The following is a 139,464-nucleotide window of genomic DNA, read 5'->3' on the forward strand; positions in this document are numbered from 1 at the left end:
TAGTGCGGTCACTCGGGAGGCGCGGCCATATGGACCATGTGATCAGCAGCTTTTAGTGCGGTCACTCGGGAGGCGCGGCCATATGGACCATGTGATCAGCAGCTTTACGTGCAGCGACTGAGGGGGCGTGGTTATGTGATCAGCAGCTTTCCGTGCGGTGACTCGGGGGGGACCAGTCATGAACTCGTGCATTTCCGGCCGCTTTGACGCAGCAGAATATATCGAGCATACGCCATTTTAGAGCAGTCAGAGTCCAGCAGAGGAGAGCACGGTAGGGTCCAGGTTGGGATAGGGATAGGGGTAAGAGGAATAGAATAGAAATGTTACGATAGACGAAAGAAGGGTTTCTTCTAACGTTTTGAGAACTCAGTGATTCTGGTTGATGTTTTGTTATCCATTAAGGTAAGAAAATGACTATAAAATCGTGATTTTAAAAATTACATCGACCAAATTATAGCGCACACGGAAGCGCGGTCTTTTTTTAAAAAAAAAACGAACTTAGTCGCAGTTGAATACTTCAGAGAAATTTAATTCCAGTTTTACCCTGCTGAAAACAGTTTTTAGGATAAATACCGCGAGTGAGAGCGGGGAAGGAAACGGTTGGTTTCGGTTGTTGGTCGTTGGGTGTGCCGCACATGCGCCCTACAGTGGTGGTGTGAAGGTTGAGACTAGTTTGGGCTTCTGATAAAATGGGATAAAACACCAGCTCCTGTTTAACATTGATTTGTTCCACTGTTTTGAGTAATTTGGCACAGTTTGGGTCCTCCTGTTAGTTCACAGGCAGGGGAAGTTAAAGTTTGTTGGATCCAGGAAGTAGACTCCAGTTAGACGGGTTCTTTGACCTTCCTTTCTTAACCTTTTTTCTAATGTTGGGAATGGTATGTGCACAGCGAGAGTTGGTTAAATCGAACAACCGGCTGTCTTTGTTCCTCACAATAACAGCAAGTCTTTAAATTAGTGTGTTAAGTGTCACAGACTCTCAAAATATGGCTAAAATGAATCGACTTGGAATTTGGGGCGAGGGCACAGCTGTTAACTTTGATTCATGATGTGGAGATGCCGGTGATGGACTGGGGTTGACTTTGATTCAGGCTGTGGAAAAGTGGTAAAATAAGGACTCACCGTTGGCATGGTATCTAAGCAATGCTACAACCAACAATTTCACAGTTGGTTTGTTAAGTCGTCCTTTGTTCTGCCTGAGTACGAGGGGCAGTCGATGCAACGTGGCCAAAGCTTTGTTGCTTTTATCCTTAGTGAGCACTAGAGGGGGTGAGTAGTAGAGTTTGAAACCTCTGTGTTTTCCCCTCCTCGCAGACCCACGACTTTTGTTTTTTGCTCACTATCACATTGTCCCCAAGTGCATAGGGCGACATGCATGGGTTTGTACTTTGACCCACTTGGGTAGCATCTTTGCCCCTATTCAGTTTTCTCCCCATCCGCTTGTGGTATGGCACCACTGGCACTTTGGCCAAGGAGCCAATATTTATGTGCACCTCGACGATGAATGTTAGCAGACTGTTAAACCCCCCCCCCCCCCCATCCAAACGTGTAGCTCAGCAGGGTCGTCGTTAGTGATTCTCGGCATTTTCCCCCTCCCTGACCGACAGATATTGAGGCCAGTTTGGTTAACGAAGTACAGACTGGGGATAGCAGTTGAGACGTTCTTGGTCTGTATGCCTCAGGTGCTCCCTGGATAAACTTGCTACCCCGCGTCGGGGAAAGAAGCCGCTATGTGTATATCTGCTGGTGTATAGTGTGAAATGGCCTGTTACATGAGGGCATTTATTTATTCCCTTTTGAAGTACCGTCCCCACTTATCCCGGACAGCCGCCCATATTGTGTAAATGGCCGTAACCATTTGCCATTGCTATAGGCATCTATAAGAAAAGGGCCACTTAAATCGCATTGTGTGCCGGCTATTTCGGGCCGTTCAAGCAGCTGTTCCCATAATCTTTGTTTACAATCCCGGCCACACATTCTAGGCTCTGTTATACAGGTTTTAAGTTTAAAGTTTTAACTGCCTGTACTAATTGCTTGTCCGGCGTTGCCCACTAGCTCCTGGATCTCGGCCCCAAACCTTTCGTACGGGATTGAGGACCCCGATCCTGCTCAGAAGTAGTGTTTTGCAAATTAGCTTAACCTGCTAAAATGCCTAACCTGATGGTTGCAGTTATAGGCATCAAAAGACTGAGGGGCAAATGAGTGATGAATTTAAATCAAGCCGTTAAACGTTGGATAGTTCTAAACGGGTTCAGAAACATTTGAAGTCAGCACGGAACTGGAAAAAGAACGACAGGTGGTGTTTTTTATCACCGTAGTGTGGGGAGATGAGAGACATCAAATTTCTGTTTTTATAAAATAAGTGTTATCGGGGAAACTTGCGGGCTTTTCCGTATAGCCGACAAATCACGTTGACACCAACGCGCCTGCTATAAGCGATTGGAACTATAGATCCTTCAGCTAATCTAAATTTTGTTTTACTAGTCTCTCGTTTCTTATTGATCACAATTTTGTGGTAAGAATAGGTGATGTACATTGTAACTTTCGCCCGGTTTGTAATTTTGTTTCCAATTTAAATAACTAGCTAAACAAACATTTAATTTTTAAGTGTTCAGCTGAAGTATTCCTTTTGAAAATGTTTTTTGGAACTCTGAATTAAATAGGTTATAACTGTCTCATGGTAGCTTCACGTATGAATAATTAATTACTGGTGGGGGAGTGGAAGAAGTTTTTATTTTAATTGTCAGTATGAACAGCTTTATCTTTAGATTTAACTTGGTTGCAGGTGAGTGTTAGGCCAAAGAATTTTATAATCAAAAAAAATTCTCCTTTTCTGTGCTGTGGTTGCCTTGGTTTAGAGGATTATCTGAAGACGTGCTTCTCTCTTCCCACTCCCCCGCAGCCATTGATTTGGGTGGGCGGGGGAGTGGGTGAAGGTAAAGGCGAGAGGCGTTTGTGTTTGCTGGAAAACGCCTTACCTCCTGTTGGCAGCCCCTTGTAATAGCCCAGTTAGAAGGATAATTACTTTATGGCAATTACAAGCATGAACTTGAATCATACAACTCTGCCAAGAATACCCACAGTTTTTGAAGAAAATTGGTATTTTTTTATAAACCAATTTATTTTACAAACTTTGTTTAATTTGGCCAGCCTGTGTGTGTCAGTTCTCCTCACTCTTCCTGAAGGAAGTATTTAACATGTTTCTACTCACTTGCAAAAATTGTCTATAGTGTAAAATTTATCTGGTCAAGGTGGGGGGTGCTGGGTTTAACAAAAAGTGGAATGGTTGTGATAGTATTTATCCAGAGGGGTGGGGACATTTTTTTTACAGCAAGTTATGATCTGGGAGGGAGTTGGTAGCAGATTCATTAATAACTTTCAAAAGGGAATTGCATATATACTTGAAAAGGAGAAATTTGAAGGACTATAGGGAAAGAGCAGGGGAATGGGACTAATTGAATAGCTCTTTCAGAGAGCCGACACAATCAGCCAAATGGCTGCCTTCTGTACTGTATAATTCTCTTGATTTATAATTGAGAAACTGAAACTACTATAAATTAAATTATAACAGGCAATCTTGAATATTGTTGACATGAACAATAATAGCATCAATTGGATGAGTGCAGTTAGCTATAATTGGGGGGAATGCATGTTGAAGCATAAATCAAAGGCTGAGTCTTTATTCAAGTTGCTTATTCATATTAACCTGTTGTATGATGGGATATTCATTTGACTGGCAAACTTATTTGAATTAATCCAATCTAAAGTTTGCAGAATTTAAAGTTTTTTTCCAAGCCAGACTGAAATGCTATATTTTTATGCATTAACAGCTGTTGGGACTATTTTCTCATTAAATTCAAATGAACTAATTACAATGGTTCAATTTATTAGCATCTTCATCTCTTAAATTACTACTTTGTATCTCCTTTTTAAGACCCTCCTTAAAACCTACATCTTTCACCAAGCTTTGGTCACCCTTTCTAATTATATAGGATATAATATGTAGAATTTTACAGCAAGCAAACAGGCCATTCAGCCCAACTGGTCTGTGCTGTGTTATTGCTCCACACGGGCCTCCTAATCGATGCTTTGACTTGGTGTCTGGTTTTATTTGCACCTCTGAAGTGTCTTGACCTTTTCCTACGTTAAAGGTGTAATATAAATGCAAATTGTTGTAGTTAGTTAACTATTTGGTGTGTTCCTACACATGGGGCATATTCTAAATTTGTGATTCTTCCCTCTTCTCTCCCCCCCACCCCCCCAAAATAGTGTTACCCTGGAATTTGCTGTCCTGTTCAGTTTTTTGTGGGTCTGTGTATTACAGGGTGGTGTAAATAACATTTCTGCTGAGAAATTTATCCTTGCCTGCTGAGTTTAAACTACAGTTGCAAAGAGCATTTGAGAACTTCAAAAATGAGCATCATTATGAAACAACATGTTGGTTTATCTGGAAGAAAGTGGTAAGTTTTTATTTTCTTCAATTTCAACTAAAAGAGCATGAATATTAAGATTAGGAAAGTCGTTTGGCCCAATGGGCCAGCCTAAATGTAATATGGTATAATCTACAATTAGTGGATGATTTGAGCCCAATTACAGGTGAAACCATCATTTTTCACAAGTACACATCCAGCAAGGGCGGTGGACAGGGGCCGGGGCCTGGCCCTGCTAACATTTCTCCTTTTACTTGTCTGTTTATTCCACTTCCCGTCCAAGCCCTGGAGACATAGGAGCAGTTTTGAGCTTTCTTTTCTGCACTTGAAATCAACTACCTGAGAATAGACCAAAGGTCAAACATGGGACACTCTGCTCTTCTACTCTATCCCCAAATCTTCTGCCTTGTCTTGTGTCCTGGAACAATTACTTGTTATGTTACAGTTTCACATGCCCACTACTAAACACCTAAGTGCCCATCCTTCATGTGTGAGCTCACACAAAGAATGTTAACAGACTGTTTGACTTTGGGAGGCAACACTGCAGAACATGATCCTCTTTTCCCATCTGTCCAATGTCTCATTTTGGAAAGTAATCAGGATCCCTGGGGACACTTAAGGTCAACTATAATCTTCCCTGTGCACTCCGTGAGAAAAATGTTTTGCCAGATTTGGTACTCTTGCCATTTCAGTTCCACACAGCAAGCCATAAATAAACTACTTCACTGAATACAGCAGGAATCCACAGGAAGAAGTGACTTTAGACATGGATACCCTTTGCAAATTCATTACAATGGAAAACCTCTGTCTGGCAAGATTTATCCAAGTACCTGTCTTGAAGAGTAGGAGACAGAAAATATTGGCCCTGAAATTGCTTTAAAAAGAACAGTGAGCTCAATGGCACTCACCGTTAGTGGCGGAATCGAGGAGCAAGTTCCGCGTTCGCACATACAAAGGCAAATGCAAAAATCCGGAACTTGTTCCTCCTGGTTCACCGGCGATATGACAGCTTCGCATTAAAGGGATATCACTGGCTGCGATCAATAAAATCAACATACCAGCGCCAACTTGCTCTTCTGCTGGAAAGAAATTAATATAGCCACAAAACAGGTATGCTTAAAAATATCTGGTCTAAACTAAGTTTGAATAGCATGATAAGTCTTAATAACTGCCAAACAACTAAAAATTAACTTAAAATGTGGAGTCTCATTACTCATTAGTTCTTGGTCATAAAAAAAATTTCTTTAAATTTTTCCTTCTGTCTTTTATTTAATTTGATTATTTCTTACCCTCTTTGCTATCTATAAGATTTTAAAAATGAATGTGTTGTACCTTTCACTTACTGGATTTTATGTTGCAGCATGCAGAAACCGTTCACGGCTTTTCAAGGATGCTGCAATCTGGTTAAGGGGAGATCAATCCTTTTGCTTCTCCTGTGAGTCCGAGCATTGCTGGAGCTAACGCGGGGCTCTTCTCCACTTTCTATTAGAGGAAGTGTACACAGTAAAGACTGTGGTAAGTTAGTGGGTTAGTATAAATCTATGGAGTGGTGAGCACTGTTTATTTTGCTGCTCAGAGCAATTTCTGCCCCAATATGTTAGAAAAAAATATATAGGAAGGATAAAACCCACCAGGAACCAAAACTTCCTGAATTTAGTACACAGTATTATTTCATCAAACGCAATGGAAATAAAAATTGTGCAAAGGAAATTCCAATTTTGTGTTTTTTTTATTTGAATAAACATGAACATGCAGAATGAACATGAGTGTATTTTCTATTTTCACTTAGTTTGCATAGTGAGGCTCACAATTATAGATGTGATATTTTCAGAGAAACTGATTAGATGAATGTAAGTAAATCTTATAGATAAATACATACTCGAAAGATTGCACTTTTAAAGCTGTGCACTTAGTGACTTAACAACATTTAGTTGCAATATTTTTAATTGCAGTAGCAACTATTTTTCTGGTAATTTGTGGCACTAATATTTTCTGGTCAATTAAGATACAACAGAATTTGTACATAAAGATTGGACTTGAACGTACTGAATAGGGGGGGGGAAATCTATATTTAGGCTGAAGGATGACAGGTATACAAAGATTGGCTGGATCTGTTATTTCTATGTTCCAGATAGCATAAAATAAAATGTTCTATTAATGGTAAAAGTGCTGTTGGACTGTGGAATTTTGCTCTCATTCAATGGATAAATACTCACCCTTGCTCTTTCTGTGAACTGTCAAGGCACACAAAAAAATCATTAATCAGGGTTCAATTGATTGAATTACAGGATCCAGCCTATTTGTTTATGTTGACTGAATAAGTAATAGTCTATTACATGGAATTTTTTGGAATATTTACTCGTGCTTTGGATGTTCTGTCCCACGATTCAGTCTTTCTGTGAAAACTGCAAACCGTTGGCTTTGACTGTGTATTTGCGAAGTGAGAGTATCGTTTGTTATACTCAGTGACTATTGAAAAGCAATATAGAAGTAAATGTTATCCCTGGAAGTGACTAGTTTGACCACGATGACCAGAATTAAGAATGCTGATCTCTACAGGATACCAGCTACTGCCTGAGATACTGCACAGCTGCTCGTAAAAAACAAAACTGCTCTTTTTATTAAAAAAAAACGGTAACTTCTTCCAAGGCTGTGAGCATCTTCCTTGAGACAGCTGTTGATTACAAATGGGACTCATTTTTTGTGTTTAATGCATCTAAAGATAAGAACTGTCTCTTTTTGGAGAAATCAGAAGAATGAAACTTAGAAATAATTCAAAGGTATTAAACAGCATGCCATTACAAGGAACTGAAGCTATCTTGGAGCATTCTGTATTTTGCACTTGTCTTGCTGTCTTAACCTAAAGAACAACTGAGCTGACCTCTAATGGACTGACTTCCCTGCTTCTCCATCTGTTTCAACTTGTGTTTCACTTGAAGATGACATGAAAAAAGTTCTGTAGTGTTTGACCTATTCATGTTAAGTCCAGCAGGTGATGGTAGTAGAGTGAACTGTACCATCTGTAGATGTCCTCCTGAAGATGAGTGTTGAAGATGAAAAGCCAGAACAAAGTAAATACATCATTTGAGCTGGTGGTAAGGCTGCTAAAACTACATTGGTATCATCTTGTTAAATTTGAGTTTTGAAAAGTTCGTGTTCCCTGGACCCCTGTTCTTGAACTGTGGCCCTGTCTCCAAAGTCAACTCCCATATCTGGTTTCCACGCTGCCAGATCACTGATTCAGTCCTAGCCAAAGTTACGAGAAACATCTTGAGACTGGTACATTATTTCCCCCCTTAACCTCTGTCCTCAGTTGGTTCTACTCTTGCCTATCCAAGTATAGCCAGAGCATCTCTAGCAATAGCTCCTGTTCACATCCTACAGTGTCACCTTGAGTCCCGAAGGGCCCTCCTTGTCCGTCCCTCTCTCCCCCCCCCCCCCCCCCTTCTACACACTTGGCACCAGCATTCACATACATGCAGTCAACTTCCAAATGTACACTGATGACTCCCAACTCTACCTCTCCACTACTTCTCTTCACCTTTGCATTGCCTCTGCAGTCAGACTGGTTGTCCAAAATATAGTCTTAAATATGCTGCAATTTCTTCTAGCTGAACAGTGGGAAGACCAGAGCCATCATCAGCCCTTGTCACCAACTCCGTTTTCATGCCCGGCAACTGTCTCAGGCTTAGCCAGACTGTTTGCAGCTTTGTATCCTGTTCAACGGCAAGCTGAGTTTCTGATTTCATATCTTCTCCATCACAAAATTTGAATTCTTCTGACTCCATAATATCCTACTTCAGCCAATATACCACTGTATCCCTCATCCAGATTTGGTGCTTCCAATGCTCACCAGGCTAGCTTCACATTGTCCTGTAAACTTCAGCTCATCCAAAGTTATACCTATAACCTGTTATGCACCAAGTCATGCTCTTATCGCCCTTGTTCTCATTGACCTATATTAGCTCCTGGTCCTCACTGCCTGAAATGTGTAAATCTCACTGTTTAAATCCTCTCGTGTTCTCACCCCTCTTTATATCTGTAACCTCCTTCAACCCTACAATGCGTCCTCACCCCCATCCCCTTGAACTTGCTGTTCCTCTAACTCGTCATGTGTTTCCCCCTCTTTTTGCCCCACCATCAGCAGTTGTGCCTTCAAGCACCTAGGCTCTATGCTTTGGAATCTCTACCTCTTCACCTCCCTCCCATCCTTTAAACTTGCCTCTCTCCAAACTTTTGATCATCCTTCCTAATCTCTCCTGTGGCTTTTTTATGGTTGTTTCTGTGAAGCTTTGGCACACTTTTTCAACATTAAAGATGCTATATAAATGCAAGCTGTATTTATAATGGAGATTTTTCAGTCTGAAATACTCCCATTTATTTGTATGATCTATTTTTCTCTGCTTATCAGTTCTGCTAAATATGTATTGAGAGCTTATGTATTTGCACCACTGTACAATTGTTAACACTTTTTTACAGGTTAGAGCATGTAGATGGTCTTGGGATCGCTTTAGGTTTCAGTTGGAAGTTATCTTTCCAAATTTTGTATTTGTCACTGACAATTTTGTTAAAGTTTGGATTGTATCCATTTTCTTTGCTAAAACTGTAGTTGTGAAATTGATGGTAATCAGGCAAACTGTTAATTTAGTTAGGAGTGCAGCTTTTCAAACAAAAGGTTTGTGTTGGTGAGGGTTTGTTCAGCCATCTGCTAGCTGGTGTAAATATTAATGAAGTGCCCTTTCAACAAACTGCCTTGTAAATACATTTCTGTGCAACCTTATACTTTAGTTACTTGTTTGTTCCTGTGATATGTGCAAGCAGTTGTAGAAAATGTAGTATACGTTTATTGTATTAGGTGTCATTTCTGTATTAATGGTAATCTAAGGAATACAAATTTGCCACCATCAGGGCTACAAAAAATATTGGCTGTTCTTGATTCTATTCATGTTTGGTGTTGAGCATATACATCTGTCTAATCTGTAGTGTACCTGTTTCATTGTGTTGTAGTTTACAACTTCCTACTGCCTAAAAGGCCAGAGCCATCCTGCAACTAAGTTGCTATGTTCTGTAAACTGCTCCCAGGGTTTATTGATTTGAGGAGGCAAGCTTCTGTAAAGCAAGACTAAAAGCACCATCCTTTTCATTCCTCTCCTCGACATCCCATATCAAAGATGAAACATAATGTTGTAAAGCACCGTTGAAACCCCAGCTAATTTCAGCACAATTACAGCAAATTTTATTGCCTCACAACCATGAATTGAAACCTGGTATCTCCTGGAAGCAAATAACTTTCCAGTGTGGGTGGAGATTAATTGATTATTGCACATGAAAGAGAAACAGGTGCAGTTCTGCTGTACCAATTTTCAATGTGGGTAGTCTGAGACAGTAAATTCACTACTTTGTGTCATGACTTAGTCCAAGTATGCAAAATTCCATGTGATTAACATCATGCTAGCCCAACATATTCTAATTCTCTAAGAATAAAAAGACATTATTTTACATGAGCTCAACTAAAGGGTGAGTATAGAGTTTTACTGTGGCTCCTTTTTAATTTACTTCACAGCAATGTTTTTATGCTACACTTCCCATTAAGCATGAATAGAAGTGGGATCAGTGAATATTTTGAACGTGGATATTGTCCTTTCTCCTGTTTCGCAGAAGTACACCAATCTCTTGTACTTACTCTGTAATACTAATCATCTGTACACAATGAATAAAAACTTTACCCCACTTTGTTTCTGGATGTCATCAAAGGCCCCTGTACTTGTTTAAATTGTGACAATAGAGTTTTGGATGATGTCAGCATGCTATTCTCTCAAAACTAGGACTGGAATGAGTCATACCCAGTTTGGTTTGTGTTTTTGAGTGTTCTTTTTCTTGTAAATTAAAGCAAGTCCAAAAGTAAATTCTTGGTGTTTTGTAGTGGTAACTTCTAATATACACCAGAATCCAAAGGAACAAATCAAAATACACAGTAGTTGAAAGATGTAATCATATTTAATCTTACCTCCCAAAATGAGTGTCATGCAGTATAGTTATCTTTGACTAATTGACTTTCCTTCTGTTCATCCTCACTAGCTATTTAGAATCTACTCATGTTTTTCTTTGCAAAATAATTTTGTGATCCTGCTGCATTAATTCACTACTTTACATATACTGATAGAATACAGTTAAGGAAACTAGAGTTTGAGACTCCTGCAGCAGTTTCACTACTTGTTTTTGTGTAGTGCATTGTGCATCTAAATTTATTTTTGACTGTGTTCTTTTAGTGGGGAGAGCAGCTGCACAAAACAAATTCAAGGTGTTGAAGCTCACAATGATTTCTGCAGTCTGAAACCAGGTAAAGACTTTATTGATTGTATAGTAAAGCCAGGTTGATTTCAGTTGTGTACTTTCAATGAGATGTTGATATAATTAAGTGCCTCCTTTGCAGTGTACAAAATAAATTTTGATACCTTTTTACTATTGTCCTTCAAAAGCTGTCACTTTGGCATGCTAATAGCACTCTCGTTCTGAGGTAGATTGTAAATTCTCTCGTCCAATAACCTAGAAAACCCAGTGTATAGTTTGTCAATCCTTACTACTTTATCAGGGCAATGAGGGATGGGCAATAAATCCCAGCATTGCCAGAGACACCCATGTCCCAAGAATGAATAATATATATTTTAATATGAGATACGGTATATGATTTTTCCCTGGGCAGCACTTGGGAATTATTGACAGTCAGGTACTTCACCCAAATGACCATTCTTCATGGATGAACTTGCACAGTGAATGTAGCATGGTTGGTACTGCTATTGCCTACTGGGCCACCTTGGGTGCATATTCTAATTCTACACGCCTCACCCCCTCCTTCCCCCCCGCCCCGGCTTCATTGCCTCCATTCCTGAAGGTGGTCTAGAAATTGTGCTGGGATTTAGTTCTACAAGTGCCAGCAACATTCATAAGATATTGGAGTCGGCCATATGGCCCCTCAAGCCTTCTCTGCCATTTAATAAGATCATGGCTGATCGTCTCCCTCAACTCCCACTTTCCTGCCCTGTTGATGCCATTAGTGTCATAACATTCTAGTATCTTGCAAAATGGCTGCTTTATAGTTAGTGCGGTAGCCTGTATTCCCCACTTGGTGTCATCTGGAGCCTGACGTCCATCTATGTTCCTTAAAGGGGTCACTGGATCAGTCAGAAGCAGACAACCTGGTTGATTTTCCTTCTCTGTCCCCCAACACCACTGATAAAATTATAGCACCCAATTGCTGCCCTAGCTGAAATTGGCTAGCTCAGCATACACAGCAATCAAATTGAAACCTTTCTAAACTACATGTCTCAGTACTGTACTGTGGTGCATTCATCCACTGAGAAGGTATTTGATTTCACACCATGTTCAGTAACTCTGTTTAATCTAGGTGGAAAATATCTACAACTGGTAACCAAGAATGTGAATAAACACAGAGGAGAGATTACATCACTTCCTAAGAGGATGTCACTTAAAATTGGAGACCTGTGTGATACAGTTTATTGGGGAAGGTTTGACCTGCTTGAATGTTGGCAAGATCTCTACCTGCCAGAGAGAATGGATATGGTGGTCCTGGGTACGATTGATGGTCTTCCATGCCTAGCTCCAGGACTTCAGCTCGTCATTCTTGCTGGAAAGGATGGTTCGGTATTTGCTTATGAAGAGGAAATTTTGCACAAAATTGCCAGTAGTTTACAACAGCTCTTTAAGGAGGGAGCGACACTTCCTGGAATTGAGATCTATGAGTATTGTAAAGGCTTCAAGCCAAAGGTAAATAGTTGTTGTGACACTGGGGTTCAGTTTTCTTGTGTGCTGACATACACCATGTATTGTGACGAGAAGATGATTATATGCCAAAAAAGTACAAAAGCTATGAAAAGTTAGTTTTTGTTAGGAAGGAACTTGTGAACTGTTAAATAATTTGGCCATTTCTATTTTGTTTTATACTTGAATGACAATATTGCATTGCGATTTGTGATTAGCACTAGCATCATTTTATTTTTATGCATCGGGTGAGCGCGGAGCAGCTGCAAGTACTTAAACCAGCGCGCGGCAGAGCAGTAGCCGATCATTGAGCGCGCAGCAGCCTCAAGTATTTAAACGAGCACGGCAGAGTAGTAGCAGAGCATCTGTAGTGCAGAAAACAATCTGAGAATTTGCAAAAGTTGCATCAGTGTGTGAACGCTAAAGTAAGTCAATTTAGTATACTCTTTATAATTGTAGTTAGTTATTTCTTAATCAATAATACCATCTTACGGGTAAATAAAATAATCAAGTAATAAGTATCCAAGAGGATAAAATAAACGAAAGGGCTCTGAAATTGTATTAAATAAGAATCTGGTATACATAGGATTTAGAGAGAGAGACACACAACCCGCCGGGCGCGCGTGGCTGGAGTCACTGCAGGACATACATGAGGTTGAGAATTTCCTGGACCATGCGTTCCAGGAAGTGGTCACCCCACATGCGCAGAACTCAGGACAGGGTAGGAAGAAGTAGGCAGTGCAGGACTTCTAAGTGTGTTGCTCACTAATACTATTTCAGTTTCCACTATTGAATACCGGTGAGGGTGACACCTCGGAGTGCAGCCCAGAGCATGGCATTTTAGAGAAGAAACCAGGTGCACATAGGACTGGGAGAGACAAATAGCACAAGTAAAGATTAGTTCAGAAATAGGGATCAGACGGGGCAAATGCAAGGGCAGTCTTGATGAGTTTGGAGTGTATGTAAATACAGGTGGTGTGGTAAATACAATTGGTGAGCTGCAGCTACAAGTGGCCACGTGGGACTATGATATAATAGCAATAAGATACCTGGCTCAAAGGGGATAATTTATATTCCTGGCTACAAGGTATTCAGGAAAGATGAGGAAGGAAAGAGGAGGGCATGGCAGTATTGATCCAAAACTATTCTAGCACTGGAAAGGGATGCTGTAGCTGAGGGGGTCAAAGACAAAATCTATTTGGTTAGAATTAAGGAGCAATAGAGGGTCTATTACACTACTGAGTATACTATAGTGGGGAGGAGATAGATGGACAAATTACAGAAAGATGCAAGAATGAGAGTAGTGATAATGGACTTCAATTATCCCAATATAGACTGAGATAGTAACAGTATAAAGGGCAAAGAGGAGGAGGAATTTCTGAAATGTGTACAAGGAACTTTCTTGATCAGTGTGTTTCCAGCCCAATGAAGAAGGAAGCACTGCTAGGGAATGAAGTGGAACATGTTACAGTGGGAGACAATTCGGGTAACATAAAGTTTAGAATAGTTATGGAAAAGGACAAGGAACAACCAAAATTGAAAATACTTAACTGGAGAAGGGCTAATTTTGATGAGTTAAAAAGGGATCTTGCCCAGGTTGATTGGAATCAAAAGTTGGGGTAGGTAGAACAGTAATTGAACAATGGGAGGCCTTCAAGGTGGAAATGTTTCAGGTACAGATTGACACATTCCTACAAGGAGAAAAGGAAGGGCATCGAAAGCTAGAGCTCCTTGGATGACTAAAGATAGAGAATAAAATGAAACAGTAAAAGGCTTATGACAAATGTAAAGTTCATAATAGAAAACCAAGCTGAATATAGAAAGTAGAGGATTTTTTTTTTAAATGGTGGTGGGGGGGGAAATAAGAGGAGCAAAGTGAGATTAGATTAGTGGCTAACAAAAGGGATCTAAGTCTTTTATAAACATAAATAGTAGAAGGGTGGGGCTGATTAGGGACAAAAAAATAATATGGAGAGGGTCTGGCTGAGGTACTAAATGAATACTTTGCATCGGACTTCACTGGCAGCATCCTCTTCTCTAATGTAGCAGTAAAGGAGGAAGTAGTAGTGTTATTGGATAGGATAAAAATAGATAGAGGAGGTACTTAAAAGATTGGCACGACTCAAAGTGGAAAAGTCACCTGGTCCAGATGGGTTGCATCCTAGATTATTGAGGGAAGTAAGGGTAGAAATTCTATAGGCTCTGGCCACAATCTCCCAATCCTCCTTAGATATGGGAGTGGTGCCAGAGGACTGGAGGATTGCACATGTTACACTCCTTGTTCAAAAAAGGGGAGAGGGATAAACCCGACAATTACAGGCCAGTCAGCCTAACGGTGAGGAAACTTCGAGACAATAATCTGGGACAAAATTAATTGGCACTTGGAAAAGTATGGAGTGATAAATGAAAGTCAGCATGGATTTGTTAAAGAAAAATTGTTTGACTAACTTGAGTTCTTTGAAGTAAGAGAGGGTTTATGAGGGTAGTATGGTTGATGTGCATATGGACTTTCAAGAGGCATTTGATAAAAGTACCACATAATAGACTTGTTTGCAAAATTGAGCCCATGGGATTAAAGGGACAGTGGCAGTGAGGATACAACATTGGCGAAGGGAGAGAAAGCAGAGAGTAGTGGTTGGTTGTTTTTCAGACTGGAGGGAAGTATACAGTGGTCAATATTAGGACCACTGCTCTTTATATAAAGTTTGCAGATGACGCTTAACTCGGAAATGTGGTAAAACAATGTGGAGCATAGTACATACAGGACATACAGGTGAAATGGGCAGACACATGGCAGATGAAATTTAATGCAGAGAAGTGTGAAGTGATGCATTTTGGTAGGAAAAATGAAGAGGCAATATAAACTAATTGGTACAATTTTAAAGGGGGTGTATGTACACAAATCTTTGAAGGTGACAGGACAAGTTGAGAAGGCTGTTAAAGAAACCTATGGGATCCTGGGCTTTATTTGACAAAAGAACCAGAAGTGACATTAAACCTTTTATAACACAGCGAGTTATGATCTTGAATGCACTGCCTGAAAGGGTGGTGGAAGTAGATTTAATCTTTCAAAAGAGAATCAGATAAATACTTGAAGGGAAAAAAATTTACAGGATTATGGTGAAAGAGCGGGGTAGTGGGACCAACTGGATAGCTCTTTGAAAGAGTCAGCATGGGCTGAATGGCCATTTTCTGTGCTGGATCATTCTATGAAACTAACTACTATTTAACAGCTGTGCTTTGCAATGTAACTTCAACTCACCATTGCCAGGATGTAAGGAATGGAGTTTATTGCAAGTCCATGTTTATAGTGCAACTCCATAATCAGGCAAAACTAGCATTCTAGCAGTGATTCTCAATTGGAATCCATTTTTGGAATTAATGGTTCCTGTATGCTTGGTACAGTGTTGGGTTTCTGCTTTGTCGCCATGCTGTTCAGCAAAAAGGCAGTGATCCAAAAAACACTCCATGCTATTGCTGAATTTCATTAGCTGTTGACATTTAGGCAATTAATTCATTCAATATTGATGTGATATCTTACTCTACAGCACATTCTAGGATTAAAGTAACTTTATAATTGAGATATATTCTTGTCCATTATCTCACTATTTGAACTGCATGATGCGATAACCATAGAAATATAACTAAAAGCCGTTCTAATTATTTTCCAGACCAATGAAGAATATCTGGCAGCTCTGAAGGAAGCAGGATTGGAAAAGATTTCACAAGACACAAAGAATTTTATCAGCAGAAATGCAGCTGAAATACAGGAGATAATTGATGATTTGAGTTTTTTGTAATTAATCATGATTGCCAACAAATTCATGGTTTGCTGATCCCATCGAGTCAGGTTTTTAGCCTGTGCAGAGATGCAAAACAAACACCCTTCATGTAATAATAAAACAGTCAGATGACCAGACTGGCTGCAGTTCAATATAATCTTAAACCTGGGTTTTAAACATTTTTACTTCTATTTGCTCTCCCTTTCACCCCTATTTTCTTCCCCATTCCTTTTTTAGCTTTTACTGCTAAGTAGAATATTTTTCCTTTTTCAAAGTTTAAATTCTTGATTTTTCTTGAGCCACTGGATTTTCCATGATTTAATCTGAAGGTTGGTTTCCCATTGTCTAATTGATAGGCTAGAGTCCTTTTGCCCCTTGAGGTTTAGTGACCTGATCACATCTTAGTTTTTTCTGAGCCAGGCTGGAGCTGTCACTTTGCGTTACTTGTTTGGCAGCATGATTAGTATCAATAACTTTATAGCACCTTTTAACGTAGTAAGATCTCCCAAGGCACTTCCCAGGGGTGTTATCAAGCAAAAATTTGACACTATTCCACATCGAGATATTATTACAGGTGACCAAAAACTTGGTGAAAGAGGTTTTTAAGGGGCGTCTTAAAGGTTCAGAGAGGGAATTCCACAGCTTGGGACTTAAGCAGCTGACTGCACAGCTGCCAATGGCAGAGCAATTAAAATCAGGGATGCACAAGAGGCCAGAATTGGAGGAGTGCTGACCTACACTGGCGTCTGGTCTGGCAGTGCCCCATATTTTATTTTCTCTCTTCCTGTGATACGTGAAGTTTAAAAACGTGACTGGAATTTGTATAAATATATAGGGTGCATACTTGCCACTCTTTGAATTGAATGGTGTGTGTACACCACCCTGGCAGTACTGCAACATAAAGCAGGGTTGTGAATTACCATCTTATAATTCCTGTCTTGGTGACTAATTTAGCTCTGTGAAAATTGCAACCATAAGATGAGACTGAGGGAATGCATTTCTACTTGCATAACTGCGACACATTGCTCATCTTTGTCATTTCACATTTAGATCACTATTCCTCAGTGGGAGACACCTAATAGCAGAGCATGTTTAACATATATTCCTTGATGAACCCAAATTGAGACATAGTGACCAGTTGCAGTGCTGCTTTTAGTGTTTCCTTTAACACATACCCTACTACTACAACTTTCCCAGGCCTCTGCCAATACTCATGAATGAGCTATTACGTGTTTTTTTTCTTCCCCAGCAGGATAAGGGAAATTGTGACCCAAGCATGTGGACATATGAACATACAAAATTATAGGCAGGAAAAGACTAGCTGGTCCACCTTGTCTGCCCTGCAGCCATGTAAGCGCTCGATTCTGTGGCGTCAGTTTGGGAATTTTTCATTTATAATGCATTTATATAATTTTTTATATAATGAATTTGCACTTTAGTTTGATGTATGATTTTTATATATTGAGGTTCTGCAGTAAAGACATTGCGGCAGATTTTTCTGTAATGTTTGAATGTAAATATTTGGTTGGAGTATCTATTAAAATCAAGCATGGAGATTGCCCACCTATTTACATTAATATGCAAAATGGAGTGAGCTGTGTAATAGGCATGTGATCCTCCCAACCTGATTTTGTTCCTGTAAAAAATAAATAAAACTTTTTACCTAATATGCTGTTGTGTATCTGTTCAGTGCTGGTAAAACTCATACATTTCTTTTGTTCTTAAAGATTTTCAACAGATCACTACTGTAACTTTGTAAATGAATTGCTGAACAACTGAATCAGTACATTTTTTGGCTGCTGAATCCATTTTTCTTAAAGACTTTGAAAATCATGATGCACCAAATTTATTATGGGGTGGTCTAGCTACTTGGAGTCCTGTTACCAAAATCAAAATTTGTCTCTCCCAAACATTATAATCAAATAAAAGAATGATTCTAAATTAGAAATGGTTTTAAAACACATCTTCAGCTGAGATCTGCACATTTGACCACTAACTTACAGTTCCTTATACTGAATAAATCCAAACCATTTCTCTCCACTCATCGAAAATAGTGTTGTTTGAATAATTTTAACCAAATCCTTGTGAAGTAAATACTTTATGGGCATTAACACATTTTACAGCCTTTACATCCCAAAATGTAAAATTGACTTTTATAAACCGCATCTCACTTTGGCCTGGATTCTTCAATGATTTACTGTCCACTTTAGGCTGGGAAACACACTTGCTGTTAAAGGCTACCACCTCATCTGCCACAAAAAAATGCCAGTACCCTTTAAGGCCATTTGCAAGTCTGTTTCCTCCTGTGTGTGTCGTCCCCCCCCCCCCCCCCCCCCCTCCTTCCCAATTTAAATGGGGTCACTCAGTGGCAGTAAGAGCTTGCTGCCAGGCAGGTGTCCCTGATGGGGACATTTTATATGCTGTTACTGAAGGTTGGCTTATTTTTGACTGCGTAGTGATTTTTCGTACTTTTGGGGTTAAGTCAAAACTTTTGCTGCTGTTCTTACTCTGCTCAAAGTGCCACATTGAACTCTAAACATGTATTTCAATGGGAATTACATTTATGGTACTATCGCACACTCAAAGTCCTCTCCCTTCCAAGATTTCTACCAAGTACTTCATGACACACAAGTCTACAGTTCCTGTCATTCAGTTCCCAAAAGTTGAAAGCATATGCAGAAATGAAGACACAAATCTTGTGATCAAGCAGTGTTTAGAAAAATAACATTTATCAGGAAGTGCCAGAGAAATCCATTCTCCCTATCTATAACTATAGTCCCTACCATTTATAGCAGATGTGTTCATGTGAACATAAATTGCCTGCTATATTCTGGCCAGTATAAGACAGCGTTTTGACTATTCCACTTGTACTCTACTGCTGCTTTCAGTGCAGGAGGTGCTATTTACAGGTACTTATGATTGTTATAAAAACAGAACATGCTGAAAACATGCAGGTTGGGCAGCATCTGTGGAGACAAACAGTTAATGTTTCATGTCAATGACCTTTCATCAGAATTGGAAGAAGATAGAGATTTCAGTTTATAAGCAAGTACAGAATCAGGTAAAAGGGGGAGAGAGAACAATCGGGAAGGCCTGTGATACGGTTGAGGGCAGGAGAGATCAAATGACAACGATGTGATGGTGTACGGCAAAAGGGTGGTAACAAGTAAAGAAACAAAAGATGGGCCTCGAGGTGTAAATGGGAGTACCAGCACCTGATGTCTGAGAAACTAGGAGCAGTATTTACAATCTAAAGTTGTTGATTTCAATGTTCAGCGTGTCCATTGACACTGCTGCGTCAGTCGGGTTTGGAGGTTGGTGGGACTTAGGGCAAACAGTCTATTTCACAACAAAGTCTACTTACTCCGCAAATAGAATCTATTTAAACGATGCACTACAGCAAACTGTCTAGAGAGTCTTTAAAAAGAGTCGATGAACTGGACGAAACGGAACTCATGACTGAAATTACAGCAACTTCTCCTGATAGAGTAGTGATTTCTCAGGCATGAAGACTGGAAAATTATCCCATCATCTCCGTTCTGGTTGGAAATAGTGGTGTCAGTATATGCAGCCTTCAGTGTTTAGGCCAGAAGGTGATAAAGTGCCTAATCGAAAGATGAAGTGCTGTTCCTCGAGCTTGCGTTGAGCTTCATTGGAACAGTGGAAGGCCAAGGGCGGAGAGGTCAGAGTGGGAATGCGATGGAGAATTAAAGTAGCAAGCAACTGGAAGCTCAAGGTCATGCTTGCGGATTGGACAGAGGAGTTCAGCAAAGCAATTGCCCAATCTGCATTTGATCTCCCTATCATGAGCAGCGAATACAGAATACTTCATTGGCTGTAAAGCACTTTGGGACGTCCTGAAGTCGTGAAAGGCGCTCTATAAATGCAAGTCATTCTTTTCTTTAAATTGGAATAAATGCAAGTAAATAGCTCGTTTCACCTGGAAAGAGTATTTGCGGCCCTGGGCGGTGGGAAGGGAGGAAGTGAAAGGGCCGGTGTTGCATCTCCTGCACTCGCACAGGAAAATGCCAGGAGAAGGGGAGTGGGTGTTGCAAAGAGAATAGTCCCTTCTGAATGCTGAAAGGAGAGAAGCTGTGTTTGATGGTGGCATCATGCTGGAGTTGGTGGAAATGGCGGAGGATGATCCACTGTATATGGAGGCTGGTGGGGTGGAAGCTGAGGACAAAAGGGTCCCTATCATGGTTCTGGGAGGGAGGGGAAAGAATGAGGGCATAAGTTCAGGATATGGGACGGACACGGTTGAGGGCCCTGTCAACCACAGTGGAGGGGAATCCTTGGTTGAGGAAAAAGGAAGACATTGGAAGCATTGGAATGGAAGGCGACATCGTCGGAACAGATGCAATGGAGACGGAGAAACTGGGAGAATAGATTCCTTACAGGAAGCAGGGTAGGAGGAAGTGTAATCAAGGTAGCTGTGGGAGTCATTGGGTTTATAGTAGATGTTGGTAGACAGCCTGTCCCCAGAAATGGAGATAGAGAAGTCAATAAGGGAAGGGAAGACTCGGAGATGGACCATGTGAAGGCAAGGGAGTGGTGGAAATTACTTCTGATTGTTAGTTTCAGTGCATGAGACACTTTAAAGAGGAGCTATTTACAGGTAATTATGATTGTTGTTGGAAGCCCTGTGAGTATTCCGTTCAAAGTATCTATTGAAGCATTGATACATCACCCATCTCCACCCCTGCCTCAGCTCATCTGCCGGTGAAACCCTCATCCATGCTTTTGTTATCTCCAGACTTGACTATTCCAATGCTCTCCTGGCCAGCCTCCCACCTCGCACCCTCCGTAAACGTGAGCTAATCCAAAAACTCTACTGCCCGTATCCTAAGTCACACCAAGTCCCATTTCACCCATCACCCTTGTGCCCACTGACCTGCGTTGACTCCCGGTCTGGAAACGCCTCAATTTTAAAATTCCCATCCTTGTTTTCCTCACCCCTCCCAATCTTTGTAACCTCCTCCAGCTCTACAACCCTCCAAAATCTCTGCGCTCCTCCAATTCTTGCCTCTTAAGCAGCCCCGATTTTCATCACTCCACCATTGGCGACCGTGCTTTCAGCTGCCTAGGGCCTAAGTTCTGGAATTCCCTCCCTAAGCCTCTCCGTCTCTAAATCTCTAGCCTCCTTTAAGACACTTCTTAAAATCTACCTCTTTGACCAAGCTTTTGATCACCTGTCCTAATATCTCCTTATGTGGCTCAGTGTCAAATTTTGTTTGATAACTCACCTGTGAAGCGCCTTTGGATATTTTACTACATTAAAGGCACTATATAAATGCAACTTTTTGTTGTTGGTAGCTGCCGATCTGGAAGCCACCAATGTCCTTAGACGCTCTTCCTGGCGTCTTAGTGTTGCAACAATTTCCTGGATTGCCACATTGTCGAGCGTGTTCTGTAAGTCATGATAAACTTCCTGCAGTATGTTGCAGTTATTCATCATCCCAACCATATATGTGGAAACCATCTGCACTGCTTGCGCATAAGATCGATGCTCCTGAATCAATCATCCTATGAAGACTGGGACTCTAAAATCTGGGTCCCTAGCTTCTCAGCCAAGGGCAATCATTTCTCCCGCCTCCATGAAGGAATACCCTCCCTCTCTTCCACTCCCAGGTCCTCCTTCTTATTAGAGCTCAGTGACTGACCCGGTGACAATCCTTCAAACTGCCTTAATTCCTTGTGACTGGTTGGCTCTGTGCAGTGCTTGCACAGGTAAGATGCCAGGACAGAATTGGTGACAATGTGGCAGCAGTTGTTGATCTGGAAGTGCCTGGGTGGTCATTGGAGCAGCTGGCCTCATCCTCTAAGGCACTCTCTATGATGTGAAAGGCAAAAGAGCTGTGCACAAAGTGACAGTTGCTCTTGAAGAAATAGTACTTGAAATCTCTGTGCTCCTCCAATTCTGGTCTCTTGTGTATCCCCAATTTTCTTCACTCCACCATTAGCGGCTGTGCCTTCAGCTGCCTAGGCCCTAAGCTCTGGAATACCCTCCCTAAACCCCTCCACCTCTTTCTCCTCCTTTAAGACACTCCTTAAAACCTAGCTCTTTGACCAAGCTTTTGGTCACCTGTCCTAATACCTGCTTATGTGGCTCGGTGTCAAATTTTGTTTGATCACGCTCCTGTAAAGTGCCTTGGGTTGTTTTAACTACATTAAAGGCACTATATAAATGCAAGTTATTGTTGTTATTGTTAGGACAGCGCAATATTTTAAGAAAGCACAAGAAACTAAAGCTATATATGCTGAGCCTTGCCCTGCCTTTATCAACCTTCTCTTGCCAGCATGCCTCCAACTCTCCTACAGGGTCTCCTGTCCATCTGTTTACTATATCTAATGCTTCCTATTCCTGCGGATTCAGTATTTTCTGTGATGGTGGTCCTCCCCCGGAAACCCGATGAGCTGAAAGAGTGGTTTTGAGTAAAGAAGACGCGTGAGTGTTTGGAGAGGTTGCCCTTAGCAGTGAACTGAGTGAGCAATCGCTGATCAATTTGATGTGCCCCCTCTGGGTGGGTGAAAGTTTCCCACCTTCTACTGGTTGTTTAGGGTCCTGTGTGAAATGCCTAATGGTTGTGGGGCACAACACCAAACCTACCTATAACTCAACACAAAACAATTCTATAATTGTCATTCCCACCCAGGGCAACCATAAGGATGGCTGGTGTACAAAATGGAAACATTCTCACTGATAAGGGGGGGGTATTGTTGAAGCGTGTGGAGAGTTACACTATATCTGGCCCCCTGTATTCTGTATCTGTCTACTGTTATTAATGGCCTTGTTTGACGCTGGCTTTCAATATCCAAATTTTGAAATATGTTCTATTCACTTGAACGAGTGCAATAATTCACTAAAGGTAAATCATAACGTAAATGTGCCAATCCATCATAACGCATTGGCTCAGATTTCAAAATCGAATTATTCTGCACAATGAACCAATTCAACGTGCCGTGTTTTTCATAAAGTGACTAAACCCCTTTACCCTGCCCTTTAGAAGATTTGATAGGCGTCCTAACAGAGGCGGGGCTTTCTATTAGTTTCGCTTTCCTCGTTCTTACGCTCAATTTTGTGTTTGAATAACTTGCAATAGAATCAGGAAGAAGGCTTGATTTCCATTTTCTGACTCTCAGTTCTTCAGGAAAGCTTCCACCGCACAGGTTAGTGGTGATACTGATTATTTACTTCAACTCAACAATGGAACATTGTAACTTTGGACAGAAAACTGTTAAACCTTTTGTCACACACTGAGGGGAAATGATTTGCAATTTCAGTGTCTTTTTAAAATAGTTTTTTTACTCATTCTGTATTTCTGTAAATATGTTTCGCTACATGTATAGCAACAAAGTATATGTAAAACAATATAGCGACCAACGGGTAAGTCCTTTTCTGTTTGATTATTTCCGCACTAACCCCGCTTCGAAGAGAACTTTTGCTTGTTGGAATTACAAGGTCAATTTTATGAAATAGCAGCGAAGCTGGTTCACGCGAACAGATTTTGGATGAATATGTTACAGTATCTGTTTTCAGACGTAGTTTCAGATTGAACTCATTGCTTATCGTTATGCATTTGGCAAATAAATGTGCCGTCAAATGGTTTTTAAAAATTGACAGCTGATTTTACAGCAATGCTTATTTTGAATATTGGTGAAACGATAGAGTATGATCAGTTACAAGAGGCTCATCAACTTGTTTCTCTCTTTTAAGGGGACTATCCGTTCAATGCAGAATGGCGGAGGTAAGCTTTCTCTCCGGTGCCCTTATAAGGAATAATTGTTTTTGCTCTATAAATTAATAAAACAGCTAAAACCGAGTCCTCTGGCTTTTAATTTAGTTGCAGCGTGGACATTCGGTAATGCAATTTCCAACTAAAGATGCTCTTTCCGTCGGTGGCCTAAGTAATGCTCATTTAAAAACAAAAATGATGTATGGGGCCTGAAATTGCTCGTGAAATAAGATGAGCTCAACAGTGCTCTTAGTTGTTAGTGGCAGAGTGGAGGAGCAAGTTCGGGCCTTCGCACAAGCGAAGTGAAAGGCGGAAATCTGGAACTTGCTCCTACTGCCATAGGACAGCTTCGCATTAAAGGGACATGGCTGGCTGCAATCAGGAAAATCATTAAAAAAGTGCCAACTTGCTTATCTGCCCAGATGGAAAATAATGGGGTAAAAATCGCTCGGAGCAGCGATCGCCGTCCACCTCCTGATGGGCTGCCCCCTCGCACAGAGGGTGTGGAGAGAGATGAGTTGGTATCTGTCCCAGTTCATCCCCAACAGCTCGGTAACACAGGACGCTGTGCTTTACGGGCTGTTCCCTGGGATGCACACCGTGACAGATATCACCTGCGGCTGGAAGACCATCAACTCGGTGAAGGAGGCCCTTTGGTCTGCCCGAAACCTGCTGGTCTTCCAGTTGAAGGAGCTGTCCACGGCCGAGTGTTGCCACCTGGCACACTCCATGGTGCAGAAGTACGTGCTGCGGGACGCACTGAAGCAAGGCGCGACCTACGCAAAGGCTCTAGTGGGGGAAAGGTCACCGGTTAGAGCCCTCCCGCCACTGTATACCGAGGGGCTGGAATCAGGGAAAAACCCCCTCGGGCAGAATGATAAATGAACGGAACGAAATGTACTGTATCTGTAACCGGTAACGACTGTAATGCAATGAGGCACCCTCGGGCGCCATGAAACTGTGTTTACAATGTATGGTGCATAACTATTGATTGTACCAGGACCGTTGTTTTGTACTATTTGTACCGTTGCAAATTTTATGACCTTTATTGTATTGTTTGAAGCGTGATTTGAATTGCATTACAAATTTTATGAATAAAGTTTATTTTGAAATTAAAAAAAGGAAATTGCTCGGAGCGATGAGCCAACATTCCATAGATTTATACTAACCCACAAACTTACTGCGGTCATTTCTTCGGCCACTTTCACGAATAGGAAGCAGAGAAGAGCCCAGCGTCAGTTGAAGTGAAGATAGGACCCTGGGAGAATCGAGAAGATCACACTCTCCCCTCGACCAATCAGATTGCAGCATTTTTGACATGCTGCATTCACTGTCTCTGCAGGCTTGAAGTGTTAAAGCAGGAAGTGAAAGGTGCAACATTAAAATCATTGTAAAAACAGTTATAGACAGTGAAAAAAGAGGGCAAGAAATAATTGAATTAAATCAAAGAGACAGAAGGGAAAAGTAAAAAAAAATTAATTTTTTAATTTAAATTTTTTTTATGACCAAAAGCTATTAAAATAAGGAGTAATGAGACTCCCATATTTTTAAAAGTTAATTTGAGGTTGTTTGGCTGTCATTAAGACTTACCGCGCTGTTAAAACTTAGTTTAGACCTGTATTTTTAAGCGATATTAGTTACGTTCCAGCAGGGCAGATAAGCATTTTTTCAATGATTTCTTTGATTCCAGCTGGCGATGCCCCTTTAATTTGAAGCTGTCATATCACCGGCGAACCAGTAGGAACACGTTCTGGATTTCCGCGTTTCACTGCGTATGTGCGAACGTTGGAACTTGCTCCTCAATTTCACCACCAACAACGGTGAGCGCTGTTGAGCTCTCCGCTATTTCACAAGCAATTTCTGCCCCAATATCGCCACATAACAGATACGCTTAAAAAACCAGGTCTGAACTAAGTTTTAACAGTGCGGTAAGTCTTAATGACTGCCAAACAATCTCAAATTAACTTTTAAAAATATGGGAGTCTCATTACTCCTTATTTTAATAGTTTTTGTTAAAAAAAAACTTTTTTAAAAATTAAAAAATTGATTTTTTTTTAAAACTTTTCTGTTTCCTTTATTTAATTCAATTATTTCTTACCCTCTTTTTTTTCGCGGTATATAACTTTCTACAACGATTTTAATGTTGTACCTTTCACTTTCTGGTTTAACGTTTCAAGCCTGCAGAGACAGTGAACGCAGCGTGTCAAAAATGCTGCGATCTGATGGGTCGAGGGGAAGAGTGTGATCCTCTCGCTTCTCCCGGGGTCCTGGCTTCGCTTGTACTGACGCTGGGCTCTTCTCCGCTTTCTATTCGAAGAAGTGCCCGCGGTAAGTTAGTGGGTTTGTATAAATCTATGGAGCGGCGAGCACTGTTGGTTTGCTGCTCCGAGCAATTTCTACCCCAATCTTTACACACAGACTTTTTTTTTTGCCCAACTTCCTCCACACCTCTCCTGAAGGTGATGACTTGTTTCTGGGGAATGGCGCCATGGTCACTAGGCACCCTCTGGTGCGTGGCCTGAGTAACAGCAGGATATTCAGTCACCACACCTCACACAATGTGCACACGTACACTTTCAACAGGGGTCACTGGACAGCGATCGGGAGCATGGTTTTCTCCCTCCCCATCTCAGGGTTGCTGAGGCTGGTTGTAAAGCTGAGATTTTTATGGTCTTCTTGGCACAACCGTTTACTGGACAAACTTGCTGCCCATTAAGGGAGCACAGATTTTGTTCCAGAAAATCTGTCCAGTTTTGGGCTGGATATCAGCACAGCCTGGGTGGGGAAAGTGAGGGGTTTAGGGTGGAGCCCATTCCCAGCAGGTTTCCACCTTTTCTGGCTACTTAGAAAAATTCCAATGGAGGGGAACTTCTTCCATCCACTCAGCCCCCCTTCTCCCCCCCCCCCCCATTCTAATGTTACACTTGGAGGTGAGACTGGCGGGATGCCAGGTTCCTTGAAGATACCACTAGTTTCTCCCTGCGTAGGTCAACAGTGATTACACTGTCAGTGGGTCCAACAGTGCCAAATTCAAATGGCAATCAATCTCCGAGAGATTGATTTACATTAGGAGAGTGACACATCATCGATGGACCAGCTAGAAGTGAAAGACAAAAGGCTTTAAAAAGTAGTAAGTCGTTTGGACTGACCTTTTTGACTGACATTTGATATATTTCTCCCATGGATTATGTTACATTTCTAATACAGATAAATGATTACCAACCAGAAGACATTGACTGCTTTTTCTTTCAATACAAGACTTGCCATGAAAAAGTGAGTTTTATTCACCTCTTTGTTGATGTAAATGACCAGAATACTTATTTTGTTTATTGAAGCTCTCACTGAGCATGAGTAAGTATTCATTTTTTAATTTATTCTCAGGATATGGGCAATGTTTACAAGGCCACATGTGTTGCCCATCTCTAGTTGCCCTGAAAAGGCAGTTCTCTTTGAACTGCTGCAGTACTTTTAGTGAGGGTGTTCGCACAATGGTTATTACTGAACTTTGTAGCAATTGTTCACAACTGGGTGGCTTGCTAGGCCACTTCAGAAGACATGGAGTCAACCACATTGGGCCAGAATTTCCTGGAGCGGGGCATCTCACCTTGTGAGTCGGATTTTTCTCCTCACCCTTCAGATCCCACTATTTTTGCGCTGGAAATTCCTGTAGGTGCGAATTGATAACCGGACAAGTGGGACCTTGGTGAACAACGGGACCAACAGTCTATCTCCTTAACCAATGAAATTTAAGGATAAAGAAACAGAGGAACAACAGAGAAGGACAGAGGGTGAATTAGAGTCAAATTAGATACAGAAAGAGAAATAAAGAGAGGGAAAGAAAGATTGGATTAAGAGAGAGAAAGAGACAGAAGGGAAAAGTAAAAAAAAAATTTAAAAATGTAAAATTTTAAAAAGCTCTAGGAACAATTACTACTTGTAGGAATGCGGCTCCACACTTTCAGTTGTTCCCTTTCTGGGCCTCTTAGGTTGAGCGACATGTCAGGAACATAAATCTCGTCATTAAATGGGTACTTATGCTGTGAAATAGCAGCCCTGACTTTCTGTGGCGAGTTTCGTTCGTACTAACGGCGTAAATCCAAGAATTTCTTGAAACTTAAGGGGAGGTTGACGGCGAGCCACAGTTTGTGCGAGGCTAATGGCGTAGTGGCACAAATCGTCCAGCAATTTGTGGCGATTCACAATTCGTATCTCTTCCTTGCCACAAATTGTTGGATTTTTTTACACATTAATAGTGGCAAGCGCCATGATCTCACTGTTATTTTCTCAGGAAATTCTGGGCCATAGTGTGGGACTGGAGTCTCAATGTATCCCAGATTAAGTTGGGATGACAGTCTCCCTTTGCTGTAGGATATTAACACTCCAGTTGGGTTTTTACAACAATCTGGAAGCTTTTATAATCATTTGTCTGGTGCTAGCACAAAAATTACCAAATTTATTGAATTCGAATTTCATAACTTGCCATGGTGGGATTTGAACTCACAACCACTGGGCTGCTAGTGCATTCCAGTAGCCATTAGGCTACAATACCCATGATTAATGGGCTTGAAGCGTATTTCACTGAAATATATAAAATACTAACTAGTATAGCTACAGTGCAGCCAAATCATTACTTCAAAGTACACCAAGAAAATAGAATCAGAGGAAAAAATGGAAATGAGTGAAAAGTAAATTTAGAACAAATAGCAGGAAAAATGTTTTACTCAAAGCCTGATAAATATTTGGAATAATCTACCAAGCAAGGTAATAGAGTCAAACCCATTGGGTTCATTCAAAATACAAAGGGAATTAATGTACTAGGGGGCGGAGGTTAAATGGGTTTTTCTCATCCCTGGATTTTCTTATATTCTTCTAGTATGTGCTTGATAGCTCAGTGATTGGAATTACTTAACCACGTACTTTCCTGAATTTAAATCACCTATGTGTTCAGTAAATTAAGAGTTGTTTATTGCTGTGTACATTTCTCCAGTTCTGTGTTATAATATTCAACGTTAGATATATACACTCATGTAAAAGGTGAAAAAGTGCCTGCCCATTTTGAAAGCTGAAAAATACATTTGTTATTGAATTTTTAAAAATTAAATCTGTGTTATACTGCTTCCTGTTAAACAGAGTAAATGTAAAGTAGATTTTCAGGCTGTGATATCTTTAATGTTTCAACGTTTAATCTTAAACATCATAAGTTTGATTTGACAGGAGCAATGTAGGTTTCTACACAGAGAGAGCTGTAAGTTATCAGAAGATGTCTGCCCAGAGTGGCATCGTCAAAAGAAGTGTACAAACAGTTCCTGCTCCCAAAAACATTTAAATCGAGAGGTACTGCATGATTTGTTTGTTATTGTTTTTTTTATATTGACAGTTTGAACCTGTGTTCTTTTTAAAGATATTTTGCTCCCTACCCAAAGCCGATCTTCCCATGCCACACACTATCTGCAGCCAATAAGATGGCAAGCAACCAGTTCCCAGGCCTCCGTCAATGTTGCTCTAAAATCAGACACAAGAACATGAATGACAACAGCCCGTGACTAACTTTCCCTTCAAATTTCCCATTGGCTAACACACCCCCAACAGCAACATGGCTGAAATCAGGAATTCAGCACTGTAGGGATTCCAGCCATTAATCTACATTCCACCATTCTATGCACAGTATATTAGTTTTCCAATACACTCACCCATCACACCACTGATAGTATCTCTCATTTTTCATGATCTCCTAATTTTTCTTTACAAAACTGCTTGACAATACTCTCCTGTATTATGATGTGGAGATGCCGGTGATGGACTGGGGTTGACAATTGTAAACAATTTTACAACACCAAGTTATAGTCCAGCAATTTTATTTTAAATTCACAAGCTTTCGGAGGCTACCTCCTTCCTCAGGTGAACGATGTGGAAATGAAATCCTCGAGGATTTCATTTCCACATCGTTCACCTGAGGAAGGAGGTAGCCTCCGAAAGCTTGTGAATTTAAAATAAAATTGCTGGACTATAACTTGCTCCTGTATTATGGCAGCATTAATGTGCATAAACCATGGCCGGCAGTGTGAGACCTATAGGGATAAAGTATTATATTTTGTAGAATAATATACGATTAATTGTGTAGCATCAACTTTAATTTTATGAAAAAGCAACATAAAACTCAAGAGTGCAGAGCCTATTAGTTTTGCAAGCTGTTTATGAGTGAGCCAGCGGTTGGCATATGTTGTGTGACCTTATTTTAATATGTGAAGCACTCTCCTACATGAAAGTGGGATCATGACAGTTCAGTACAAATGTTAAGAATTCCAAAAACCTCTGTCTTTGTACGATTGCTAGGAGGAAGATATGATAAATATACAGTTTGTGTCAGTAAATACCGGTACCAGCACACAGCGGCATAAAAATTAGATAAATCATGAAGTTAGTCATTTAATTGCATTTGTTTTTAGGAGAAGGCGATTGTGTAATCGGAAATTATTGTATGTTCACAGACCCTGAAGAAGTACTTCTTATGTGATAAAGAGCTTCCGAATAATTACTGTAAGCAGCAAAACTGCTGCATGTACCATGAGAAAGTCAGCTATTTAAACGGAAATTACCGTTCTGCAAATGAAGGTACCGCTGAATATGTATATATCTATGTACTGTACTTTAACTTAATGGACTGGCAGCATTTACCACTGTAGTTAGCAGAAATTAAACACTTTCTGCCATTCTCCATAAACTCCAGCTCATTCAAAGCTCTGCTGCTTGTATCCTGTCCTTCAGCAAGTCCTTCTCACCATCACTTGTGTCCTTACTGACCTACACTGACTCAAATTTAACATTCTAATCCTTGTGTTTAAATCCCTCCAAGGCCTCGCTCCTCCCTATCTCTCTAGCCCTACAACCGCCACTCTCCCGAATTCTCTGTTCCTGTGACACTGGCCTCTTGTGCAGCCCTTTCCTCCCTCCGACCCACTATTGGTGACTGTGCTTTCAGCCACCCAGGACCCACTGTCTGAAATTCCTTCCCTAAATCCCTCTCCTCCTTCAAGACTCTGCTTAAAACTCATGTCTTTGACCAAGCATTTGGTTATGCCTCCTAATCTATCCTTCTAAACTTGGCATCCATTTTCCTCATATTTCTGTGAAGCGCCTTGGGACATTTTTCCATGTTAAAAGCTCAATATAAGTGCAAGTTGTTGTCATTGTACAATTTGCTGCCCAAGTTCTATTCTTTTGCACAAAACAGTTTGGAGGCAGCAAAAATTCTGGGGGTAGAATTTCTGCTTTGGGCGCAATTGGCGTTTGGGCACAAATTGCGCCCGAAAATTGTGCTGGCTGGCGCTTAACGGAGCATAATCGTTTATCTTTTTTCTTCGCAATAAAAAATATTCATTGATAGTGTTTAAGATGTATTTAAGAGTGGTAACCTGGTGCAGTTTTATTAATACAGCTGAAAATAGGTTTATCACAAACAATAAGTATTTTTAATAAGTGTCTAGTCCTCCACCTGTGAGTAACCTGATTTTAAATCACTGAAAATGACTTTAAAAACTATATTGAACCATTTACTACTTTCATTGATGTACACTAGTCAGTTTCTCAGTAAATTAAATATTTTTTCATATTTAAAAATGATTAAAACATTCCTACTAGTGCCTTTGCTCCTAGGAAAACAAGCTTAATTTGGAGACCCTCCTCAAACGGGTGCAATCAGCAGAAACTTGTTATTTCGATCGGGGGGGGGAGGCGTGGCCAGTTTTGTGGGCACTGCCAGCTTCAGCACAATGTGTTTTGAGCCAGCGCAAAAGATTACGGAAACTCGAATTACGCTGGAAGTAATTTACGCCCAGTGTAAATAGAAATTCCACCATGATTTGCGGCGATTGTGCTGAAAAATCCAGTGCAATCGAGCGGCAACTCTACCCCTGATTTCTAAGTATATCTGAGTGGTAGCAAATATTTTGCTAATGAGTCACTTGCCCCACTCCTGCACAAAGTCAGAGGATGTCCCACACCCTGCTTAATCTAATGCAAATAAGTGCAAAATAGTAAGAGTGGCCATGTAGTATAAATGCATTTGCCTCTCAACCGGAAGGTCACACATTAACATCACACTGTCTGTCACTTCAATCTGCCCACCTTAGCTTTATGAATTTCATTGGTTCTCAGCTGGCACGTTACACCATTTGGCAGATTCCATCAGAGATTCCTCGTTGGGGTAGGAAACGCTGACATTGTCTGCCCTGCGCACTTTCTTTAGCACCTCCTACCCACGCTGCTCATAGAGCGACAAAGACTGTGGTCATGGATAGGTCCATGGCCTACTCTATCCGAACTCACAGAGTTTGATAATTGAATATCAGTGGTTGCAGGCTAGAATCTGGGTTTACCTCTGAAGGTAAGGTGGGAGAGTATTATTTGGACATGTGCTGCTCTTGGAGGTCATTTTTATGAACTTTCAATCTAACTTAATGCACAATAAAGGATTCTTTTCTCCTTATTTTGCCCTGGATGGAAAAATCACAAGACGGATATCATAGGATATGATTCCTGTGTTGAAATTTCGTTCTTAGCTGTATGAAATGTCGGTGCATCTACCAGGTTCTGTATTTAATAAAATTACTACTGGGACACCAATGAATAACATTCATTCAGTTAGACGTTATTAGATCAGGATTTAATTTTAATGTGTTTTATTGGTTGGTAGATATTACTCACAATAAACTCAGAATACTCATTGAACACTGAGCACTAATATCGTGCACTGTAAAATTTTAACACAATCTTTTTTATCTTCCTAGTTCCAATGTTAGCTGAAAAGAGAAGGTGAGATGGTTCACAATTTATATCTGTTTTACTGTTTGAGTCCAGATTTTCAAATGTTCAATGTAAAGTAAAGAAACCAACTTACAGTGATATATCTCAGAGAATTATGCTGTGATATAATACTGTGAGGAATGTTTTAAATGGCAATGTAAAATTATTATTTGGAATTGTCAAGCTTGCCAAACCTGATGTGATAATGCAAATTATTCCAAAACACATCATCATGTCATAATTGTATCATCGTGAAGAAAATAGGCTGTCTCGACCTCGTTAGTGATAAAGGCAGCCCTCTTTTAAAACAGGAAGTCTTCATGTCCATTTTAACTGGTTCCAGCTTCGACAGTCTTTTACGTTCTGTTGTCTTCTCACATTGTTCATTGAAGACTGCTCATCTCCTGATGTTAATTCGGAGACGGCAGCAAATATTGTTTTCTCATAAGTTTCAGCTCCTTGGGCAATCACACATAATATTTTAATCCAAGAGTCTGTACACAGTATGGAGACTTGGCAAGCAAGGAGTCCAGATGAGGTCATAAGCCACAAGAACAAACCTTAAATAGCTTATTACTTCACCTGAACCCTCAAAATGAGATTACAGCCTTGAAATCTCACCCAGTTATCTGTTTTATTTAAATACTATATACTGCAGAAGTGGTAGGGGTAGTTTTATTCTATTTTGGGTCTGTTTTGTCATGGTAGACACCTACAATCATTGTGCTCCATATTCTTTACGCAGTCTGATGCCCACACTGAAGGATTAACTATTGTGAGGCAAACAAGTGAGAATCTACAGTTGATTACTATGAAGTAATGCATTCAGTATAGTAATTAATAAAATTGTGTTGTAAATGCAACTTTTTCCTGTTAAATGATATAGATTTCTGTATTTTCTCTTTCATTAGTGATGAACGTGATAACGTCATGAACAAAAACTTCATACAGACGCAGATCACTCTGAAAAGTGCAAGCCAGTTTTTTAAAATAGCTGTGAAATTCATTCGGACTGCTGTTCAAGACAACAAGCTGTCTGGGGACAAAGGGAAACAATACATTAAAGAGGTTTTGATTTTGTTTTATAGTCACAATAGTAAAGTTTTGAAGGATAAAGCTCCTGTGTTAATTATCACTGAGTGACTGACATGATACTAATCAGCACTGAAAAAAGCATTTCAGAAGTTATTTTGAAAGTTACTTTCTGTACTTTTTCCAAATTACCACTTTACTTATCAAAAACTTGCTTCAATTTAAACCAGAGAAAATGGATCCTAAAAAGATATATTTGTTGATTTCAGTGTGATTTGTTGGGCAGAATACCAATTTAAAACCAATATAAATTAAGTGTTAAGAATGTATTTTTAATTTCTTATAAATGCTCAGAAAATTTAACTTAGTACTTCTATGAAACTTCTGTTTCTATGAAATTTGGAGACGTTATGCATCTTTAACGAGCAAACTTTTATGAAAGTTGAACAATGTAGTTCCTTAATACAGTCTCTCTCAACATTTTATCCACCCACTGTGGAACTAAAATACAGTTCTGTGCTCAAACTACATCTTAACTTATAACAGAACACAGAGAGTTGCTTGTACTGACTGAAATGTGTCATTCTTAATTTTGCAGATACTGCACACGATTCTTTTTCTCTGTCATATTAACCAGCCTTCTTTTGAGCCACAAGACATATTGGCAGAAACAATGGAATATTGGTCTTCCAAGCTCCCGGATGTCTTTGAACAGTACAAAACACATCTTCCAACTCGACCCCCTTACACAATTCTACTTGAAATAGTGAGTACAAGTGACATCAATCAGTGCATCTAATGTGTCACAGCACAATTGCAGATTCTGATCATTTTACTGGTCCCATTATTGCATAGCTTTATGCCAAATTTAAATAAATGTTTGGAAAATTCTTAACACAGTTTGATTTGATAGGATGGCATAGTAAGTGGGTGAAGTATTTTCTTGACACTTAGTGACCAGTCCTTGGTTCAGACCAGCAGATCTGCACCAGGATGTTTCCCCTCTCTGGGGGGGTCCAGAACAAGGGGTCACAGTCTCAGGATACGAGGTAGGACTTTAGGACTGCGATGAGGAGAAATTTCTTCACTCAGAGGGTGGTGAACCTGTGGAATTCTCTACCACAGAAGGCTGTGGAAGCCAAGTCACTGAATATATTTAAGAAGGAGCTAGGTGGATTTTTAGACACAAAAGTGCATCAAATGGTATGGGGAGAGAGCGGGAATATGGTATTGAGATAGAGGATCAGCCATGATCATATTGAATGACGGAGCAGGCTCAAAGGGCTGAATGGTCTACTCCTGCTCCTATTTTCTATGTTTCTATATCTCAGAAAGTAATTTGGGAGAGAGAAAAAAATGGAAATGCCTATTTTAGTGAGAAAGAAAAAGTTAATTCCACTGAAAGACACCAGGAATGAACAATGATGTACTGAATAGAGAACCTAAAATGAGACGTATAGGGGCAGAAATTATTCTGGGCCCATTTTCGTGAGCAGCGCACGCCCAAGCAACGAAGCCCGAGGTCGTCATGAAATTGGTCCTCAAGCCTCATTTACATACTTGGGCCGAGTTGCCGGTGCCTGATGTGCCTCCACAATCAGCTTGCCCCACGAGAGAAATCAATTTCAGGCCGTCATCAGCGGCCCACAGGTAAGTTCTGGGAGATGGGGTCGGATCAGGCAACAGGGGTTGGGGAGGTGGGGGGGAGTGGTGATCATCAGGACTGTGGAGCCAGGCGGGGTGGAGGTCCATTCCTACTACTCCTGACTCCACAGAAAGGTTTTTTAAAAAAAAATTAGCAGCGTCCTTCAACAGGCCCTTCATTAACATATTTAAGGGACCTAACCTGTTGTGGGTGTTCGCTCAGGATACCTAAAAAATATTCCTCACGAATTTAGCAGTGGAACCAACATGTGCACAGATTGGGCACAGCCTGTCCCACTGCTAAATTGATATGCTTCGTGTGAAAAATGGGTGCAACGCATACCAATTTCTAACCCATCAACTTTCATGTGGAGTAGGGCTAGTGAGCTTTTCCTTTTTGTTTAAAGCTGATGTGAAACATAATGTAAATAAAACTTTTACTATGTAAAACTACTATAACTTGGAAAATGTATGACATCGAACAATTCCTATTAAAAAAAACTGAACACCAGAAATCTGAAATAAAAACAGAAAATCCTGGATAAATAAAGCAGATCCAAAACATCTGCAAACCCATTTGTCCTCACCATCTATCACCCCATCCTTAACCTCCCTTTCCATGCTAAGATCCTCAAACACATCATCATCTCACAGCTCCGTACCATCTCTCTCAAAATGTCCTGGTTGAATCCCTCCAGTCTGGCTTCTGCCCTTCTCACAGCACTGAGGTGGCTTTGGCTAAGGTCATGAATGATTTCCTCTATGACTGTAACCATGATATGTTATCTCACCTGTTCTCTTTGACCTCTCCTCCATTGTCCAGGTCCATGGCACTGCCCTTGCATGGTTCCGTTCCTCCATATCCAAACTCAGCCAGCATATCTCCAGCAATAGATTTCCTTCCTGCCCCCTCTGCACCGTCACCTCCCTTTCTCATCCACATGCTGCCCAGAAATGACATTATCCGTAGACACGGAGTCAGCTTCAACGTATATGCTGATGACATTCCAGCAGTACCTCTCCACCATCTCTTTCAATCTCATAACCATCTCCATGCTGTCAGACTTCACATCAAATTATAAATGAGTAACAACTTCCTCCAATTGAATATTGGGAAGACCAAAGTCATCGCTTTTGGCCCTGGCCATAAGTTCTGCTCCCTTGTCATTGACTCCATCCACAGCTGAGCTTTAAACCTTACATCACCAAGACTGCTTATTTCCAACTCTACAACATTGCCTGCCCCTGCCCCTCTGCTACTAAAAGTCTTATCCACATGTTTGTCATCTCTAGACTATTATTTCAATGCTTCCCATCCTTTACTCTTCATAAAGTCCAACTTGTCCAAAACTCAGTTGCCCATCACCTTTCCTACATTATGTTCCAGTCACCCATCATTCCCAACCTCATTAACCTATGTTGACTCCCTTTTCCCTCAACACATTAAAGTTAAAATTCTTGTCTTGAATTAGCCTCTTACAGCCTTATACTGCCTCCCACAACATTTGGTCCCCTGACTCCGACCTTTTACGCTTTGAGTCTCCATTCATCCCACCATAGGTGGCAAAGCTATCAACTGCCTCACCTCTACTATCTGGAACACCCTCCCTAAACCTTTATGCCTCTCTATTTCTTTCTCCGTCTTTAAAAATGTTCTCAAAACCCAGCATTTTGAGTAACCGTTCAGTCGCCGCTCCTAATCTCCCCCTCCTTGGCTCAGCACCATTCCTCTATTTCCACTTGTGAAATGCTTTGGGATTTTTTTTAATGGCTATTTAAATGCATGTTACTGTTTTGTTAATGAATCAGCTATATATTTCCAGAATTTTCTGTTATAAGCAGATAGTTTGGTATTTAGTAATGTTACGATAATGAAACTGAGATTTAAAAAATAAGGACAACTAGTTTCTACTGTAATACTACTTACAACCTAGTTAAAAATTTACCACGACTTATTGATGTGACTGAGTGACACAGTAAATTAACCCACTGGCCTTTTAATTCCAGCCCAGATACAATGAATGTTTGTACAAAATAAATTTGGAAACTTTCAACCCACTTCTTACTGTATGTGAGTACACAATACAAAATGGCACTAAAGGGAAATCTTAGTGAGAGAGGCCTCAAGGACAACCTCTGTGGAAAATGGAAATTCCACACTAATGTGAAGAGAGGTGGAGTGCTCTTCTAAGCCAGGGCTAAGGCACATTATTGGTGCAGAGTAGAGGAAACTTACTTTGCAACTGGCATTACAATACCTACCTAGGAGTGCTTGAATCTGACACTGGGTACCTGAAATGAGAGACCCCAGTGCTAACATCCCACGCTTTTATGGGCACAAAAATTATCAAAGAAAAAGATTATTTTATGAGCCACTAAACAAAGTTTACGATGAGCTACAGAGATATTAGCCTAGAAATTAGTTTGTAATATTAGCATACGAATGCCACCTGCTGCATTAGTGGATGTGCTAATCTATTTCAAATAAATGTGTTAAGACCTCAGTTGATATAGTGGACGAAGGAATGTGATATAAACATGCTAAGTGCTCATCCACTAATATTGGGAAGTCATTTCTTGACTGTTTCAAGCTAAGAATTTTATCTTTTTTCAGATGGTTCACTGCGAAAGATCAGAAAACACTGTAAGAATTTTAGACAGCCTGTCAACGCTAAATAAAAAAATGACTTTGGAACAAAACACTGAAGAAAGCAGGAGGTGTGGAAATGGCCTTTGTTTTGTATCAACAGTTATCAGCTGCTGCTTCTTCCAGGACCACGAAACAAAAACCGACAATTATTTTGGTGCCTCAGTTTCATGTTTTGGAAAACATCAGAAAGAAATCATGATAGACATATTGTGCTGCCAAACATGGAATGCAGACATCAGCTTGGCAGTGTGTATGGCTTTAGAATGTCATGGACAGGCTATTAGGTTTCGCCCTAAGGTGCATTCTTTTGCTTACCCAATAAAGGATAATTCTAACACACAGAGAGGAGTGCGCACAATCAATGGTAAACATCAACAGTATTCTCCCATACCACCCTGTGGCAGATGTCTAGTCCTATTCCCAGACATAAAAGATGATCTACAACAAAAAAACAATAACCCTCAATTTTGGCAATACGGGAACTGTGCTGAGGTAGAATCTTTAAGCAGGCTTCTAAATGCCCACAGGGACATTTCCGAGAGATTACCTGCTCCTCCAGGGAATCAGTTCACCTGGAAATCTCTTATCCTTAAAAGAAAACAAAGACTTGTACATAACCTAAAATTATTCAAGTTTAATTTGGGAAGGGATCTTAAATTTTACAGACCTTCTGAGCCACAGAATACAGCTTAATGTACAAGTGATTGGTGATTGTTAATCTTTAAAGTACCAGCAGGTTTGAAGATTTTCAGGCTCCCTTAGCCAGCCATTATTTAAAGTTTGCAGCTCATGACAAACAATACTACATTAATAAAGCTATTCAGATGTCCGGAGTACCCATGTTACTGTAGTATTGAGCCTTTGCAACCAAAATAAACAATTAAAATACAATTTTAAAATTTAGAGTAAAATTGACATATTTTATACGTCAAACTGAGAATAATTTCTGAGTTAGCACCACTTTCAGCCCACTGCACGGGAAAAAAACAATTCATTCAAGGTGCTGTAGCGGTTAATTAACTGATATTGTTCTTTTATTTGTTTGAACAACTTTGTAAATGAACCCAAAAGAAATATTCAAAATAAACACCTGAATTCTGAGGCTGTTGCTTGATGATAACTAAATGAGAAAAGTCTTTCAAATTTCACTTGTGAATTTTTTGCTTTGACTATGAGTGAGGAAACCTAATGCTATGTTTCTGGGTTTCTTTGCCATTTTACATTAAATTCTTTTTGGTCTCTGTGCTTCCGGCAACTCTTATAGAGAGTATCCCCACTTCTAATATCCAGGCAAAATATTGTAGCACACTGAAGGTAACGAACAGAGAACCCGTTTTTAGATGATTTCAGGTACTAAATCTATCCTGTGCATGCATGGAATCCTCGTTGATTTTGAAAGTAGTAGAAAACCATTACACCAGACCTTGTTTTTGGCTTTAACTACCAAACAAATTCATTAAACGTTGTAGCAATAACAAAGCACACGTCTATAGCAGTGATTAAGCTTTGCCAGCTCCTCGCATTGTAGAAAGTAATAAATAGTTTACAATTGTGTGCTAAAGAAATGCTGTAATTAATTTTCTTATATAGGATTCTTCTTACCCTTTTTCACAAACTACGGAAGTTATCTACCTCAACGAGCTCTTCAGAAGTTTCAGACTAACTGTCTCCTTTTCAAAGGTTCCAGATCAAACTCACTGATTTGAAAAGTGCAGGGTAATATGTACCTTGAAATGATAACCGTGGCTACAAATCAAACACATATGTTGCACAAATCATGCAGAATATTTATAATTGAATTGAGTGGCTTGGCTTCCCTCCCTTGGGCACTTGTTTTACAGGCAGATTGTAACAAAATGTAACAAACTGAGCTGGAACATTCTTCTCTGAGTGAAACAAGGTCCAGTGGCTGCCAACCTACTTTGTACCACAACAGAATTTAAAAATCAATCCAAACTATAAAGCAAAAATGCATCATTTTTGTCACACATAATTCTGCATTGCCTACTCTTTAAACCATTATAATAATGGTTCTAAAATGATTGCACCTTTAAGGCAAGTGCTACCCCTATTGCTAAGTTTCTATTTACGTATTAAATTTTGTAGGTTTTTCACATGTTGTCATTATTGGATGAATGTATATTTTTACAATGGAATCAATTGTACAGGTTTATTTATTTTGCTACTATCATTATCTGCACTTTGAATTTTTTTAATACTTCTGTAACTAATGGAGAACAAAAATAGAATGGCTGGGCACTCAAAGTGTCAACCTGTCCTGTTTCTGACTAGAACACTATAATGTTCACTGTCTCCCATTTGTGCTGCTGGGGCAAACATCTTATAAGGAAAACTAAAGCTATGATTGTACTTGCCTGAGTGCAGTTTGTGGCCTCAGTGTTGTACCTGATAAAAAATGCTACACCTTTTGCTTTATCTTGTGTTTTTCTTGTTGATTAGTACAAATGCATTGATTCTGTGTTGGAATTCTTGTTACAATTTTGATGCTCGATAATTAATTCAGGACAGTGTGCAGTTTTAGAAGCAGGTAGGATTTTCCAACAAAGCTAGTTGTTAGACCCCTTAAGGTTCACGAGAACTATCTCTTAAATCTTTACAAGTGCTTATATACACACTATTGTCTTCTCTAAGGACATCAAGGGTAATTAAAGAGATGGGACAGGTGCGCTGTGAGCCCCTTACCCACATCTTCAGTAGTTTGATGGTCAGGGTTAGTTCCCTCAGACTGGAAGCCAGCTCATGTAGTTCCTATTTTAAAAAAAGATGGACAAATCAGAACCAGTGAACTACAGGCCTATCAGCCTGATATCCATTATTGGGAAGATGCTAGAAGAGATCATAAGAGCTGCCCTTTATGATCACTGGGAAAGGGAATGGGCCATTAGAAATTCACAACACGGCTTCTGAAAAAATAGGTCATGCCTAACAAATTTGATAGAGTTTTTTGAGGAAGTCACTAGGGTTGTGGAGGAGGGAAATCCAGTAGATATTATCTACCTGGACTTTCAGAAAGCCTTTGATAAGGTACCTCATCGATCCTCAGAACTAAACTTAGAGCAACCTGCCTGAAACCCTCTAATACCAATCAGTTGGTTACAATGTCTTGTTGCAATCCGTACTTTGCTGTGAATGTTGTGTGTGTGTGTAGATCTTGTGTTCGCATGCACCATACCTAATGTGTCAAAATAATTCTCCAGTGTCGAGATTAATGCCTTCTACCATTTTAATTCCATTTAGTCAGTCCGGTTATAAAATGGAGCTTTCCGCTTTGACCAATCAAATGCACCATTCGAGAAACAAGGAAGTCAACAGTAAGTTTCGTTTTCTCCTTTTTGCGTCAGAAAATCATCAGATTCACCGTCTAAACTCAGGAGAAGCTGCTTCCTTTCGATTGGGATGTGGGCTGATACTGGGGCACTGACTTCTGCTGACATTACTAGAGTATCAGGTAAAAGATCCCAACTCCAGCTGGACAGGCTCTGCCCTTCGGTACAGTCTGACGGTGAAGCCGCTCTTCAGTCTCGCCGTCTTTTTGCACGGAATTCTGGCGAGTTCTTCAGTTTCTATTAATCTCAATAAAAGGGATTGCACTGGAATAGACATTGAAATAACTGCTCCGATGTTCGGACTTTGGTCAAATGCATGTGGAAATGTTTAGTGACACTGGCGAGCAAATAGTTGTGAGGATAAGTAAGTACACTGTAACAATCCATATATTTTAATTTTAGAATTTTATTTCTGATCAAGGGAAGGGAGCTCAGTGCTGGGGAGTGCGATATTCATATCTTGTTTGTGAGTCAGAGGTGAAGTTATAAATAGTAACCAATTTGTACTAATAGGATTTGTATTCATAGTTCAATAGAATTGGATATTTTATTGTTTTCAAACGTACGGGTCAATATGTCCTTCTGTTGGATTCAACACAAACATTTAACTAGCAAATGAAGTAAGCTAGTAAACTAAATTGATTTATAGAATCATATAATGATGTAGCACAGAAGGAGGCCAATCAGCCCATCGTGTCAGCTATCCAAATAGTTCCACTCCTCTGCCCTTTCCCCATCGCCCTGCAAATTTTCCCCCTCCAAGCATCCAGCCAATTCCCATTTGAAAATTATTGTTGAATCTGCTTCCACCACCTTTTCAGGCAACGCATTCCAGATCATCACAACTGGCTGCGTAAAAAAAATTTCTCCTCATCTCGCCTCTTTTTTGCCAATCACTTTAAATCTGTGTCCTTCGGTTTCCGACCCTTCTGCCACGGGAAACAGTTTTCCTCATCTACTCTATCGAAACCTTTTATGGGTTTGAACACCTCTATTAAATCTCCCGTCAACTTCTGCACTAAGGTGATCAACCCCAGCTTCTCTTGCCTCCCCATGTAACTGAAGTCCCACATCCTTGGTATATATGCTGAGGTTTTATTGTAATTCTGAGGTACAGAAACCATTTAATATTAGAGTTTTGATGCAACCTTTATTCCCCAGACACCAGATAGAGGATACTGTTATTAAACATCATGAATTGGATTACTCTCTTGTTTTATATGTGGAATAAATATCTATTCAGCAGCTTCCTATGCAATATTCTATATTTACATAATATGAGTGTTCTACTTTATTAAAAATGTTAATAAACCAACCTTTTGGTAATTCATTTTGTACAGTTTGGTGCTCGCTGCTGAATATTGCAGTGCGGGAGAGAGAGGATGTCCTGGAGAGGTCAAGGACAGAATCGATTTGGTTAGAGTTAAGAAGCAATAGAGGCACCATTACACTACTGGGTGTTTTCTATTGGCCACCAACTAGTGGGAAGAATGTAGAGGGGCAAATTTGCAGGGAAATTACAGAGAGGTGCAAGAATTATAGAGTAGTGATAATGGGGGATTTCAACTATCCTAATATAGACTGGGATAGTAATAGTGTGAGGCATAAAGAGGGGGAGGAATTTCTGAAGTGTGTTCAGGACAACTTTCTTGATCGGTATGTTTCCGGCCCAACGAGGAAGGAGGCATTGCTGGATCTGGTTCTGGGGAATGAAGTGGGTCAAGTGGAGCACGTGTCAGTGGGGGAACATTAAGGGAACAGTGATCATAGTATCATAAGGTTTAGATTAATTATGGAAAAGGACAAGGAGCAATCTAGAGTAAAAATACTTAATTGGAGGAGGGCCAATTTCAGTGGGTTGAGAACGGATCTGGCCCAGGTAAATTGGAATCAAAGATTGGCAGGCAAAACTGTAATCGAACAATGGGCGACCTTTAAAGAGGAGATGGTTTGGGTACAGTCTAGGTACATTCTCACGAGGGGGAAAGGTAGGGCAACCAAAACCAGAGCTCCCTGGATGACAAAAGAGATAGAGAGTAAGATGAAGCAGAACAAGGGGTTGTATGACAGGCATCAAGTTGATAATACAAGTGAGAACCAGGCTGAATATAGAAAGTCCAGAGAAGTGAAAAAAGAAATAAGAGGGGCAAAGAGAGATTATGGGAATAGACTGGCAGCTAACATAAAAGGGAATCCAAAAGTCTACTTTAGGCATATAAATAGTAAACAGGTGGCAAGAGGAGGGGTGGGACCAATTAAGGACCAAAAAGGGGAACTACGCATCGAGGCAGAGGGCATGGCTGAGGAACTAAATGAGTACTTTGCATCTGTCTTTACCAAGGAAGAAGATGCTGCCAAAGTCACAGAAAAAGAGGAGATAGTTGAGATACTGGATGGGCTAAAAATTGATAAAGAGGAGGTACTGGAAAGGCTGGCAGCACTTAAAAAGTAGATAAGTCACCAGGTCCTGATGGGATGCATCCTAGGTTACTGAGGGACGTAAGGGTGAAAATTGCAGAGGTACTGGCCATAATCTTCCAATCCTCCTTAGATATGGGGGTGGTGCCAGAGGACTGGGGAAATGCAAATGTTACAGCCTTATTCAAAAAAGGGTGTAAGGATAAATCCAGCAACTACAGGCTGGTCAGTTTAACTGGTGGTGGGGAAGTTTTTAAAAATGATTATCTGGGACAAAATTAATAGTCACTTGGACAAGTGTGGATAAAGAAGGAAAGCCAGCATGGATTTGTTAAAGGCAAATCGTGTTTAACTAACTTGATTGAGTTTTTTGATGCGGTAACAGAGAGGGTTGATGAGGGTAATGCAGTTGATGTTGTGTATATGGACTTTCAAAAGGCGTTTGATAAAGTACCACACAATAGGCTTGTCAGCAAAATTGAAGCCCGTGGAATAAAAGGGGCAGTGCCAGCATGGATACGAAATTGGCTAAGTGACAGGAAACAGAGAGTAGTGGTGAACGGTTGTTTCTCGGACTGGAGGAAGGTATAGAGTGGTGTTCCCCAGGGGTCGATACTAGGACCACTGCTTTTTTAAATATATATCAATGACTTGGCCTTGGATTTACAAGGCACAATTTCAAAATTTACAGATGACACAAAACTTGGACATGGAGTAAACAGTTAGGAGGATAGTAATGGACTTCAAGAGGACATAGATAGACTGGTGGAATAGGCGGACACATGGTAGATGAAATTTAATGCAGAGAAGTGCAAAGTGATACATTTTGGCAGGAAGAATGAGGAGAGGCAATGTAAACTAAATGGCGCAATTCTAAAGAGGGTGCAGGAACAGAGAGACCTGGGGGTAGATGTGCACAAATCTTGGAAGGTGGCAGGACAGGTTGAGAGAGCGGTTAAAAAAGCATAAGGGATCCTGGGCTTTATAAATAGAGGCATAGAGTACAAAAGCAAGGAAGTTATGTTGAACCTTTATAAAACACTAGTTCGGCCACAACTGGAGCATTGTGTCCAATTCTGGGCACCGCACTTTAGGAAGGATGTGAATGCCTTGGAGAGGGTGCAGAAAGGATTTACGAGAATGGTTCCAGGGATCAGGGTCTTCAGTTATGTGGATAGACTGGAGAAGCTGGGGTTGTTCTCCTTAGAGCAGAGAAGGTTAAGAGGAGATTTGATAGAAGTGTTCAAAATCATGCCGTGTTTAGATAAAGAAAATAAAGAGAAACTGTTCCCATTGGCGGAAGGTTCGAGAATCAGAGAACACGGATTTAAGGTGATTGGCAAAAGAACCAAACGCGACATGAGGAAAGACTTTTTTATGCAGTGAGTGGTTATGATCTGGAATGAAAGGGTGGTGGAAGCAGATTCATTCGTGGCTTTCAAAAAGGAATTGGATAAATACTTGAAGGGAAAAAATTTGGAGGGCTACGGGGAAAAAGTGGGGGAATGGGACTAACTGGATTGCTCTTACAAAGAGCCGGCATGGGCTCGATAGGCCGAATGGCCTCCTGTGCTGTAACCATTCTATGATTCTATGCTACTGTTCTACATGTTTATTCAATTGCTGGTGGCTCCCAGGAAAGTATCTTTAATATGGACTGAATTCCATATAACACACATGTGAAATATCAACAAATATATGATGTTATTGCTACATACATTGCATAAGTCACATTATAATAGCAGTGCTTTAGTAAGATATAATAACAAATAATATATATATAATTTTTAGTCAAAATAACAACACAAATCACCATGGAAAATCACTTGGGGCTGGGCCAGGAGGGATCAGTTCAAGATGGACAGGTTGCATCTCAATAGAGCTGGGACCAATGTCTGGATCTAATTCTGGGGTATGAAGTGGGGCAGGTGGAGCATGTTTGGGTGGGGGAGGTTAACAAGTGCTGTGGGGGAGGGTTTAAATGAATTTGGCAGTGGGATGGTCACCAGGATGAAACATTAGAAAGGAGAAACAAGGTGCACAGAGGACTGAGAGGGATAAATAGCACCAGAGTAAAGAAGAGTTCAGAAATAGGAATGATCAGCTAGGGGGCAAATATGAGGCAATCTAAGATGAGTTTGGAGTGCATGTGTGTAAATGCATGTAGTGTGGTAAATAAGGTTGGTGAGCTGCAGGCTCAAGTTGCCACATGGGACTATGATATAGTGGCAATAACAGAGACTTGGCTCAAAGAAGGGGAGGATTGGGTACTTAATATTCCTGGCTACAAGGTATTCAGGAAAGATCAGTAAGGAAAGAAAGGAGGATGGGGTGGTGGTGGGGGTGATCAAAGAAATTATTCTAGAACTGGAAAGGGATGATGTAGTTGAGGGATCAAAGATAAAATCTATTTGGATGGAATAGAGGAGCTATTACACTTCTATGTATACTATGTATACTATAGGCCACCAAATACAGGCAAATTACAGAAAGATGCAAGAATGAGAGAGTAGCGGTAATGGGGGATTTCAATTATCCCAATATAGACTGGGATAGTAACAGTGTAAAGGACAAAGAGGGGGACATATTCCTGAAATGTGTACAAGAGAACTTTCTGGAACAGTATGTTTCCAGCCCAATGAGGAAAAAGGAGTGCTGGATCTAATTCTGGGGAATGAAGTTGGGCAGGTGGAGCATGTCTCAGTGGGAGAGTATTTGGGGAACAGTGATCATAATATCATTAGGTTCAGAATAGTTATGGAAAAGGACAAGAAACAACCAATGTGAAAATACTTAACTGGAGGAGGGCTAATTTCACTGAGTTATAAAGGGATCTTGCCCAGATGGATTGGAATCAAAAATTGGTATTCAAAACAGTAATTGAACAATGGGAGGCCTTTAAGGAAGAGTTGGTTCAGGTACAGAGTAGACCTATTCCTATGAGGGGGAAAAGAAGGGCATCCAAAGCTAGAGCTCCCTGGATGACTAAAGATATAGAGATAAAATGAAACAGAAAAAGGAGGCTTATGATAAATGTACGGTTCATAATATGGTAGAGAACCAGGCTGAATACAGAAAGTACAGAGGAGAGCTAAAAAAGGGAATAAGAAGGGAAAGAGAGAGAGTATGAGAATCGATTAGCGGTTAACATAAAAGGGAACCCAAAAGTCTTTTATAAACACATAAATAGTAAAAGGGTAGGAAGGGTGAGGCAGATTAGGGACAATACAGGTACTAAATGAATACTTTGCATCGGTCTTCACTTATTTTTTCAAACTAGAGGGTTGCTTTTCAAACTGGAGGACTGTGACCAGCGGTATGCCTCAGGGATCGGTGCTGGGTCCGCTGTTACTTGTTATTTATATTAATGATTTGGATGAGAATTTAGGAGGCATGGTTAGTAAGTTTGCAGATGACACCAAGATTGGTGGCATTGTGGACAGTGAAGAAGGTTATCTAGGATTGCAATGGGATCTTGATAAATTGGGCCAGTGGGCCGATGAATGGCAGATGGAGTTTAATTTAGATAAATGTGAGGTGATGCATTTTGGTAGATCGAATCGGGCCAGGACCTACTCCGTTAATGGTAGGGCGTTGGGGAGAGTTATAGAACAAAGAGATCTAGGAGTACAGGTTCATAGCTCCTTGAAAGTGGAGTCACAGGTGGATAGGGTGGTGAAGAAGGCATTCAGCATGCTTGGTTTCATTGGTCAGAACATTGAATACAGGAGTTGGGATGTCTTGTTGAAGTTGTACAAGACATTAGTAAGGCCACACTTGGAATACTGTGTACAGTTCTGGTCATCCTATTATAGAAAGGATATTATTAAACTAGAAAGAGTGCAGAAAAGATTTACTAGGATGCTACCGGGACTTGATGGTTCGACTTATAGGGAGAGGTTGGATAGACTGAGACTTTTTTCCCTGGAGAGTAGGAGGTTTAGGGGTGATCTTATAGAAGTCTATAAAATAATGAGGGGCATAGATAAGGTCGATAGTCAAAATCTTTTCCCAAAGGTAGGGGAGTCTATAACGAGGGGGCATAGATTTAAGGTGAGAGGGGAGAGATACAAAAGGGTCCAGAGGGGCAATTTTTTCACTCAAAGGGTGGTGAGTGTCTGGAACGAGCTGCCAGAGGCAGTAGTAGAGGCGGGTACAATTTTGTCTTTTAAAAAGCATTTGGACAGTTACATGGATAAGATGGGTATAGAGGGATATGGGCCAAGTGCAGGCAATTGGGACTAGCTTAGTGGTATAAACTGGGCGACATGGACATGTTGGGCCGAAGGGCCTGTTTCCATGTTGTAAACTTCTATGACTCTATGCTGCCATCGTAGCAGTAAAGGTGGATGTAGCAATATTGGATAGGATAAAAATAGATAAAGAAGAGATACTTTAAAGATTGGCAGTACTCAAAAGTAGAAAAGCCACTCGGTCCAGATGGGATGCATCCTATGTTACTGAGGCAAGTAAGGGTAGAAATTGCAGAGGCTCTGGCCACAATTTTTCTTTTTCGTTCATGGGATGTGGGCGTTGCTGGCTAGGCCAGCATTTATTGCCCATCCCTAATTGCCCTCGAGAAGGTGGTGGTGAGTCACCTTCTTGAAGCGCTGCAGTCTGTGTGGTGAAGGTTCTCCCACAGTGCTGTTAGGAAGGGAGTTCCAGAATTTTGATTTAGCAACGATGAAGGAACGGCGATATATTTCCAAGTTGGGATGGTGTGTGACTTGGAGGGGAACGTGCAGGTGGTGGTGTTCCAATCTTCCTTAGATATGGGGATGGTGCTGGAGGACTGGAGGTCTGCTAATGTTATAGCCCTGTTCAAAAAAGGGGAGAGGGATAAACCCAGCAATTACAGGTATGTCAGCCTAACGTCGGTGGTGGGGAAACTTTTAGAGACAATAATCAAGGACAAAATTAATTGGCACCTGGAAAAGTATTGGCTAATAAATGGAAGTCAGCACGGATTTGTTAAAGGAAAATCGTGTTTGACGAACTTGATTGACTTCTTTGATGAAGTGACGGAGAGGGTTGATGAAGGTAGTGCGGTTGATGTTTTGTATATGGACTCTCAAAAGGCAATGGATAAAGTACCACAGAATAGACTTGTTAGCAAAATTAAAGCCCATGGGATCAAAGGGATAGTGGAAACGTGGATACAAAATTGGTTAAGGGACAGAAAGCAGAGAGTAGTGGTGAACGGTTGTTTTTCAGGCTGGAGGGAAGTGTACAGTGATGTTCCCCAGGGGTCAGTATAGGGACCACTGCTCTTCTTGATATATATTAATGACCTGGACTTGGGTATAGAGGGTACAATTTCAAAGTTTGCAAATGACACGAAACTCAGAGATGTAATAAACGATGTGAAGGAATGTAACAGACTTCAGGAGGAGTAGACAGACTGGTGAAATCGGCAGACATGGCAGACAGAATTTAACTCAGAGAAGTGTGAAGTGATATATTTTGGTAGGAAGAATGAGGAGAGGCAATATAAACTAAATGGTACAATTTTAAAGGGGATGCAGGATCATAGAGACCTGGGGGTGCGCATACACAAATCCCTGAAAGTGGCAGGACAAGCTGAGAGGGCTGTTAAAAAAGTATATGGGATCCTGGGCTTTATTAATAGAGGCATTGAGTATAAAGGCAAGGAAGTTATGCTAAACCTTTATAAAACACTGTTTTGGCCTCAGCTGGAGTTTTGTGTTCAATTCTGGACACCACACTTTAGGAAGGATGTCAAGGCCTTAGAGAGGATACAGAAGAGATTTACTAGAATGGTACCAGGGATGAGGGACTTCAGTTATGTGGGAGACTGGGGTTGTTCTCCTTAGAACAAAGAATGTTAAGGAAAGATTTAATAGAGGTGTTCAAAATCTTGAATGGTTTTGATAGAGTGAATAAGGAGAAACTGTTTCAAATGGCAGAAGGCTCGGTAACCAGAGGTCACAGATTTAAAGTGATCAACAAAAGAGTCAGAGGCGACACGAGGAAACATTTTTTTATGCAGCAAGTTGTAATGATCTGGAATGCACTGCCTGAAAGGGTGGTGGAAGCTGATTCAAAAGTAACTTTCAAAAGGGAATTGGATAAATACTTGAAGGGAAAAAATTTACAGGGCTATGGGGAAAGAGCAGGGGAATGGGACTGAGTGGATAGCTCTTTCAAAGTGGCGGCACAGGCATAATGGGCCGAATGGCCTCCTCCTGTGCTGTAGCTACTATGATACTTCACGCAATATAATTGGAGGGTCTCAACCTGGCAGACTGTTAAACTTTGTATACTTCAAACTCTCAATACACCGTTTTCTACCTAAGATATGTTACTAGAAACCAAAAGCTAAAGCCAGAAATAAGAATACTTTATGATGGCCTCCGCTGACTCTCAGTATTGTTATTTAAAGAGCTGCATGTTGTAATTAAAATCACAAAAGCCGGAACAATTTAGAAGAAATTCTTTAAATTGGTTGTATCAGTACCATTCAGTCTTTAATAGCGTTTCACAATCTGCACCTTGTATGTCATTTTCTATTGGAGTTGATTGTCGAGCTGTCACTGCTGGAAGCAAGCCCTCATTCCCTCTAAAACAAAGTGTGATTTTATACACATAATACCTGATAATGTAGCCTTACCCAGGGTTGAACAAGATATTCTTGTTAGTGCAATATGCATAAAAGTCCTCTTGTGTTCGTCTAGTCTTTGGATAACAGAAGAAGAATCACTCTATCAGACTGTATGGATTAGGTCATGATCAGTGAATGGTGTATGCAATGAATTCCACTCTATCGAATCATGTGGTTTAGTATCTATGAATCAGGTTTATTTCAAAGTAAAATTTAAACAGTAGCAAAAGACCAACACAGTAAGTAACAACATTTAAATTCCATCTTCCTGGTTTACAAAATAATATAAGGCGCAAAGCTTTGCCATCTCTCCTAATAACACTGAACTTGACACAAAGTCTGTAATATAAAGTTTATACATGGAGTCAAAGCCCTCACAACACTTTAATGAGTTCACCTCTACATGGGGTGTGGAACAGTAGAACAAGAATTGCTGAACTGGCAGAGAGCTGCCAAGTAAATATCTCTGCCGGATCAAGGAACTGTCAATCAACTCCTTCCCCAGAAATAAAGGAAATAAAGAAAGGTATCTTTCACAATTAAAGAAAGTTACCAATCACAACAGGGTGTAAAGACTTACAGCTGGTCTCCAGCTGTCCACCTCCTTTTCAGAACAAAACCAAGCTGTGAGAGCCCGATGAAATTGCATGGTGAATACACTTCTAACAAATTAGCCAAACAAGGTGACAAGGAACAATCCCCCAGATTCAATGGAGGGATAATTATCTGGGCAGTTGTCAGCGAATGCTCCGATGAAGCAGTAACTATTTTATGACTGTTTTTGTGATTAAAATGTTAGCCTATTAAAGGACCAATTTGTCCGAATGTGCGTTACCAGCTTCGTCCACATGTTGCTGGCACAGTAAATCATGGTCCGAACGCCTGCTGTTTCCTGATATGTGCACGCGGAAGGTGAGGCTCCCCCTCAGAGTGTATTTGGAAAACTTACCCCGTGTGTCTCAATGCAGCTGACCTTAGTTGATTTGAATTTAGGGACAAATACACTAGTTAATAAATGTGCAGCTTCCAAACCGAGTGGTTTTTTTTAAGAGAATCTATTCTAACTTCTGTAATACTGTAAAGAAAAGGAAGGAAAAACAAACCATGAGCAAAATGCTCCACTTTTGTCACAGTGGATGTATTCTGAAACTGGTGCTCCAGTCAACCAATCAGTCTTATATTTTCTCTGTATTTTTTTATAACACCATAGTCATTTACATATATAATTATTAAAGGGTTTCTGATGAATATTAGCAGTAATAATTCCTGAAATTCATTCAGACTATTATAATATTTTTACTCCTCTTAACCTTTTGCAACCTTTGAAATATGGATATCAAAATACCATCAGTGTTACCTTGTAGCTTATTTTGAGCACTGGCTTTAGGTAGATGATGTGCTTAGGGATAAGGAATACTCATGATATTGTTTTTTTTTCCAGGAAAATATTAATAACAAAAATTAACAAAATAATGCAGGTAAGTTCTTTCGCTTATTGATTGCACTATTCAGTAGGAATCACTAATACCATTAACGGTCAACTGTAGGACCAGAATCATTATGGTTTGTGAAATTGTCCTGCAGGGTGATTTTGAGAACTGGTGGGGGGTCGGGAGGCACATGAGCACGATGACATAAAAGAGACAAGGACATAAGCGAAACCGAGGATTTAGCCCACCAAATTCTAACACTCAGTGTAGATCCAAATGTGTTTTGAGTGCCTCCAATATCTACATCTCTACTACCCTGCCTGGCAACTGATTTCAGGCATTTGTCACCCATTGAAGAAAGAAAGAACTTGCATTTATTTAGCACCTTTCATATCTGTATGGATGTTCCGAGCAATTTAAAGCCAATTAATTACTTTTGAAATGTAGTCATCTGTTTTGTAGGCAAACTCGGAAGCCAGTTTACACACAGCAAAATCCCATGGACAGCAATGAGATAAATGACCAGTTAATCTGTTTTTTGGTGGTGTTGGTTGAGGGAAAGATGTAGACCAGGACACCAGGAGAACTCCCTTGCTCTTTTTCAAATAGTGCCATGTGATCTTTCACATCCACCTTAGAGGGCCTCGGTTTAATGTCTCATCCAAAGAATGATACCTCCAACAATCCAGTAGGTGTAAGCCTAATTTATGTACTCAAATCTTGGAGTGGGACATGAGCCCTTCGGACTTAAAGGCAAATGTGCTATACTGAGCCAAGGCTGACACCAGAAGTTCCTCCTGATATCAGTTCTAAATTTATTTTTCATTAACTTATATTTTCATTAAGACCTTTTGTCCTACTGTAAGCATGGAAGATTCGAGTAAGAGCTCGTGAAGATACGGTGTACATATAATTTTAATTACGCTGCCTGGCAATGAAACAGATAAAACTAAAATGCTGAAGTCCTAGGTTATGTCTTTAAAAGAATGTAGTAAGAATGCTTTGTTGAGATAAGCTGCTCATGGTCGACCGGCCTTATCTTAATCACTGTAACTCTGGACAATGTCCTGTATCTTAAAGAAATTAGCCTGTTGAGATAAGCTGCTCATAGCTGATCGGCCTCATCTTTCTCCAGTCTAAACTCATCAGGCTGACAATAACCAATTAATCTTATCTTCCCTGACCTTGTTATGTTGGAAAAACAGCATCACATTTCGAGGCTCCAGGTGCAAGGGTCAGGCTTGTACCGACCAGTATAAGTACAAGTGATTGTAATAGGTCAGTAGTAGAGCTAAAGCTACAGAGGAGAAGAGAATACCGGTTGGGTTACCACTCTACTTAAGAAGGGAACGGCATAATTTCGTTCTGTTCTTATAACTATCGCTCGAGCATTGGAATTGTCTTAGTTTGTGCTTGGTTTGATCACCTCAATAAAGGATCTCGTCACCACCCATAAGGTGTCAGGTTCAGAATTATTACGCTCCTATCCTACCTTATTTTGAAGTAATATTCAGGGTTTTCCTGGTCTAATCCATTTAATATTTATATACTTCACCCAAGTCCCCCCCCCCCCCACCAACCAAAACCAATTTTTCCTTGCAGGTCATCTTTCTTGCAATCGGAATTATTCCTGTTGCTCGTCTCTGTGTGCACACCAATGAATATACATCTCTTTCGTAGTGTGGTGTCCAGAACTACACCTATGGCAGATGAAGTTTAATATTGGCAAATGCAAAATGTTACATGTTGGATAAAATAGTGTGCAACTTGCATAAAAAATGAATTAGTACAAGGATACTCAAAAAGGGATTGGAAAAAATAGTGGATTTGTCTTTAACACTATCTAGCCTACGAGTTACGGCAATTAAAAATGTTAAAATAATGAAAGCATATATAGCAAGAACAGTGGAATGCAAGTCTATTGAGATTCGGCATATTCTAAAGGGATAAGTGTGATTGATGGAAGGAGGTTTGTGTGATGTGATTTTTATCTTCAGAAGTGGGAAATGTAACTTGTAAGTGACAGGAAAACAGGAATAAAAACAGTGGAGTTTAACTACTAGATTTGGCTGGTCTTTATCAATTCTGGTCAATGATACGTATGTTTTTACTGCAGGGCTACAAGCTAGAAAACATTGACTGCTTCTGCTTCCAGTATACTCGCTGTGACACTGTAAGTTTGGTTTTACTTCCTATCATGGAGTTTATCTTTGTACATTAAAGTTTTTAAGTGGTAACAAACCTCAGCACGTAACCCAATGGAAAATACTTTTTGGATTCATCAGGGGAGATTTTCCTTTTCCTGCTGCTGTGTATGTTGCATTTCCTGGGTGGAGCACAGAGAAAAATTGGATGGGCGGATTGCACATCCATAAGGGAGCCCACCCAAATTACCATCCATTATTTTAAATGAAGATAAAATCGAACAGCATCCCTTACAGGCGTGCGATCCTCCAATCCAATTCTTCTCTGTGCGCTGCATCCAGGCAATGAAATATACACAGCAGCGGAGAAAGGAAAACCAGTTTGTGTCAACATGCATTCTTAAATGGGTCAGCAGTACAAAATTTTCTTGTGAGAGCAGAAACCCAAATTGCGATGGACTTTGTCTTTGGTCCCCGCCACAAACTCCATTCCCTAGCCACCAACTCCATCCCTCTCCCTGGCCACTATCTGAGGCTGAACCAGACTGTTCGGAACCTTGGCGTCCTATTTGACCCTGAGATGACCTTCTGACCACATATCCCCGCCATCACCAAAACCGCCTACTTCCACCTCCATAACATTGCCCGTCTCTGCCCCTGCCTCCGCTCATCTGCTGCTGAAACCCTCATCCATGCCTTTGTTACATCTAGACTTGACTATTCCAATGCTCTCCTGGCTGGCTTCCCATCTTACACCCTCCATAAACTTGAGCTCATCCAAAAGTCTGCTGCCCGTATCCTAAATCCCACCAAGTCCTGTTCCCCTATCACCCCTATGCTTGCTGACATACATTGGCTTCCATTCCTTGTTTTCAAATCCCTCCATGGCCTCACCTTTCCCTATCTCTGAACCTTCTCCAGCCCTACAACCCTCCGAGATCTCTGCGCTCCTTCAGTTCTTGCCTTTTGCACATCCTCGATTTTAATCGCTCCACCATTGGCAGCCGTGCCTTCAGCTGCCTAGGCCCTAAGGTCTGGAATTCCCTCTCTAAACCTCTCCGCCTCTAGACCACTCTCTCCTCCTTTAAGGCGCTCCTTAAAACCTACCTCTTTGACAAAGCTTTTGGTCATCTGGCCTAATATCTCCTTACGTGGCTCGGTGTCAAATTTTGTTTGATAACGCTCCTATGAAGCGCCTAGGGATGTTTTACTACATTAAAGGTGCTATATAAATGCAAGTTGTTGTTGTTGGACTAATCGTATAGGTGGAAATTTTCATCTTGACCACCTGGGTGGTAATCTGGTGGAGCAGATTGTCCGCCCGCTGTAGGACCCTCCAGATTTTTATTCCGTTGTAGAATGAAAATCAGGTGGGTTCTACAACAGACGGGCGATCCACTCCAGCAGATTCCCACCCAGGTGGTGAAGATGAAAATTTACCCCATTAGTCAGGGCTATTCCGCCTCGTAAGTGTGCCAGGGTGGGTGTTGTGCCCGTTCAACTCCCAAACATTTAACCCGACGAAGTTTCCGGCGTGAACTGTTTTGGCAGGCTCCCGGCGCTGTTCCTGCCTGAACTGGGGAGCCTGTCTGGGGCGAGGCCAGAAACTTGTTGCTGAAGTGCCCATACAGCTTAAATTTGCCTACAGTCTTCAGGATATCCAGCAATCGAATACCACTCAAAAAGTAATGTAAAGGTGGTGACGTTTAGTCCAACAACAACTTGCATTTATATAGCACCTTCAACTTAGTAAAACGTCCCAAGGCGCTTCATAGGAAAATTTGACACACTCATTTTGCAATCAATTATACTCAACAAGGGAGGAGTCTAAAGTTTAGAACCTTACCGCCAGCCTTAGCAATGCTGAACTCTAAAATCATGCTTATTATCATCCAGCGTTGCTATGGCGGTAATGATTGTAGATGTGACATATGACACAATTGCCAGCTTATTATAGTATGCCCACCCATATTTGGATCAAAAGTGATGCCAGCAAATGGATGCGGATATAAAAAAGAGTGGGAACCTGTTGGAATAGATCCCAGCTGAATTTGCCACCCTGGCTCCACCATTCAACTGAGGGACAGACAGTGGAAGGTCCTTCCTATTATTTTTCATTTAGCCTCTATTTCATCCTCCCAATATTTTCTCCACTTTCTGGTCTCCTTGGTTCATGCATCACCTGTGGCCAACAGGCCAGTTGTGCAGTATATTCCCTGGGCTGTTGATCTATCTGTCAGGAGATGTTTTGGCGTGACCCAGTGATAATACGGCCCATGATTTTTCTTCTCCTTGTGGAGATGCACTGGGCTACTGCTGTTCTCGTAGCAGCGAGACTGAGATTGAGAACTCAGCCAAATCCCACCATTCCGTGGCGTGAAAGCATTTCTCCACAGAATCCCCTTACCAAGGTAATTATTCACATCAGAGGCTTGAAAGCAAACAGAAGAGACTCAGAAAAGGCATGAGGTATGAAGAGTCGCCCTGAAATACAGGAGTAGTTATCGATTCTTTAGAGTCTAGATATCATGTTTTTTTTTCACTGCAGATTGGACCTTGTCTCCAGGGTTAAAAATTGTTGAATTGTTTTCCCTACGGGATAATAATTATAATAAGATAATTTGTTAGAATGGTGACTTAATTGATGTAGAACTAAACTCTTATTGGCTGCACAATGTTTTTGTAATGTTTTTGTTTCATCACGACAGAAAAGATGAAGTATTCTCCTGTACGTTACTGCTGTGGATCTTGAACCTTTCTTGTGAAGTAGTTTGGACATTCTTATCAACATGTAGTTTAGATATTCCATATTTGTTTCCACAGGGGCAGTGTAAATTTCAACATCGACAGAGCTGCAAGGAATCATCGGAGATCTGCCTGGATTGGTTTCGTCATAGGAGATGCAGAAACCAAATGTGTTCTCGGAAGCATTTAAACCATGAGGTCATTAAAAAAAGTTGAACCTTCCATCTTCCCCTCCTCCCTAGAATCCCCCACTATTTAGGAGCAGAAGCCCTTGTTAATTTTCTCCATCTCTAGCCCATGAGACAATTGCAGCAACCCTGCTGCTGTCTTGGCTGAGGTCATCCCACTCAGCACAACAACAAAATCGTGCGTTTATATAGCACCTTTAATGTAGTAAAACGTCCCAAGGTGCTTCACGGGAGTGTTATCAAACAAAATTTGACACAGTGTCACATAAGGAAATAGCAGAACAGGTGACTTGGTCAAAGAGGTAGGTTTTAAGGAGCGTTTTAAAGGAGGATCGAGAGGCGGAGAGGTTTAGGGAGGGAATTCCAGAGTTTAGGGCCTAGGCAGTTGAAGGCACAGTCGCCAATGGTGGAACGATTAAAATCGGGGATGCGCAAGAGGCAAGAATTGGAGGAGTGCGGAGATCTCAGAGTGTTGTAGGACTGGAGGAGGTTATAGAGATAGGGAGGGGTGAGGCCATGAAGGGATTTGAAAACAAGGATGAGAATTTTAAAATCGAGGCGTTCCCCGACCAGGAGCTGATGTAAGTCAGCTATCACAGGGATGATGGGAGAATGGGACTTGGTACGAGTTAGGACACGGGCAGCAGAGTTTTGGATAAGCTCAAGTTTATGGAGATTGGAAGATGGGAGGCCAGCCAGGAAAGCATTGGAATAGTTGAGTCAAGAGGTAACAAAGGCATGGATGAGGGTTTAGCAGCAGATGAGCTGAGGCAAGAGCGGAGTCGGGCGATATTACGGAGGTGGAAGTAGACAGTCTTGGTGATGGAGCGGTTATGTGGTCGCCAGCTCATGTCAGGGTCAGATAGGCCGTCGAGCTTGTGAACGGTCTGGTTCGGTCTCAGACAGTGGCCAGGGAGAGGGACGGAGTCAGTGGCTAGAGAACGGAGTTTGTGGTGGGCACCAAAGACAATGGCTTCAGTCTTCCCAATATTTAGTTGGAGGAAATTTTTGTTCATCCAATACTTGAGAGAGGTGGTGGTGCGGCAGAGCTGGGTGTCGTCAGCGTACATTTGGAATCTGACATTGTGTTTTCGGATGATATCGCTGAGGGGCTTCATGTAGATGAGAAATAGGAGGGGGCATTTAAAAGGAAAGGGGCAAAAATTTGCCGCGGCACGGCATCTAACACCTCTGCCGTTAGTTAGACTTGGCCCTGCACCCTTCAGCTCACAAAATGTTTGCCCACAAAGTTGCTGAAAGTGTGAGCTGATGACAGCGCAGTGAGAGAAACAGGGCATCTGGGACCTGAGTGAACAGGACAAGCAACAGGGTATCTCCTTAATCAATGAGATTGAAGGATTGGGAAATAAACACAGGAAGGACTGAGAAGGAGGGTGAATTAAAGGGGGTGAATTCAATGTCAAATCAGGTACAGAAAGAGGAATAAAGAGAACAAAAGAAAGATTGGATTAAGAGAGAGAAAAACAAGACAGAAAGGAAAAGTAAGGAATAACATTTTAAATTTTAAAATTTAACATTTTAAAAATCTCCCCAAACAATTCAAAACCTGAAGGAATAAGACTCCACATTTGTATTAGTTAATTTTCAGTGCCAGAGTGATTGATTGGCAGTAATTAACACTTATCACATCATTAAGAGTAATTATGCTACTAATTGCTAGCCCTAAATATCTGCAGCGGGTTTCGTTCGTATCGACCGCGCAAATACAGCAACTTCACGACATTCAGTGCATGTCAATGGTGAGGCAGACAGCAAAACTGATTTCAGGTCATATTTAAAGGATTTTTGTCACTGCCCACTCATCCCTTCAACACCAGAAAAAGCAGCCACCTTTTGAAATCATTCTTACTAGACAGCTTGAAAGTTACTTTGAATCGCCTTTAGGCCCGTAGCAGGGGGAGGTAAAGGCAATTATCTTGACCTTAGAAGGTGGGATCTGTTTGCAGTGTAACTTACATTATACCATCCAACTTCAGACCATCTACTATTCTGCTAACTCCTTTCAATATATTTTGAGACTTGTTGTTATACTTGCATGCACACGCGCACACACAAAACCCACAAAACTGTTATATTTTCTGCTAATGCATTGGCCTTTTTCAATAGAAGGTCTGACTGTCCTAGTTGTGAATCTTTCTAGAGCTGGCACCAATGCTGCTTCAGAGCTGACACAGCATAATCAGTTAACCATGCTCTGAGGGTAATGGTAATACCTGAGTGTAATGGTTATTGCATTGAGGATCCAGTGAGAATCATCAAAAGTATTTTAACAGTGGCTCTGAAACATATTTATACATAAATGTCTTCAACTGGCTCAGTTAATGAATCTATCTGTTGTTGTGTGGTTTTAAATAAGTAGTGATACTACCTTGCATAAAAGTCCATTCTCTTCTGCACTCCTCTGGTGTACTCAAGAGTTCATTCCCATCACCTCCAACCACATTGGAGGAAGTATTTAGAAATGTAATTTCATATGATCATTTGATTTCTTGAAACAAAACTTGAATTTCTTTAATATGTCATTCATTTTTAAATAAATTGAGTATACAGGAGTAAATGGAGCAAGATTTCATTCCACTGATATCAATGTAAAAATAAGCACCTTGTACTTTGCTGTTAGAAATTACAAAAAATACACCAGATTTACTCCCAGAGGCTACAGAACAGACTCTAAGCAAAGAACAGGAAAGTCATTCATTTTTACCAGTTGTTATGTTTGTAGCCTAAATCGATGTTTGGCTGCGTAAGAAGAAAACAAAAGGCTGTAATGTTAGAACTGTTAATTCTGTTCCTAGGTAATGCTGGCGTATTTTCTATGTAGAGCAGAGAAAACTGAAAATCACTGTAAGCAACTAAACTGCCTCATGTACCATGAGAAAGCTCGTCAGTTTATTGAATATGGAACCATTCCACCAAACTCAGGTATGACTGCAGATGTATTTACTCTCACTTCTAGACCAGGCTCTCTGGGCAGAAATAATGGGGCTAACTTAACTCACACAGATGAATTCTATCTCTGAATTTTGCTTTCTATTTGACTAACAGTCAACTATATTTTAAGAAGGACATGATAGATTGGAATCTGTGACTAAACCATCAACCAGTCTACATTTAAAAAGAAAAAGATAGAAATTAGTGTTGGCAATATTCGTGGACAAATACTTAAAGCTGTCTAATCTGTTATTTTAACTGAGGCATTAAACCAATTAAAATAAATGGGTTAATGCATCTGTTAAAATAGTGCACAGAGGTATGGTGCTTTTGTTACGGTCAGTCATTTAGAGGGATAGTGTCAGCTCTTATTTTGTATAAGTTCTTGTATAACACACTGAAATTTCAAAGTCGAATTACAATATGTTTTTTTTCCTAGTTCCGATGGTACCTGCAGTCAGAAGGTAAGACAGTTTAATATTTACAGTTATTTTGTTATAGTGTTATTTATTTGACTTTACCAGCCTCCAGAAAGCCTACCTCTCTGACTGTTCCTTTAGTCTTCTCCCCGCCCACAAATTCCTATACTGTCAGTTTAGTGTCCAGCTTTCCTCCTTGTAAAATGTTCTTTAATGTGAGAAACGCTATGTAAATGCAAGCCATTCTTGTAATGGGTATCAGTGCTGGGGGACACTTCCAGACGGCAGCACAAAGCTGGCGGTATCGAATCGGCCCCCAGTTACACACCCTGTCTGATAATCCGTTCCAGTGAAACTTAATATCAGGGCGGGGCGTATAACGGGCGGCTGCTTCGATATTGCCCACTTTGCACTACTGCCTATTCTACCCCTTTGTATGAATAATCTCCTGACATCAGTCCTAAATTTACCTTTTACTATTTTGATCCTGTGTCCCCTTGTCCTACTCTCGCAATTTAATTTAAAATGATATTCAGCATTTGCCTTTTCCATTCTCTAAACTATTATATATCCTCTCAAACGCCTCCTTTCCAGACTGGAAAGCCGGGATTTCTCCGGTCTTTCCACATAAACAGACCTTTCACACTAGGGATCAATCTCGTGGCACTTCCTTGCAATACCTCCAGTGTTTCCCTCCACATCAACTCCTGTTCCTCCTCCAAATCCAGCACTGTCATTGGAAAGCCCATGTGGTGGATTATTGCCCAATAAAAGCATCGTGACAGCTTCCTGGGTATTGTGCATTAACGTACACGATAAGGTGATTGGTTTTAAACAGTGGCTGGATGTGGCCAATCTGTAGAATTGGACAGTTTCTTTGTTTTGCAGGTTCCATGGAGAAGGCCAATCTTAAGAGAGCACTAGTGACTTTATTTATACAATGGTGTGTTGTTGCCTGTCTTAATTGACAGTGGTAACCCAAGGCTGCCTGAAAAGAGTTAGTGGCAAAAATTTCACTACTCAACATCTTGGGATGTTTTACTATGTTAAAAGCAATTATATAAATGCAAGTTGTTGTTGCTACAGTCAAGGCTGTTCTCCTGGTGGAAGTGGGCTGCAGGTATTCACCCAGCAGCTGGCATAATTCCAGACTAGCCTCGGGGGACAGAACAGCCTTCTGAGGCACTAACAGCCAGAGAAATCTAAACAAGACCTTTTATGTCAGTAAACCCTGTGAAGTGGCCATCTATGTGTTGTAAACAAACATTTTCTGTAATGCCTCACTGTAAGTTCCTCTAATCTAGCCTCTTCCAATTCCCCCTTCACCCCTTCACAGGACAGGAAGGGAGGAATTCCCATTGATCCAATCCAAAAAATAACTTTCCCCAGTATTCAGTGTAAGTGGCAGGAAAAGTCTTTAGAAAAACTCCAGATCGGCAAACAGCAAGAGTCCAGCAAAGTTTCAAAAAGCTTCAGATATCACAGCCACAATGGCCCCCACAGGGATAATACTGTACTGCTCATGCCGCCGTCTATATATAGTGACAGTATTTTTATAGGTCAGGTTTGGGTTGGTAATTGGGGGAAATTACATGGAGGCCGAAGTCACATCCACCTGCCCTCATTTACATGTGGTGGGGAAGGCTCTGAGTGGGTCATGCTGCAGACTGAGGGGTTTTAAGAAGGATAATTTTGGCACAACCTTTTTGGGATGATAGTGCAATGGTCGGTTATAATGCCCTATTGTACTGGTCTTAGTATCCCAACACTGACCAATAACTGGCAGTAAATGGATGGAACATGCAGCCCAATAAGTTCAAACAAAAACAGCATGTTCCATTTCTTGCCGTTAAATCACCTGTTTAATTTACTTTTTGTGCTAGAAGGAAAATGGTGGATTGTGTGAAACGTGAAGTACCACAGGTACAAAACTTCATCAAGAGTGGAAATCATTTTTTGAAGATGGTTCGGCCATTCATCGCAAAGTCTGTGCGAGAACGAAAGCTTTCGCAAGATAAAGGAAAAGCCTACTTCAAAGAGGTATTTTTTTAACTTGTTCATTGAAGATACATAAAACTTGGGAAGTGGGTGATCCAGTTTTCCTGCTGAATAACAAACATACTGTTGAATTTATAACTTGGTTTTACTAATGTTGAAATATCTTTAATTTATATACATGTTGGAGTTTCTGCCATCATCCACCTGATTTTGTGGCACTAATTTTCAGACACTGATATACCTGTGCATATGTCTCACATTTTCCTTTTATTTCACTCTAACTCAACTAGTTTGACTTTAATACCTATTTTTGAATAAGTACATCTTTTTTAATGACTAAAAAGTTATGTGTTAAATTTTTTTTAAATTTTGCAGATATTGCATACAGTATTATTTTATGGTAGCATTAATTGGCCTAGTATTGAACCAGAAGAAATGTTGGAACAACGTGAATTTCAGTTATTATCTTCTAAGTATCCAGATGTCTTTCAGCAGTACAACACTCACCTCCCAACACGTCCTCCTTACACAGTGCTACTTGATGTGGTAAGTTCAATCAGTTCGTCCTGAGAAGCACAGTAAGTTAGAACACAGAAATAGGCCATTTAGCCAATGAAGTCTGAGCCACTTAGTCTACTCCCCACATCCTTTAATATTCCTATGCAAGTGTACAATGGGCCAAATTTTCCTCTGTGATGGGGTTACTGTTGGAAGTGCACTAGAACTTTACTTCAGCAGCCAATGTTACAATACAGAGAACTTCGTGCACCTTCATTAAAATACAATGTCTGAGGTTCGTGCTTCTTCAGGGCATGGAGCTCACTAATCTAAAGATTCTTCAGTTGAGGTGTTACTTTTTGTAATACAGCAAAAGAAGACCCAGTTTTTTGAACCCTCTGAGGAAAGAAGGTTCACAAAGGGCGTGATTATGGCCTTGTGGAAGGATGTGGTCTTGGCAGTGAGTATCACGTCCAACAACACCACCCCCCTCCCCACCCCACCCCATGGCTGCTCAAACTCAGAAAACATTAACTGACCTCTCCAGGACTTTCAAGGTAGCTGGAGGCAGTCAAACCTTGTAAGAGATAAACACTATAAACATATTTTCCAGTTTCAGCCACCAAGCCCTCACTGTATTGAACATCATCTACAACTTACCAGTAGTGTGCAGGAGGCACCGCAGTACCCCTCATAGTTCTCTCCTTCTCTAAAAATATTCCTTTATTCACAGCTGAACTTGTAGGGAAGCAGTGGAAAGCTTAGAAGATAGGTTTTTCATTACCAGCACCTGTTCTCACCCACGTTAAGAAACGTCTTAAGAAAGCCGAGTTGCATTTCATCTGATGGCACACAGAGTGCCTTCACTCAATACTTTCTTATTAATGGGAAAATGGTCCACAACCAAAGACAAAGAAATATCACCTCAATTTACCCAAGGCTCCTGCTACAAGTCATTGGCCAGCTCCCTCAGAACCTCCTACCACTGTAGGAGATTTAGAAGGCTAGGATCGATAGGGCACCTATAGTGGGCGCTCAGGGGAGACACAGTGGGCTTAAACAGTAAGGAGGTTTTTAGATTTGTTTTCACTGAGATACATTTGTCACTGAAGGAATATCTGTGGAATGGTCTGGAGCAATGTGGGAAAATGCCTAGGCAAAGGAGTTTCGAAATAATCTCCAAAATGGGAGCTTTGTTAGCTATGCCAAAAGGGGACCATGACGGCAGGATGGAATTTTTAAGAAATAGTTGCAGTTGTAGTCTTTGCTCATCAGAAAAGCCTGATGGAAGATCCCCTTTTCACCACTAGTTTCCAGTCTCTCAACTTTTCTTGCCTTACTTTATTTTATTGATACTCTCTGATAGTCAGCGTTCCTCTGAACATTCTTGTTCCTTCTAAGCTGTCATCTTCTATGCTCTTTCCCCTCCACACATCCTCACTCTGATCAAACCAACGTATCGACACGGTTTCCTATTACAACTCATCCTTTCTCAGGACCTCAAAACTGTAGAACTCCTTGCTACTTGTAGTTTTTCCCTCCTTTTGCAATCTTCAGGCATTTAACACCCAAGCTTTGTGTCACCTAATCATTACTAGGTACCCAATTTACCTTGTCTTCTCTTTCATTCATTTCACCCTTGATGGAATCTTATGCTGTGGTCCTTGCCCCTCCACCTTGAATTCTTTCAATAATAAATGAGATTGTTGAACTAAAGTCTCAATTGCCCGTCATGGGGATGCACAATGATTAGTACCTTACGTTTTTCTTCATTCACTATCTTTCATTTGCCAAATATTAGCTCACTACCAGTTGATAAATATCACAAGGACAATGACCCTTTAACATGTTTATAGTACCCAGATCCCCTATACATGCAGTTCATATAATTCACCCTTAACGTGATCGCCCATCATTGCCAGGAGTTTCTGCTTCTCTCCCCTGTGTGTTGGACAGTAAACTGGAATTTCAAATGAGAAAGAAAAACTTGTAGGCCTTGAAGAATGGTGTAATCACAGACTATGACCTGAGAAAATCCATCAACTCAGGACACTGACACAAACATTTAAAAAAGCTCTGAGGTGGTCTAGAGATTAATGCTTGGAGGAACATTAAAGATTCTGAGATTAATGAAGCTTTTGAATCTTCAACATGAATCTCAGTGTACAATGCAGGAGTTAAATATATTTTTAGGCCTCTGGTGAGGGGATAAATTTGGAGTGGAAGAGATAACAAGAAGTCTGCTGCTACCTATCTAGGGATTATTACACTCCAAGGCTCTGTACTATATTCATCATCATCGTAGAGTTACATCGAGTCTACAGCACAGAAACAGGCTATTCAACCCAACTGGTCTATGCCGGCATTTATACTCCAATAGAACCTTCTCCCTCCCTACTTCATCTCACCCCATCACCATATCCTTCTATTCCTTTCTCCCTCAAGTGCTTATCTAGCTTCCCCTTAAATGTATCTAAGCTATTTGCCTCAACTACTCCTTGTGGTAGCGAGTTCCACATTCTCACCTTTCTCTGGGTAAAGAAGTTTCTCCTGAATTCCCTATGGATTTATTAGTGACTATCTTATATTGATAACCTCTAGTTTTGGTCTCCCCGACAAGTGGAAATATTTTCTCCACGTCTACACGATTGAACCCTTTCATAATCTTAAAGATCTCTATCACCCCTCAGTCTTCCCTTTTTTAGAGAAAAGAGCTCCAGCCTGTTCAATATTTCTTGATGGACATAACCTCTCATTCTGGTAACATCCTAGTAAATCTTTTTTGTACCTTCTCCAGTGCCTCTATATCCTTTTATAATATGGAGACCAGAACTGTGCACAGTACTCCAAGTGTGGTCTAACCATTAAAGGTTTCTGCTAGTTGGACTTAAGGAAATGTCCTAGGTTAAGACTCTACTTTGTAAGTCCTTTAGGTTCAGTGTTCAAAGATCACTACACAGTGGCTGGCCATCCAATCAAGGCCATTATCTCTCTGGTGAGCCTTGCTGCTGAATCATGATTGTTTTTTGCTACATTCCCTCTGCTTATCAGCGCCGATTTTCCTGAGCCCCCTCTGCCCAGGAGATAAACAGGTGCAGCATACTCAAAGTGCACTGCACCTCTTCAGGGACAGGAAATTCAGAGCAGCTTCAGGCCTCTGAGGCCTGAATGTAGTTTCAACTTTGGGCGACTGGGGGAGAAAATACTCAGATCTACCTTCAGATCTTCGACTTAATTCTGGACCTCGGACAGCGAGGTTTTAGGGGCAGGCCATAGCACCAGCTTTTTCTGGATTTCCCTACACTTGGGTTCCCAGGAGACATTTTCACTACAACAGATGAGTTATGAGGCTGTGAACTCCCTCCTGCCTCATTCTCATTGCTCCATCTGGCCTGCACCTTCTGTCGGCACAGGTCAGGCTCTGCTCCCGTAGCAAAGCCCCAGGAATCTCGTAGCAACGTTAAAGGGGTGCTGACCCAGGCAACCAGGTCTCAACTCCTTGCACCCTGGGAGTACGCACTTCCCTGGGCACAAGGGCCAAGAAAATTGCCCCTATTGTATTCAGTATAACTACAACACCACACCTACCCCCACTTCAAAGATTGCATCTCTAATCAGGAGGCCAGAGGTCCTGTGGTGGGTTTTTAAAATGTTTTTTCTCAGCAGTGCGGTAGCCCAGCCGGTTGGGGCATGAACATGGTGCCACACAGTAACTGTAGATGGGTTTACACCTCACACGATGTTATTGATCTCAGTTCCGTGGGATGAAATGCATTTTCCCACAGGGAGGGAAGGGAAATGAAGGGACAGTTGCCCTGAGTTGCTTTTGTGCCCCATCCAGCAGGCAATGTCAGAGCAATATTGACAGAGACTGGGGAACAATTCCCTCCTCTCATCCTCGAGATCAGAGATGACGTGTGGAAACTCAACCCAGGGAAAAGGGAAAAAACTCCAAGATAAAGGAGTGTCTTACCCATAGAAATAAATAAAATCACTTTTTGAAATCAGAAAGGAGGTCTATTTTTCTCACGAACTCTCAGAAATAAGGACATTCTGGGGAACAGTCAGAATATTCATTTCAAGAAACTAGAAATCGATTGAGCATTCTAATAAAATAGAAAATGCTGGTCAGTCAATACATCAGTCAGCATCTGAAAGAAAATATGGGCAAATATAATGGGTGGAAACCCCTTGCCAGAACATGCATGTGTCAGCTTGGCTCAGTGGTAGCACTCTCACCTCTGAATCAGGTTATGGATTCAAGCCCCTCTCTGGTATATGAGCATATAATCTAGGCTGACACTTCAATGCAATACGGAGGAAAGTCTGCATTGTCAGAGGTGCAGTCTTTCAGTTGAGACCTTAAACTCTGCTGTTGAGGTAGAATGTAAAAAAATCCCAAGCCACTATTTGAGGAACGACAGACGTATTCTCCTGATATCATGGCCAACATTCATCCCTCAGCCAATACCACCAAAACAGATTAGCTCATTGTTTATCTCACTCCTGTTTGTGGGACGATGCTGTGTGCGATTTGCCATCTATGTTTGCCTACATAAGAATGACGATACTTCCAAAGTAAAAGGAGAAAATGCTGAAAATACTCAGCAAGTCAGGCAGCATCTGTGGCAAAAGAAACAGAGTTAACATTTCAGGACGAAGACCTTTCGTCAAAAATAACTCATTGACTGTGAAGTGCTTTGGGTTGTCCTAAGGACATGAAAGGTGCCATACAAATGCAAGTTGTCTCTTTCTTTATTGATTGGTACCTGTTTGTTTTACAGGTTGTTGAAATCATGGGAAGAAATGAGGAAGAAAAAGTTTTGAAATGTTTGTTGAGTCTGACTGAACAAATGGTTTTGCCACTTACAGATGATAAAAGCAGCAAAGTTGGAAATGTCTTTGTATCAACTGTCATCAACTACTGCTATTTTTGGGATAGTGATATCAAAAACGAGAAAACAGACAATTATTTTGGTGCTTCAGTGTCATGTAAAGGGAGGCAACAGAGACAAATTATGATCGATATATTGTGCTGTCAAACATGGCACAAACACATTAGCCTGGCAGTATGTATTGGAAATATGTATAAAAACCAAGCTGTTTGGTTTCCTCCTGAAGTGCACTCCCTGGCTTTTAATATAATTTTCAATGAAGAAAGCCCTCCTGCACCAAGTGCTACACCAGACAATCAACATGTTCTCACAGTGGTTGGATCAGCAGGTGTCCAGGAGCCCAACTCCTTAGAAATTAGCAGAACTCCTAGGCAACGTGCAAGCTTAATTCCCAGAGTTCCTTGTGAGAGGTGCCTCGACATGTTCCCAAACATTAATTATCATCCAAATCCAGAATACCATGGCCATCCATATTGGGAACATGGCAACTGTGCTGAGTGTGAATCTCTAAGCCAGCTTCTGTACGCTAACCAGCTATTGGCCATGAGACTACAGTTTTACGTACAAAGAACAATTCTAAGTTCTCCAACTGAACAAATTCATCTGCCTCATGGTCTGATTGGTAGGAAACTGAGAAGACTTGAAGATAATCTCAGATCATTAGGGTTTAATGTGGGACTTTTTTCATTTTATGATCCATCTGGTATAGAGAGTACTGCACTGGAGAGATTCCAACACTGAAATCACATTATATCGCTCACTATGTCATATACCTGGCCATCTAATAATCCAGCTGGATGAATACACCTGGGGAGTCTCACTCTTTGTACTATAAGGTACAATTTAATGGACAGAAAATCGTGGGGAACACTCCCATAATTTCCCAATTTGTGCTTCCTGAGGGTTATTGTCCACACCGGGAGTGTGTATTGGGAAATTCATCCCTGTGCAGAACATCAAACACAGTGTTTGCAACTTTGAAGGTAAAGGCCCCCAATTTCCTCTGTGCCACGATGGTGGTGGATCTCCAGCAAGGTGGGACTCCCACTCGCTCATTATTTATGCCCCTTTCCAGGGTCAGGGCCATTTATGTATTCTACCCGGGTGCCTCAGATGGGGTGGGGGTGAAAACTTGCTGCAGTGCCTTGCAGAAACATAAGTGGACCAGTTGTGACCTCAGAGGAAACTTAAAAAATAAAAAGTGCCCCATTTTCAAATAGGCTGGTTTCAATAATTCAATCAATTGCTCTACAATCAATTGCAGTAGAGAAACTGGTCTTTTAAGTTTTAAATAACCCCATATGCCCTTAGCAATAATAGATGCCCAGGCATCCCTCGTGCCCAGCATTGCTAGGATGCAAATGGCAGGAAATATGTAGTATAGCGTATTTCCCTCATTTGCATGGCATCATAATATGCCCGCCCCCAAATGCAACACAAATCCTGAACAGTGCAAAAGTAGAGCGGACTCGCACTTCAGGCCCATTTACAGTGTTTTTACACTGATTTAGCAGAGGTAATTCTAGACCCAAATTTCTATAACTCCAGGTTTCATATTGCTCAAACGAAACTAAAATGCTTAACGGCAACATAGTGGTGAAGCATTTAAAATATGGACGTGAATGATCTCCCGCTGAACCTGGGACAAATATGAACTAAAATCACTGTTACCTTCCTGGCTGAATTCCAGATCTCTACTCCATTATTGCGAACAATGCAAAGCAGAAAGATTGTGCTTATACAAGCCCAAATCTAGCAAAGCTTTGCTTTGGTTCAGTTTTGTAAAAGCTTACAGTTGAAGTACAGATTCGCTGTTTGTAACATTCATTTTACACCATCACAGTAAGAGATTGGCAGTCAACCCCAACTAACAGATGTTTGATCTATCTCTCAAGTAGGCTGCCAAGAAATAAGACACATGGCTCATCATCTGCCCTGCAGGCTGCTGAAACGTTGAGAAAGATAGGAACTACAAGGAGTAGGATTGTTAAAAAGGAGAAACTAGGGAAAGACAACTAGATCCAAACTAAGAATAACCAACTGGTAGGTAGTTATTGGAAAACAATGTGCTTATGGACAATTAAGTCACATCTGAAGCAAACTGGGCTGTGTGGAATTTGATAATTCTTGAACCTTTGAGACCATGGAACTGTCATGCAAAAGAAGACTAAAACTTGTCCAAGATACAGGACATTGGTACTGATAATACAACCTGTGAGCCATTTGCAGCCCGCCTTCCTTTCACCTGTGATGATCTGCTTCAGGTGTCATTGGGTCTTCATTCCTAGCTGACCTGATGTACTCTGCTCACTGAGATTGGATTCAGTGCTGTTCTCTCTCCTTTTGTTGTACTCCAGTGAAAGAAAGCAAGGGAATCCTTTTAGGAGGGAGAACTATGCCGGTTTCCATATAACAGGTAAATGGTTCCTATTGCAATAAAAATATTTAATAGTAGCCCTATCAAAATAGAACTTTTTAATATAATAATTGGTTCTATATATATTTTTCTATCTTTAAGAAAGTGCCTGATCCCCACCTGCTAACCGCCCATAGTGACATGACTGAAATCATGAGCTCACTCCATAGTGCCATGTGTTAGAGCATTCCTGAAAATGACCCTTGAACAAAACATTGGCTTGGATTATGGCCTTCAACAAAAGGTTAGTAAGTAGACAGATGTAGTATGTAGGGTCAGGTGGATACTCTGGACTGTTGCTTTATATCCGTTGAGGAAAGCAGAGAGAAACTTGCAGAACCTTTGGTCAGGAGATAAAACAGACTGGGTAGAATCCATAGTAAACAGACAAACACGTTCTATGTAATGAATAGGCAATATAGTCTTTTCTTTTTAACATGTTGTTATAACATTATAGAATTGGTTTTCAGGTGGAAAAGAATGATTGTACCCAGGTCCTAATTTGTTCTTCTGATTTGTGCCATTTGGAAACAAAATCAATACATTTTAAAAGATGTTGATGTTCATGAACACATGTTAAATATATTATAAAAACTGCAGACGAAAAACAAGTACTTGTAAATAAATCCCTAGCCTGGGACTGTGACGTGGTATACAATGCATGCATAGGGTCACTTTTTATCTTTCTTTTTAAATAAGATTTCTTCTACATTAATGTCACCTCCCTTAAAGTTAAGACAAATCCAAAAATTGGAATAAAACAACTTTGCAGGAGACTTCATAACATAATAATGTATTTTTAGATCTATTGCAACTGTGTAGGCTGTTTCCACACTTACCTGTTAAATTTTACAGAATGAAATCATTTCAGTTTTATATTCTGATCTGTGGCATTATTAAATACTTTTGCCTTCAGCAAAGAGTTTGACTTACCTGTCAACTTTTAACAACTATCAAAAGATTCTGGGGGTTAAGTTGGTTAACCCCCAAAATCAGACGCAGGTATCGCGATCTGCGATTAACCCGCGCTGGGTGCATCTGTCGCAGGTATTCGTTCTGCCTCAGCACTTACCGGAACACAACCTCCACATGAGGCCTTGACTCGAGGCCTTGACACGAGGATTGAATGACATTCACACTTTCCACCAGCAGTGGGAGCCCAAATCTCTTAAAGGCAGGCTGTCTCCCTGATCAGACATCACACACACACAGATGCAGGTCCCATCTCTATGTTTACAAACTGTTGAGTTATTTTAAAATACTGAATGAAGGTTGCCCACCACTAAATCCCACATCCTCCAATCTGCATGCCAGACCTCACCAATCTGCCGGTGCGAGTTTGTACCAGGTCTCTGAGAGTGCAGGAAGAAGTTCAATGCTTTGACACAAGTAGTCAAGTGGCATCTCCTACCAACTGCACCACTAGCCGCATCCATTGCTCCATGCACTACACCCCCCATCACCCACTTACCAACAAACTCTTTCAATCAGTACTCAACTCTTCCAATCAGATGCTTCCTCTCACCCTTACACATTACCACTGTTGCAAGCCACACACCCACAACTCCCAGGCCATACACACTGGCAGATATTCAGCCATGACAGGCACATCACCCAGACACACGTCCCGCTTTCTTGCAGGAGAAGGTGGCACATAACAGGAGGTAGCAAGTGGCAGTGGCTTTTAGCCTTTCGAGCATGTTCTGCCATTCAATGAGATCATGGTTGATCTGTAACCTAACTCCATATACCCTAGCCCCATATCCCTTAATACCCTTGATTCACGGAAATGTATCAATCTCAGATTTAAAATTCACAATTGAGCTAGCATCAACTGCCGTTTGCAAAAGAGAGTTCCAAACTTCTCCCACCCTTTGTGTGTAGATGCGTTTCCTAACTTCATTCCTGCACGTCGTGACTCTAAATGTTAGGCTATGTCCCCTCGTCCTAGTAATCAAATATAGGAGAACTCAAAAAAGTTACAAATGCATCAGCAGCCAGAAGCAATAATCCAGCAACTGACCTGTAAATCCTGCGTGGTCCCTTTAAATAGCGCTGTTGGGGGGCACTCCAAGGCATGTTTAGATGGTTACAATTAAGGCAGTGCATTGAGTGGAGCGCTAAGTGCCAATGGTGTGCATCACATTAAATCAGCATTGCACACTGATCAAATAAATTTTCACCCTACTTTACACGATACCGGCATTCGTTATTTGTGCATGTGCTAAACTCTTTACCAAAATGGCGTCGGGCGCACGTCATGCTAGATGCGTGCATGCGCATCCAAGACGCCATCTTGGATCTCCGAGCGGTCGCGTAGCACTGAAACAACGGGCGCTACACGACCCAATTTAGTGCCCTCTCAGTTTGCAGGAGAATTTACTAGACAAGACAGTTGTGAAAATGACATTTTTGTCTGCGTTGACAGTATTTGATGGGTTGGAACACAACAAGAAACTGATTATTTGAGTGATCAGAACCATGAATTGTTTGTAGATATCGGCTACACTGTATGTTGGAAACAATATTATGTTTGTCAGAAAAAAATGTAGAAAGGATATAACCAACCAGGAACCAAAACTTCCTGAATTCAATACACCGTGTTATTTAATCAAACTCAATGGAAATAAAAATTGTGCAAAGGAAATTCCAATTTTCAGTGTTTTTTATTTGAATAAATACAAACATGCAGTATGAACATGACAATAATATTGTCTTATTTTCTATTTTCACTCAGTTTGCATAGCGAGGTTCACACAATTATAAGGAAACCTTATAGACAAATACATACTCCAAAGATTGTTTAAAGCTGTGCACCGTTAGTGACTTAACAACATTTAGTTGCAATATTTTTAATTGCAGTAGCAACTATTTTTCTGGTAATTTGTAGCACTACAAACATTTTCTGATCAATTAAGACACACAAAACAGAATTTGTACATAAAGATTGGACTTAGATTTACTGAATAGGCAAAAAAATCCATATTTAAGTTGATGGATGACAGGTATACAAAGATTGGCTGGATCCATTATTTCTATGCTTCAGATAGCATAAAATAAAACGTTCTATTAATGGTAAGAGTGTTGTTGGACTGTGGGATTTCACCCTCATTCAATGGATAAATACTCACCCTTGCTCTATTTCAATAAACTGACAAGGTGCACAGAAAATCATTAATCGCGGTTGAATTGATTGAATTACAGAAACCAGCCTATTTTAAAAGCATATAATATCATAGTATGGTACAGCACAGAAAGAGGCCGTTCAGCCCATCGCGCCTGTGCTGGCTCTTTGAAAGCTATCCAATTAGTCCCATTCCCGTGCTCTTTTCCTGTAGCCCTGTAAAATTTTTTTCCCTTTAAGTGTTTATCCAATTCCCTTTTGAAAGTTACTGTTCAATCTGCTTCCACCACCCTTTCAGGCAGTGCATTCCAGATCATAACAACTCGCTGTATGAAAGAATGTTTCCTCATGTCGCCTCTGGTTCTTTTGCCAATCGCCTTAAATCTGTGTCCTCTGGTTACCGACCCTTCTACCACTGGAAACAGTTTGTCCTTATAATTACTCTATCAATCAGGGACCAGTTTCTCTTTATTTATTTTATCTAAACCCTTCATGATTTTGAACACCTCTATCAAATCTCCTCAACCTTATCTGCTGTAAGGAGAACAACTCCAATCTCTGCACATAACTGAAGTCTCTCATCCCTGGTACCATTCTAGTCAATCTCTTCTAAAATTGGGGATGCACAAGAGACCAGAATTGGAGGAGCACAGAGATCTCGGAGGGTTGTAGGGCTGGAGGAGGTTACAGAGATAGGGAGGGGCGAGTCCATGGAGAGATTTGAAAACAAGGATGAGAATTTTAAAATCGAGGCGTTGCTGGACCAGGAGTCAATGTAGGTCAGCGAGCACAGGGGTGATGGGTGAATAGGACTTGGTGCGAGTTAGGATACAGGCAGCAGAGTTTTGGATGAGCTCAAGTTTACGGAGGATGCAAGGTGGGAGGCCGACCAGGAGAGTATTGGAATCATCAAGTGTGGAGGTAACAAAGGCGTGGCTGAAGGTTTCAGCAGCAGATGAACTCAGGATTATTACTGGAATAATAAATGGGAAAGTTAGAAGAAATGTTTTCACACTGAGGCTGACCACCTGGGAGTCTGAGAGTTAAAATTCCCTGTTATGTCAAAAATATAATGAGAAATGAAAGTAAATAAAGAATCAAAAGTCTGTGAATATTGCCCACCAATAAGTTTACTTTTGAGTCAACAGATCATGGGTTCTATCCCCTCTCCAGAGACTAGAGCATATAATCTTGGCCTACAGCTTGCACTGCCCCATTTCTGCAGCCACCGATCTGCTGAATCACACCCTCAACCGTCTCCGCCCCTGCCTCAGCTCATCTGCTGCTGAAACCCTCATCCGTGCCTTTGTTATCTCCAGACTTGACTATTTCAATACTCTCCTGGCTGGCCTCCCACCTTGCTACCTCCATAAACTTAAACTCATCCAAAACTTTGCTGCCCGTAACCCTACTCGCACCAAGTCCCGTTCACCCATCACCCCTGTGCTCGCTGACCTACATTGGCTACCAGTCCGGCTATGCCTCAATTTTAAAATTCTCATCCTTGTTTTCAAATCCCTCCACGGCCTCGCCCCTCCCAATCTCTGTAACCTCCTCCAGCCTTACAACCCTCCGAGATCTCTGCGCTCCTCCAAGTCTGGTCACTTGCGCATTCCTGATTTTCATCGCTTCACCCTTGGCAGCCGTGCCTTCAGCTGCCTAGGCTCTAAGCTCTGGAATTCCCTCTCTAAACCTCTCCGTCTCTCCTCCTTTAAGTTGCTCCTTTAAATCTACCCTATTTGACCAATCTTTTGGTCGCCTGTCATAATATCTCTTTATGTAGCTCGGTGTCAAATTTTGTCTGATAATCGCTCCTTTGAAGCGCCTTGGGATGTTTTTACTACGTTAAAGGGCTATATAAATGTGCGTTGTCGTTGTTGCACTGTTGGAGGTGACGTCTATCAGATGAGATGCTAAACTGGGGTCGTTTGCCCTCCCAGTTGGATGTAAAAGATCCCATGGCACTATTCGATGAAGAGGAGCGTTCTCCTGATGTCCTGGCCAACATTTATCCTTCAATCAACACAACTAAAAACAACAGTTTAAGTGGTCATTTATCTCTCTGCTGTCTGTGGGACCTTGCTGCGTGCATATTGACTGCCACAACTCCCTACATTACAACAGTGTTACACTTCAATAGTAATTCATTGGCTGTGAAGCATTTTGGGACGTCCGGAGATTATGAAAGGTGCTCTATAAAGGCAAGTTGTTTCTTCTTTATTTAAGAAATGACATATACACAATCTTCCAAATAACCCTAATCAGTGCTGGCAACACACAAAAGACAAGCCATTAAAAGAGTACCATTTATATACCAATCTTTACGTACAATAGTTAAAGTGTGAGTTTCGCATTGAAATGTAAAAGATGCCTAAGAATAATGTGAAACCCTGATTGATGATTTTCTATATCTTGACAGTTCACTGAAACAGTGCAAGGTTGAGTATTTATTCATTGAACTAGAGTGAAATCCCACAGTCCAACAGCATTTTTACCATTAATAGAAAATGTTATTTTATGATATCTGAAACATAGAAATAATGGATCCAGCCAATCTATATATTACTGCCACTCGTAAACTTAAAATTGGATTTTTTTTTCCTGTTCAGTACATCTAAGTACAATCTTTATGAACAAATTCTGTTTGTGTGTCTTAATTGATCAGAAAATATTTGTAGTGCCACAAATTACCAGAAAAATAGTTCTTATGCCATTAAAAATGTATATATATATTTCGCTGTTCCTTCATCGTCACTGGGTCAAAATCCTGGAACTCCCTACCTAACAGCACTGTAGGAGAACCTTCACCACACGAACTGCAGCGGTTCAAGAAGGCGGCTCACCATCACCTTCTCAAGGGCAATTAGGGATGGGCAATAAATGCTGGCCTTGCTAGCAACGCCCACATCCCATGAATGAATAAAAAAAATATTGTAACTAAATGTTGTTAAGTCACTTTAACAATATATAGCTTTAAATATGTGCAATCTTTGGAGTATGTATTTATCAATAAGATTTACTTACATTCATCTGATCGGTTTCTCTGAAAATGTCACTTTGTTATTTATAATTGTGCGAACCTCACTGTGCAAACTGAGTGAAAATAAAAAATAATACAATCATTTGGATGCAAAAATATTGTTGTCATGTTCATATTGCATGTTTGTGTTTATTCAAATAAAAAATACTGAAAATTGGAATTTCCTTTGCACAATTTTTATTTCCATTGAGTTTGATGAAATAACATGGTGTATTGAATTCAGAAAGTTTTGGTTCCTGGTGGGTTATATCCTTTCTATATTTTTTCTGACAAACATATATTGTTTCCAACATACAGTGTAGCCGATATCTACAAACAATTCATGGTTCTGATCACACAAATAATCAGTTTCTTGTTGTGTTCCAACCCATCAAATACTGTCAACGCAGACAAAAATGTAATTTACACAAACCTGTCTTGTCTAGTAAATTCTCCTGCAAACTGAGAAACTTTTGATAGTTGTTAAAAGTTGACAGGTCAAACACTTTGCTGAATGTAAAATATTTAAAGATGCCATAGAACAGATCAGAATATAAAACTGAAATGATTTCATTCTGTAAAATTTAACAGGTAAGTGTGGAAAGATCCCACACTATTGCAATAGATCTAAAAATACATTATTATGTTATGAAGTCTCCTGCAAAGTTGTCTCATTCCAATTTTTGTTTTTGTGTTAACTTTAAGGGAGGTGACATTAATATAGAAGAAATTTTACTTAAAAAGATAAAAAAGTGACCCTGTGCATGCATTGTATACCACGTCACAGTCCCAGGCTAGGGATTTATTTACAAGTTTTATTTACTTGTTTCTCGTCTGCATATATTTAAAAATATATTTAACCTGTGCTCATGTATGTCAACATATTTGAACATTTATTGATTTTGGATCCAAATTACATCAGTGCATGGCAGAAATCAGAACAATTTGGGACAGGGGTACAATAGTTCTTTTCTACCTATAATGTCCAGAGAGACCTGGGGGTATATGCGCACAAATCTTTGAAGGTGGCAGAACAGGTTAAGAAAGCGGTTGAAAAAGCATACGGGATCCCGGGCGTAGAGTACAAAAGCAAGGAAGTTATGTTGAACCTTTATAAAACACTGGTTCAGCCACAACTGCAGTATTGTGTCCAATTCAGGGCACTGCACTTTAGAAAAGATGTGACGGTCTTAGAGAGGGTGCAGAAAAGATTTACTAGAATGGTTCCCGGGATGAGGGACTTCAGTTACGTGGATGGACTGGAGAAGCTAGGGTCATTCTCCAGAGAAGGTTGAGAGGAGATTTTATAGAAGTGCTCAAAATCATTAAGGATTTAGATGAAGTAAATAAAGAGAAACTGTTCCTATTGGCGGAAGGGTCAAGAGCCAGACAACATAGATTTAAGGTAATTGGCGAAAGAACCAAAGGCGACATGAGGAAAAACTTTTTTACACAATAAGTGGTTATGATCTGGAATGCGCTGCCTGAAAGGATGTTGGAAGTAAATTCAATCGTGGCTTTCAAAAAGGAATTGGATAAATACTTGAAGGGATAAAAATTTGGAGGACTACGGCGAAAGAGCAGGGGAATGAGACTAACTGGATTGGTCTTACAGAGCCGACACGAGCTCGAGGGGCTGAAAGGCCTCCTTCTGTGCTGGAACCATTCTATGATTCTATGTCAGAAGAACATATTAAAAAGAAAAGGCTATATTGCCTATTCATTACATAGAATGTGTTTGTCTGTTTACTATGGATTCTACCCAGTCTGTTTTATCTCCTGACCAAAGGTTCTGCAAGTTTCTCTCTGCTTTCCTCAACGGATATAAAGCAACAGTCCAGAGTATCCACCTGACCCTACATACTACATCTGTCTACTTACTAACCTTTTGTCGAAGGCCATAATCTAAGCCAATGTTTTGTTCAAGGGCCGTTTTCAGGAATGCTCTAACACATGGCACTATGGAGTGAGCTCATGATTTCAGTCATGTCACTATGGGCGGTTAGCAGGTGGGGATCAGGCACTTTCTCAAAGGTAGAAAAAATATATATAGAACCAATTATTATATTAAGAAGTTCTATTTTGATTGCAATAGGAACAATTTATCTGCTGTATGGAAACTGGTACAGCTCTGCTTCCTAAAAGCATTCCCTTGCTTTCTTTTACTGGAGAATAACAAAAGGAGAGAGAACAGCGCCAAGTCCAATCTCAGTGTGTAGGGTGCATCAGGCCAGCTAGGAGTGAAGACCCAATGACACCTGAAGCAGCTCGTTTGCAAAGGAAAGGAAGGCGGGCTGCAAATGGCTCACAGGTTGTATTATCAGTACCAATGTCCTTTACCAATGACCAGTTTTAGTCTTCCTTTGCATGACAGTTCCATGGTCTCAAAGGTTCAAGAATTATCAAGTTCCACACAGCCCAGTTTGCTTCAGATGTGACTTCATTGTCCATAAGCACATTGTTTCCCAATAACTACCTACCAGTTGGTTATTCTTAGTTTGGATCTAGTTGTCTTTCCCTAGTTTCTCCTTTTTAACAATCCTACTCCTTGTAGTTCCTATCTTTCTCAACGTTTCAGCAGCCTGCAGGGCAGATGATGAGCCATGTGTCTTATTTCTTGGCGGCTTACTTGAGAGATAGATCAAACATCTGTTAGTTGGGGTTGACTGCCAATCTCTTACTGTGATGGTGTAAAATGAATGTTACAAACAGCGAATCTGTACTTCAACTGTAAGCTTTTACAAAACTGAACCAAAGCAAAGTTTTGCTAGATTTGGGCTTGTATAAGCACAATTTTTCTGCTTTGCATTGTTCGCAATAATGGAGTAGAGATCTGGAATTCAGCCAGGAAGGTAAGTGATTTTAGTTCATATTTGTCCCAGGTTCGGTGGGAGATCATTCACGTCCATATTTTATTTGGCAGATTATGATGCCATGCGAATGAGGGAAATAGGCTATATGACATATTTCCTGCCATTTGCATCCTAACAATGCTGGGCACGAGGGGTGCCTGGGCATCTGGTATTGTTAACGGCATATGGGGTTATTTAAAACTTAAAAGACCAGTTTCTCTACTGCAATTGATTGAATTACTGAAACCAGCCTATTTGAAAACAGGCACTTTTTATTTTTTAAGTTTCCTCTGAGGTCACAACTGGTCCACTTATGTTTCTTTTTTTTTTATTCGTTCACAGGATGTGGGCATTGCTGGCAAGGCCAGCATTTATTGCCCATCCCTAGCGAGATTTTTACAACTGAGTGGCTTGCTAGGCCATTTCAGAGGGCAATTAAGAATCAACCACATTGCTGAGGGTCTGGCATTGCTGAGGGTCTGGAGTCACATATAGGCCAGACCGGGTAAGGATGGCAGGTTTCCTTCCCTAAAGGACATTAGTGAACCAGATGGGTTTTTACGACAATCTGGTAGTTTCATGGCTATCATTACTGATACTAGTATTTTAATTCCAGATTTTTTTATTTTTTTAATTTAATTAATTGAATTTAAATTCGCCAGCCGCCGTGGTGGGATTTGAACTCGTGACTCTGGATTTTAGTCCAGGCCTCTGGATTACTAGCCCAGTAACATAACCACTACGCTACCGTACCCTTCTGCAAGGCACTGCAGCAAGTTTTCACCCCCACCCCATCTGAGGCACCCGGGTAGAATACATAAATGACCCTGACCCTGGAAAGGGGCATAAATAATGAGCGAGTGGAAGTCCCACCTTGCTGGAGATCCACCACCATCATGGCACAGAGGAAATTGGGGGCCTTTACCTTCAAAGTTGCAAACACTGTGTTTGATATTCTGCACAGGGATGAATTTCCCAATACACACTCCCGGTGTGGACAATAACCCTCAGGAAGCACAAATTGGGAAATTATGTTTGTGCTCCCCACAATTTTCTGTTCATTAAATTGTATCTTATAGTACAAAGAGTGAGGCTCCCCAGGTGTATACATACAGCTGGATTATTAGAAAACCAGGTATATGACAGAGTGAGCGATATAATGTGCTTTCAGTGTTGGAATCTCTAGTGCAGTACTCTATATACCAGATGGATCATAAAATAAAAGTCCATGTTCCATATTAAACTCTAATGATGCAAGATTGCCCTGAAGTCTTGTCAGTTTACTACCAATCAGCTCACTTTGCAGTTGATTTTTATCAGTTGTAGAAATTAGAAATTCTAGTCTCAGAACAATTTGCTGGTTAGCACACAGAAGCTGATTTAGAGATTCACACTCAGCCTGGTTTCCATATTCCCAATATGGATTTTGTTGGACTACTGGACGTGGATCATGCTGAATGTTTGGGAACATGTCGAGGCATCTCTTACTAGGTGCTCTGGGCACTAAGCTTGCAAGTTGCCTAGGAGTTCTGCTCATTTCAAGAGAGTTGGGCATCTGGACACTTGCTGATCCAACCACAGCAAGATCATGTTGATTGTCTGGTGTAGCACTTGGTGCAGAAGGCTTTATATTAAAAGCCCTGGAGTGCACTTTAGGAGGAAACAAAAAAGCATGTGTATTATTCATGTTTCCAATACATACTGCCAGGCTAATGTCTTTGTGCCATGTTTGACAGCACAATATATCGATCATAATTTGTCTCTGCTGCCTTCCTTTACATGACAATGAAGCACCAAAATAATTGTCTGTTTTCTCGTTTGTGACATCAACATCCCTAAAATAGCTGTAGCTGATGACTGTTGATACAAAGACATTTCCACATTTGCTGCTTTTAGCATCAGTAAATTCCACAACCATTTGTTTAGTCAGATCCAGCAGACAATTCAACACTCTTCTCTTTTCAACATTTCTTCCCATGATTTCAACAACCTGTAAAACAAACATGTACCAATCAATAAAGAGACAACTTGCATTTGTATAGCACCTTTCATGTCCTCAGGGCAACCCAAAGCATTTCACAGTCAATTAATTACTTTTGAAGTATAGTCACTGTTATGTAGGCAAAAATGGAAGGAAATTTGCACACAGCAAAATCCCACAAACAGGAGTGAGATAAACAATGGGGGTAATTTTAATCCCCACCCCCCGCGATGGGGGGGAGGGTGGAATTGTTAAATATGTGAAACCCGACCCCAACCCGCCACAAAAGCATCTACTTCCGGTTTCACCACAGCGGGTTTGGGGGTGTCCGAGTAACCCGCTCTGGAGAGGCGGGGTCCGTGATTATAATATTTAAAGGAGGCTGCGTTCCTCAGAATTTGGCAGCCGTTTAAATTTAATTCCAGCACTGCCTGTGGGTCAAGAGAGGCAGTAGTGCTTCCCCGGCCCCCCAAACAAACCTCCTGCTGCGATCTCTTCCTCCCCGCGATCATCAGACCGCCACCGCCCCCCGGAGTCGGTCGCCCTCTCCACGATCTCTATCTCTCCTCCCCCATTCTCTCTCCCCCGCGATATCTCCCTCCCTGCGATCTCTCTCTCCCTCCCTCCCTCCTCACTGCCGCGCTCCAAGACCCCACCCATCAACCCCTGATCTTCGCCGCTTGCCGGGGATTGTCCCCAAGGGTCCCCGGCTGCAGCCTTCTACAGAATGCTCAATTGATTTCTAGTTTCTTGAAATGAATATTCTGACTGTTCCCCAGAATGTCCTTATTTCTGAGAGTTCGTGAGAAAAATAGACCTCCTTTCTGATTTCAAAAAGTGATTTTATTTATTTCTATGGGTAAGACACTCCTTTATCTTGGAGTTTTTTCCCTTTTCCCTGGGTTGAGTTTCCACACGTCATCTCTGGTCATGAGGATGAGAGGAGGGAATTGTTCCCCAGTCTCTGTCAATATTGCTCTGACATTGCCTGCTGGATGGGGCACAAAAGCAACTCAGGGCAACTGTCCCTTCATTTCCCTTCCCTCCCTGTGGGAAAATGCATTTCATCCCACGGAACTGAGATCAATAACATCGTGTGAGGTGTAAACCCATCTACAGTTACTGTGTGGCACCATGTTCATGCCCCAACTGGCTGGGCTACCGCACTGCTGAGAAAAAACATTTTAAAAACCCACCACAGGATCTCTGGTCTCCTGATTAGAGATACAATCTTTGAAGTGAGGGTAGGTGTGGTGTTGTAGTTACACTGAATACAATAGGGGCAATTTTCTTGGCCCTTGTGCCCAGGGAAGTGCGCACTCCCAGGGTGCAAGGGGTTGAGACCTGGTTGCCTGGGTCAGCAACCCTTTAACGCTGCTACGAGATTCCTGGGGCTTTGCTACGGGAGCAGAGCCTGACCTGTGCCGACAGAAGGTGCAGGCCAGATGGAGCAATGATAACTCGTCTCACAGTGGACGATAACTCGCAGTGGAAATGCCTCCTGTGTGCCCAAGCGTAGGGTCACCCAGAAAAAGCTGGTGCTATGGCCTGCCCCCAAACCCCTGCCGACCAGAGGTTCCAGAGTCAAATGAAGATCTGAAGGTAGACCTCCGTATTTTTTATCCCTCTCTCCAGAATTTTAAACTATAATCAGGCCTCAGAGGCCGGAAGCTGCTCTGAATTTTCTGTCCCTACTGCCGGCGTTAAGTCATGTCAGGGAGTGGGCCTGTGCCTGGGCCGGCCTCCGGCTATTTAAGTGGGCTGGGACAAAAAATAGAGGTGATCCCAGGGCTGGATAGGAGTGTGTATACTTTGGGTGTGCTGCACCGGTTTATCTCCTGGGCGGAGAGGGGCAGTTGCTGGAGGTGATACTCACTGCCAGGACCACCCCCTTCCACAAGGCCATAATCATCCCCTCTGTGAACCTTCTTTCCTCAGAGGGTACCAAAAACTGGGTCCTCCTTTGCGGGATTATAAAAAGTAACACCTCAACTGAAGAATCTTTAAATTAGTGAGCTCCACGCTCTGAAGAAGCACAACCTCAGACACTGCAGTGAGCCATACACAAAATGGCTGCCTTCGCTCTTTCAGCTGTTGCAGAGGCACTGGATTGTTCCCCCAGCCTCACCCCCCAAAGTGGGTTCCCTATAGAGGACACCAATAGTGCCAGAAACCTACTCTGAATTTTTAATGAAGTGGCTCAGACTTCATTGACTAAATGGCCTATTTCTGTGTTCTAACTTACTGTGCTTCTCAGGATGAATTGACTGAACTTACCACATCAAGTAGCACTGTGTAAGGAGGACGTGTTGGGAGGTGGGTGTTGTACTTCCGAAAGACATCTGGATACTTAGAAAATAATAACTGAAATTCACGTTGATCAAAAATTTCTTCTGGTTCAATTCTAGGACGATTAATGTTGCCATAAAATAATATTGTATGTAATATCTGCAAAATTTTAAAAAAATTAACAACTTTTTAGTGATTAGAAAAGATGTACTTGTTCAAAAATAGGTATTAAAGTCAAACTAGTTGAGTTAGAGTGAAATTAAAACAGAAAATGTGAGAAATATGCAACAGGTATATCCGCATGTGAAAAAGAAAGGACAGGTTAGGCTATTGGATCAAGACAATAAGGTAGATTTTCGGAGTCCTCCCCCACGATGAGGTAGCCTGCCCTCCACTAGTGAGTATGAATTGGAAACACATCCGCGATTTTCCGAAACATGGCAGGCAAGATACCTTACTATGGGTGAGGACGAAAAATCTACCCTAATCTGTGTAAAAAAAGAGAAGAAAAATAATGAAAAGGGGAGAAGAGCTAAATATTTCCATACTAATGCTATGAGGATGTGAAACAAGTTTGCGGAGTGAGAAACATTTATATTGAAGAAAACGTGCGATGAACTAGGAATAACAGCATCCTGGTTTAACCAGAATATTGATTGGGAGATTAAACAGCCTACAGAATGGATAGACACAACAAAGGAGATGGAGGTGTAACAAAGTGAGTAAGAGAGGACATTATTTCCATAGAAGGGAGTGTATTTTCAGCAGGGCAGGATAGGATGCGGATTTTTTCTGTAGATGCAGACACATTATCGAATAACTTTTTCTGCAAGTCTGAGCCAGTGTCCCACAACCAACGGATCAGAGCAAAGCTCTGTCGTCCTGCCATATCCAGTCGAGAATGGTGGTAAACCACCAGGCAAATAACAGGAGGAAGCCCCATGAATATTCCAAACCTCAACCAAGGTGGAGCCCAACATGTGAGTGCAAGAGATGAGGCTGAAGCGTTTGCAAGTGTCTTCAGCCAAAAGTGCCAAGTGAATGATCCTACTCAGCCTCCTGAGGTCCCCACCATAATAGACACCAGTCTCCAGCCAATTTGGTTCACTCCATGTGACATTACAACGGGTCTCTGATATAATATAAATGATGAAAGGAGTCATTAATTGTAGCATGAAGCAACACCTACTCACGAGTGATCTGCTCCCTCAGTTTGGGTTCCACCAACAATTTGATTCCAGACTTTATCATAACCTTGATCCAGACATGGACACAAGAGCTCAATGCCACAGGAGAGGTGAGAGTAGCTGCTCTTGACATCAAGGCAGCATGCGATCGAGTTTGGCACCAAAAAGTCCTAGCAAAACTGAAGTCAATAGGGGTCAAAGGGAAAACTCTCCAGTAGCTGGAGCCATACTTGAAGCAAAGAAAGATGGTTTTTGTTGTTGAAGGCCTCTCATCACAGCCCCAGGACATCAGTGCAGGAGTTCCTCAGGGAAGTGTGCTTGGCCCTTCAGATTCATCAACTTGCATTTATATAGCACCTTTAACAAAGTAACAAAGGAAAGACATCCCAAGGCTCTTCACAGAGGTGCAAGGAAAGCAGCAATTTCCTAGCTGCAATGTCAACACATGGAACTGATATAACATACAGGGAGAGTGAGGGAGGAAGAGTTAAGAGAGGAATAAAATGACCTTCCCTCCATCATAAGGTTAGCAATGGAGCTTCTCGCTGACAACTCCACAGTGTTCAGCTCCATTCACGACTCCTCGGTTAATAAAGCAACCCATGCCAGCTTACAGCAGGACCTGGAAAATATCCAGGTTAGTTCTGACAAGTGATTAGTAACATTCACACCACATATATGCCATGTAATGACCATTCCAAACAAGAGAAAGCCCAGCTATCTCCTCTTCACTTTCAAAGACACCACCATTGCTGAGATAACCATCATCAACACTTTGGGGGTCACCACTGAGCAGAAGCTGAATTGGACCAGACATATCAACACTGTGGTTACAAGAGCAGAACAGAATCTGGGTATTCTGTTAGTAGTGGCTCACCCCCTGACCCCTCAAAGCCTCTCCACCATTTACAAGGCTTAAGTGAGGAGTGTGATGGAATACTCACCACTCTCCTGGATGGGTTCAGCTGTGCCAACACTCAAGAAACTCATCACCATCTCAGAAAGAGCAGTTCGCTTGATCAGTGCCCCTGCCACTGGACTCAATATCCACCCCTTCCACCAATGGTGGGTTGTGGCTACAGTATGTAGGATCAAAAAGATGCACTGCAGCAACTCACCAAGATTACTTCAACAGCACCTCCCTCCCTTACTAACTCTACCACCAAGAGGGACAAGAGCTGCAATATTGTGGGATCACCATCACCTCCAGATTCCTCTCCAAGTTACATACTTGGACATAAATTGACATTTCTTCACTGTCACTGGGTTAATATGCTGCAATTCCCTACCTAACACCATTGTGGGAGCAAAACAAGGACTTCAGTGGATCAAGGAAAAGACCCACCACAACCTTCCCAAGACAACTAGGGTTGAGCAATAAATGTGGCCTTGTTAGCATCACCCACATTGTGAGAACAGAAAAAATCCATTGCAAATGAGTTTATTGGTTGTTTGTGAACAATTCCAGCAGTTTTACCTTTTCCTCCCCCTGCCCTCCTTTCCTCACTGGGTTACGGCTCCACAGCCTTGGGATCATCCTCTGGTCCAATGCCTAAATTGCCATTATTCATGTATGAGCATTGCAGTCATTGGAATCTCACCATTTGGGGGAAGGAAACTAGTAAGCTGCTGCAGGATTAAAAGGCCTGTAGCATTTAAAGAAGCCATGACAGCTAAAACTATCTTTGATGCACAACCGAAAGTTTGTTATTAAAGAATGTCTATGAGGTCTGCACGGTTAAGTGATGAAACTGTATAAGTACACCTGCATGAAGGTAGGTAGAGGAGGGAAGGTGCTGTGGGAGGAGATGGCCAGGGTAATCAGTGCCAACTCCAACATTCACACAAGTCGACTCAGTGCCTGGAAAAGTTTAATGACTTTACCAGGCTGGGAAGGTAAGAGTAACCAGTCATGCCTTCTAATAATGCACTGTACTAAGAACAGTGACTTCCACTCACACTGTGTTAAAATGCTTGAATGTCCAGTCAGCCATGTGGTGCCTTTCACATCCCCAGCCTTCACCTGGAACTGTTTCTCAACTCAGTCTTACATATAATTGCTCTACTAAAAGCCTCACACGGAATCTAACTGATTGGTGCATGCACCTGTAATCACCCCATTATGGGCTACCAGCTGACATGCGTTTTACTGCATCGCATGGTAAGCAAAAAGGTAATTCTCACTTTCTCCGAGGTCATGGCAGCCCATAACTATAGAGAGAGATTGGCAACCGGCGGTAGACCCAGAAACTATTGCTGCTGCTGCTCTCCTCGGGCTGCGTTGCTCTGTACCAAAGATCCCATCCCCCAGCAGCCTAAATTTATGCAAAAACATTTCTGCAGATTCTTCACTGAACCTGGAAACTCTCAGTCTTCCTGCAGACCTTGCAGACCAGACAGATGTTTAGTAACAAATTTTCAGTAGTGCTTCCAAAATCATTTTAGCATTCAGATCATGTGGAGAGAGCCCATAGAGGGAGTTGGAAATGGGGAAATAGGAAGACAGATACCAGGTGCAGGTTTGTAATGGCATTGTCGTCCTTCTCATCCTATTATATCCCACATTACTTGTCAGCAAATCTCGAAACCCTCATGTCACTACCGAAAGTCTCATGTGAACCCTGCTCCTCAGCAACACATTCTAAGCTCTCATCCCCTTTTCTTCTCTAGATAATCTCAAAGAAGCAGAACCAGTTCCTGCCAGCACTTCATGCCATGCACCGTCACTCACTGAGTGACACACAGAGCATGAGTGAGCAGGCGCAGCTGGGGTGGAACATAAGGAAGAAGATGTTGCTGACTGGAGGTGGAAGTGATGTTGTCCTGGGCTGAAGAGCCTGGGGATTCAGCTCTCACGGTTCTTGTGTTTATAAGAAGAGGGCGATGACAGACAATGTGCTGCATACGGCGGTTCGAGAGAAATTAAGGTGCAAAAGTGAGTGGGGGTCTGGCATAACGGATCCTCGCCCCTATCTGCCCACTCAATTAGTGCCACAAAATCAGGTGGATGATGGCAGAAACTCCAACATGTATATAAATTAAAGATATTTCAACATTAGTAAAACCAAGTTATAAATTCAACAGTATGTTTGTTATTCAGCAGGAAAACTGGATCACCCACTTCCCAAGTTTTATGTATCTTCAATGTACAAGTTAAAAAAGTACCTCTTTGAAGTAGGCTTTTCCTTTATCTTGCAAAAGCTTTCGTTCTCGCACAGAGTTTGCGATGAATGACCGAACCATCTTCAAAAATTGATTTCCACTCTTGATAAAGTTTTGTACCTGTGGTACTTCACGTTTCACACAATCCACCATTTTCCTTCTAGCACAAAAAGTAAATTAAACAGGTGATTTAACAGCAAGAAATGGAACATGCTGTTTTTGTTTGAACTTATTGGACTGAATTTCCATCCATTTACTGCCAGTTATTGGTCAGTGTTGGGATACTAAGACCAGTACAATAGGGCATTATAACCGACCATTGCACTATCATCCCAAAAAGGTTATGCCAAAATTATCCTTCTTAAAACCCCTCAGTCTGCTGCATGACCCACTCAGAGCCTTCCCCACCACATGTAAATGAGGGCAGGAGGATGTGGCTTCGGTCTCCATGTAATTTCCCCCAATTACCAACCCAAACCTGACCTCTGAAAATACTGTCACTATATATAGACGGCGGCATGAGCAGTACAGTATTATCCCTGTGGGGGCCATTGTGGCTGTGATATCTGAAGCTTTGTGAAACTTTGCTGGATTCTTGCTGTTTGCCGATCTGGAGTTTTTCTGAAGACTTCTCCTGCCACTTACACTGAATACTGGGGAAAGTTATTTTTTGGATTGGATCAATGGGAATTCCTCCCTTCCTGTCCTGTGAAGGGGGAATTGGAAGAGGCTAGATTAGAGGAACTTACAGAGAGGCATTACAGAAAATGTTTGTTTACAACACAGATTGCCACTTCACAGGATTTACTGATGTAGAGGTCTTTTGTTTAGATTTCTCTGGCTGTTAGTGCCTCAGAAGGCTGCTCTGTCCCCTGAGGCTAGTCTGGAATTATGCCAGCTGCTGGGCGAATACCTGCAGCCCACTTCCACCAGGAGAACAGCCTTGACTGTAGCAACAACAACTTGCATTTGTATAATTGCTTTTAACGTAGTAAAACGTCCCAAGATGTTGAGTAGTGAAAGTGACCACGGATGTGAACTTTTTGCCACTAACTCTTTTCAGGCAACCTTGGGTTACCACTGTCAATTAAGACAGGCAACAGCACACCATTGTATAAATAAAGTCACTAGTGCTCTCTTAAGATTGGCCTTCTCCATGGAACCTGCAAAACAAAGAAATTGTCCAGTTCTACAGATCGGCAGGGCTCCCACAAGTAGAAGAAGCAATTGACGGAACACGTGACACCGAAAGCCCTTCATGACAACTCCCTCAATTTCACTAATAGGGAAGGCTTTCATTTAATAAACATCCATATACTGTGTAAAGCCAAGCACCTTATCATGTACGTTAATGCACACTACCTAGGAAGCTGTCATGATGTATAATATGCAATATTAGTAAATAATGGTAATGGTGAAAATAATGGGACTTAGGATAGTTAAATATCCAGGACTTGATGGTTTCCACCCTAGGATATTAAAAAAGTAGATGAGGAAGTTGCAGAAGCTTTAGTTATAATCTTTCAAAGCTCTCGTGATTCGGGAATTGTTCATTTAGGCTGGAAAATTGCTAATGTCACTCCATTATTTAAGAAGGGTGGGAGAGAGAAACCAGGTAACTACAGGCCTGTCAGTTTAACTTCAGTTGTGGGGAAACTACTAGACTCTGTCATTAAGGATAGAGTAGCTGAGCACTTGAACAACTATGAGCTGATCGATAAAGTTCCACACAAAAAATTATTGGCAAAAATGAGAGCACACAGAATTAGAGGTAGGCTTTTGACTTGGGTCATAAATTGGTTGGAAGGTAGGAGACAGAGAGTGGAGATAAAGGGTGGATATTCAGATTGGCAGCATGTGACAAGTGGTGTTCCTCAGGAATCTGTTCTGGGGCCTCAACTTTTCACAACATTTATTAGTGACTTGGATAAAGAAATAGAGAGCTGTATATCAAAGTTTACAGATGATATTAAATTAGGAGGGACTGTAAGTAGTGCAGATGGGAGCAGGAAGTTGCAAAGGGACATAGACAGATTAAGTGAGCGGGCAAAACTATGGCAGATGGGAGTTTAATGTAAGGTCATCCACTTTGGACCTAAGAAAGATAAATTGGACTATTTTCTAAATGGTGAAAAACTGGGATCTTAAGAGAATCAAAGGGATGTGGGAGTCCAAGTCCCATTCACCCATCGCCTCTGTGCTCGCTGACCTACTATTGGCTCCCGGTCCAGCAACGCTCCGATTTTAAAATTCTCATACTTGTTTTCAAATCCCTCCATGGCCTCGCCCGTCCCTATCTCTGTAACCTCCTCCAGTCCTACAACACACCGATATCTCTGCGTTCCTCCAGTTCTAGCCTCTTGCGCATCCCCGATTTTTATCACTCTACCACTGGCAGCCGCACCTTCAGCTGCCTAGGCCTAAGCTCTAGAATTCCCTCCCTAAATGTCTCCACCTCTCTCTCCTGCTTTAAGACACTCCTTAAAAACTACCTCTTCGACCAAGCTTTTGGTCACCTGTCCTAATATCTCCTTGTGTGGCTCAGTATCAAATTTTGTTTGATAACGCTCCAGTGAAGTGCCTTGGGACCTTTTACTATGTTAATGGTGCTATATAAATGCAAGTTTTTGTTGTTGTCCAAGTACAAAAATCATTATATAAATGATTTGGACTCAGGAATCGGAAGTACAATTTCAAAATTTGAGGATGACACCAAATTGGGGAGTATAGTTAATACTGAGAAAGACTGCGACAAAATACAAGAAGATGTTAATAAACTTGCAGAATATGTGTGTATATGGCAAATTAATTTCAATATAGATAAGTGGAAGGTGGTGCATTTTGGTAGGAGGAATGAGGAGGCCACATACTCCTTGGAAAATAAGAGTCTAAATGGGGTAGATGAGCAAAGGGATCTCAGGGTACAGATTTACAGATCATTAAAAGTAGCAATGCTGGTTATCAAGGCCACAAAAATGCAAACAAAGCACTGGGCTTCACTTCTAGAGGAACAGAATTAAAAAAGAGAAGTTTTGTTAAACTTACATAGAATCTTGGTTAGACCACATTTAGAACTGTGCACAGTTCTGGCCTCCAAAAAGGATACAGGGGCACTGGAGAAGGTGCAAAAAAGATTTACAAGGATGGTACCAGAACTGAGAGGTTATAACTACCTGGAAAGACTGAACAGGCTGGGGCTCTTTTCTCTAGGAAAGAGAAGGCTGAGGGGTGACCTAATAGAGGTCTTTAAAATTATGAAGGGGTTTGATAGGGTAGACATAAAGAAAATGTTTCCATCTGTGGGGAGTCCAAAACTAGGGGCCATATATATAAGATAGTCACTAATAAATCCAATAAGGAATTCAGGAGAAACTTCTTTACCCAGAGAATGGTTAGAATGTGGAACTTGCTATCTCATAGAATAGTTGAGGCAATAGCTTAGAAGTTGAGTTTCAGGTCAGTCATGATCTAACTGAATGGTGGAGCAGGCTCGAGGGGCTGAATGGCCTACACCGGTTCCTACGTTCTTACGATGCTTTTATTATTTGACAATCCACCACATGGGCTTTCCAACGGCAATGCTGGAGAAGGAGCAGGAGTTTATGTAAAGGTAGTGCAGAAAAGAGCCACAAGGCTGATCCCAAGAGAGAAAGGCCTGTTTATACGGAAACTGAACATTAGCCCATTTATTATAACTGGCTTAATCCCTCAGTTAAAATAACGGATAGAGAAATGTCATCCGACTGTGGTAAGTATTTCCTTCCTTATCCTTACAATATTAACTGGTGTTAAAAAAACATCACACTCAGTTTGGAAGCTGCACATTCATTAGCTAGTGCATTTGTCCGATAATTCAAATCAACTAAGGTCAGCTGCATTGAGACACACGGGGTATTACATAGAATGCACAGCACAGAAACTGGCCATTCGGCCCAACAGGTCCATGCCGATGTTTATGCTCCTCTAATTGGTGGATGGGGAATACAGGTATCACCCAATAACAAAGCAGAATCAAAATTCTAATATTAAATGGTTTCTGTACCTCAGCAATTCAATAAAACCTCAGCATTATCCAACAATACCAATGAATCAATTTATAGATTACTGGCTTACTTCACCTGTTTGTGTTGAATCCAACAGAAGGACATGTTGATCCGTACATATGAAAACAATAAAATATCCAATTCTATTGAACTATGAATACAAATCCTATTAGTACAAATTGGTTACTATTTATAACTTCACCTCTGACTCACAAGCAAGATATGAATATCGCACTCCCCAGCACTGAACTCCCTTCCCTTGATCAGAAATAAAATTCAAAACATATCTTAAAATATATAGATTGTAATAACATTCTTATTGCATTTACAATTTACTTACTTATCCTCACAACTATTTGCCAGTGTCACTAAACATGTCCACGTACATTTGACCAAAGTCCGAACATCGAACTAGTTACTTCAATGTCTATTCCAGTGCAATCCCTTTTATTGAGATTAATAGGAACTTCGGCGAGACTGAAGAGCGGCTTCACCGTCAGACTGTACTGAAGGGCAGAGCCTGTCCAGCTGGAGTTGGGATCTTTTACCTGATACTCTAGTAATGTCAGCAGAAGTCAGTGCCCCAGTATCAGCCCACATCCCAATCGAAAGGAAGCAGCTTCTCCTGAGTTTAGACGGTGAATGTGATGATTTTCTGACGCAAAAAAGAGAAAACGAAACTTACTGTTGACTTCCTTGTTTCTCGAATGGTGCATTTGATTGGTCAAAGTAGAATTATGGTGTAGAGGGGAAAGTTCGATTTTATAACCGGACTGACTAAATGGAATTAAAATGGTAGAAGGCATTAATCTCGACACTGCAGAACCATTTTGACACATTAGGTATGGTGCATGCGAACACAAGATCTACACACACACACAACATTCACAGCAAAGTACGGATTGCAACAAGACATTGTAACCAACTGATTGGTATTAGAGGGTTTCAGGCAGGTTGCTCTAAGTTTAGTCCCGAGGAACGATGATTTTCAGTGTGAAGTTCTACTTTTCCCATTGAGTTTAACCACACATAAAGTAGACAATTTGCAGAATATATTGCTAAGCACCAGAATTTGAAAGCCACGAGACAGGGGTTACAAATTCAGGTCTTTTCAACAAATGGATGCTTAAGGAAATTATTTTTGAAGGCTCAGTTGGTAAATGCACCATATGATGGGACTCTGAACCATACGGACCAGGAAGGCCCCATGTTCACTTTTATTTTTACAGGGTCTTCCCTCCAGTGGTTTTAGCAAACCTGCCAAGTTTACTTTGATGTTGCCATTGGCTGAACAACGCCTGCACACTGGGAGCCTGGAGCACTAAGTCGGATAAAGAAGCAAATTTAATGGACCAATGTGATTGTTTCTGGTTCTCACACAAGCCATATTTATGGCCTCTCTCTCCAAGAGTGCCAGCTTGTGCTAAATTACAGGTAGTTTTGTGTTCTGGGCCTGACCTCATTGGAAACTTGGTATAGACTGCCTAAATTCAATTCAGAAAAAGGAGACTTTGTGTACTGCGTTCAAACCCAAATCATAAAGATAAAGATGTGATCTTGTAGCTCACTCCACCTCCTCATAGTTTGTAAAGTTCGATTAAAAACGTTGATATTTCTGAATATTTTGCAGGATAATCCAACACGTATCATAATATAGTATCATAGTAGGTACAGCACAGGAGTAGGCCATTCAGCCCATCGTGCTTGTGCCGGCTCTTTGACGGAGCTATCCAAATAGTCCCATTCCTCTGCTCTTTCCCATAGCCCTTCAAGTTTATTATTCAAAATTATTTCCCTTCAAGTATTTATCCAATTCCCTTTCAGGCAGTACATTCCAGACCATTACAACTCCCTGCATAAAAAAATGTATCCTCATGTCGCCTCTGGCTCTTTTGCTGATCACCTTAAATCTGTGTCCTCTGCCTACTGGCCCTTCTGCCACTGGAAACAGTTTCTCCTAGTTTATTCTATCAGAACCGTTCATGATTTTGAACACCTCCATCAAATCTCCCCTTAACCTTTTCTGTTCTAAGGAAAACAACCCCAGCTTCTCCAATCTCTCCATATAACTGAATTCCCTCATCCCTGGCATCATTCTAGCAAATTTCTTCTGCACCCTCTCTAAGGCCTTGACATCCTTCCTAAAATGTGGTACCCAGAATTGAACACAATATTCTAGCTGAGGCCTAATCAGTGTTTTATAAATATTTAGCATAACTTCCTTGCTTTTGTACTCTATGCCTCTATTAATAAAGCCCAGGATCCCATATGCTTTTTTAACAGCCGTATCAACTTGTCCTGCCATCTTTAAAGATTTGTGTATGTGCACCCCCAGGTCTCTCTGTTCCTGCACCCCCTTTAAAATTGTACCATTTAGTTGATATTGCCTCTCTTCATTCTTTCTACCAAAATGCATCACTTCACACTTCTCTGCATTAAATTTCATCTGCCATGTGTCTGCCCATTTCACCAGTCTGTCTCTGTCCTCTTGAAGTCTGTTACTATCCTCCACTACATTTCCTTTCCTACATTTGCGAGTTTCATGTCATCTGCAAACTTTGAAATCCTGATAGGGTTAGATGAAATAGGGGGAGAGGAGGCTCATGTGCAGCATAAATATTGGCATAGGCCAGTTGGGCCGAATGGCCTGATTCTGCACTGAAGTTTCGATGTAATTCTTAAATTTTACGAACGCCTATAAACACCCTATTATTTTCTCTAAGTACAAGTAGATGAAAATATGGTAAAGATGAAACAAAATAATTTGGCACTTGGAAATGTATGGGCTAATAAATGAAAGTCAGCATGGATTTGTTAAAGGAAAATCGTGTTTGACTAACCTGATTGAGTTCTTTGATGAAGTAACAGAGAGGGTTGATGAGGGTAGTGTGGTTGATGTGTATATGGACATTCAAAAGGCATTTGATAAAGTACCACATGATAGACTTGTTAGCAAAATTAAAGCCCGTGGGATTAAAGGGACAGTGGCAGTATGGATACAAAATTGGCTGGCGGACAGAAAGCAAAGAGTAGTGGTGAACGGTTCTTTTTCAGACTGGAGGGAAGTATACGGTGGTGTTCCCCAAGGGTCAGTATTAGGCTCTTTTTGATGAATTAATGACCTGGACTTGGGTACAGAGGATATAATTTCAAAGTTATATTCCTTTCTCCCTCGTGTGCTTATCTAGCTTTCCTTTAAATGAATCTATGTTATTTGTCTCAACTACTCCTTGTGGTAGCATGTTCCATATTCTTATAACTCTTTGGGTAAAGAAATTTCTCCTGAATTCCCTATTGGATTTATTAGCGACTATTTTATATTTATGACCTCTAGTTTTGGACTCCCCCCACAAGTGGAAACATTTTCTCCACGTCTACCCTATCAAACTCCATCATTATCTTAAAGACTTCTATATGGTCACCCCTCAACCTTCTCTTTTCTAGAGAAAAGAATCCCAGCCTGTTCAGCCTTTCCGGATGATATCCTCGCAGTTCTGGTATCATTCCTTGTGAATCTTTTTTGCACCATCTCCAATGCATCTATAGCCTTTTTATAATATGGAGACCAGAACTGTGCACAATACTCCAAGTGTGGTCCACCCAAGGTTCTATACATGTTTAACATAACTTCTTTGCTTTTCAATTTTATCCCTCTAGAAATGAACCCTCGTGCTTGATTTGCCTTTTTTATGGCCTTATTAACCCGCGTCACTACTTTTAGTGATTTCTGTATCTGTACCCAGAGGTCCCTTTTCTTCTCTATTCCGTTTAGACTTATTATCCAAGTGGAATGCGGCCTCCTTGTTCTTCCTACCAAAATGCACCACCTCACACTTATCTATATTGAAATTCATTTGCCAATTACACGCCCATTCTGCAAGTTTATTAATGTCCTCTTGCATTTTGAGCATTCTTCCTTTGTATTAACTATAGCCCCAATTTGGTGTCGTCCCCAAATTTTGAAATTGTACTTCTGATTCCTGAATCCAAAGCGTTAATGTAAAGCGTTAATGTAACAGCGGTCCCAGCACCGATCCCTGCAGAACATTACTTCCCCACCTTTTGCCAGTCTGTGTAGATATCCTTAACCTCTACTCTCTTCTGTTTTGTAGCCAACTTGCTTTCCATTCTGCTAATTGTCCCGACTCCACATACTCTGTCCTTAGCCATGAGTCTACAATGTGGTACCTTATCGAAGGCCCTTTGAAAATCCAAATATATTACATCTACTGCATTACCCTTGTCTCCTATTTCTGTTACTTCTTCAAAGAATTCAATAAGGTTGGTCAAGCATGACTTTCCCTTCTGAAATCCCTGTTGACTATTCTTTATTATATTTTAGTTCTCTAGCTGTCTTCCTATTACATCTTTGAGTAAAGTCTCCATTATCTTAAGCTAACTGGTATAAAGTTCACTGGACTTGTTCTATCTCCCTTTTTAAATATAGGAATAACATTAGCTGCCCACAAGTCCTCTGGCACTAGTCCCTTTTGTAGTGAATTTTTATATTTATGTAATAGTGCCTCTGCTATCTCCTCCCTAACTTCTTTTAATATTTGCGAATGCAATCCGTCCAGACCAGGGGTCTTATCCTCCCCAAGTTTGATTAGTTTTTCAATTATCTTCCTCCTTTCTATCTTCAATGTTTTAATATCTTTTTTGAACTCTTCTAATGTCCTGCCCACCCTGATGGTCTCCCTGGTAAATAGAGGCAAAGTAACTTCTCAATATTTCTGTCATTTCGCTGTCGTTACCTGTGGGTTTATCATGTGCATCCCTTAGTGGCCTTATCCCTATTCTGTTTTTTTTTGTTACTTATGTGTCTGTAGAATACTTTACTTTTTTTTATATTCCTTGATAATTTAATCTCATAGTTCCTCTTTGCTTTCCTAATTGTTTTTTTGACTTCTTTCCTAACCTCTTCGTATTCCCTTTTGTCATCCTCTCCGTTATTGTCTATGCATTTAGAGTATGCCTTTTTCTTTAGTTTCAATTTTACCTGTACCTCTTTATTCATCCATGGTGTTTCATTATTGGCTAGTTTGTTCTTGCTTTTTAGAGGAATATACTTCCCCTGATCTCTATTGATCACCGTTTTAAATATTACCCACTGCTGTTCTATTTGCTTGTCTGTCAAAATATTTTTCCAGTTTACCTGCCCTAGTCCCATTCTCATTCCCTGAAAATTAGCTTTTCCCCCCCCAATCTATTACTGTGGTCTTTGTCTTACTTATGTCTTTCGCAATCATTATTTTAAATCTTATTATGTTCTGATTGCTATTGCCTAGATGTTCCCCTACGCTTACTTCTCTTAGCTGTTCTGGTTCATTTCCCATTACTAGATCCAGCAGTGATTCCTCTCTTGTTGGGCTTCACACATACTGGGTAAGGGTCATGTACACAATAAAAACTCCATTCCCTTCTCTCGTTTCCCTACCTCTTCTTGCCAGTTTATTTGGGGGTAGTTGAAATCTCTCATGATTATTATTCGATGTTTTTTACTCATTTCATAGATTTGTCTACATATTTAATCCTCCACTTTGCTTCCACTATTAGGTGGTCTGTAGAATATACCTATTAATGTGACCGATCCTTTCTTATCCTTTGTCTCAATCCATATGGATTCCATTTCTATCTAAATGTTACTTATGTCCCATTTTTCTATTGCTATTATGGTATCTTTAATTAGTACAGTTACCCCCACCCCCTTCTTCCTTCCCTATCCTTTCTAAATACATTATATCCTGCAATATTTAACTGCCAGTCCTGTTCCTTAGGTAACCATGTTTCAATTATCCTTACAAGATGGCTCTTGTGAAACTTAAGGGGTCTAAGAGCAAGCTTTGTTGGAAAATCCCACCCACTTTTAAAACTGCACACTGTCCTGACTGAATTATCGAGCACCAAAAAAGTAACAATTGAAGAATTCCAACACAGAATCAACGTATTCGTATTAATCAACATTAAAAACTCAAGATAAAGCAAAAAGCGTGTAGTATTATTTATTAGGTACAACGTTCAGTTAAAAAACTGCTCCCAGGCAAGTACAATCAAAGCTTTAGTTTTCCTTATAAGATTTTTGCCCCACCAGTACAAATGGGAGAAAGTGAACACTATAGTGTTCTAGTCAGAAACAGGGCAGATTAACACTTGCCCAGCCATTTGAATTTTGTTCTCAATTAGTTACAGAAGTATTAAAAAAATTCAAAGTGCAGATAAGGGTGCATAGTGGCAAAATAAATAAACCTGTACAGTTTAATACTGCACAATAAATTCCTTAAAAATATACACAATTATTTCTATAGTAAAATTATAAGTTTATCCATTAATGACAACGTATGAAAAACCTACAAAATTACAAATGTAAATAGAAACTTGGCAATAGGGGTAGCACTTGCCTCAAAAGGTGCAATCCTTTTAAAACCATTATTATAATGGTTTAAAGTGTAGGCAATGCAGAATTACGTGTGACAAAATTTAAGCATTTTTGCCTTATAGCTTGTTATTGTTTTTTTGAAATTCTGTTGTGGTACAAAATAGGTTGGAAGCCAGCTTCACTCAGAGCAGAATGTTCCAGCTCAGTTTGTTACAATCTGCCTGTAAAACAAGTGCCCTAGGGAGGGAGGGGCCAAGCCACTCAATTCAATTATAAATGTTGTGTGATTTGTTCAAAATATGTATTTGATTTGTAGCCACGGTTATCATTTCAAAGTACATAACACTTTTCAAATCAGTGAGTTTGATCTGGAACCTTTGAAAAGAAGACAGTCAGTCTGAAATTTCTGAAGAGTTCATTGAGGTAGATAACTTCCGTAGTTGGTGAAAAAGGGTAAGAATCACTACGTAAGAAAATTAATTATAGCAGAGGTTTAGCACAATGTTGCACACTATCATTTTCTACAATGCAAGGAGCTGGCAAAGCTTAATGACTCCTATAAAAATATGCTTTGTTATTGTTATTATTCACTTGCTCTATTGCTATTTAATGAATTTGTTTGGTAGTTTAAGCCAAACAAGATCTAACAGCGTAATGCTATTCTACCACTTCCAAAATCAAAGAGGATCCTGTGCAGGCACAGGATAGATTTAGTACCTGTAGTCATCTAAAAACAGGTTCTCTGTTCATTATCTTCAGTATGCTACAATATTTTGCCTAGATATTAGAAGTGGAGATACTCTCAAGGACATAGGGAGCTAGGGCTCACCTATAAGAGTTGTCGGAAGCACAGGGGCCAAAAGAATTTGAAATAAAACGGGCAACGAAACCCAGAAACATAGCATTAGGTTTCTTCTCTCATAGTCTAAACAAGAAATTCACAAGTGAAATTTGAAGGACTTTTATCATTTAGTTATCATTAAGCAATAGCCTTGGAATTCAGGTGTTTATTTTGAATATTTCTTTTGGGTTCATTTACAAAGTTGTTCAAACAAATAAAAGAACAGTATCAGTTAATTAACCCCTACAGCACCTTGAATGAATTGTTTTTTTCGAGTGCAGTGGGCTGAAAGTGCTGTAGAGGTGCTAACTCAGAAATTATTCTCAGTTTGACGTATAAAATATGTCAATTTTACTCTAAACTTTAAATTGTATTTAAGTTTTCATTTTTTTGCAAAGGGTCAATACTCCAGACATCTGAATAGCTTTCTTGCTGTAATATTAATGTTTGTCACATTTTCTGAAGTGCAAACTTTAAATAATGGCTCGCTAAAGGGTCATGAAAATCTTCAAAATAATTGGCACTTTAAAGACTAACAATCGCAAATCACTTGTACATTAAGCTGTATTCTGTAGCTCACAAGGTCTGTAAAATAAAAGATCCATTCCCAAATGAAACTTGAATAATTTTAGGTTATGTAAAAGTCTTTGTGTTCTTTTAAGGATAAGAGATTTCCAGGTGAATTTATTTCCGTGAGCAGGTAATCTCACGGAAATGTCCCTGTGGGCATTCAGAAGCCTGTTTAAAGATTCTACCTGAGCTCGGTTCCCATTTTGCCAAAATAAAAGGTCATTGTTTTTTTGATGTAAATCATATTTTAAGTCTGGCAATAGGACTAGGAATCTGCCACAGGGTGGCATGGGAGAATATTGTTGATGTTTACCATTGATTGTGCGCACTCCTTTCTATGTTTTAGAACTATCCTTTATTGGGTAAGCAATAGAATGCACCTGGCCTAAGAAGATCTCCACCTCTTCACATTAGTGTGGAATTTCCATTTTCCACAGAGGTTGTCCTTGAGGCCTCTCTCACTAAGATTTCCTTTTATTGCCATTTTGTATTGTGTACTCACACACAGTAAGAAGTGGGTTGAAAGTTTCCAAATTTATTTTGTACAAACATTCATTGTATCAGTCTGGGCTAGAATTGAACCTAGGTCTTAGAATTAAAAAGCCAGTGGGTTAATTTACTGTCACTCAGTCACATCAATAAGTCGTGGTAAATTTTTAATTTGGTTATATGTAGTATTACAGTAGAAACTAATTGTCCTCATTTTTTAAATCTCAGTTTCATTATCATAAAATTACTATACACCAAACTATCTGTTTATAACAGAACATTCTGGAAATACAGAGCAGGTTCAACAGAAACCATTAAAAAAAATCCCAAAACAGTTCACAAGTCGAAATAGAGGAATTGTGCTGATCCATGGAGATAGAAATTAGGGGGGTGACTGAAAGGTTGCTCATAATGCTAGGTTTAAGAAGGTTTTTAAAGATGGAGAGAGAAATAGAGAGGCATAGAGGTTTAGGAGGGTGCTCCAGATAGTAGAGGTGAGGCAGCTGATGGCCTAGCCACCAATGGTGGGATGAATGGAGAGGAGATTGGGAAAGGCCATAAAATTAAATTTGATGCTACACAATTAATCGTATATTATTCTACAAATTATAATACTTTATCCCTATAGGTCTCACACTGCCGGCCATGGTTCATGCACATTAATGGTGCCATAATACAGGAGAGTATTGTCAAGCAGTTTTGTAAAGAAAAATGAAGAAATCATGAAAAATGAGAGATACTATCAGTGGTGTGATGGGTGAGTGTATTGGAAAACTAATATACCGTGCATAGAATGGTGGAATGTCGATTAATGGCTGGAATCCCTACAGTGCTGAATTCCTGATTTCAGCCATGTTGCTGTTGGGGGTGTGTTAGCCAATGGGAAAATTGAAGGGAAAGTTAGTCACGGGCTGTTGTCATTCACGTTCTTGTGTCTGGTTTTAGAGCAACATTGACGGAGGTCTGGGAACTGGTTGCTTGCCATCTTATTGGCTGCAGATAGTGTGTGGCATGGGAAGATCGGCTTTGGGTAGGGAGCAAAATATCTTTAAAAAGAATACAGGTTCAAACTGTCAATATAAAAAAAACAATAACAAACAAATCATGCAGTACCTCTCGAACAGAGGTATATGTTTTTGGGAGCAGGAACTGTTTGTACACTTCTTTTGACGATGCCACTCTGGGCAGACATCTTCTGATAACTTACAGCTCTCTCTGTGTAGAAACCTACATTGCTCCTGTCAAATCAAACTTATGTGTTTAAGATTAAATGTTGAAACATTAAAGATATCACAGTACTTCCAGCCTGAAAATCTGCTTCACATTTACTCTGTTTAACAGAAGCAGTATAACACAGATTTAATTAAAACATTTTCGGTAACAAATTTATTTTTCAGCTTTCAAAATGGACAGGCACTTTTTTGTCATATACATGAGTGTATACATCTAACGTTGAATATTATAACACAGAATTGGAGAAATATACAGAGCAATAAACAACTCTTAATTTACTGAACACATCTTTAATTCTGTTGAGGTATCCTTAAGTAGTTTTCCAAAAATAGTCAAAATAGAATACAGGGATTGTGCAAAAAGTATACAAATAACTTTGATGAATTAAAACACAAATGTAAACTGCTTAGAGAAAGCCCGCCCTTCACTGCAGAGATTCTATTCCTCTGACATCATTAATGATGACAAGTGGGTTAAACCAAATGATCTGTTGGTGAAGACTCTTGATCATGTTACTTGTTCCTTCTTTGTCTCCCTTTAAAATTGGAAAGATTTCTGTAACACGTTCATGGATTCCACTGTCCATTTATGATCACTAATTTGTCCTCTAAATGCTTCAAAAAGTTTTATTAGACCAAACTAAATAAATAACTTCTTCCTCATTCCTATGCAAAATTTCAAATGAGTCACTCAGACTCTGAATAGAACTTTTACATTAAATTCATTATGGACTGTTGTGTCTTAGATGTTAATGTTCAAATTCTGATCTCCTGTTATTAGTGATTCTGGATTCCTTTTAAAAATGAAATAGGGTGCAGTCCTATTAGAGAGGAGCTGTCTCTTGGAAAGAGTGTTTAACAAAGGTTTTTATTCACTTGTTTCCAAGTACACAGCACAATACGAAGTAAATGACATAGAATCATAAAATGTTACAGCACAGGAACAGGCTGTTAGGCCATCAAGTCTGTGCCAACTATTCTAAACCATATCAATTAGCATTTATGTGCTGTGCTGTTACATGCCAAGGAGCGCCATCCTGTGGAGCAACTCTATTACATCAATGCATTTTTAAAATATTTAACTGATATTTTCAGCCCCACAGAAAGCACATTTAGTGCAGTTCAGTATTACTCGTACTGACTGAGATACCACATTATTCATTTACAGCCGCCTCAAATCAATTGATTTTGTGCTTATTAACGATAGTGATGAAAGTGCTGGGCAGTTTAGCTTTTTCCATTTTCTACACCATGAATCTTACAGTTGTCACTATCTGGTTTTGCACCAGACAGTCTCATTTTTAAACCAAAATTTGTATTTCCATGACTCTTTTTATCGACTGTAGCAACCTTTCGTATTTTATAATTTCTGTAACTTTTATAAATAAACAATAATAAAACAAATTATATATTTCACAATGACATGATTTAAGCTTACCTAACAAATTGATTGTCCTATCTTTGAATACCGTCACTAACATTTACTGAAAACCTCCTTCTCTTTGCCAGAAATTCCCTCCATGCATCAATCTGATTCTCTCAACTTGAAGTGTTTTTTTCTTCATGCTGTAACAAGATTTCTGAGTTTTTTGTTTTTCCAAAAGATTTGAAAACAAGTTGCAGAATTAATTTTAAGTCTTTTTCAGGTAAAGTCTCACATTATCAAGTGGATACATTTTTACTTCAGGGAGAGAGTATCTGTGCCATCATTAGCTATTTGTATGCAAAGTTCCATTACAGTATAGGGGAAAAGTCCTACAGAGTTGAACTGTTTTTGTATAAATCATGAACTTTGGGACCCCTTTATATGAGGTAAATTATGTTTATCTAAGGATAATTCTAGAAAAATGTTATGATTAACAGCAAGCCTTGCTGTTTGTAAGCCTGTCCCTTCAATCATCTTTCCAAGTCATTGCTTTTGGAACAAAGATACAAAACCATTTTCTGGCTTGAAAGCAAAAATGGTTTTATTTGATCATTTATACAGTTCATGTTGATTAAAACAGCCATATTAATATGTTTACTGTTAGAAAGAGCAAGCAACCAAGGCAAATGATTTACAGCATTGTTCTTTTTTTCATTATACTGTACTGAGAATTACAGTAATAGTGCTAGTTATACAAAAGCCCAGATATTAACTCAGAGCGGGCTTGGTGCGGGGGGAGGAACACTCGCGGACAGTTGAACGTGAGGCTCGGGCCATTTTAACTCCCAATTCTGGACTGTCTCCCGTCCGGAGCCAACAGGAATAACGGATATGCAATCTAACAGCACATGATGATGGAGTCAATGGAAATAGTAAAGAGGTAGAGCTGGGCGTCATCAATATACATGTGTATGTTGACCCCGTCCCTATAAATCCTGTAACCAAGGAGCGGCATGCAGATGAGGAGAGGGCCAATGATAGATCCATGGTGGAGAGGAGCAACATTGAAGCAGCTTGGCATGGTTAACCCTATCAAATAATGTGAAGTGATCGAGGAGAGCAAGGAGGGATAATGTATCATAATCACATCGACAGATAATGTCATTTGTTACTTAAACCAGGGCGATCTTAGTGTTGTAAGCAGAGTAGAAACTACTGAAAGAATTTGAACAGAGGGTCTGAGAGATGGATAGGGAACTGGGAGACAAGAATACCTCTGAGGACCTTAGAGATTAAAGGGAGGTTAGAGGTGGGGTGGGTTGAGGATCCTGATAATAGTACTTTTGAAAGGGAGAAGGACAGAGTCTGAGCAGAGAGAGCCATCTACAATGTCAATAAGCATGGGTGCTAGTTGGGGTACTTAAGTGGTCAGGAGTTGAATGGGGAGAGAATGAAGAGGCTTATCAAAGAGATGAGATTGGAGAAGTAGAGGGAGAGGATCAGCAGAATAATGGGGAATCAGGGGTAGAATATGATAGGGAATCAGGGGTAGGATAGGTGGGAAGCAGAGAGGAGGGATAAGAAGCGGCAGAGGCAGCTACACAGATGGTCTTAATCTAAGAGACAAAGAAATCAATGAGCTCTTTGCACTTGTGATTGGAATTGAGAGTGAAGGGGGTGAAGGAAGGGTTTGATGAGGCTGTTTATCATGAAGAAAAGGAACTATGGATTGGTTGTCCTTGCCAGCAGGAAGATCCTGGGGTAGTAAGAGGATTGGCTGAAGACAGCATGGTAGTGTTTAACATGATCAAAGCAGATTTGACAACGACTGACTAGACAAGTTGTGCACGAAGTGTGCTCAAATTTATGACCATGGGACTTAAGGGACGGAAGCTGGGGACCACAACAGTAATTTCAGGAATAAGAAACATTGAGTGATTTGGTGGGACAAAAGCATTGAAGACAGAATCAAGGGAACAGTTGAGCAGATCAACAGTGGCAGAGATGTTCTGACAAGTGGAGGGTAGGATGAGGAGTTAGAAGATTGATAGTGGGAGCTCACGGAGAGATTTTCCTAGCGTGCATGGTGAGGGTGGTGGGGGGATGGGAGATGTTGGAGGACTGAAAGTGCTAAGGAGAACAAGGAAGTGGTCAGAGATAAATGTATCGGTTAGCAAATCCTTAGAAGTGGAGGAGCCACAGGAGATGGCATGTCAAGGAAGTGGCTGTGGATGGAAGAGATTATATGAAGGGTGAGGCTGAGTGACAAATGGCATGCTAAGAGGCTTCTACCTATAGTACCCATGGAAGCATTAGGTGGAACTTTCTTCCTCAGGTCACCTGTTTTCAATATCACATCACATAGCTTTTCAGACTCCTCTATGGCCCATCCCTTCTACAAGGGATGACTGCATTCATATATATAAAACTGTATGATCATACTGACTTTTGACATAATTAGTTTCAGATCTTCCTAAAGTCAAGTTGGAACAGTACACCAAGCCTGAAAACAGTCCAGCACATCTTGCATTATTACTGGACACAAGAGTATATTTACCAATCTTGAGCTCGCAGTGGAGAGCTTCACTCAAAGGGGACATGGGTCAGAGAATCAGGCTGCAATGCTGTAGCCCTAGCTCTGAACTGCACTCCCTTCATGCGTGGCTCCCTCCTGGAAATGTAGGATTGCTGAATTTACCCAAAATGGTAAATGGGGTACCCCAACTAAGCCTGATCCTGTCCTCACCTAATGTCAGTGCAAGTAGTTTTCTGTGGATTAAATAAACATTGACATATGCACTTCTACAACTGAAGTTGTTGAAAATCATTTAGTTACACTGGGGAATGATTTTTAAATAATAACTTATCAGCCTGATTATATATTACAAATACAATATTTACCCTTAAATATCTGAGAAAAAACATTTATATCCAAGAGAAAATGGAAGATAAGATCTCACATGTTTTATGTAAGATTATCATAATTGCTTCAGGGTGAGTAGATTATATGCCTCCTACTTACCAAGTGACTGAGGTTCTTTTTCTTCACAGTCCAGACTTGAGTTATGTAAATGAAAAGATAGCCTGGAGGAACCAGTCAGAACAAAAGGCTGCTGTTCCTGTCCATCACTGGCAGTATTCATGATTAATTTCCTTTTGACTCTGTGGTCCAATACGTTCAGTCCAAATTCTGGAGTAGCTGAGTTTTTTGAATTATCCATCTCCTGCTTCAACTTAAAATCCTGCATCAATAGTGGAGACGGGAAATCCACATCATAGGACTTGTTAATAGATTGGTTTCGTGCAATTCTGTCCGCAGTCATATGGATGGTGGACGTCAGACTTGACATCTCAGGTATTGTTGTTATGGGACCATTCTGTACAAATAACTGTTGGCTGGGGTACTGCATCTTTTGTGCTTCAAAGGACTGTAATTTATTGGCATGAAATGCAGCAGGAGCACTATTAACAGTCTGTGGGATAGAATTTTCACGTGATAGAAACCTTACATCATTATGTACTTTATTCCAATGTAAGTCAGCTGCTGCAATGTCAGCAGTTTCATTATCTTTTTGTGTGCACTTGTTGCTCAAAGAGTCACTGTTTCTCTCCAGTGGAGTTGCTTCACAATTCAGCAACTGTTCATTTATTGTTACTTCACAGGATGAAGTTAATGCAGTTTGCAAACCTGTTATTAGAGCTTTTAGATTGGCCAAGTTTACCTCCAGTTCGGTAATGTATTGTGTTTGAGCTTGGTTGAGTTTTGGTTCATCTCTAGGTGTGTCTGAACTACTTTTCTTCTCCGGTTGTTCAATCATTTCACTACCTACATCGATTGGAGCATTTAATAGCAGCCTTTGTGATGGACAGGTCCACTTTTTTGAAAATACCGGACTTTTGCTCAATGTTAAGTTGGGTACCATGAAACCTCTATTTTGACTTTTTGCAGACCTGTTCATGTTATTACCTCCCTCCTGATATTGGGATACTTGTCCCCCAGAGTTTGAATGTACTGGGCTTCTCTTGAAGCAGTAACGTTTATTCATCACTTTAAATGGCTTTGAGAACTTGAAGGTATTCTTGGGATTCACCTCATCTATTTTGCTACCTTTATTCCCCTTAGGTAAAGTTTGACACTTGTGTCGCACTTCATTTGTTTTTTCTGTGTTCACATCACTGGCTATGAAAGTTTGGTTGTGTTCAGAAAAAGTATGGGAATACAGTGAGGAAACAGAATGCACAGCTGGATCAAGGTTTAACAAGGTGTTAGGCAGCATGGGTTTCCCTGAATCATTTATTTTTCCCCTGGTATTTTTGCTATCTTTAGTTGCATCCAAATCATTTTCCATGTCAGAAAGGTGTTCTCCTTGCATTTTGCATTGTACGGTTTTCTGCAGTTTTAGTTGTCTCTGCCTATCTCGATACTCCTTTGATTTTTTCAATAGGCTCTGTAGACTTAGTACATTGGTGTCAGGAGATGAATTCTGACTCATACTGGCCTCATTAGTAGGATGATGGAAGTGCTCTGACTTACTGCCATTGGTTTCATCTCTTGTGGATATTACTATAGAGTCATCACTCCCAACTTCACATAAATCCTCTTGCGTGTTGGTAGAATTGATTGGTATGTGCTTTGTTGTATCAATTATTTTATGTATAGCAAAGTTTTGAAGAACATGAACTGCTGTATTTTGAAAGTCATCTGATTTATCATTGTTTACGTGACTACTGGCCCTTGTATTATTACTTGCCACAGGACCCAAGCAGGAAGAACCGGCATGGTAATTTGAAATACCAAATTTTCTATCAATCAAATCGGAGGTCATTATTGCAGGCACATGGTCAGTCACAAGACTTGTAGTATATGTTTCTTCAATCTCATTAGATATCTGTGCTTTATATCTAGTAGGCTCAAATGTTAGAGACTCACTGTGTCCAAGTGAGGTTTTGTGCACAGGAGTTGCGTTGGTTGTGGTGTTCCAATCCTTTATGCATCCACTGTTCATCTCTTCGACAGGGTCAGCATTCACAGGCATGCCGGGCAACCTCTGAAATGAATAATTTTCCAGAATCTCCTGAATTGTTGGCACTTTAGTTAGCTATAACAAACAATTGAAAACCAGTCTGGGACTATAGAATTACCGATATATTCACATATCATAGCCCCCAACTAGAACTGTGCTCTTCTATGACTTGCTTTGTTCCATTGCTAATGACTCCTCGTTCACAGGGGGACCATAAAAATGTTCTTTCTGGATAGAGATTATAAAGTGTGTTTTTATAATATACCCTAAGAGTCATTATAGAGTTTCTACTGCAGTCTTTAGATTCCAAGTATTGATTTGGTAGTTTAATATCAATTCTTTTTAAATAAATAAAAACAAAAGCAGTTTTTTAAAAAGTCAAGTACATCAGTACACTGAAAGCGGAATGAAAGTCAGGAGGGAATTGGATGGGGAATATATTCTTTACAAAATCATCTTCACCTCACTTTTACAAAAAAAGATCTATAGCAATAGAAAGAGCTTGCATTTGTGTAGTGCCTTTCATGACCTCAAAATGACCCAAAGGACTTCATGGTCAATGAACTACTTTTTGAAAGTGTAGTCATTCTGCTAATGTAGGGAAATGCTGCAAACAACAAGATCAATGTCCAGATAATCTGTTTTTGGTTGGGTTGGTTGAGGGATAAATGTTGGCCTGGACATCGGGAGAACTCCCCTCCTCTTCTTTGAATAGTGCCATGGGATCTTTTATGTCCACCTGAGGGGTCAGAGGGGCCTTGGTTTAATGTCTCATCCGAAATACGGCACCTCCAACAGTGCTGCACTTGCTTAGTACTGGAGTATCAGCCCAGATTATGTGGTCAAGTCTCTGGAGTGGGGCTTGAATCCACAGTTTACTGACTGAGAGGCACGTGCTATCACTGAGCCAAGGCTGACAGCTTATTAACTTTTTGGAACATATCCTTGATTTTGTTATTTTTATTCTTTTGGAGATTAAAATTTCACATCTCCAGCTCCTTTCTCTGCCACTCCAATGATTTAGTTCACACAGTATATCTGCATGCATCGCGGAGTGGCTCCATTAACTTTAATAGGTGCCACAGAGCAGGCCATCCTGGGTGGCAGGGGGCTATGTAGTCACTTCTGTCATTTAAATTTTGAAATTTAGCATTATATTTTCTTACAATCTAGAAACTGCAGTACAGACCCCTATAGAAAGCTCTCTGCTGGCAGAGTATGCAACAGCATCCAGCCAGCAGTGTTTTGTCCATGCTAACAATAACAAACAACATCTTGCATTTATATAGTACCTTTAACGTTGTGACAACGTCCCAAAGCGTTTCACAGGAGCATTATCAGACAAAATTTCAGGCCGAGCAACATAAAGAGATATTAGGACAGATGAACAAAAGCTTGGTCAAAGAGGTAGGTTTTAAGGAGCGTCTTAAAAGGAAGAGAGGTAGAGAGGCGGAGAGATTTAGGGAGGGTATTCTAGAGCTTAGGGCCTAGGCAGCTGAAGGCACAGCCGCCAATGGTGGAGCGATGAAAGTCAGGAAAGCGCAAGAACCAGAATTGGAGGAGCACAGAGATCTCGGAGGTTATAGAGATTTAAAGCAGCAAGGCCATGGAGCGATTTGAAAACAAGAATGAGAATTTTAAAGTCGAGGTGTTGCTGGACTGGGAGCCAATGTAGGTCAACGAGCACAGGGGTTATGGGTGAACAAACTTGGTGATAGTTAGGATACGGGCAGCAGAGTTTTGGATGAGCTCAAGTTTACGGACGGTGCAAGGTGGGAGGCCAGCCAGGAGAGCGTTGGAATACTCGAGTCTGGAGGTAACAAAGGCATTGATGAGGGTTTCAGCAGCAAATGAGCTGAGGCAGAGGTGGAAACGGGCAATATTACGGAGGTGAAAGTAGACGGTCTTTGGTGATAGAGAGGATATGGGGTCAGAAGCTCAGCTCAGGGTCAAATAGGACACCGAGGTTCCAGTCTGGTTCAGCATCAGACAGTGGTCAGGGAGGGGGATGAAGTCGGTGGCTGGGGAAGGAATTTGTGGCAGGGACCGAAAACGATGGCTTCGGTCTTCCCAATATTTAATTGGAGGAAATTTCTGCTCGTCCAATAATGGATGTCGGACAAGCAGTGTGACAAATCAGAGGCAGTGTGGAGGAGTCAAGAGAGGTGGTAGTGAGGTAGAGCTGGATGTTGTCAGTGTACATGTTGAATCTGACATGTTTTCAGATCGCATCACCGAGGGGCAGCATATAGATGAGAAATAGGAGAGAGCCAAGGATAGATTCCTGGGGGACCCAAGAGGTAACGTAGTAGGAGCGGGAAGAGAAGCCATTGCAGGAGATTCTCTGCCTATGACTGGATAGATAGGAATGGAATCAGGCGAGGGCAGTCACACCCAGCTGGACAACGGAGGAGAGGCGTTAGATGAGGATGGTGTGGTCAACCGTGTCAAAGGCTGCAGACAGGTTGAGAAGGATGAGCAGGGATAGTTCACCACGGTCATAGTCACATAGGATGTCATTTGTGACTTTGATAACCTTACGTAGATAACCTGGCAGGTTCCCGTGGAATTCATTTTTTACAAACAACTCAAGCTTGGAGTATTGTGCTAAAAGGATTTGCCTGTTATGTTTAAAAAGCAAACAAACAGGAAGGCCTCACCTGCATACCGTTGAATAGTTTGTGTACCTCCAATAATTGCATACTTGTTTGTGCTTCATGCAGTTTGTCCTTTGAGGTTTCACTGTAGCTCATGGCCCTCAACTGGTATTCCTGCATCTCTTTCCTCTGTTCTGGGGAAAGCTGGAAAGAACCAGTAGGATTTGATTAATGTTTTTGATCTTGTTTTCTTCCTCTTACAGAACAATAACAGTAAAAGTTAATCTTTAGGAGCAATCATTAATATTGATCAGGCAATGTGACAACATTTACTCTTCTGTGAAAACTGTCCTTTTTTGCCAAACTGAATCAGTTTTCTAATGAAAACAAAAGATGCGCAGGAGTTGACCTCTGATCTTTATTTGTGTATGTTTTGATTGTTAATGATTGTTAAGTTACTTCAAGGTGACTTCAATTTTGTTTAGTCTGTATGTGATTTAGGCAGAAAACCAAATGACCATATAAACGGTAGGATTCTTATCAACTGTGTGGTGAGCCTAATAGTTATTATGGAAGACATGCAGGAAAATGTGGGTGTAGTACTGTAGTAAAATTGTTAATAAATTGCCAATCATTTTAATTATTTCATTGTTATCCATTACCCTGATAGAATACTAATTGCACAATTAACAAACATTTCTGAACATGGTCAATTTAGCATACAAAAACATGGAATTCATAGCATTAATTTAACCTCATCCTCAATAAAGTGTCGACGAACTAAAGCAATGAAATGTCATCTGAGCCCTGTCAAAATACAACAATGATGGTAAAATTCCAGATAACTTGCCTTTTCAAATGTTGTTATATTAGTCAAAAACTGCCACATACCATAATCATACAAGGCAAATACAACTACGGGACTTCAATGAATATACTGGCCTACGGACTACTGCATTGTTGAAGATGTATCCTTTAAATAAGACATTAAACCAAGGCTCTATCTGCTTGATCAAGAGGCACTAAAGATCTCATGGTTTTGTTTAAAAAAAAAGCTCTTCTGGCCAACATTTCTTCTTAGAATCAACATTAATGAAAATAGATTATCTAGTCAGTCATTCACCACATTGCTGTTTGTGGGATTTTACTATATGCAAAATCGCTTCCGTATTTGCCTACACAACGATGACTACATTTCAAGGTATTTCATTGTACGTAAAATTCTTTGAAATATTTCTGAGGAATGTTCTTTTACTGCTGTTAGTCCTCCAACTCACACACATTTAAGTGTGGTACAAGCATTTGGCCAGACAGCATCAAATATTCCCCACTCATTTTGCACTTAGAATTCCTACATAATTTTATTTTCTTCAGTTGAAAGGTTAGGTCTATCCAAATTTTGTTTCCCCCACTCCATTTCAGCATGTTGAGTCAAATTAGACATAGCAGGGCCATGATCACTTGCCAGTGGTGAAAGTATGGCAATGCCATGACACCGGATCAAAGAACCTCCGCAGTTTGTTGTCGGTAGAGAACTTTTCTCCAATTTAACCTTAGCTTTGATCTGAGCAAGGCGAGCTTTGCAGAATTCTTCATAACTCTCCATTCTGTAGAAAGAGAAGCACAGGAAATAATGCAATTTCATGAAATATCCGACATGGCATCATACAAATAAACTAAATTCGATGGTAAAAATACCAGGAAAGCACACTTTGATAGTTCCTGCTGGGGACGGTCCCTGACAATCGGAGAAGCTCGGGGGTTGGTGGGGGGAGGGGGATCTCGGAGCGCGGAAGCGAGAAGGGAGGGAGAGATTGTGGTGGTGGGGGGGAATTGCAGGGAGGGAGAGATCGTGGGGGTGGAGAGAGCACAGGTGGGAGAGATCTTAGGGAGGGAGAAATTGCGGGGAGTGGAGGGTTGGCCCATTATGGGGCGAGATCACGGCAGAAGATTTGCTTGACGGGCTGGGGTGAAGCACTCCTGCTCCAACTGGCTCACAAGTAGTGCTAGAAAAGGACTTACCTGCTGGATCCCGCCTCCCTTCAGCTGCCGGGTTTCCCGAGCCCTGGGAAACCCGGCCTGCAGCCGTTAAATTCAAATGGCACCCAAAATCTGAGGAACGGAGCCTTATTTAAAAATTATAATCACTGACCCGCCTCTCCAGAGCGGGTTACTCGGACGTCCCCAAAACCAGAAGTTGGCACGTTCGCGGTGGTTTGGTGTCAGTTTCACATTATTGCCAACTTAACTACCTCCCACCGCCTGCCCGTCATGGTGATGTTAAAATTCCCCCCATCGACTCAGTTCAGCAGAGAAAATGCTCTTCAACAGCAAAATGGGCACCTCTCTCTCACATACACAAACTTTATTCCCCTTCCTGAAGGCATTAGGCTGGGATATGTTTCCATGGACATCAAAAGTCCTCTGGTCCCTTATCCAAGTAGCCATTCTTCCCATGTGCGCCTAGACAAAGAGCAACCTTTTCCCAGGGGTGGCGTGGAGCATGACATCTGAGCCCAATCACTTCCAACAATAGCCACTGGATAGCAATTAGAAGCAGAAATTTTGGTTCATTTAACTTAAGGCCTTTGGAATTTGTATGATAAATGGGGAGAGTTGCATCTTTATTTCATATGGTCTTTCAAATAGCTAGAGTTAACATGAAAGCCGTCCTCATCAAGATTCAGAATGAAGGATCCCAGTCTCTGTGTCTATAAGAAAGCAGCAAATGCCTGTGTTCAGCCCAGCTAATTTGAAATGTTTATATATGCGGATTGACAGACAGTAACGCAGATGACTATCCAGCAGGGAAAAGCCGCTCGAGAATACTGAACCATTATACTGGGAAGATACAAACAAAATTAAGATGATATTCATTTTTCAGCCCTTTATACTGGGAAAGTGTGAACATCTCTGACTCGATACTTCTTCCTTGGACCATTAATACATGGTTTGCGATAATGTGTGTTTTCTAAGGATAATCTTCAAAGTGATCTGCTTTTTAATCAAAGGGAAAAATATATTAGAACCTACAAACTTTCTCACATTCTTTATACCTCTACCTGTGAGGGGACTATTAAAAGCTCCTTGAATAATCATCTCCTGCATAATCTACAATCTGAAATTGTTACTCGGGAGCTCCTGAAAGGAACTATAAGTATTTCAGGGTTTCTTTTTATTTATTTTGAAATTGTTTATAAATTATGCAAATTAAATGGAAAAAAACTACAAATGCTGGAAATCCTTGATGGTCACAGTAACATTCTACAGAAAGGCTACATGCTAAACATTAATTTTTGTTATAAATTGCACAAGTTTGGCTATTGTGCTTTTAGTATTTTGATTTATATTCTCACCTCTCATATTTATTTCACTTGTAATTAAATTTGATGATGTAGCTTCAGACTTGTACGTATTGGTCTGGCAATGGACTATTTTCCACCTTCGGAACTACATGGTGGGCATCCCTTGAATTCTCGAGTGAACTAGATACTGCTATTAGGGCTAGATGGCTAACCTGGGCATGTTAATCCATACAAAAGTGCGAATAACAGGGCAAGTTTGAGTTTATAAGGGCCTCAGTATGTTAATGGAAACTGATGTTTGGCCATTGGGAAAAGAGTCCTACCTATGGTCTGTGTGTCTGTGGCTGGCGTTGAGGGCATTTGAAGCAAGGAAATACTATTGAAAGATGGTAAAGCATTGCTGGCCAAAAGGCCATTCAGCTCCACAAATCTGCCCTTCCCACAGACCACGTACAACCTGGCCAGGAACCTCCACTTCCCCCGAGCAATTAAGTAAAAGCAACCCCAAAGTAAGTAAAATAGTCATCAACTCCAGCACATTTATCCAGCCTGCCCCAGACAATTATCCATTTGTTTTAGCTCAGTGCTTGCCATAGTGTTTTGTCTCTTTGATAACTTTGTGCAGTGGGTGTGACATAAAATGAAACACAAAATATTGGAAACATGTCGTTCCGCATCAATAATATTGATTTTTTTTTCCATAACCTCAGTGTTTTGTACACTTTAGAGTTACATTATTGACAAGTGTTATGCAAGGCTACAGACCGTCAGAGTGCCCTGAGACTATAACCGGACACTCGCAGTAACACCGGCTCCTCGCTCTATTCCTCCTCGAGCGTTCGGACCCAGTTAGAACGTTGTGAAATTTAAACTGGAGAGTGACGGTTACAATACGACCCTCGCGCCCGGACAGTGACCGACGCCCCCGGCTCCGGCTATCCGCTCAGCCCATGCAAAACAGGCGCGGCAATCTGCAAGCACTGGAGCTGGAGTTCCGCACAATAGGACTGGGTTCGCATTCTCATTGGCACTCCACTCACACTTACTGGAAGTGGATTCATATTCTCAAACACAGTAAATTGGATATATATATATATATATATATACACACACACACAATGGAACTACATTCACACTTAATGGAAGTGGGTTCATATTCTCAAACACAGTAGAACTGTATATATGTGTGTGTGTGTGTGGATATACACACGCACAATGGAACTGCTTTCACACTCCCAATGGAAGTAGGCTCACATTCTTAAACATAATGGTACTGGACATATATATAGAAACACACACGCAATTGAATTGGATCCACAAACTAAATGGGACTGGCACGCGCTTAATAGAAAGTAAAATGCTGCGGATGCTGGTTCTGATGAAAGTTTTCGAACTGAAACGTTAACTATGTTTCTTTCTCCACAAATGTTGCCTGACTTGCTGAGTATTTCCAGCATTTTCTGTTTTTATTACATACTTAATAGACATGAGTTCACATTCTTAAACACAATGGTACTGGATTCACATACATGCACACACACACACACAATGGAACTGCATTTCCACTCACGCAATAAGTAATCTTAGAGTGGAGAAACAGTGAAATCTAAGGATGCACGTACATAAATGGCAAATGGGTTTTGGGGGCAGGAGGGCAGGGGCATTGAATATAAAAGCAAACAAGTTATGTTGAATTTGCACAAGATAACAGTTAGGCTATGGTTGGAATATTGTGTGCAGTTCTGAACACCCTAATATTGGATGGGTATAGCAAAGTTTCACCAGAAAGATACTGGGAATTATATTTATGAAGAAAAGCTAAACAAAAAAGGGCTTTTGGAAAAGAGGTTTATAGGAGATCTAATAGAGATTTCCAATAATAAAAATTTTGAGAGGGCAAATAGTGAAAGATTGGCTTTGCTTGTTGGAAAATTGGTAGTAATAGGACATAGACTGAAAATGATCACTAAAAGAACAAAGGGGGAAGTTAGAAGAAATCTTTCCCCACAGATCATTAGGACATAGAATGCTTTACCATAAACAGCTATTGAGGCAGATACTATATCATTTAAAAGGGAATTCGATAGATATTTTTAAAATAATATAAAAGCATGTGTGACAATGAAATTAGAACAGAAACCTCCAGTAGAAGAGCTGGCACACGTGCAGTGGACCAAATGGCTATAAATTTCTTTGATTCTATAAACTAAATTCACAGACCACCACACCAAATAGGATTCACACAATGGGACTAGGTTCACATATAGTAGAACTGGATTCGCACACAAAATTGAGCTGCTTTCACATACACTTCCATAGTCTGTCTTGTATAGTCTTCGAATCCAATCCAGAATTTCCCTTTGTCCTAGTGAGAACAGGGAGTTGTAATATTTTAATGATTGGCCCTTACTGCAACACAAACAACTGCAGAGTGCCACCTATTACAAGGAAGACCTCAGTACAGCAACTGCATGTAGGGATATGAGACCATGCAGATTGAAGTTACTTTATTTTTAAGTTGTGTACTACAATATTGGTTATCCCTCCTGCTACATCTGTAGCATTTCACATGGTTGATCTCACCTTCCTTCTCCAATGTCTCTCCTCTGTCATACACCTCCATGGGACTGCCCTTGCATGGTTCCATTCATACATATCCAAACTCAACCAGCATATCTCGAGCATCCCCACACACATCCTAATGACTTTCTGTGAAAAGATTTATTTCAATTTCCCCCTGTTTTAGTGATAATTCTTGATCTATTTCATCTCTGGAGTCTCCCAAGGCTCTATAATCGCACCCCCCACCCCACACTCTTCTCAACTATATATAACCTTTCAACAATATCTTTAGGCTCTGAGCCAATTTTCACATGTACGTTGATGACACCCACCTTTACCTCTCCAGCACTTCCCTTGACCTCTCAAATGCTTCATGTTTGTCTGACATCGTCCTGAATAAGTTCCTCCAGCTCAAAACTGGGAAGACTGAAGCCATCATTCTCAGCCCCTGCCACAAACTCTGCTCCCTTCCCATTGACTTAATTCCTCATCCAGCCCTCGACTCAGGCAGAATCAGACCATTTGCAACCTGAGTGTCCTTTTTTTTCATTCGTTGATGGGATGTGGGCGTCGCTGGCGAAGCCGGCATTTATTGCCCATCCCTAATTGCCCTTGAGAAGGTGATGGTGAGCCGCCTTCTTGAACCGCTGCAGTCCGTGTGGTGACAGTTCTCCTGTTACACCCCAAGCTTAGCTTTAAACTTTATATTTAATCCAGCACCAAGATTGCTTACTTTCAGAGCAACAACAGTGCCTACCCCTGTTTTTATGTTAGCCCCTCCGCTGTTGAAATCATTTACATAACTTTATCACTTCTAGACTTGACTATTCAATGCTGTTCTTGCTAATCTCCGATTGTCCTTCCTCCATAAACTCCAACTTGTCCAAAACTCTGCTATTTATGCTGTCCCACACCAAGTCCCAATCTTCTAGCATCCCCATTCTTGCTGACTTTTACTGGCTTCCTATCACATTAAATTTAAAATCTTCATCTCATCTATAAATCCCTCCATGGTCTTACTCCAACCTACATCTATAAGCTGCTCCAAGACGATAATCATCTAGATCCACTGATTCCACCCCTCTGTTCTTTACTCTGTCTTTCACCCCTCCATTGGTGGCAGAGCCTTCAGCCTCCTTTATCCTAATCTCTAGAATTCCTTCCCTAGACCTCTCTGCTCCTCCATCTCTGTGTTTAAAACCTTCTCAAAACCCATTCTTCAATCAAGCTTTCTGTTACATCTCCTAATCTGTCTCTTCCTGGCTTGGTGTCCATTTCCATTTCCATTACTCATCAGTGAAGCTTTTTGAGATGCCCCTTACAATAAAAGGTTCTATATAAATTCAGATTGTTGTCTCATCTTAAAAAGTGCCTTGAGATTGTAAACAGCAGTACTGAGTCTGTAATAAAAACAGAAACGGATGGAAATACTCAGCAAGTGAGGCAGCATCTGTGGAGAAAGAAACAGAGTTAACATTTCAGCTCAATGACCTTTCATCAGAACTGGAAGAAGTTGAAGATTTAACAGTTTTTAAAGCAAGTACAGAGCCAGGGAAAGCGGGGTGGGGGGCGGTGGAAGATGGGAGGGGAGGAATGAACAAAAGGGAAGGTCTCTGGTAGGGTGGAGGGCAGGAGTGATTAAATAACAAAAGAGATGATGGTGCAAGGCAAGGAGGGTGATAATGGGACAAGTAAAGAAACAAAAGATGGGTCTAGATGTAGATAGCAACAACAGAACCATTACCAGCACCCGCTGTCTGAAAAAATGGGAGCAGTGGTTATGATCTGAAGTTATTGAAATCAGGGTCGAGTCCAGAAGGTTGTAAAGTGCCTAATCGAAAGATGAGGTGCTGTTCCTCGAGCTTCTGTTGAGCTTCGTTGGAACATAGGAGGCCGAGGACAGAGAGATCAGAGATCCACAGACGCTGCCTCACTTGCTGAGTATTTCCAGCATTGTGTGTTTTCCAGCAGTCTGTATTGGCTTAAGGAATGAATGGCAGATTTGGATGAACAGCCAAGAAAGAAAGGGAACTGGTCATCATACGGTTAACTGGTTGCTTTCTAAGCCTGTGGATGATGTCAGTTGAGTGACCATACCCATCCTAAAATGTCAGTTCTCATTCGGAACAATTTAAACGGGAAGCATTAAAAGGAGAAGTACTTTGCATTGAAAATACTTCCCTTTATAGTCAGTCCTCTTCCCCTTTGAGAGATTAATATGAATGGTACAAGTGACCTCCCACTGTAGCAGGTTGAAATAGCAACATTTCCACACCTAGGTTTAGCACTTATTAGAGTAGAATACCCATTCGACGTCTGATTGCTTTCATGACTTCAAGTTTACAATCTTTTAAACTCACTACCACACAGAACTGAGGAGTTGGATATCACAGCTTTAACTGTACACTTCAGTTGGTCTTTTTTAGTATGTTAAATGTACCTTTATACCTCTGGAGAGGGTACTTACAAAAATCATGGTTACTCAGGTACACTTTGAATCCATCAGTTGGAGTGATAGGCACAATTGTGAAGTTATTGCAGATACCATTGACCTATATGTTGCCTCAGGAACTCAGTCATCAGGCAAACCTGATGGGGTTACAGGCGTGCTGCTTCACTCAAATTGGCTTTAAAGAATTCAATTATATATTTTGAATCAAAAGTTTGTTGATAGCAGAATTTCAATGCCAATGTTAGCTTCTTAATAGCTTAATCTGGTTCTTTGCGTAAAGGACTAAAAGCCCAGTTTACTCCTATTTCTTCATTTGTAAATGTGACTTGTTTAATGACTATATTTATATGCAAATCCCTCTAATTTGCATGACATTATGTTGTACGCTGTGTTCCTGCCATGGTAAATAAAGGCCTTGACAAAGCCAACGTCTCTTCTCCTCTTAAGCCACCTGTTCAAACCAGTACACATTAGAAATAAACCAAAGTCAAATTGGAACTTTTGTCATTTCAGGGCTCTGCATTAGTTTAATCATTTCAGTTACAAGTGCTTGGCCCAAATGGTAAATCTAATACAACACAGTAGGTTGACACAATGCAGCAACATCCCTATTAACTGCATATGCAGCCAGATTACTCTACCAGAATTTTTCAGTTCTTACTTTGGGAAATTGGAGGGGCGTTCTGGGCAATTTGTACCAGCAATTGCATTTCCTCACGTATACAAATGTAATTTGCATTGCAGAGTAAAAATAAATGTAAAAAATTACCAGTCCAGAAAACGAACCAGTGAAAAATGTACAAATTATTTTTATATTATGAGAGATAGCAGTGAAATATGAACTGACATTTTGCCACAGTAGTATTGTAAAACAATCCCTTTCCTCTCAGCTGTTCGTAAAAAACACAGACTGGTCCTTTTAATTCAAAGTTGCTTCATTCAAATGATGTAGAAATGTTGAATTATCACCACTGAATTCCCACTTTGCTGTACTATTTACATTGCTTCATTCAAATCATTGAAAAGTTCACATTTCTTTTAGTGCAAAAAATCAACTTCAAATTATCAAGAGTAGACTCAATGAAGGAAAGTATTATTTGGGCTTAACGATGAAAAAGCCAATATAATTGAATACTTGATGGCCGAAAAGTGGGCTCTCTTATAAGTAAAAAAATCCTTAATTTTATCCATGACCTTTTTAAAATATATATCTAACATATTAACTTTTCCTCTCAAAGAGGATCTGGCCTCCAGGTGGCAGGGCTGGCCTTACCATTATCCAGATTGTACCACCACATCAGACAATCTGGAAAATCTTATCTGATAAATTTGTAAGATGGGTTTTCCTTTGGTTATAGTCTTAATTTCAAAAATTATTTAATGATCATTTATTTAATGAATTTTTTGTAATTTTATGTATCCAATATTGCTTTGTCTTTTTATATAAATATGGGCAGCTTCTAAATAATTTTTGAAAAGAGCAATATAACAAGAGAAAGCATTTTTCTCAGTCTTAGCATTTCTTCCAAATACTATTTTCCCAGCGTGAATTAAAATACATCAACCACTTTAAAACCTGTCCTGTGTCCCTGAGTTACTATGAGGTACTCTATGTAACCAGGGGAGCAATGGGGCAGGTTTTAAGCCCTTAATTAGGGACTAATGTGTCATTGTTAAGTGCAACAATCTCTCTGAATTTGGAAAAGAGCATCTTTGATCAGGAGATTGGCCACAGGTAATATTTTAATATTAAAGGCTAACTGGAATACAATTTTTATCCCGCCTGTCAATAAATCTTTATAATTCATGGGTTACCTAATCTATTTTAATTATACAATAAAAAGATATCCTTCATATGTAGCAAAGCCTTATAATAAGAATATTTCCATTATCAAACAAAAATAGTTTGGGGAAAAATGCCCTTATGACAGAGTTGCACTGTGTTGCAATTCAAACATGAAAATGCAGAGCCTGGCTAAATTAATTATATAACGCTTTAAGGCACTTGTCATTATTCAGTTTACAAAAATCAAACAATTATTTATAAATTTGATATTTTTCCTTCTAGGCATTTGTTAGAATTATTTCAAAAATCACTTTTCTGTCCCGAGATCCCCTACAACTTAACGGGCAAGCAACTAGCCAGAGACTAGAGATTTTTGTAGCCTGACTGCAAATATTCATTTAATATTGCAAAGAATTAAAAAAATACTACTTTTACACAGAAGTATATAAATAATAATCCATTCATAAGTAATAATCTAATGAAGTAGCTTTCATTTCAGTTATATAAATGGACACAGTGTAGTTCAAGCTTTATTTTGTTCAGATCCAGTTTCGATACTTTAAATCCTTTTGCTAATTTTCTTCAAGGTAACTTCTCCATCGGTCAGAGTCTAAAAGAAATCACACAAAGTACAGAAGTGAATCACTTCAACTTTATAGTAGGCTTTACATTCATTCACCTTATCAAAGTATCCCATAGTGTAGGCTAGTCAGAAATACATAGTTGGTTGCCAGTAGGTGAAAAGAGAAAAGATAGGTTAATGTTTCAATGTAGGCAACCTCAGCAGACCTGGAATCTAAAAGGTAAGCAAGGTTCTTTATAGGACTGTAAAAAAAAACAGGAGGAAGAATAAGAACGGCTCCAAAATTAAAAGTAAGGATCCTATAATATCAGAGAAGAAAAAACCTAGAGGATTTCTATCTACTGGTATTTGGAAGCTATTGGGATTTCACGACCCCATTGAATACTGAATGTCCTTTGGCTGATTTCTATACATATTTCTTGTGTTAACTTTATATGTAATTGCCCATAATGAAATAGTTAATGAAATAGCTAATATGAAATACTTGCAAAAAAAAATTCAAAGAGCTATACAGAAAATCTTTTAAGTAAACAAAAGTAGTTATCGGGTATTTTGATTTTGGTGTTGAAAAACTGCTGCAGCAAGTGGTCACAGACGAAGATGAAAGGTAGCATTTTACTAGGAGTTGAAGAATCTCAGAAGACACATTATAAATCCTCTGACATTGCATGACGTCACTGAAGTTGGAAATGATAAATCCTATAAGATTTTACTTTACTTTCCTACGTTACGGTGACTACACTTCAAAAAGTACTTAATTGGCTGTAAGCAACAACATCTTGCATTTATATAGCGTCTTTAATGTCCCAAGGCGCTTCACAGGAGCGATTTTCAAACAAAATTTGATACAGAGCCACATAAGGGGCTATTAGGGCAGGTGACCAAAGGCTTGGTCAATGAGGTAGGTTTTAAGGAGGTCTTAAAATGAGGTGAGAAGGGTGGAGAAGTGGAGAAGGTTTAGGGAGGGAATGCCAGAGCTTAGGACCTAGGCAGCTGAAGGCACGGCCGCCAATGGTGGAGTGATTAAAATCAGGGATGTGCAAGAGGCAAGAATTGGAGGAGCGCGGAGATCTTGGACGGTTGTAGGGCTGGAGGAAGTTATAGAGATAGAGAGGGGCGAGGCCATGGAGCAATTTGAAAACAAAGATGAGAATTTTTAAAATTGAGGTGTTCCTGGACCAGCAGCCAATATAGATCAGCAAGCACAGGGGTGATGGGTAAACGGGACTTGGTATGAGTTAGGATAAGGGCAGCAGAGTTTTGGGTGAGCTGAAGTTTATGGAGGGTGGAAGATGGAAGGCCGGTCAAGAGAGCATGGAATAAGTCAAGTCTAGAGGTAACAAAGGCATGATGAGTGTTTCAGCAGTAGATAAGCTGAGGCAGGGGCAGAGACGGGCGATGTTACGGAGGTGGAAGTAGGCGGTCTTGGTGATGGAGTGGATGTGTGGTTGGAATTGCTTTCAGCCCGTCTATCTGGCACGTGGGAAATCCAGAATCACAAATACTTACCTTCAGTTGAGTTGCGATCGCAGATTGCAACGCACTCATTGGGCTTCCGGGTTCCCCACGCGAATATCTACGCACGAGCTGAGTTCCTGGTTCCGAACTAAAATCACGCCCCTGGTGACTTCCCCAATATTTAGCCTTTAGCCAAAGTGGCTACACAGGCTTCAGTTTAGGTGTCAGTTTGTGTATAGATATCCAATCAATAGACCGAGTTAGTATTTAATTTGGAAGCAGGTTCATCATTGCTTTGTCAGTTAGGGAATTTAAGCATGCCAATACCAGTGCTTATGCCTAATGTATCATGTTATTTTAGGTAATTTGGGATGTTCATCATAACCCTTTGCTGGTCTGAGTGTGGTATCTATGGCCTTTATGTCATTCGTGTTGTGGTTCAGTAATTATAATGATAGTATCTCCTGTTTAGTTTATAATAGCAGAATCAACTCCAATGTTATTTTATTCTATTTTGGTTTTTAAAATGCACACACTGATTATGTGTGCATCTACTCACTTGACATATAAATACAGGACATAACTAACTTAAACTTCAGAACTGAGTACTCAAGTCCATGATTTAAGAGAGAAGTTTCCAGAAATCTTCTAATGTAATCAGATTTCCTGGCACTCACAGAATCGTGCCATTGATAAGACTTTGAGCAATCCCAAAGAGCAGCTCCAACTCCTTCAGTAGCAGTGCCAAAAATAACAGTAACTTACTTCAATCATTTTGTCTCCACTCAGCTCCATGACTGCAGTCAGTCCCCGCATTGTGACAACAAGCTTATTCTCACCTTCCAGCTTCGCCAAAGCCTAAAACCAAACAACAGGCTGATGTGAAGTCTTTTTTCAAAAGATTGATTTTTAAAAAAAATATATATATAAAAGGAGTGTCCCCAATATTGTCAATCATCCATGAAGAATTTACAAAACCAATCATTAGTGCTGGCCCAGACAATACTGGGGCACAGTGCTGCATTTTCTGATACTACTGATTTATCCTTTATCTTTTGCCCTCAATGCTTGACATCAGGAGTTAGTCCATGTACTTAGGATAGTGTGAATGCTCCATGTGACTTTAGACCCGTGTCATTTGTGGTGTGTGCAGAGTTTTTACCAGCCTAGGACTGGGTGTGCAGGTTACCGATCAAAGTTTTAATGCTCAAATGACTCCATTAACATCTTCATGCCTGGCTATTTTCCAGCATATTGTGGCATTCTGATGCTTTTTAGAATATGTAGCAAGTTTGTTGGAGCCCCACAACAATGCCAATGCTAAAAATAAAAATTAAAACTTAATGTTTCATTTTAGCAGCCGGTAACAAAACTGTTGCAATGACAGAGGGTTTCAAAATCTCTGGGCAATGGGAGGCACAATTGCCGCTCAGTGATAGTTTGGGGGGGGGTGGGGGAGGAGGATGTGATCTACACCCAAACTGGGAGGAAGAAAGGTTGGAGTGATCTCTGTTCAGTGTAGGAGAGGGGAAAAGAAAGCGACCACGACCTCAGCTCAGTAAAAGAGGATGTCTTTAATAACGTCTATCCGTTACTTAACCTTAGTTCAGCAAGATGGCCTGAGTCACTACTCTTTCAGCCGTAAAGATATTCAATGTTCTCTGCTCAGTGGGGGGAGGCTGTTGTGATGTCTGCTTATTGAGGAGGATAGGTTGTTATGAACTCTGGTCAGTGCAGTGAGGGGTGTGATCTCTGGTCTGTGTTGGATGTGTGGGGATGTTTGGAAGATGTAATGTGCAATGTTGCTTTGTTCTCATTTTCAACGCTCCTCCTTGTCTATTCTACCATTCCTCAGCTCCAGAGAAAGCTGTGGAGGCCAAGTCACTGAATATATTTAAGAAAGAGATAGATAGATTTCTAGACACAGAAGGCATCAAGAGATATGGGGAGAGAGCAGGAATATGATATTGAGATAGAGGATCAGCCATGATCATATTGAATGGCGGAGCAGGCTCGAAGGGCCGAATGGCCTACTCCTGCTCCTATTTTCTATGTTTCTAGCCATTTTCAGTACATCTGCCAAAGGACCATTATTATATCAACATCAAAGAATTGTTGAAAGAATTTACTGGCTTATTGGTCTCATGTATTCTGATTAATCAAGTTGTTTTGGACTTTGGAATGTTTGTATGGCCAGTATCTGGGTATCTGCAACTGGGATTTTTTTTTCCTGGAAAGGGCTACCCGAGGATTAGAGGGTATAGTTTGAGGCTGTCACATAATGTTAGGTGCTGCCACATTGTAATCCCCTTTACAGGCATAGTACTTTTGGATTCCTGAGACCATTCACAATTTTTAATATTTAGTAGAAATTACAAAAAATAGCCCCAGCCCAACAGTACAGTTCATAGCATTACATAGAATTTACAGCACAGAAACAGGCCATTCAGCTCAACTGGTCTGTGTCAGCGTTTATGCTCCACACGAGCCTCCTCCCACCCCATTTATCTAACGCTATCAAAATATCCTTCTATTCGTTTCTCCCTCGTGTACTTATCCAGCTTCCCCTTAAAGGCCTCTATGCTATTCGCCTCAACTACTCCATGTGATAGCAAGTTCCACATTGTCACCATTTTCCGGGTAAAGAAGTTTCTACTGAATTCCTTATTGGATTGATTAGAGACTATCTTATATTTATGACCCCTAGTTTTGAACTCTCTCACAAGTGGAAACATTTTCTTTATGTCTACCTTATCAAAACCCTTTATAATTTTAAAAACCTCTTAGGTCACTCCTCAGCCTTCTCTTTTCTAGAGAGAAAAGCTCCAGCCTATTCAGTCTTTCCTTTCCTGATAGTTATAACGTCTCAGTTCTGGTATCATTCTTGTTACGGCCAGAGGGTTGTAAAGCATCTAATCAAAAGATACGGGGCTGTTCCTTGAACTAGCGTTGAGCTTCACTGGAACAGCTTAGAAGGCCAAGAACAGAGAGATCAGAGTGGAATGGAGAGTTAAAGTGGTAAGCGACAGGGAGCTCAGGGTGTGGATAGAACAGAAGTGAACAGCAAAGCAGCTGGTCACCTCGAGCTAGGCCTTCTTGGTGGCAGAGGCAGGGCACTTCCTCCTGTCCACCGGGTACAGCGTCTCCCTCATAAATTGTTGTTATTAAATGATTGACCTGTTGCACACTTCAGTATGCTCATCGCAACATTACTTCTGCGATGATTCTTAATATTGCTGTATGTTCTCTTCCAGGACCTTCAAGGAGTGAAGAAGTGGTTGAGGGCGATTCCTCAGAGGAGCGCCCCGACTCTGAGGGCACACCGTCACATCCAGCGAGCCATCTACCAGCGCAGATCCTCACAACTCGGTGGGTCGTATTAGAGAGTTAGTTGGGTTGACACCTGGTGAGTCACCACACACACAAGTGAGCACGAGCAGACACTAGTGGCAGGGGCAGCAGTGGGCACACACCTCTCCAGGTTCTATTCAGCTGGACGCAGATGCTGAACCCCGGGAGCCATCCTTGAAAAGGAAAATGATCGAGGTATAGCAGTGCCTTTGCGAGGTACTGGAAAAAGGTGCCCCGCACACTCTCCACAATAACGGAGAGGATAGACATCACCTCCTGCATTAGCGGAATGGGGACACAGGTAAGTGCGGGAATGTCTGCGATGGAGAGAATGGCAGCTTCCGTAGAGCTTCAAGCATGGCTCACAAATGAGTCCATTCAGGCCCTGACACCAGTGTCGCCCTGGAAGGATCCAGAGGGGTAGAAATTGAGGGCAGTGGTGACTTTAACGGAGACGGGCAATGTAATGCCACCAGGCCCAGCCAGGAGCTGCTCTGCATGAAGGAGCGGCAGATGTCCGCGACCACCTGGCGCCTCATTCATAGGCACTGCTCCTCAGAGGTCCAGGAAGCTCAGCCTCTGCCTGTAGACCCTCTCATGAGGGTAGTGCCTCTGGCGACGTCGGCCCCTCTGTTGGTCCCCTCTCTGCTCTTCTGCAGGTCCTTGTGTCGCACCTCTGTCTTGTGGAGCTGCAAGTCCCAGAACTGCACGCCATGCCTGCCGCGGATGGTGATGTGCCTCCTCCTCAGATGTACTGCTAAATAAATCCATTGCCCCCCCCCCCCACCATCCTGACGATGTCAGTTTGAGGGGGTCCAAAATGTAGGTAAATATGTCTGAACACAAGAATTCTGAGCGTGAACAAAGAAATCTCAGTCAAAACACAAAGAACTCCCAGCCAAAGGTTTGTCTGAGACGACTGCTTGCCCTGCTCTAAAAACTCACCTTTTATCCCCATGTGTCAATCACTTGATTAAAATGTCCAAACTGCTGCCAGCTGCAACTCGCCTCCGTTTCCATGGCGTGTTTCAGAGGCCATGGCAATTACGTTGAGGCAGAGTTAAAATCCTTTCCCTACCTCAATACACAAAAAATTAAACATTTTAATTGGTTCAACTATCCTAATTGATGGGTTAAATATCGGCCCGCTGGCTTTATTTGCCGGCGGGACTTCCGGCTTCCTGAAGCGCACACCCAGATGCGTCGAGGTCGAACGCGGATGTCGGCGGCTTGGAGCTGGGATTCATTCCCACTCCTAAATCCGTGATTTTCATTGCCTTCCCGCCCCCAACCCACCCGAACTTGGGGGCTAAAATCATGCCCTAAGATTTGCATATGGATCGTTGGAAAGAGTTGACTAAATGCCCTTTCCTTGTTTCATGCTTTCTTATACTTCCACAAAAATTAAGCACTCTTACCTTGACTCTGTGCCCCGTGAAAGTCACAAACTCGCTCTCCTGTCCAATGGTGAATTGATTTGTAATCACTCTGCTGCCGAAATTATAAATGAATTTAAACGAATTCCCATTTTGAACAAATTCAACAATGCTGCTTATGTCTTTATATTTCTTAATGACATCATCTGAGAATCCTAGCAAATAAAAACAAATGCACAAATAATTCAATATTTATCCAAGGTAAAAGGAAAGTCTCCTCAGATCTCCTATTCCAATAGTACTCAAGTAAAGGCCCAAACAGAAGATGTTTTCCTATTGCAACATGGAAGGAATACGAACTTCTTGTTCTGTGACTCAGTACATACAAACGCAGACAAATTCCTGTTCTCATCTGTTTTATCACAGGAAGTCTCAAAACAGGGAGGCAGAGAGTCACTCCAGAGTGCTCTAGCACAGCTGAATTAAGAACCGTATTGGCAGAGGAATGGTTGCAGGCTACGGGCCTGTAGGAGTGACAATCACTTAAATGGTTTTACAAATGCAGAATAGATTGATGCAGGTCACTGTTAAAAATGAACACAGCTCCTAATATTTAAATGGGTTTGCAATTTGTGTCAGTCTTGCTTGGTCACAGTTGTCAGTCCTAACATTTCCCTGATGTTGACATGGTCCTAGGAGAATAAAAGAGAAGACGAGGAAGTAAATATAAAAAGTGGAGGGGAAGGGAGCGTGTACACACACGAACGAGCGCACACATCCCTACTGAAATTCACCATGAGTTGTTTTATGGGAATAGAAGCTTCTTTAGCTTCATTTCCGTACAGCACTGTAATAAGTGCAGCACCTCAGATATAAAACAAGACAGGGGTTAGCACTGTGATTGGGCAAATTTTCATTTTCACAGTTCATAATTTATATACATATTACAAAATACAAACCCAAGCTGCTTACTGTCAACAATCAAGTTTAAACCCATTATAAGGATCTGTTCCACCCCCATAATTCCAATGATTTACTCCACTCCCATTATAAGGATCTTCTAGGGTTGTAGCTAGGAGGAAAACAGTTCGTTGTTTTCTTTGGAAAGGAGAAGTGATGGGACAGGTGCACCAGCACTGCTTAATTTGTCACCTACAACATTTGCCATAATCCCTTACAGATTTTGTCACAAACATGTTGTTTGGTGCAATCATTTATAAAATAGTGAAATACTGTTGCAACTTTAGTCTTTTTTTAAAAAAAGTGTTATTTTGTTTAAATTTCAGGCTAATCTCCCTCTAGTATTCTCCCCATTTTCCTCTCCTGGTCCCCCCATATTATACATCACTTGAATCCTACTCTGTACCTACTGCTAGGAATTACAAGGCATTGGCCTCTACCTCTGATTTTCCCTCTTCTCGGAAAGCCTCCATTCAGCATTTCCCCCATTGTGACGCAGCTCAGTGCAGGAACTTGGTACAGAGGGATTTAACCTGCAGTACAAGATACATCTGCATGGTGCCACGTCTCTGTGCTGCAACGTGCATCACCATTGATAAAAATACAAAAAAGTCAAATGTATGAATAAACAGAGGTATACTATTAAATGTATTGTCCTTCTGCAAATTGTCAGGAAACAAAGGAACTCTGCTGTAGTTATTAATTGGGGAAAAAAACCTGTAACCAAAAAATATAGAATTTGTTCAACTACATGGAAAATACTAAAAAGCTGAAATATGATGAATCAAATAAATAGCAATACGGTACAATGTTAATATTGTAGCTAACCTGCCAGACAAAAAAAAACCCTAATACTAAATCAGATTCATACAAAGAATGGGACAGAATCTCAAGCTGAATGATTACCTGGCTAAAAACTCAAGCAAAGGCAAAGAAAATTAGCAGATGTGGTTGTAAGGGTTTAAACAACAAAGAAATGGCACAGAAATTGGTGACAAGGGATTCAAGAGTAGCGTCAAAATATCAGGGGTCTTATCGTGCATTTCCTTTTTCAATATTTAATCACAATTAGGGTATTGTGATGCAAAATAGTGAGGTAATTAAAACAGGTTGTGTTGCAATTCATATTCATCCCTTTGCTGGGTCATTTAGTGAAAAGACCGTATTGCATTAGAGTTTTGAAGATTGAGAAGTTACAGTTCAAATTGCCTTTCATTTTGTTTGTGACTGGTACCCCAGAAACAGTTTTGCTCAAGTCTTTAGTATCCTGTCAAATAAAACACACATTTTTCAGCCACCTGGTTAAATGTGGTACCTTCATTTAATTATACAATTTTTCAAATCAATATTTACACATGCGCTGAGTAACATGGATAATAGTGCCAATCTGAAAATGTATTTTCAAAGTAGCTATTGTCCTACAGAATAAGGACACGCTTGGTTTCTTGCTTTAACTCCAATACAATGCAGCACCCCTCAACAAAAATAAGAAAAACAAAAAGTGCAACACAAATCTTTAAATCAGTTAAGTGAGCTGCTATTCAGCCTCTCTGTTTTATGCCCAAGTGGGAACCGCTTTTAAGGAGGCTAATTGACCATTGTATTGATTGATTTATGCCCAGCACAAAGGCATTTAAATACAAAATAAAATAAGATGCAGCTTAAACTTACCCAGGGCTTTCATGAGTTGTTCAAAGTTTTCCTGACTCTCCAATTTGTACTTTCCGTTGAAAGCCATTTGGAATTTATTTGCTGTCAAGTAGTGAAGAGCTGATTCTGGAGAGTATCGGCAATTCCTATAGAGCTGTCTTCAAATTAATTCTCAAAAATACAGTGAGTAACTCCTAGATAAGTAATATTAATAATGACTTACTACCAAGCACATGAATCAGTAAATAAGATGGTAATTTTCTGTTTATACAGGATTACCAGTGGTAACCCAGGGGACTGACAATGGAAAAACAATGCAGCTGAGGCTTGTTTTTGAACAAAAGCAATGAAAAAGAGCGTCACATTTTATTTATAGTGTGGCCTATAAACAACAACTTGCATTTATATAGCGCCTTTAATGTAGTAAAACATCCCAAGGCGCTTCACAGAAGCTTTATCAAACAAAATTTGACACCAAGCCACAGGAGGAGGTATTGGGACAGGGAAAGAAGTAGGTTTTAAAGAGCTTCTTAAAAAGGTAGAGAGAGATGTCGAGAGGCAGAGAGTTTAGGGAGGGAATTCCAGAGCTTAGGGCCTAGGCAGCTGAAGGCTCGGCCGCCAATGGTGGAGCGATTAAAATCGGGGATGCGCAAGAGGCAAAAATAGGAGGACCGCAGAGATCTAGGAGGGTTGTAGGGTTGGAGGAGGTTACAGAGATAGGGAGGGGCGAGGTCATGGAGGAATTTGAAAACAAGGATGAGAATTTTAAAATAGAGACTTTCTCGAATCAGGAGCCAATGTAGGTCAGTGAGCACAGGGGTGATGGGAGAACAGGACTTGGTGCGAGTTAGGATACGGGCAGCAGAGATTTGGATGAGCTCAAGTTTATGGAGGGTGGAAGATGGGAGACCGGCCAGGAGAGCATTGGAATAGTCCAGTCTGGAGGTAGCAAACGCATGGATGAGGGTTTCAGCAGCAGATGGGCCGAGGCAAGGGAGGAGACAGGCAATGTTACGGAGGTGGAAATAGGTGTTTTTGGTGATGGAGCGGAAATGTGATCAGAAGCTTATCTCAGGGTCAAATAGGACGCCAAGGTTGCGAACGGACTGGTTCAGCCTCAAACAGTGGCTAAGTAGAGGGACGGAGTCAGTGGCTAGGGAACGGAGTTTGTGGCGGGGACCAAAGACAATGGCATCGGTCTTCCCAATATTTAGTTGGAGGAAACTTTTTCTCATCACACAAACAATGTGATAAATGAGAGACAGTGGAGGGGTCGAGGGAGGTGGTTGTGAGGTAGAGCTGGGTGTCGTCAGCGTACGTGTGGAATCTGGCAACATGTTTTCTGGTGATGTCGCCGAGGGGCAGTATGTAGATAAGAGAATGATTATATTTTCTAGCTGATGATTAAGTCACCTGAACTTTTAAACTTTGCTGTTGAAGTTAGGTATAGGACCATATATGCTTTCAAAGTTAGTTACCAGAAACTCAAAGGCTCCAATAAGATTAAAAGTTTACAGTTGCTACTGGTATTAAATGTTATAGCTTTTTCACTACAATTTCTAAAAGGCCTTTATCACATGACACTTTTAAGGTTAAACCGTCCGTATTTTACTTCAATATGGGTAAAACAAACAACTGTGTCTCTCCACCCCTCACCCCTGAACACCTGTCTCCTCTGGGAACTTTGCTTTGCAACAAACAACAACAACTTGCATTTATATGGCGCCTTTAAAGTAGTAAAATGTCCCAAGGTGCTTCACAGGAGCGTTATCAAACAAAATTTGACACCGAGCCACATCAGGAGATATTAGGACAGGTGATAAGAGCTTCGTCAAAGAGAAGAGAGAGATCTAGAGGCAGAGAGGTTTAGGGAGGGAATTCCAGAGCTAAGGGCCTAGGCAGTCGATTGCATAGCTGCCAACCGTGGAGCAATTAAAATCAGGGATGCGCAAGAGGCAAGAATTGGAGGAGTGCAGAGATCTCGGATGGTTGTAGGGCTGGAGGAAGTTACAGAGATAGGGAGGGGTGAGGCCAGGGAGGGATTTGAAAACAGGGATGAGAATTTTAAAATCAAGGCGTTCCCGGACCAGGAGCCAATGTAGGTCAGTGAGCAGAGAGGTTATAGGGGAACAGGACTTGGTGGGAGTTAGGATATGGGTAGCAGAGTTTTGGAAAAGCTCAAGTTTATGGAGGGTGGAAGATGGGAGGCCAGCCAGGAGAGCATTGGAATAGTCGAGTCTAGAGGTAACAAAGGCATGGATGAGGGTTTCAGCAACAGATGACCACAGTCATACTGCACCCGATGCAAAATGATGTGAAACTACTTTCTGGAGGTATTCTCATACCTTGTGCCACCATGCAGTCAGATCAGCAACCTAACTCCCAAGTTATACCACCCATTGTGAATCAATGAGTGTCTGAATCTGCTCTGCATTGACATAAAGCCAGTAGTATAACTGGCCACCAAGCAATTACAGTCCCATATTTTCTGGTGAAAATGCTGATGCACCATTTATATTTGCAACATTACATTCGTATGAAACCACAATAATTGATTACCGTATTAGATCATTTCTCGAGCGTTATTAGCAACCATGCTGTAAAGTCTATTGATTATTTATTCTCCCTTGCGGTGTTCTTTTTCACAGCACACTAACATAGTCAATGTGTGATGTAACATATGTCATTTTTCATGATTCCTACCTTGCAATTTAAAAGATTGCATTTGGAAGCACTTGAGATCAGTCATTGATTAGATGCTGAGAGGGTGTTTCCCCTGGCTGGAGAGTCTAAAACTACAGGGCATGGTCTCAGGACAAAGGGTCAGCCATTTAAGACTGAGATTAGGAGGCATTTCTTCACCCAGAGGGTTGTGAATCTTTGGAATTCTCTACCCCAGAGGGCTATGGATGCTGAGTCGTTAAGTATATTCAAGGCTTGGATAGATTTTTGGACTTTAGGAGAATCAAGGGATATGGGGATTGGGCGGAAAAATGGGTTTGAGGCCAAAGATCAGCCATGATCTTATTGAATGGTGGAGCAGACTCCTGTTCCTATTTCTTACATTCTTATTGCATGCACAAACAGAGGAACAGCATGCTATTGAGAGGTTCCCCTATGAAATTTCAGGCTAAACAAGGATAAGAACTCATGGAATGTGATGTTGATTGCCGAGAGGATCTCCTGGTGGAGTAATGAGTAACATGGAGTTTAAGCCTCACTATAGGTTTCGACATGGGGCTTCCTAGTCTGTTTTGTATGAGAAGTATGTTCAACTTGAAGAATAACTTGCATTTATGTAACTGTTGGAATTTCACAAGTATTCACAAGGTTTTTTAAAAAAACATTTTCAAACAGAAAACCACATTTAAAAATGTTTTTAAAACTTTGATAAAAACCAAAGTTTACATTCTTATGGGTTTAAAAAAAAAATGTGGGCAGAAGGCTAAGGCAAAGTTTGATGAAAAAGAATGTTTTTGGGTCTCAGTTTTGGTAGAGAAACAAGTGTCTGTAGCAAGTGTACATGCTTTCTGCAAAGCATAAATCTCCAGTACAAATCATAGAAAAACTGGAACTCAATCAACAACAGCCTGCCCTGACTGAACTGTGCCTCTGTAACTCTCGAGTCCAGTCTGTAGCATTTAGATCCCAGTTTGAGTATCATGGAAATCCAAATTCTGATTTGGAAGTCCAGTCTATCAATTTCCAGATTTCAAGTTTGGATTCAGATTTCTTCAGTGAAGATGCTTCAGCTTTTGAGCGAAACAATCTGAAACTCCCAGTTTATCCTTATCTGAATCCTAGTAGTCTATTTTAATTTCAGAAACATAAAAATTGAATTGACATTGATCTAATTCATGAGATATATTCGGAAGAAGAAAACCCTTCAGTCCACATGATTCCATCCTTCCAGGAACACCAACCCTACAGTCTTCCCACTACTGATTTAACATCCAGTCAGACAGGATCTCAGTTTAATATCTCATCTTGAGATTGATATCGAAATGCTTTAGTGTCAATGGCAACCATCTTTGCTTCTGCTATAAAACTATAGCAAATCTGATGGTGCAGCATTCCTTCAAGTCCTGGCAGGGTCTCAAACCCTAAACTTTCTGACCCAGGGGTAAGGATGCTACTAAATGAGCCAAGCGGATACTGAAATATCAGATCAATATGGATTTTGAAACCACATTGAAGCACAGTCCTAAATCTGAATGGACATCAAGAAGTGAGCTATGGTCTGAACAGTGAATTTATTGACTGGATGGATTTGACTGAACATTTTGGCTTAGGTCAGTTCGCATAGAACTGAACTAAAGATCTGATCTATGGACCATCTACAAATTCTGGAATTATTCATCACTGACCAGCTTGTTTCATGTACACACAGCTGCTCCATATTAAACACTGGAGAATTTTCAAATGTGCACTTGCGTTCTATCCTATTACACGAACATGGTGATGACTCCCAAATTGCTATGAACCCTAGAAGAGAAATAGTTAGTTTCAATAGTCCCTTCCTAAATCTGTACCCATCACTGTATTTTGTAATTGAAGAAAACAAATGCTACCTTACACATCAAAAGGATAAAGAGAAGCAATCTTCAACAACATGAAATTTTAGCAAAGTCCACCTAATTTTGCTGGATTTCTCAATCTGACTGGAATGAATGACTTGACTTGGTGGGTGTAAGGTCCTCTGGTGATACAAAAAATCTTCAGCCACCACTGTCCATATATAATGTCATGGTACACTCACTTCAGTCCTTAGTGTCTGTTTATCACCTATTCATGTACACATTATAGATATTGAAATGTTTGGTGTCATTAGCAACAATCTTTGATGCTGTTATAAAACCACCTGGTTGTGGAGGTGAAACGAACCACTGTAATATTAAATGATATTAAACTGTAATATTAAGCTTCCTCCAGCTAACTCTTCTCTGTGTCAGTCCCTTTCCTCTCAGTACAAGTTACTGCACAAGGCAACTGCACATTATAGCAGCTGCCTAGCATGTCCATTTTGAGGAATTCCAGAGTCTCGGGGCGATTTTAACCCTATCTAAGTTAGCAGAAACTGGACAGGTGAGCAGTTAAAATCGCCCAGGTTAATTACCCAACCAGACCCCGCTAATCACAATTTTTACACAGCCTTCTGAAAGGGTAGCTAAGCAGTCTGCCCAAAGCCGGTGGGGTCCCTAAATATGCAGAGGGTCAAATGACGTCACTATGCCCCCAAATGCAATTTTAACTCTGACTGATGTGGCTTTCCCGCCAGGCTAAATCAGGTGAGAAGAGGATCAAGATGTGAAAAGGCCCTCCGGGTAACTTTTTAAAAAAAAACCTTTACTTTGTGGGGCCAGGAGGAGAAGTCCTCCTGCAGACCCCACAAGGAAAGTTTAGACCTCTACTGATCCAAGCTCACCCCATCCCCTCCATCACGTGACCCTCCGGAGCCCTCTTTCTCGTGACTGCCCGAGTGCCGGCGGGCAGTCAAGGGCCACCTGATTTTTCTGGAGGCCGGCAGCCACTTCCCGCCAACTTCCTGCCAATCTAGGCTGGTAGCAGACCAGTGTCATATTAATGAGGCCTGGCGGTTAAAATAAGCGTGGCCTCATGCGGCCACGAGTGGGCAGGAAACTAACTGAAACCAACGGGTTCCTGCCAGAAACCCCAATCTGTTGCTGGTATTCAAATTATATAGCGTTACATTACCTGGAGTACTGTGAGCAGTTCTGGGCACTGCACCTGTATAAAACTGGAGCTGTATAAAACACTGGTTAGGCCACAGCTGGAGTACTGTGTGCAGTTCTGGTCGCCACACTACAGGAAGGATGTGATCGCTTTGGAGAGAGTGCAGAGGAGATTCACCAGGATGTTACCAGGGCTGGAGCGCTTCAGCTATGAAGAGAGACTGGGAAGATTGGGTTTGTTTTCCTTGGAGCAGAGGAGGCTGAGGGGGGACATGATTGAGGTGTACAAAATTATGAGGGGCACAGATAGGATGGATACTAAGGAGCTTTTTCCCTTCGTTGAGGGTTCTATAACAAGGGGACATAGATTCAAGGTAAAAGGCGGGAGGTTTAGAGGGGATTTGAGAAAGAACTTTTTCACCCAGAGGGTGGTTGGAGTCTGGAACTCACTGCCTGAAAAGGTTGTGGAGGCAGGAACTCTCACATCATTCAAGAAGCATTTGGATGAGCACTTGAAATGCCATAGCATACAAGGCTACGGACCAAATGCTGGAATATGGGATTAGAGTAGACAGGGCTTGATGGCCGGCGCGGACACGATGGGCCGAAGGGCCTCTATCCGTGCTGTATGACTCTATGACCTTCGGAAGGACATATTGGCCTTGGAGGGAGTGCAGCGTAGGTTTACTAGAATGATACCCGGACTTCAAGGGTTAAGTTACGAGGAGAGATTACACAAATTGGGGTTGTATTCTCTGGAGTTTCGAAGGTTAAGGGGTGATCTAATCTAAGTTTAAGATATTAAGGGGAACAGATAGGGTGGATAGAGAGAAACTGTTTCTGCTGGTTGGGGATTTTAGGAGTAGGGGGCACAGTCTAAAAATTCGAGCCAGACCTTTCAGGAGCGAGATTAGAAAACATTTCTACACACAAAGGGTGGTAGAAGTTTGGAACTCTCTTCCGCAAACAGCAATTGATACTAGCTCAATTGCTAAATTTAAATCTGAGATAGACAGCTTTTTGGCAACCAAAGATATTAAGGGATATGGGCCAAAGGGAGGTATATGGAGTTAGATCACAGATCAGCCATGATCTTATCAAATGGCGGAGCAGGCACGAGGGGCTGAATGGCCTACTCCTGTTCCTATGTTCCTACATGAAGCGGATCGTTTCAACAACAAATGATCAGCTGTATATTAAAAATAAATTTTCCAAAATCAGTCCTGCACTCATAACATTTAGGTGTTTTTGCCTGGTTTTGATTTGGTGTCTGTTTCTTCAAACCCACTCTTAGTACAAAAGCAATTTAAAAAACATTGTAGTTCAGATTCCTGTATCAAACTTATCCTGCTACGATGTTGGAAGTTTGAGTCCGTTACAGACTGCAGGGAGGAATAATTCAAACTTAAACAACACTGTGATTAGTTCAATTTATATATTACCTTTTTAAAGTTGAGTGGTGGAATACTCAAAGTCCAGGAACTCTGTTTTGTTTAAATCCATAAGTCAACTTAGAGATTCTTTGAAAGAGAAATAAAATTAGTTTGAAATTTCCATGATTAGATTATTGTAGGTTTCCACAGTGATTAGGAATTCAAATAGGTAGAACAATTTAAAAGTCATTTGCAAAGAATTAGCTTAGTTCCTAGAGCTGCAAGCTTATTATTTTATCCAGTTACATAATGTACATTTTACTATAATTCCATAACTATTATGTTATTTATTTGCTTGTTCATCTTTTGTTAAATAGTTTTTAACTTAAAATTAGTTCTGAAGGTGAGCGACTATTTGCTTATTGAAGGCATGAGAGAGCCTACAAAGGCATCGGATAAGGACAGTAACTAAAAGCAATTAAGAGACAGGTACCTGGAACTTCCGTTGTTTGGGGGTGGGGGCGGGTGAAGAGAAAGAAAAGAGGGTAAGAGGGGTTCTCTGCTGTAACTTTATTGGAAACGCCGGAAAAATGGTGTAAACAGCTGGATGATTGGGAGAACCGCTGTGAAAATTCTACCCCATAGTTTTCTGTTTTGATATCCTGGGTATATTACCAAAAACTTACATAGATCTTGCGGTTAAGATAGACATTTTTGAGGGTAAGGGGAGTGGGACTTGCTCGTGAAAGTGATCCAAGTACGAGTGTTCTAAATAATTTAGAGTAAGAGAATAGAAAAGACCCAAAAACGTAACAAACCTTTAAGCCAATAACTCCCTGCAGGGACTCGATGTAGTGCAGTCTCAACACTCTATCTCCGTGCTTTTGAAGATAGTACAAATTGTGTTTTTAAAAAAAAATTAGTTCATGGGATGTGGGCGTCGCTGGTGAGGCCGGCATTTATTGCCCATCCCTAATTGCCCTTGAGAAGGTAGTGGTGAGCCGCCTTCTTGAACCGCTGCAGTCCATGTGGTGAAGGTTCTCCCACAGTGCTGTTAGGAAGGGAGTTCCAGGATTTCGACCCAGCGACGATGAAGGAACGGCGATATATTTCCAAGTCGGGATGGTGTGTGACTTAGAGGGGAACGTGCAGGTGGTGGTGTTCCCATGTGCCTGCTGCTCTTGTCCTTCTAGGTGGTAGAGGTCGCGGGTTTGGGAGGTGCTGTCGAAGAAGCCTTGGCGAGTTGCTGCAGTGCATCCTGTGGATGGTACACACTGCAGCCACTGTGCGCCGATGGTGAAGGGAGTGAATGTTTAGGGTGGTGGATGGGGTGCCAATCAAGCGGGCTGCTTTGTCCTGGATGGTGTCGAGCTTCTTGAGTGTTGCTGGAGCTGCACTCATCCAGGCAAGTGGAGAGTATTCCATCACACTCCTGACTTGCGCCTTGTAGATGGTGGAAAGGCTTGAGAGTCAGGTGGTGAGTCACTTGCTGCAGAATACCCAGCCTCTGACCTGCTCTTGTCCCCATCCTTGTGGAAGATCTAAAAAATTAAGGATGCAATTCTTTAATGAAAAGGGGTAGAATGCCTGTGTTTTCCATGATTAACAACGAGCTAACAAAACCATCCTCCCAGATATCCCCTTTGGAACATAGGAATTGCTAGACGAAAAACAAAACACGGTCCATCTAGTTCACCTTCTACTGTCCCGGTAGTCGCACGATAATGGAGTTGTTGACTAATCATAGCAATCTATCAAATAGTCTACAACAGACCCAGACATGACACGAGGAAAACCCCAGTGGCGGAGTGTTTTGGGAACCATAGGTCCAAAGTCACCTTTTCACTCCCAAGCACGCTACACTTCATGTCTCAAATTACTCTCATACAGTAGCCGATAACGTTATTTTCTGAAAGAAATCTATCTAACTTGCATTTCAATGAATCAATACTAACTGTTTCCACCGTCTCCCGAGGGAGCTTATTCCATAGATTGGCCTCTCGCTCACTGAAATATTGTTTCTGCAGATTAGTTTTATATTTACCCCTCTTCAAGCGCAGGCCGTGTCCTCTGGTTCTATTGTTCCTGCGATATTTTTTTAAAGCAGATTATTAATTACTAAGAATAACAGCCATTCTCTTGTTTTTCATTTTAAAAAACAAATTTGAGCCCCAGTCTCATTGTAGTGCACCCCTCAGGCTGTTAGTGGTCTCTCCTTCCCAATCAGGTAATGTCATTAACCCAGCACTTAATTTTGTCACACTCATTAAACAGGCTCAGTCTGCGAGTGGCTGGACATGTACATCTACTCTTTTCAGTGTGACCACATGGAATGTGGGAACCCAATAGGACAGCAGAGGTACTACTTTTATTGGAAACTTAACTGAAAAGAAATCTACATTATTTTTAATTGGGTCATTAGTATTGCATTCCAGCATTATTGGATAACCAACAATGCCAATGAAGGAAATTACGTTGTAGTATTAAAATCAAATTTACGTGCATGTCACATCACCAAATACCACAGATGGATTTCTGCAGATTCATAATCTACAAGGAGAAAATTTCACGTTACCTCTTGCCATTACTACATACAAAAGAACTTCATGCAAAGTGCTTGTGGAAATTAATTTGGTTTCATAATAACTAGATTTCAGGATATTCATACTAATTAACCTTAACAAGGATATCAATAGAGGCTAATCCTTCAGGACTTTTCCAATAGATAAAGTTTTTGGTATCAGCTGCAGAATTTTGGTTAAACGGAAATAATTCTACTTGTATCCACCATTTTTTGTTTGGCCCAGCTGGGTATCTGACATGCAAGTAAATCCAT

General features: G+C 40.8%; 6 protein-coding genes and 1 long non-coding RNA gene across 17 annotated transcripts; 3 read left to right on the top strand and 4 right to left on the bottom strand.

Annotated features, from left to right (window-relative positions):
- Nucleotides 1-236: 236 nt before the first annotated feature.
- On the top strand, nucleotides 237-17,658 carry LOC137341116 (uncharacterized). Of its 2 annotated transcripts, none has more exons than XM_068004050.1 (5): nucleotides 237-402; nucleotides 4,325-4,460; nucleotides 10,700-10,770; nucleotides 11,818-12,215; nucleotides 15,881-17,658. In XM_068004050.1, exons 2-5 carry the CDS (start codon nucleotides 4,414-4,416, stop codon nucleotides 16,007-16,009), a joined length of 645 nt encoding a protein of 214 aa, XP_067860151.1. In that variant the 5' UTR covers nucleotides 237-402; nucleotides 4,325-4,413; the 3' UTR covers nucleotides 16,010-17,658. The 2 variants fall into 2 exon arrangements, with proteins under 2 accessions (XP_067860151.1, XP_067860152.1); XM_068004051.1 differs by having other exon boundaries at nucleotides 238-402; nucleotides 11,836-12,215.
- A 5,416-nt stretch (nucleotides 17,659-23,074) lies between these two features.
- Nucleotides 23,075-40,284, top strand: LOC137341119 (uncharacterized). 2 transcript variants are annotated; one of them, XM_068004059.1, is made up of 9 exons: nucleotides 23,075-23,161; nucleotides 23,709-23,739; nucleotides 26,935-27,000; nucleotides 28,942-29,061; nucleotides 30,216-30,339; nucleotides 32,514-32,538; nucleotides 33,441-33,597; nucleotides 34,160-34,327; nucleotides 37,820-40,284. In XM_068004059.1, exons 2-9 carry the CDS (start codon nucleotides 23,731-23,733, stop codon nucleotides 38,546-38,548), a joined length of 1,398 nt encoding a protein of 465 aa, XP_067860160.1. In that variant the 5' UTR covers nucleotides 23,075-23,161; nucleotides 23,709-23,730; the 3' UTR covers nucleotides 38,549-40,284. The 2 variants fall into 2 exon arrangements, with proteins under 2 accessions (XP_067860160.1, XP_067860161.1); XM_068004060.1 differs by lacking the exons at nucleotides 23,075-23,161; nucleotides 23,709-23,739 and having other exon boundaries at nucleotides 28,929-29,061.
- On the bottom strand, nucleotides 32,389-41,482 carry LOC137341122 (uncharacterized). The gene is made up of 3 exons (XR_010966966.1): nucleotides 41,049-41,482; nucleotides 40,559-40,624; nucleotides 32,389-32,987 (listed from the first exon to the last, which is right to left on the bottom strand). It is a non-coding gene; the product is annotated as an uncharacterized lncRNA (long non-coding RNA).
- LOC137341118 (uncharacterized) lies at nucleotides 41,085-72,574 on the top strand. 3 transcript variants are annotated; one of them, XM_068004056.1, is made up of 9 exons: nucleotides 41,085-41,566; nucleotides 51,684-51,720; nucleotides 53,789-53,845; nucleotides 56,640-56,759; nucleotides 59,566-59,692; nucleotides 60,141-60,165; nucleotides 62,004-62,160; nucleotides 62,494-62,664; nucleotides 67,401-72,574. In XM_068004056.1, the coding sequence occupies exons 2-9, from the start codon at nucleotides 51,715-51,717 to the stop codon at nucleotides 68,250-68,252; spliced, it is 1,515 nt and encodes a 504-aa protein (XP_067860157.1). In that variant the 5' UTR covers nucleotides 41,085-41,566; nucleotides 51,684-51,714; the 3' UTR covers nucleotides 68,253-72,574. The 3 variants fall into 3 exon arrangements, with proteins under 3 accessions (XP_067860157.1, XP_067860159.1, XP_067860158.1); XM_068004058.1 differs by having other exon boundaries at nucleotides 62,007-62,160; XM_068004057.1 differs by having other exon boundaries at nucleotides 41,085-41,324.
- Nucleotides 72,575-76,251: 3,677 nt separating this feature from the next.
- Nucleotides 76,252-92,234, bottom strand: LOC137341121 (uncharacterized). 3 transcript variants are annotated; one of them, XM_068004063.1, is made up of 4 exons: nucleotides 92,133-92,234; nucleotides 87,545-87,701; nucleotides 83,181-83,351; nucleotides 76,252-80,912 (listed from the first exon to the last, which is right to left on the bottom strand). In XM_068004063.1, the coding sequence occupies exons 2-4, from the start codon at nucleotides 87,692-87,694 to the stop codon at nucleotides 80,118-80,120; spliced, it is 1,116 nt and encodes a 371-aa protein (XP_067860164.1). In that variant the 5' UTR covers nucleotides 87,695-87,701; nucleotides 92,133-92,234; the 3' UTR covers nucleotides 76,252-80,117. The 3 variants fall into 3 exon arrangements, with proteins under 3 accessions (XP_067860164.1, XP_067860163.1, XP_067860162.1); XM_068004062.1 differs by having other exon boundaries at nucleotides 91,971-92,234; XM_068004061.1 differs by having other exon boundaries at nucleotides 91,925-92,234.
- Nucleotides 92,235-99,190: 6,956 nt separating this feature from the next.
- LOC137341117 (centriolar coiled-coil protein of 110 kDa-like) lies at nucleotides 99,191-114,317 on the bottom strand. Of its 5 annotated transcripts, none has more exons than XR_010966964.1 (6): nucleotides 114,150-114,317; nucleotides 111,545-111,686; nucleotides 110,143-110,283; nucleotides 105,481-107,506; nucleotides 102,531-102,658; nucleotides 99,191-101,098 (listed from the first exon to the last, which is right to left on the bottom strand). XR_010966964.1 is itself a non-coding variant. In XM_068004054.1 (6 exons), exons 3-6 carry the CDS (start codon nucleotides 111,683-111,685, stop codon nucleotides 101,088-101,090), a joined length of 2,319 nt encoding a protein of 772 aa, XP_067860155.1. In that variant the 5' UTR covers nucleotide 111,686; nucleotides 112,102-113,073; nucleotides 114,150-114,317; the 3' UTR covers nucleotides 99,191-101,087. The 5 variants fall into 5 exon arrangements, 3 of the variants coding, with proteins under 3 accessions (XP_067860155.1, XP_067860154.1, XP_067860156.1); XM_068004054.1 differs by lacking the exon at nucleotides 102,531-102,658 and adding an exon at nucleotides 112,102-113,073; XR_010966965.1 differs by lacking the exon at nucleotides 99,191-101,098 and adding an exon at nucleotides 101,124-101,628.
- A 4,605-nt stretch (nucleotides 114,318-118,922) lies between these two features.
- On the bottom strand, nucleotides 118,923-129,680 carry LOC137341376 (fatty acid-binding protein 1, liver-like). Its single transcript, XM_068004492.1, has 4 exons — nucleotides 129,584-129,680; nucleotides 126,995-127,167; nucleotides 122,991-123,083; nucleotides 118,923-120,794 (listed from the first exon to the last, which is right to left on the bottom strand). The coding sequence occupies exons 1-4, from the start codon at nucleotides 129,648-129,650 to the stop codon at nucleotides 120,744-120,746; spliced, it is 384 nt and encodes a 127-aa protein (XP_067860593.1). The 5' UTR covers nucleotides 129,651-129,680; the 3' UTR covers nucleotides 118,923-120,743.
- Nucleotides 129,681-139,464: the final 9,784 nt, after the last annotated feature.

This window comes from Heptranchias perlo, chromosome 23, assembly GCF_035084215.1.
Source record: "Heptranchias perlo isolate sHepPer1 chromosome 23, sHepPer1.hap1, whole genome shotgun sequence".
In the NCBI taxonomy this organism is placed as follows: Eukaryota; Metazoa; Chordata; class Chondrichthyes; order Hexanchiformes; family Hexanchidae; genus Heptranchias; species Heptranchias perlo.

Bases quoted from the DNA above. Each gene is read 5' to 3' on its own strand.
- LOC137341118 (XM_068004056.1), top strand. The intron at 53,846-56,639 runs GTAAGTTTGGTT...TTGTTTCCACAG, and splicing joins AGTATACTCGCTGTGACACT to GGGCAGTGTAAATTTCAACA. The intron at 59,693-60,140 runs GTATGACTGCAG...TTTTTTTCCTAG, and splicing joins AACCATTCCACCAAACTCAG to TTCCGATGGTACCTGCAGTC.
- LOC137341376 (XM_068004492.1), bottom strand. From the start codon at position 129,650: ATGGCTTTCAACGGAAAGTACAAATTGGAGAGTCAGGAAAACTTTGAA. The intron at 127,168-129,583 runs GTAAGTTTAAGC...TTTATTTGCTAG, and splicing joins ACAACTCATGAAAGCCCTGG to GATTCTCAGATGATGTCATT. The intron at 123,084-126,994 runs GTAAGAGTGCTT...GTTTGGTTTTAG, and splicing joins TCACGGGGCACAGAGTCAAG to GCTTTGGCGAAGCTGGAAGG.
- LOC137341117 (XM_068004053.1), bottom strand. From the start codon at position 111,685: ATGGAGAGTTATGAAGAATTCTGCAAAGCTCGCCTTGCTCAGATCAAA. The intron at 110,284-111,544 runs GCAAGTGATCAT...GGTTCTTTCCAG, and splicing joins TTGCCATACTTTCACCACTG to CTTTCCCCAGAACAGAGGAA. The intron at 107,507-110,142 runs GTGAGGCCTTCC...TATTCATTTCAG, and splicing joins AACTATTCAACGGTATGCAG to AGGTTGCCCGGCATGCCTGT.
- LOC137341119 (XM_068004059.1), top strand. The intron at 30,340-32,513 runs GTACCGCTGAAT...TTATCTTCCTAG, and splicing joins TTACCGTTCTGCAAATGAAG to TTCCAATGTTAGCTGAAAAG. The intron at 33,598-34,159 runs GTTTTGATTTTG...TTAATTTTGCAG, and splicing joins GGAAACAATACATTAAAGAG to ATACTGCACACGATTCTTTT.
- LOC137341116 (XM_068004050.1), top strand. From the start codon at position 4,414: ATGAGCATCATTATGAAACAACATGTTGGTTTATCTGGAAGAAAGTG. The intron at 4,461-10,699 runs GTAAGTTTTTAT...GTGTTCTTTTAG, and splicing joins GGTTTATCTGGAAGAAAGTG to TGGGGAGAGCAGCTGCACAA. The intron at 12,216-15,880 runs GTAAATAGTTGT...ATTATTTTCCAG, and splicing joins GTAAAGGCTTCAAGCCAAAG to ACCAATGAAGAATATCTGGC.
- LOC137341121 (XM_068004063.1), bottom strand. From the start codon at position 87,694: ATGGTGGATTGTGTGAAACGTGAAGTACCACAGGTACAAAACTTTATC. The intron at 83,352-87,544 runs GTACTTTTTTAA...AAAATTTTGCAG, and splicing joins GAAAAGCCTACTTCAAAGAG to ATATTACATACAATATTATT. The intron at 80,913-83,180 runs GTAAGTTCAGTC...TTTGTTTTACAG, and splicing joins ACACAGTGCTACTTGATGTG to GTTGTTGAAATCATGGGAAG.